Raw genomic sequence first — 144179 nt, 5'->3', positions numbered from 1 at the left:
GAAAAAGCAAATTATGATAAAAGGATGGAAAAACTTAATGAAGTTGAGCAGTCCACAGGATAGTGTTTACCCTATGCTTTATCTACATAAAAGGCAAAGAGCTGTCCTGTCCCCATGCAGGCTGCACATGAGATGTTCTCCCACAGACATCTTGTGGGTAGCAAGGCTGTGTTGGACCTGGACCATGACTACCACACCAGCAGGAGGCCATGTGGGAGTGAACTCCCCTATTGCATCTCCTGTTGGGTTCATGCCTGCCAGTACAGCTACCATTTGTCTTCTTTTTAAGGTAGTGATTTAAATCAGCTCCCAGGTTTTATACTGGCATAATGTTAGGGTGAGAGCACTTAGTAACCAGTGGGGGAAAATACACTGCCACAAAAAATAAATAAAAATGAGGTGTTCTGTTAGAGTATTGGGGCATTTCAAGCCTCGGGGGTTATTCATGTAAATGAATCTTGTGCTTATTCTGTCAGGGAACACAAATCAATAGCACATGAAAAAATAAGAACCAACAGTCTTAAAATCCCAGATGAAAACAAACCACACAAATCAGATCCCATTATAGATTTCAGGACCATTCTCTTGATCTGAGAGAATTTTTCTTCTACAAATAAAGTTGTTAAAGGTGACCCCACGTTAGAGTGAGAGTTTTGAATTTACCTCCCAAAACATCTGAGGTGTTTGAAGCACTGTATTTCTTTTGGATCAAGCCCAGAAAGTCTGAAAATATGGTTTATTTCATGCGAAGGTTTGATTGATCCCAGAGCTCTGTTGGCATAAAGAGTTATTGAAGTGTGCTTTCAGGAAAACATAGTTGACTGTCCAGTGCTATCACCATGAGCACCAGATTCCCCACAAAAACTAACAGCTTAGCTATGACTCTAAATAGCTAGTACAAAATATTAAAAAAAAAATCTATAAAAAGTAATTGCAGAAAGGAGAAATCAGTCTTGATATCAACACCATTGGCAAACCAAATACCTGGTATTTCCCTTCTACCCTGTCATCTGCTCACCAGAGTCACAATGTTGAGGAGTTTTCTGCCTCCTTGTCTCTGAATCCTGAGTTTCTACTAGCTCACATTTTCCAAGTGTTTAGAGGCATATGAAAGCAAGATGTTGAAACAGAGGAAGACTTTTCCTTGGTCACTTGGACCTTGGATTTGGAGACCTAAATTACCTGAAACTAATCTAAATTACCTAACTTGCTTCTAATGAGAATGAGTTACAATTATTAGTTTGAATCAGAATGGCTTTCAGTCTGTGAAAAGCATGCTTTGCATTTCACAGGGTATGTGTAGTTCCATAGCAGAGAAATGCAGATTCAGCCCCTATCTGCACTAGCCATATTAGTACCCAGGTACCTTACCTTGCTTATCTGTGTTTAGAGGTCTTTTTTCAGCAAGAGACCATCACTTTAGTCTTTCCACAGCTTGTTATGTTGTTTACAATCTTACTCAGACTGCTGTTGAAAATGCTTTTTTCGTTTCCCCAGTATGGAGTTACAACATGTTGTTAGTGTTTACAGCAAATAGCCTGGCATGATTGTGCAAGCTGAGGAGGGACACACATGCAGTGGTAGATTTGCTGTAATGCTTTCAGCATACATAAACTTGAATATATACCATTTTTTAACAATTTTGCCATCAAAATAGCTCATTTTGTTAAGGAAAAGAAAAAACCCTCCAAATTATTTGTAGAAAAAGTTATGGAAATAAATAATTTGGAAATGTTACCTGCTGCCAATAATCTCTTAAGAACTGGCCTGATTTTAGTGACCTCTTAGAGGAACATAATACTACTAGTCTGTTTGGAGGTAGTATATACTTTCCAGGAAAAAAAAAAATTTAAAAGCACTAAAAATTAGTGCAAAAAGAAAATATAATTCTGATTAAATTACTTCCAATTTCACTTTTAGCTATAGAATTTGGTCTATCAGATGCTCTGAAAAAGACGTGGTCTAACCTTTAGGGAACAGCCACACTCATGACCCAGAGCAGGAGGCTGCTCTTTGAAGTGAAATTGCTTCTAGGTATTTGAAGCCCATATGGTATTTTTTGTCCTGCCTTTAGTCCTCCAGCATAGTGTGTGTATTCATGTACATGAGCTAAAACATGTTACTCCCTCTTGGCACAAAAAACCTTGTCAACTAATGCATCAAAAGCACTTTTGTGTCTATCATAAAACTATAAAAACGAACTCTGGAGCTAATTTGGTCCAACACCTTGCTCAAAGCATGGGAGATGTCAAAGTTAAGTCAGGTTAACAAGGCTTTGTGAAATCTAGTTCCGAGTGTCTCCAAGGACAGAGATCCTACAACCTCCTTGGGCAACAGAGTGTTTAATTCACAGTGAATGAATTTATTTCCTTCTATCTGATGATAGAAGAAAGTGATGACTCGATGTGGTCCCTCCCAACCTTACCTGTTCTGTGATTCTATCTAACCAGCAACTTGTGTCTATTGCCTCTTGTTCTTTGGCTGTGTAATACTTAACCTGAAGGAAAATTGTACTCTGTTCCATCTAACTCTACAAAGACCTACCCATATTACAAGGCAGGGGGAATGAAGACATTTTCTGGCTATTAGAGCTTCTTTTTGCAGGCTGCCTTAAATTAAATTACACTGTCAATTCTCCATCAACAAAAATAATGGCTGAATTCCATGGTTTTTATTGATGCATCACATTGGTGTTCAGATACAGGATTTCCCATGCCACAAGGCTGCCTTTATAAGGATTAACAAGTCTTCATCTCTGTGGTAGAAACACACTAGATTTTTCACATTTATGAGAAATATGAGGAACCAGTGATACTCACTCTATTTTACTTTTTCCTTAAAACATACGTGGCAAACCTGTAACCACTGAAATAGCTGTTAACTGTTATAAATGCATTTATACTATTACATACAGGTAGAGTGTGTGGACGGGAGATTACTGTACAACCTTAATCTAGACTGGCTTGCTTAACTTTTGTTCAACTGAGTTACAAAGAGAGTCTGAATTATAATATTTTCTTTAAAAATTAACAGTTCCATTAATCATAATTATTTTTTATACCCATAGGAAAATAATAAATTAGATGACTACATTGATAATGCTGGATGATTAGAAAATATGACAAAGGCTGCCACAATTTCTTATCTATTCTGAGGTGCCTGCTTCTACCTAAGAGCAGTGGAAGAGGTTAGGGCAGCCCTCAGACTGTTTGGCTGGATGCTTAAGGGACATATTGGCATCCTGATGATATTTTCTCAGTTTAGCCCTAAGTGACTTGGTCATGGATCTACAGACTTGGGGAAGAGTAGAAAAAGCAATTCAAGTGTTCAGCATCCTGTCCTGAGGCCAAATCGTATGCCTAAGCTGAAAAGCTCCAAGTATCCCTTTCAGCTCCAATGCACTAGAATTACTCATGCACTCTCTGGAGGGACCTAGGTGGTCATAGCAGTGCTAAAGAAGAAAAAAGCTGATTTAAAGTTAGAGACCAGCAGCGTTGCTCCTTTTCCAAGTTGGTTGAAGTCACTAGTAATAGTAGTCCCATTTCTCTTTTCTAGATCTGGAATTTTTATACAACTACAATTGGAGAAGAGAGACTTTCAGAGCACTTGCTTTCAGAGTCTTGCTTTTTGTAATGACAAGACTATATACAAAGTACAACGTTCTCAGCTGAGCTCTCTGGTTCAGACACTGTTGACTGAGGTGAAATAGCACAAATGTAGCAGCTGTCTAGATATTCACTTAAACATCACCCTGACTGGGAGTACACTGCAGTGCTGAGGTGTTCAGACAACCTCCTATACCTTGAGAATGGGAGCCCAAATCCTGTTAATGGAGTGGTGCAATAGGGAGACAATCTTCTCCCCTGGCTCCTGTGCCATGATGGATAGAAGGGAAGAGTTCAGCCCATTGGTGAGGATATGGATCAACCATGCAAAGCAGTTAGGATAGACTTCAACCAGTGGTACCTCTGATTCAGTGAATATTTCAGTGGATTACTCAAGATGTGATGTGGCCTTACTTTTCTTCTCTTTGTTCCATTGAGCACATGTGCTGTAATTTCTTCAGCATCTATGGGAGCAAACCCAGAGCTGCTGCAATGCAGGGAGAGGGGCATGACTTAGGAAACTGTGGAGTGAGGTATCCTGTTAACTAGAAGGAGGGGCAGGGCTTAGGTCATGGACCTTGGCATGGCCATGGACCATGGCAGAGGCAGCTTGAGCATCATGAGGTCCCAGAGGGGAGGGTGTACCCCCTGCTCCATGGGTCATGAAGACCATGACAAATCACCAGTCCCTTGAGGGCTCAGACTTGCCAGCACTGCACAAGCCTACCATTTGTGCCATTAACTCTGAGTGTCACTTATGTGCTAGGGTTCTTTCATGCTTCCCTTTCCTGTTTTCAGAGGCTTGTTTAATTTTGCTAACAACTCTGAATGAAGATAAGGCCCATGTGTGTAATAACAGACTAAAATTAAACTTCAAACAAATTATCTGTTAGGGTTTAGGGAAATCTTATCTGGGGAGGAATTAATCCTTGCAGCTTGTTTTGGGGCTTTAGCAGGCCACCAGGGATTTGAAAGAGAACAATTTTTCAGGCTGGAATATACACAGCAACTGGAACAATGTGCATAATTCCGTGGATATGATAAAAGAGGAAAATCCCAAAAAGGCATATAAACATCTGAAGTTTGCTCCCCAGCCAGCATGAACTGACTGCAAACTAAATGCAGCTGCTGTAGATCATCTACTGTCACTGTCAAAGCCCTGGTCTCTTTGTGACTGATGTCCCTGCTTCCTTTGTCACTGTGTATGAGGACAATTCTGTAAGTCAGCTCTTATGCCCTAGTGCTCTCTGCTGCAGGGTTTGGAAAGCAGCCATTGCACCCTCCAAGTGACATCAGGTTGCTCTGAGAAGATAATGTTGCTCAGTCCAGCATATTAATCAAATCAACACAGAGGGGGCAAGAAGTGCCCATGGGGGTTACTTTGCTGAAAAAAATGTTCATGTGGCTCAGCCTGCTGTTGGCAATGGGATGAGACATTCCCATTCAAATGGGGCTGGCAGAGTCTGGGAAAAGTCAGCCCCATTTGAATGCTGCCACCCCATAAAAGCTTGAGGGAGGTAGTCCCAGGAATGAGTTCAGACTAACACTTTAGTTCTGCTATTGTCTGTCTGACAGACAATAAAGACAAAGACAGAAAGACCTCTCAAAACATCTTCTTACCCTCATACCACAGAGATACCTCAAATTTCTTTTTGCAAGAGGTTCCTGGTATTTCATCTTTTTCCATTCATTTTTTCTTTCTTTCATCTTAGCTGTCCACACCAGTTGTAGGGTGAAAGAGCGGTAGGAAGAGGGAATAAGAGAGAAAAGGAGCTTTAACAGCCAGGAGGAAATAAATGGGTGGTCTTTGGAAGCATAAACTAGACCAATAGTGAGGAAAATCACAGGGGGGGAAAGTCCAATGTTTACTGTTTTTTGGTTTTCTTAAGCATATTTTTCTTGCAGTTCTGGGGGCATATATTATGCAGGGTTCAGAGTGAAAAGCCCTCTCACAACTGCACAGCAGTACTAGAAGAGAAACTGCTGGAAAACATTGTCTTAAATTTTCATTATCCTCAACCACACAATGGGGTAAGATGCAAGTCTTAGGTGGAAATATGCAGTGCCTGAACTCTGCAAAGGTTTTCACATCATATGCTGTGTATTCCACTACTATTTTGGGAATATTTGACTACATTGCCATGCTGTCAGATTGTTATGGTTCGGGGTACTTAGAGCAACCAAAGGAGTAATAGAATGGGCTAAACCTGCATCCTGAAACCCCAGAAGACTGAATGCACCCATTTGTCCAAAACATCTGACTATATTCCCTGAAGCTGTTTACAAAGAGGAATATCTTGCTTGACAGAAGGGAATGCAGTCAGAAGCTCAGAACACAGCAGGGAAGCATGAAAAATAATGAGCAAAACATCCATTCTCCCTCTTTGATCAGTGGTTTAGATTCCTTCCCATCCATGCAGACAATAGCTCTTTGGCCACTTTCCCTTCCCACCCACTCTTCCCTCCTCACACTTTGCAGCAGTAGTCCTTTGGTATTTGCAGGTCTGTTTCTCTCCTGAAGAGCCCCAAGTCACTTCTTGACCTACCATAATTATGCAATTTCTTTGGAAGTTAAACATCTGAGACCTCACTGAAGTCCTGCTCTGCTGTGCTCCCCAGCCAGCACCATCTCAGCATGTCTGCATAATTACTCCACCTTATCTCTAGGCCTGGGATGCATCAAGAGAGGAGCAGAGATGGCTTAGCACAATGTGTAGTCTGCCTGGTCAGAAACCACCTCTGTCTCCAGAACAAGGCTCCCTCTACTTCCTGAGCTTCTTGTCACCCTATCTTGCTTATCATAAATCTCAGGTGCCAACAGAGGAATTGAGGAGTAGGGAAGGAAAGATCTTTGAAATAATATTTTCATTTCAAAGAGTCAGAAAGCAAATAGGAGGACCTCTTCTTTACTTCTGAATTTTCTGCCAAAGACACAAAGAAATTTACAGTCACTGAAGCACAGTGGCAAACCAGCATCAGTGCGCAGTGCAGTGATGCCCAGCCCAAAAAAATCATGTGCAGCGTGGAGACCTGAGAATCTAACAGTCTAGAAGTGCTGTGTTGGTAGAATACTTTGCCTCAGCCATGAACCCCTGTCAAGTGGGCAAATTTCCCTGGTCTCCCTTCCTCTTGGTCCCCAGCAGTGCTGCAATCACATGGATCAAGCATGTTGCTCTTGGTGTTTGTCTCACCTACCTAACCATTGACCTAGAAGAAAACCCACTGCAGTGTGCACCAGTTGAAGTTGTTCTTTCATACTATTTCTTGAGAGATATTTAACAACCTGTTAGTAATCAATACCTACATGGTCTTTCTCAGTAGGCAGTCAAGCAGGATAAGGCAGAAATCCCTAGCAAAATGCAGTCATTTTTCAGTCCAGACTTTAACTGGGCACACTACTGGGCAGACTCTAGTCCATGCAAAAGGAGTATGTAATCTTGGCCACATTTCAAATGTGTGCTGACCTGAAGAGTGAAAGACTAGAGACAAGAGGTTAAGTAGTTTGGTGTGCTGAACTCATGGTATAATAAACCAGCTCTTTTTTACCTTCAATTTCCATCTATAACATGCATATAGGTCTTGACAACAAATGTCGTATGTTTTATTGTGATTGATATTACTTGTAAAAGGCAAATATGTTTACAAATGATTGAATTTGCTGCCATGGGAGACAACGTTAATAATTTGGGGTTAAATACAAAGAGATAAAAGAAAGCTCTCTGTTAGAGTAAATACAATCTCACTGCTTTCCATTCAGTTTTAGAGGGTTCATGAATATCTTTGTTTTCTGTAACCTTGCATGTTATTGAAAAAGACCTTTCATTTGCTTCTACTCTTTGCAATTTCTTCAGATATTCTATTTCCTTGCATCTGCAGAAACTAAGCTGTTTTTTGTGTGTTTGACAAACCATCAACATCTGCATATGAAAGATTTCAGAGAGAGAAGGAACAGTAAAAAACCAGAAGATAGAATCCTTTCCTAATTGTTTTTCCTTTGATTTTCAGACACTTGTGTAATAGGATGTATCCAACGGTGAATTTTTCTGAAAATATATTTAAACTGAGCAAATTCAGATTTGATTTGACACTAGAGAACAAACTTGGTGAAAGAAGTAGTCTGTCTTGCTCAGAAGCTACCTCAGACTGAAGCTGTATTTTGATTTGAGAGCACGAACAAAAATATGGAATTATGCAGGATTGATTCCTGCTGGAGGTCATGCCTGTAAGCGGAGGGTTGCCTGGCATACTGAGGTGGCATATTTCAGAACCTACTCAAGGTCGTGCTACAAAAAGGAGGGAGTGTGGAAAGGCACTGTGATCATCTGGGCATCTGCTTTCCCACACAAAATGGTTTGTAACTGTGCTGTGCCTTGGTTTCTCAGTGACAACAATTGCCAGGTTTTACCATGTGAAGGAAGAGAAGGCCCAAATCCCATTCCTCAGGATTTGCACCAACTGGAACAATCCTCCTCCCAGTTAATCGTGCTGAATGTTCATGTAAATTAGGTGTTTCTGATGGATATTTGCTTTGTACATAATAAGCTAGAGCAGCAGTTGCCACATGCTGGTGCCCTCCCCAGGTGGGAGGAGCTGCTCCCCCAGGAGCTCCCATTCCAATTTTCTGTTGCTTGGAAAAATTTAAATCCACTGCTGATAATATTGTGTCTTTTCCCCAAAGACCTAGGCACCCTCAGATGCTGCCTGTGTCAAATAACCACACATTGCTTCCAAGAATGAAAGGGGGTTGCTTATCTATTCTCATTTCCAAGTATGGGTTCTGGGGAGCACCAGGACTGGGATCCAGACCCTGCCTCTCCTTGGGATTGGGGAGGGTTGAGCTTTACTATCACCCAAGCTGTTACAAATAATAGAGGGCCTGATAGGCATTTTCCTTAGCCCATCCATGGGGATGTCAACAACTGTCAACAACTCATGAGTTACCTAAGATAAAAGGACTTGTGAAAGACCATTCTGTCACAGTTGTTATGACTCTAGATAATTTCTACAGTGTTTACGTCAGTGTTCATGGATAACTACAGATAGTTGGTGTTCTTCAGCTTAAAGGGTAAATCCTGAGCTAGCTGTAAGTGTGGACAAGTGAAGGTGAAGTAGGGTACCCATAGATTAGCCTGAGACGTTTTTAGTGAAGACAAACTTCATGCATTGGGCTGCACTTGGGAGCAGCAGTGACTCACCCTCTTCGCTAAATTATACCACTATGTGGGGCACGCATCAGACTTTAGCAAGCTCCTAGTTATTCCAGAAGTTAGTGTGCTGTGCCAACTCATTACTTCCTAAATAGCTTCAGTGTCAGTGCTGAGTGGTGACTTAACTGACTGCTGACATTCACTAAGGTCACTAAGCTAGGTCTATACTTAGGAACACTTTGGTGCTGCAAATGACATGGAATTGATTTAATCTATACAATGCCTTGTCTCTGATGATCCTTCCAATCACAGGTCTGACCAACATAGACAACAAAGGTAGAAGACAAAATTAATATTCAGCTCACTAGCTAAAACCTGGAGAAGCATCTCAGTAAAGCATACACTAAAGACAGCATCCATAAGGAATTGAATAGCAGCTGAAAATGTGAACATTCTTGCACTTTTTCCTAAGGAATCTAGTGTGCCTCTACTGATGACTGCAGTAAATGTGCAGCATTTCTCACTGCAGAGAGCTCTTCTTGATTAGCACAGCTCTCTCTACAGTTCACATATTGCAAATGGATCCTTCCTTCTCAGTGCTCACTGAACTGGATCTCCCTGAAAAGGCCCAGTGCCTATGGCCAGATGACAAAGAAATATACAGTTCCATTTGGCAGCCTTGAGGTTTCAGCATCTTCATAAACTCCCAAATTCAAAAGGTAATTCTCACCCCCCCACCCCTACAGCTGTTAGCACATCAGCAAGTAACTGGTGCCAAGGCACAAGAAACTCTTTTGTTCTCCTCTGCCCACCACACCAAAGGGTCATGATTGGCTCCAGCTGGCCCTCATTGATAGTCTATCAAAAATATCAAAAGACAAATTATCCTCAGCTGACCTGCAGATGTTGTTACCAGACACTCTACAACAATAAAGATAAATATCTCAGCTGTCATTTAAGGGGAAATGGCATATGGTTCTTCAAGTCTGATGATTCAGACATTATAATCTCCCAGCAATTATGAAGATAGAGGCAAAGAAAGAAAATTGAAAGAAGTTAAACTCTATTACCTTTCATTTTACCCCCAAATCTGTCTTCAGCTGTATCTGAGAAAAGCAAAGGGACCAATCACTGTTTGTTACTAGCAGGGCAGCACGGGATTGGCAAGTGTGCCTGCACATATGTGCATTCTGTTTTAAGCCAAGGGTGGCAGAAAGGTATTAAAGTGTCAGTTTGTTCTGTATTTCACCTTATTCTCTTGGCTTAGGTCAGGTACATCCTTAATGCACATTGAAACAAGCCATGTGAGAGCCATGTGTCTGCTGCGATGCTGGAGTGGGCTGGCTCAGGCACACCAGCTGCCTGCACCTCTGTACCTGCTCTATCATGTGGGGTGGGCCTGGAATTCAGCATGGGTGTGAGCACAGCCTGCTTCACATAGTTGTCAGCCAGGATTTCTTTATCATTTTCCAGCTTAAAAAGCAGTGAATGTTGTTGTTTGTTGGGTTTTTTTTTAATTCTACCTGCACCCATTTTCAGCCAGCAATATGCTCCAAACTCATCCAGTCTGTTTTTGTGACAGAGAAGGGGAGCTGGCCAGGTTTTCACAGTCCCAGCTGTGTGGGGGTTTATAGGACAAGCTCCAAATATTACAAATCATAAAAATTGGGTGGTAGATATTCTTCTAATAGAGGTAGCTGCAGTAACTTTGTGGGGAGTAACTGCAGAACTCTGTAGTTACTCACTTCATTAAGTCTTAATTGTAACGATTGCAAGGTGCAACCCAAGCGCCATAATCAGATCCTGAGGTGACAGAGGCACAGATAATTGTAATAAGCCTTCCTCTGAAATGAAAGGCCTGCAGTTTTCTCCCCAGATGCTAATGGCACAAAGCAGAGTCAGAGAATGCTGTCAGCAGGAACCAGGAGAATATGGGGATCCAAGGAGACCCCTGGGCTTCAAAGTTTGCAAACAAATAGTAGGCAGATGCCATTAACCAGGGTTGCTGATTTAACTTCTGTTTCCTCTGCCTATTTCTAGTTTGCTGTCAGAAGCATCCCAAGTAAACCTACACCATCCTGTCCTCATTGTTTTCCATAAAACTCTGGAAAAACTTTTTTCCATAGTGGCAAGACCAAAAAGAAAGAAACAGAAGAAAGACATTAATCCACATGAAGCTCTCTCTGTCCATGTGCCAGCACAGGCTCCATCCACATTGACCCTGCCAGCTTTGGGTGGTGAGTACTTTCTTGACCCCTTGGCCTTTCATTCATGGGACTAAAATGAAGAATTAACTGTCAGGGCACACCTGCAACTGGAGGATGAGTCAGCCCCAGGGGGCTGCTGAGTCCTAAGAACTGAAACAGCCACTGGAGTTGGAAAATGAGCATTCTTGTACAATCCAGTGCTAATGTCCAAGCAGGAAATAGAAATGAACTTTGGAATAGAAGTCAACAATTACAAATGAATAAAAATGGGAGGAATGCTACCAGAAGCCCTTCATTCTGGTGATGTCATGGTTCCCAAATGCCCTTCAGAAATGCAAATTGCCTACAATGTAATAAAAAGGGCATTTTCTAGAGTGTGCAGAGCTTGCATAGTTTAATTAAGCATAAACTAGGGTGACTCTTGAAAGGAAAATGATTTGGATTGCATTCTCTGAGTGACCTTGGAAAGGCATTTATAACTTTCTCTACATGGCAATTAAGCAAACTCACACTTCATATGCTATCACTCCTATCCTTTCCTTTATTTAGAAAGATATCTTTTATTCTCTCAGATTCCCTGATCTCACATTGATTTATCTCTGTGCTTAGAAAATATGATTTGTTTCCCTCAAGGTAACTAAACATTTGTCTACAGCCTCACCATCTCTAGTTTTCTAATCTCTACTTCAATATTACTTATATTAAACTTCTGGCACCTGCTTTCCTTGCTTTCCACCAAATTCTACCTAGTCTACTTCACTGACATGGCAAAACTGGAATAAGGAGATGCCTATAGAAATTTCTCATCCAATCTTTCCAAGACCAAGCTAGTGGCCTTCTCTGATGGAGTGACTGTGTCAATGGACAAAGGAAGAACTACAGATGCCATCTATCTGGACTTTGGTAAAGACTTTGATATTGTTTTCCACTACATCCTTCTCTCTAAATTGGAGGGAGATGGATTTGATGAGTAGACTGTTTGGTGGATGAGGAATTGGTTGTGTGATCACATTCAGAGGATTGTGGACAATGGGTCAGTGTCTGCATGGAGATCAGTGAAAAGTGGTGTCCCTCAGGAGTCTATATTGGGACAAGTACAGTTTAATATCTTCGTTAAAGACATAGGCAAAGCAATCAAGTGCACCCTCTGCAAATTTACCAATGACACCAAGCTGAGTGGTGCTGTTGACACAACTGAAGGACAGAATGTTATGCAGAGGGACCTGGATGAGCTCAAGATGCAGGCTAAAGAAAATCCCACGAAGTTCAAGACCAAGTGCAATGTGCTGTACCTGGGTCATGGCAACCCCCAGAATCAATACAAGGCTGAGGGATGAAGGGATTGAGACCAGTCCTACAGAGAAGGACTTGGGGTCACTGGAGGTTGGAAAGCTGGACACGAGCCAATAGTGTGTGCTTGAAGCCTAGAAAGCAAACTACATCCTGGGCTGCACCAAAGTAATGTGGCCAGCAGGCTCAGTGAGGTGATTCTCTGCCTCCACTGTGCTCCCGTGAGACCCTACAGCTGTGTGGTTCCCAGCACGGGAAGGACATTGACCTATTGGAGCAAATCCAAAGGAGGGCTACAAAAATGGTCAGAGGACTGGAGCATGTCTCCTATGAAGACAATGAGAGAGTTGGTGTTGCTCAGCCTGGAGAAGAGAAGGCTCTGGGGAACCTCATTGTGTCCTTTCAGTACTTAAAGGAGGCCTATAAGAATGATAGGGAAAGTTTTTGATAGGGCCTGTAGCAACAGGACAAGAGGTAATGGTCTTAAACTAAAAGAGCATAAATTCAGAGTAGATGGAAGGAATTTTTTAAGATAAGGGTGGTGTAACACTGGAACAGGTTGCCCAGAGATGTGATGTGTTGCCACAGGCCCCCAGCCAAGTAATAATTAGTATTGATTCCATGATTGCAGAAGGCTGATCAATTGCTTTATTATATCATCCTATACTATATTATACTATACTTATTAAGCAACTCAGTAAACCTTACAGCCAGTCCAATACAGCTTTGCCCTAACTGGTCAATCAATCCAATTGGACACCACCCAGTGTCCAATTAAGAAATCACCCCTTGGTAAACAAATCTCCAAAACACATTCCATATGTGCACAAGAACCAGTGCAGCAAGTGGAGATAAGAATTATTTCTCATTCTTTTCTCTGATCTTCTCACAGCCTTCCCCAGGAAAATGCCTGGGAAATTCTGTGCCTGCTCTCTGTGGCCAGAGAGCTGCTGCCACAGTGATGGCTGCCCCATCCTTGGAAACATTCAAGATCAGGTTGGACAGGGCTCTGAGCAGTTTGATGTAGTTGAAGATGTCCCTGCTAATGATGGGCATGTTGGAATCCTCATCACACAATTCTGGGGCAAGAATAGCAATGGCTTATGGGGTAATGTACTGTGGGATAGATTAGATTTTTGTGGTTGCTATTTGAACTGCTTTCACAGTATCAGTCTCTTATTTTGTGGGGGATCTAACATTGTGTGTCCAGCTGGTTTTGTCAATTCTGAAGGTGAGTTTTGAAGTCCATTAGATCATCAAGCCTGCAGTTTCTCATAAAGGAGTCTGACTATATGGGGAATGCAAGAGTTGCCAAGTGCCTGGCTTGCTAGGAAGTAAAAAAGGAAACCCAACCAATGTTAACAGCTCAGCTCCATTGCTACTGAGACAGGGAGTGAAAAAGAAATCTCAGTAATTCCTGGCTGTGAGCAGTGTTGCCAAGAGGGAGAAGTGGTAGCAGCTCACCTCTGTGGGCCAAGAGAGAGTGGGACTGAGGGGATGAATGGGACTCTTACAGCTATTTTTGCACATCTCTCTTTAACTTGACCTTTCAAAAACCCCCCGCTCTGTCTTCCTCTAGAAATTTGCAGAGGACTGACCATCCTGCATTGTTCTTTAGGAATGCTTTTCTCTTGGTATCTTGCTATGACCTTCAAGGAGTAATAGATACTTTCCAAGGAAGATTTGACGAATGTGGTAATAAGTGGAAAAGATATGTTCACCTAGCAAGGGCAAAGAAAGCAGGGGAAAGATAGGGAAACAGTGCTGATTTGCAACTGATGTTTGAGCTATGATGGAGTTTCACTGAACCACACCACAAGGGCTGCTGACTCATAAAAAGGTGAAATACCCAAAAGGAAAGCAATGATCCCAGCAATTGCATCCCATTATGGTATGTCAGACATGTCTTTGATTGCACAAGCCTATAATTAGTTACAGAGAGTTGTGCTGTTTCTGAAGAACTAAGAGGAAACAAAATAATTACCTCCTGTATTAGTGACTAGCAAGATCAATGGACAACATTGAAGGATTGCTTTAAATAAAGTGTATTCATGGCTGATAGATTTACCTTTTTTTAAATTCCAGAGTAAATGTCAATGATTCAGTAAAATTTAAAAAAACTTAAGATTTTGTTTTGCCCCATGCACAGATCTGAAAGTTTTGGAAGTAATTTTAGGGCTTGGTTCCTATTTACTCAGCGTGTAAGAAATCCACTTAGATCTCTTAAGTATTTTTTTTTTTTAATTATTTTGAAAATCAAGATCTCTTTACTTTGCGGTAAGAAAGAACAGCTCATGAATGAAACTCGCAGCAATAGCTGCGTTACTTACTTTCTAACACTAGATGGGGTGTAAGGAAAGAGTGAAGGGGAAAATTAGGTAACAGCAAAACCTTGGAAGTCCGAACTATCTCAAGCACAGAAGAAAGATTTAACTAATCTGAGCATGGTTTTGTCCACCTTGTCAAAAGCCAAACCCGATCATAAATAGACAGGGACATGTTTGCCCACCCTGTCCATTTCTCTGACAGGGTGGATCCTCACAATGTGGATATTTTAACATGTGTGACACACCACTATTAGTCACATTAACTACATTTTATTCATATATTGAAAGAGTACATACACATGTCAGTAGCATAGATTGCATCAGCTCCTCTTTACTAAAAAAAGCTCAGTGTATATACAACCTTAAAATTCTCCTGCTGTAGCTAGTGCATATTAAATCAATGCTTATATAAACAAATGATCTTTACATAGATTTATGTATTTTAGAATACATAAAAAATTATCAGTGGCATGTTCTGTTATCCTTTTTCACTGTCCCGATGGTCTAACATTTCAATGAATTATGGATATGCATATTTTATTTACTATTCAAAACAATTTCTATTACAGAATATAGGCAATGAAGACAAACCCGTGGTTGTATTTGGAAAGGCAGAAAGGATTTTCAATGATTAGCAATTTCTGTTTTTATGCCTGCAACCTGCAGCTTTTCCTTGGGAGCAGGAAGAGTAGAGCAAGGCTCTTTTTGAGGTCTTGCCTTTGTTTAATCCTGTGAAAAGTACCATAACATTTTCTTAATTCAACTGGTGCTTTTTGTCCTCCCTCTTAGCTGCTTTGACCTCCTGTGCATGAACTCAGCAGAACAGGCAGGCCAGTGTCTGGCTCCAGGCTCTTCCTGAGGCTGGGAGGGATGCTGAGCTGGGTTTTCTGACCAACCAACACAGCTGCTCAACAGAAGCAGCAGCCTGCCCGCAGAATTAATTTCCCTCACTCTCTTCTTCTGGTCCCATGTGAATGAGCTAGACTCCTGTGGATCACTTTATCCTCTTTATTAAGCCTGTCTCTGCAGATACCATTTTAATTTAATCCAACTTGATAGCCAAGTCTCAAAATCCTCTTGGCTCTTGAAACAGCACAATCTCCTGGTATTCAATACACAAGCCTTTTTCCAGCATCCTCTTGCCTCCCTTCAAGGATCCAATTTCTCTAAACTAGCTTTTCACTCTGACTGATGCTCCTTTCTGAGTGACTAGAACTCACAGTTGAACCCTAAAAGAAAGTGCTGGTGCACTGAGAAATGCCACCCTCATCAGAATATCTAACTCTAGCGAAACTTGCATGCTTGACAGAAAAGCAATACAAAGCAACACAGGCTAAATAAATATTGTTTGCCAGCCATACCCACTTTAAAAAGTAAACTGGTAACACAGTAAGAAGTTGCATTCACTGGCAGACATGAATATTGCTGTTTTGTCAGATTTGTTAGTTTAATCCTAGGAGAGGCATTGCTAAACCCTATTGCAGAGCATTGGTTTGCATCTACTGGTCTAGATTGAACCACTGGGACTGACACCACACTGGGGTTCAGAGGGCAGCACTCAGTATCTCAGAGGGTGGGATGGTCCAGGCTGCCAGTGTAGTTAAAAACAAAACCAGGTTGAACAACTCTGTAGGAAAAAAAAACCCTAACACGTAATTGAAAATCAGAATGAGTTATGTCTCTGACAGACCAGTAATAACTTCATTTCATAGCAGAGAGGCAAAAGTTGGGGAAGCCTGTGACATGCAAGGTCACTGATAGGTTATGACTCCTCATGGGAGTTCTTACACATAATCCTCTTCTGCAGCATACTTCACACCCTGGATATTGGGAAGCCTATGAGAACATCTCTGTTTGTGATCATAGGCCGTGTTTCACATGTCCAGGGTAAAAATGTCAAACTCACTCAGCAGAAGGATGGTGAGATAGGCCTAAGTATGATGGAATAAAGGACAGTTTCCTTTGCTCCTCCTGCTTTATGCAAAACCTCCATATTATCCAAGGTAGCAGTGCAACAGCAAGACATGATAAAATAACCTAGTAGACTAAGTGGTATGGAAACTTAAATATCTTGTGTAAGCGAACAAACAAGAGCTCTGATACACAATTTTGTTGGGTAAGGGGGGCAAAGACCCTTTCCTGGAAAACAGTCCCTTGCTGTTATCTTGAGAGAGGCTCTGTGTGCCAGGATTGCCCTGAGTCATTAGGATGACTGAATGGCTTGGTCTGTAACCACCCAAAATGCCAATGAAGCACAGTCTGTCCACATGCTCCTCTTTAATCTTCAGTGGATTGGCAACCTGGCAACAGCCTGGACTCACCCAGTGAAAATCCTTCTTGGAGGTAGGATTAGCTCTAGTCTGAAACAGCTGCAACAGCTTGGTTTCAGATGGCTTGGTGATACTGAAGTCACAGTTAAGCCAGAAGGAGGATTTCCAAAATACAACTTTGATGTCCCAAACCTGAATTTATTGCTAATGAGCTGTGCTGTGGGGGGAAAAGCTAGATAATAAATCACCTCATTGAATACAGAGGAACTACAACATGGAGTGCATCAATGTTGATATGTGTTTCAGGAAAAGCTTAAGCCCTGCCTCCTGGAATGAGAGTTCACAACAGAATAACATGTTAAACATCCAGAATCTACTGGAAATCATCAGGAAAAGTATGAATTAGGGCAAAATTGAATGTATTTCTGGAATACCTATTAAAATAGAGAGTGGGTGCGACTTGTAGTTGATTTGTTCATGGCATCATGCAGACCTCTGGTATTTTCTGTCTGTAATAACTTGTTAAGATCTCACAGTCCTGAAGAGACACACTCTTCCTAGCTACCCATTTACTGTGGGCTGGGCTACTTGCTATGCACAATTTATTGCTGAAAAAAAGTGAATAATGGTAGAAAAACGGCAATAGGTTTTGACTCTCTCTTCAGTCTGCAGTGAATTATAATGGTGTCTTGGATTTACTGTGAACCAGAAAGAAAGATTTTGAAGAGAGAACTCAGTATATTCTGGAATGTTCCTATTTGCTTTTATAATTCATCAGCAACCATGAAGAACTGGCTCTAATATTAAAACTTACACTACTAAAATGTTACTTTAGGAGTCAAGATCATTTTTATGCTTTGTATGGCTCACTCTTCATTTTCTTTATGAGATGTTCAACTCAAGGGAGTGTTCTGGATTAAATTTAGATCATTCTCTTAGATGCCAACATTAACTCTAATGCACTGCACTCTTCTTTGAATGACTGCAGATTGCCAAGTGTCTTTGAAAAAGGATAAAATGGACATGTCATGCAGTAACCAAGTAAATGCAGTCCCTGATTAATATTCAAGTTTGAAAAGTTCAGAAAATGTCATCATACTCCATAGGTGCACCCTGTTTTTGGAAAGGTCTCTTTTTGTTTTGTTTGTGTATAAATGTCATTCTACACAAATTTCACTCTAGCAGCTTTTCATAAACTCAAGTCAATTATGATATGTTCAAATATTTGAGTGTTTCCTTTAAAACTAGAGGCAAAGAAAAAATCTCTTCGATCTGTTGACACAGCTGTGAAAGACCGTGGTGCTTGCACGTAGATTTCTTTAAATAATCTGAATATCTTCTTTTCACCATCCCACTGGTAAATCTGGGAGAAGGTATAGTCACTTCCCAAGGCTAGGTAATAATTGTTCTTGAAGGAGAAAGGCTGCAGCGTCATGGCTCCTCGGGACGGAAGAGCCTGTATCTCCACAAACTGTTTGCTATTCCATTTCATAACTCTGGAGTCACCAATGAATCTCGTGAGTGTGATGTAAAGGTCATCTTGCATCCTGAAACTCTTCACAGCCAAGACATCTTCCATGTTGGGGATTTCACTGTGTGGGACAAACTTTTTGGAGGCTTTGTTCCACTGGAGTATAATGGGCACCTGGGAGCGGCTAGAGAGGATTAAATGTGATTTCCCGTCTATATCGAGAAACTCAGCATCAGTGTCCCTGAACCACTCGTGAAGAGACTGATACGAATAAAATCCTTTGTTGTTCCACTTATACACTGTTGACAAACCTGCTTTAGAGCTATCTGCTATGACAAAAAACATTTCACTGTCTATCTCAAAAAGTTCTATATCATTTGGCTTGGAAATGCGAGATACTTCAATATCCTGGAATTTGACAAACTTCGTCCAGCTTTCATCAAACTTGTAAATGTGTGAGCCACCAAAGAGCTGTGCCACCACCACAAAGACTTGGTCACCAACAAGAACGGCTTTACATCCCACTATAGACTGACCTATTGCCCAAAGAAAGGAAACAAAACAACACATATATTAGCACAGCACAAACCATGCTTTACACCACAGACATTACTAAATCACTCTCCCCTTTTTTTAAACCTGCACCATCTCATAATTTTGTCTTCTGCTACATGCCATCAGAGCATCTTTTCAAGCTTTTTGCTTCCCAGTAACTGGAGAGATGATTTGTCCCGCCCTGCAATGTGTGCAAGTATGATGCACCATAAAATGCTGATTCCTTTTTATGCAAAATACTTTTTATTTCTCTGTTTGTTCAAACACATGGTGCCTAGTATCCAAAACAATTATATAAGCTAAATTTTATTGTTGAAAAATGACAAGAGTTTTTATCTTGCCATTCAGCAGATATTTGAAATTCTCTTATTCTTTTAATGTCTTTCCATCTTAACTAGAAGAATGAAATATAGTATATTTTTCTTGCTCCAGAAGGGTTAGAGTCAGCTTTTTGCTACTGTACATAGAAATATTGATGTATCTTGTGGATATATCACCTGAAAGCAGGATGAAAAAATAAATCTAACTCTGTAGTTTGTGTTAGGTATTCCTGAGATTTTGTTAAACTAGAAATATTTAGGAATATTGCAGTTGCCAGGTAGATCAGATCAGGTTATGTTCTATCTTGAGAATGTCAAGTTACACTAAACAAGAACCACATCAAAAAAGTAATAGCGAGACTATTACGATAGCTGTTGTTGGAAGCAGAGAGGAATTCACAGAGGAATTCCTCTGTGAAGCACACAGTTTAAGTAGAACTATAGCTGCACAAGTTCCCCAACGCATCCGTGGTCAGTCACTACAGGAGATTTACCCTGGCTCCTCTGCTGGTCCCCTACCTGTGGCTTTCAGAGCTGGCCTGGGATGATCTGCCACCCTCGCAGTGTAGGAGAGCTGGGAGTACCTTCACCTCAAGTACAGCAAGGCATCTGCAGCACAGGCATGAATGCTCGAGCTGATCATCCAGGCTCCTTCTGATCTAACTTAGTCAAAACACAAACTCTAGAAGAGCTGTCACCTGTCTCCTTCTGCAGAGGACAGCAATGCCTTTTTCTTCATGTTCACTGTAAAGGCAACCTTGACAACTAGCTCAGCTCCATAAGCCCATGTTGTAAAAAGAGCTAAATTTAGATATCCAAATGCCAAGCATATGGTAAGTAGTGAAATTCTCTGTGGAGCTGGCTCCAGAGCTCTACAAAACTCTTTTCAGGCTCTGCAGGAGGCTCTTTATGTGCCTGTGTCCCCTGGCAAAAATCTCAGGCTCATGTACATTTCAGAGTCCAGAGCTCAAGCTCAGACCTTCCAGGAGCAAACTCTGGGTGTGGAGCTAGGGCACAAGTCCCTTGCAGAAATGTCTCCCAATCAAATCATTCAGAGGAAGGTGAAATACACCTCGAAGTGTGTATCTAGTGTTTGCTATCTTTGCAAATGAGTCAAACTCTCAGTTTCATTTCCAGGGTTTTTCTAGGGCTCAGCTAGCTCTCTCTGGTCTGTTGACTTCTCAGTTTACATCCCTGGTACATATTTTACCCTAATCTACCAAAACACAATGAAGCCTAAAAAAGCAACATTTTTCATTTCCAAAATTTCCTGACAGAGGGGTAGCTTCTTGTAAGATTTTGTTAGTGACACACACAGATGATCTGAGGAGGTAAGTGCTTGCTGCCTTTGTAGAATTCCACACCAGAGGAGGATGCAGCATACTTTATGTCTCCTAAAATATAAGGTAAAAAATAATCGATCACACACAATAAGGACAGGAGGGAAAGATGCTCCTTTGATAATTTAGCTCCTGAGTATTCAAAACCTCTGGCTTGGAGTATCTGGGAAATCAGGCAGCAGATAACAGCTTTGAAGACCCTGTCTCTGCTGTCATGCTGTGACTGAGCACCACAAGTGTTGGTTAGGGACAGAACGGTTGTTAGGAAATCAGCATTAGAACATCACCTAGCATCCACACAGGTTTTTTGTTTGATCAGTAATCTGGCCAAGATGTTAAATGAGCATAATTGTAAATTGAAAGTAAATGCTGAAGCTTTACAGCACATCTCTGTAGGTAACAATCACAGTTTAAATATTTCTGTCATTTTCAGCTGTCTTCCCAGTCAGTTCACCCTACTTCAGGCCTGTTTGCTCCTACATGCAATAGATTTTTTTTTTTTTTTTTTGCAGGCACTTTGCCAAGATCAAGTGCTCCTTCAACATCTGCTTTAACTTGCTGTGTGACTGAGGCAGTGAATGCTAAGCTGGGCCATGGTGTGACATTCATGGCAAGTGTTTCTGCCTTCAGAAAAATTTACAAGATTGGACAAAAAAAGCCTAGTTTGTGTGCCACAGTAAGATTAAATGTGCATGTATTAACAAGATGCATTACTTCATGGAGTCACTCGTGTCCAAACATCACTCACTTCAATCAGCCAAATTCAACAGAGATTCAGGATAAAACCCAAAAAACTGATCCCATTTACAAATCTTGTCCAGTTCATCAGTGACTGGAATGCCAGTGTTCATATACCTGTGATATTGTCGTAACTTCTGAAATTCATTTCAATGTGATCCCACTCCAGCACCATGCAGTTCTCCATGCTGGGCTGTGCAATAGCTACAAACACATCATTCTTTGAGTTGAACGTATCCACTGAAACAGACTGGTAGGGCAAAATCTGGTGGACAACGAAATCTAGAAACACACATTTATGACAGTTAGGGTGCATCCTTGCTGGAAACACAGAGTAAGTGGTTACTGATTAGAATGATGAACACTGAAAAATGAGTGAAATACTCTGGATTTTGTATAACACTATCATGGAAGTATCAGTACTCATGCTAGGCACGCACCAACAGGGAAAGTGTCTCCTGCTTTAGATATCATGTACTGTCCTCTGAAAATGTAATTGTCAAGGAGATCAAATATGTAAATACTGAAATAATTTAGATTTTTCCAGCCAGGCTGGCTACTATAAGTGAAATAGAGAAGTCTCTTTCCCCACGGCTGGAAGTTGCTTTCCCGTCAAGTGAAATGGCCTTGCTAGAATCACATTCAAGCTGAGAGACAGCAACTATCAGCTGAAGTCCAATAACTTCTTAAGTCATGCAAATTTAATCACCAGCAATTTGTGTTATGCTAAACCAGGCAGAAAGTGAAATGATATCTGAAGTTTGCCTGGGGATAACCCCATTTTGCTTAGACCATAGACAAAATGGTGTAATCAAAAACTCGGTTAACATAATGTTTTATGGGGCATTATAATGTAGTTTAGGCATAAAATACAACCAACCTGAAAATTACTATCCAGTGGAAAACTTATACTAGACAATGAGACTGAGAAATTGGAGCAACCTGTAAAGATTAGGAGTGTAACTCCAGAATTAAAGACTTTTTTGTCTCAAAAATTAAGTGCCTTTGTAGACTTAAATTAAAAATTCACCCTGGGGTACGTCAGCAGTCATCACAGAGCCAGTCTGGGGCAAAGTAAGGAGACTTGGGTCTGAATTTGACATTTGACCAGACAGCTGTGCAAGATCCCTATCATCAAGAAAATAAAAATGGTGTAGCAGAGCTGACAAAGCACTCAGGTCTAAAATGTGGTCGGAGGCTTGCACTGAAGTAAGGTATGGATATAGATACATAGAAAAGGAAAAGCACCTTCCCTGTGATGGCATTTCTGTGCAAAGCCATGCACTGCTCTGTTTTCAGCTCCATTTGCTGCATGCTTTCACCATGCACTCCTGTGCTGGAAGGGCCTGAGCATCCAGGGATTTTGGTGAAATGGTAATTAAGTCCTCACTTGAGTCCCTTATTTTGGTGCATTATGAAATAATTGCTTCTGAATGAAGAACCCTCTGTTTCTGCATGCTTGAAAGCCTTGCCCTTGAGGAGTTACACTTGTGGAGAATAAAGATAGATGACTACCATTAAACAAACAGAGCAGATTCCACAGCTGTGAAAGAAATGACAGTCTTCATTCTTTGAGGGACTATTATAAATAGAGCTTGGGCTTGGTTCATAAATGCTGGTAGGCAAACAAGAAAGTTATCTTCATTCTCACTGGGAAACTAAAAGGGCTGGGGAAAACTGACACTGAAGTATGCAAAAAGTAAAAGTAACTGACCAGTTATAAAAGAATGGAGCAAGAGCAGATACAGTTACACAAAATAAAAAATATTTTTTAAATCTTGAGGAAAAAAAAAAAAAAAAACCCAGAAAATTAATCCTGAAAAGACATCTCTTGAAATCTGAACAGTTGTGAAACACTTTGGGGGAATCTGTGAATTGAAACAAACCAGTCTGTATATGAAAATGGGTAGGGAAATAATTTGAAATCAGTAAAAAGCAATCAATGTTGGTTTTAGCACCAGCTGGAAATACCAGACTGTAATGTAGAAGAAGTTTACACAGTGAAAGTTACTGCCACATCAGGGTTGCAAAAATTTAGGCCTTTGGGGCTTGATTTAGTTCTACATATCTTGCTGTAATGCTGGAAAGGGCTAATACAGTAAATACAGGACTGGGGGAGGAGCCCTTTTCCAATATCTTTCTCTGTTAAGCTGGATCCCTGGATAGGAGAGGGCAGAGGACACAGCCCATGTTTTCCCCCTGTGCTGCTGGCTGTAGGAGCTGTCTTTCTCTCCCTCCCACCCAATACAGAGTTTTGCTCTCCCTGTCTCAAGACACACGGTTTTCATGCTGTTTTCTGCTGGCTGGGAGTAGGGGTGTGCCCCTGTCCTCCAGCCACTTATTCCACCTTTGCTCCCTCTGTGGTTGAACTGGCATCATGGTGTCACGGGTGACACTTTTATTGGATGATTTTCCTTCTGGCAGCCCTTGCTCAGGCTGATCTCAGCACACAGGAACACTGATGTCAGCACAGGAGAGGAGGAGAGTGCAGGGAACATTGGAGAACACTATTGGAGAAAAATGTAAGTGATGGTCTGTTTGGGCAGCTGCTCCAAAACTGCATCCTGTGATTCAATCCCACTCTCCTCACATCCCTTCTTCCCTGCAGTGGATACTTCTGCTCCAGGTGAGGCTATCAAGGACCTGGGTGTGCCAGCAGGGAGTGTTAACCATCCTTTCCCTTCTCCCACCACAGGAGATCTCCAGCACAGGAGCAGGAATGGAGCAGTACCTACTAATATGCAAACTACCTCCCTTCCAGACAGCAGGGAAAGAGAAGACCACCTCCAGAAGACAATCCCAGCTAGGTAAAGAAAGGGGAAAACAAGCTTCCAAAGCTCAGTGAGATGATCCCTGCCTGCAGGTCTGGGCAAAGCATGTCCCAGGCATGCACATGGCTTGCTTCCAGTGGCTGTGGGAGCCCGAGGCCTGTTTTCCAGTCTCCTGAAAGTGAGTTACAAGTTCCCCTGTGGTGCTCACAGCCACAGGACAGGCCCCTCACACACTGTTGAGGAAGAAAGACAAGAAATGAAGTGAAATGATGCAAGCACTGAGAAATGGAAAAGACAGATGCTATCACAAAAAGTTAAAATGCAGGTCACCAATACTGTCAATCACTTTCTCTGTGAAGAAGCAATAGGATCATTTAGTTCTTTGCCTTTTTATTTTAAATTTGGCAGCACCTCTTTCCATGTCTCCTGTTACCATTGTAGCAGTTCAGCTGATGCAATGAGCTGACTGGCCCAACGAGACACACATTTTACCAAGCAAACTGCTTTGTTACAGCATCCTGCATCCAGTCATGCTCGACACAGAGTACTGGAGACCAGAAATGAAGGAAAGTCTGATCCCAGCTGGCAAAGGGGGGAAATACTATACTAAAGACTAACATGAATGAAGGAGGTTTGCAGAGCCCTACCCACCACTGACTGGGAAAGGAGAATACACCTACAGTATGTATTCTAAGCCTGTGACTAAGCAATCCTCAAGGAAGGAATATGGGCATATTTACACTCCCTTTGGATCTGGGGGAGGCAATAGCAGAGAAGGAGAAAACAGCAGTGGCCTGACACCACGGACCACCAAGGTCATACAGAACAGAGTATGACAGCTACATCTTGTGCTGTGGGAGCTTCTCTGAGGGCATTTGAGCAAATATTCAGCTGGGCAGTCCTTGCCCCATGGAACGCCTTCAGTTCCCAAAAACTCTGCAGCACTTGAAATTAGATTTATGCTTGGTGTAATTTCATTTACAGCAGACAAAGGGACAATGTTAAGGGTAAATTTTGCCTGGAGCAACTTTACAGTGTCCAGGTACAAAAAAGCGACAGAGGCCTGGTAGGTCAGGATAGGTTTGAGGACCAGGTAAAGCTTTGTGCACTGTTAGTGCTACACAATTGCTTAAACCAGATTGCAATGAAATAAAGCCTGCTTTTACTTTGCATTGCTGTGTCTCAGTGATTCAGCAGACTTAGGAATGTAACTTCGGTGCTGTTCTAAACTTCATTGCTCTCCTGTGTTTGACATCCTTTTATGCAGCAGGTTATTGCACTTTACCTCTGCTGCTCTTCTGACATAATTTTGAATTCTGAGTTCATTCTCTTTTCCTTCACATATTGCCATCAAAGCACCTTTCATACCTTTTCCTGAAATTTCATTTTACATTACTAGTAATCACCTTTTTTCTTGTCTTTTAATAATAATGACTGACTTGATGACAGATGAGAACTTGCACGCCTTTGATATTACTGTCTAGAAAAAAGGCAGAACGCTGACATCCTATTCAAAAAAGATGAAAAAAACAATACCCACAGCTGATATTTTCAGTTATATGATGTGACTACATTTAAAGATAGGTAACTGCAGCAGTTTGGGCATAAAATATAAGCATAACCACATGCAAATTTCTCTTCACTCCCTTCAGCATGCTTTACATTACCTTAAAAAATAAAAAATCAAGATCATAGGCAAGACAGTAGTCAGAATATTATTGGACTTTTCAACTTAATGGAGTTCCGTGAAGAACTTCTGGCACTATTGCAACCATCTTTGATGCTAATAAATCATGATTTATAAAATAAAGATAACAGCTATAGCCAGAATTTTTAACTTATTTTCATTGCTTCCTGTGAAATGCAGAGATTTTGGGAGGCTCATCTGCCATAACTATATGGCTTTACTCCAGATAATAGAAAGCATTCTGTGATGAAAATTAAGCCACAAATTGAGTCATAATCAAGTCTTTTGGAATATGAATAGGCAGAGCTCTTCTCCCATTATCACTTAATCCAAATAAAAACTCAGCACATACTTTGGCTTCTAAATGTAATGTTTCTCATTTTGCACTTGTTTTAGCACTTGGAAGTGCTTTGTATGTAACCCTTTCCTCCCCCCAGGTCATGCTCATAGAAGTGAAAGGGTATCATCTAAACTTCTGATATTTAACCATTTGTAGTGTTCTTAGAAATATACATTCTTAATACCTGTAGTGGTGCATTCATAATCAAAACTTGTCACATCATTTAACTTCTTATCCTGATATTCTGCTGGACCAATACACAGGACATCAGAAACAGTGGAATTTGTCATCTTTAACCACAAAAACAACCACTTGGCTTTGCAGTCACACTCAAATTTATTTCCCCTTAAATCTCTAAAAAAACACACAGAAATAAACATATTTGAAAAGGTTGATAGCAATATGAGTACTACAGAACTGTCATCACCTTGACATGCTGAATTTCAAAATATCTGAGTATCCTTGAATTGTTCTGAACTGAAAACAGGGAAGTTTCTTAAATTTTATCTGGACTCCTTTATAATGAGCTCTCTTTCACTGAGTTTTTGGAAAACTGTTGCATTCTATGGTCATATGTAATCACAGTAATGGAGCACTGTGATTCATGTATAAAGTTACTTCTTTGGTAAGCTTCAATAGGATGAGGACTGTAATGTAATACATCCTGACATTCAGGTTGTCTGCTGCAGGCCCCCTTTGCACTATTTACCACTGACAGAGATAACTCCCATTCCTTCCCTAAACTATTCCAGTACCACTGGTTGACAGAGCAGCCTTGCAGACGTAAAATACAGATAGTAAGACTTGTATTTTTTGAGTTGCTGCAGAGTCAATTTAACTTCTTCCTGCTAATGTATGTGCAATTTCAGCACTGTACTTGTTCTTTGATTCTTTAGCAATTTCAGTGGCTTACGATTTTACTTTGCTTGTTTGGAAGAGCCAGGCCAAAACTAGGGGAATCCTAGTTACACAGGGAAATAATGACAGAATGTCAGCAATGTGCTACAACTGCACAGAAACAAGGAAAAGAAGCTTTTTTTTTAACTAATCCCTTGTACTAAAATAATCTCAGGGAATATGCAACAATAATAGGGAAACATGTTCAGAGAAACTGTCATTTTAAAATTCATTGTCTCCCTTTCTCTAAACCACAATTTACATGAGACATCAGAAAGAAGTTCAACAACACAAACTACGTACAGCATCACAAGAAGCAACAGTGATTTAAGAAATAGCAGTTGCTTTAGAAGAGTCTATCAAGGAAACAATTACATAATGAAAAACAGCTAGAATAAAAAAATACACTTTTTTATTCTGTGTAGGTACCAGATACAGCACCACACACCCAGAACCTGAAACTGAGAGCAAGAGTGACAGAAGCAGTAGAAAGATTCTCATTACTTACAGTTCAATTAAAGAATCTAAGTCGCTGAAGACATCCCTTGGCAAAGCTTTGAGGTGGTTATTTGCCAACGAACTAGAAAAGAAAGTTAGAGCTTAGTATTATTGCTGTCTCTTACCTTGCAGTTCTTACCAAGTCTGAGCTCACTTACAGGTTGTTAATTATCCGGTACTGCCCAGCCACTGGCACTGTTAGAAGTTACCAGGAACAGGCATTAATTATTCGCATTCAAGAATGGAAATTGCTTGAAGTTCACATAAAAGTAAAATATTTAAAGTTTTTTTTTTTTTTTTCCCAAGTGCAAATGTAACCCACAGAGCAATCACTGAGCACACTGGAAAGAAGCAGGAATGTTAATCATGAGTAGGCAGTGTGGTGGTGGTGGTACCACCAGCGCAGCACTGGGGGTACCAGGGGCATCCCAGACCCAGCTGTGCCTGTGCACAGGCAGCCCAACATGCAGCAGTGCTGCCCAGGCAAGAATTGCTCTAAGGCTGGTTCTTAATTTATGGAAGGCATATTGTTGACAGCAGGAGGAAGCTGACACAGAGGGAAGAGAAGTTTTCTGTGTAGCAGGAAAACCAGTGGTCTCCCAGGAGAGTTTTTTTCAAGTAGAAATTATTCTATCAAGTGTTAAATAACTTACAGGTGAGTCAGGTCACGAAGGCCACGAAATGCATTTCTTGAAATGGTTTCAATTTTGTTTCCTTCAATAAATCTAGGCCAAAAAAGAAAGTATTTTAAAATATTTTAAGTAACATTATTATTAGCATCACCATGCTTTAAGCTATGGTTTCCAGATGCAGCATATTTCTGAGCAGCTCCTTCAGACTGAAAGGTGGGAAGTCTCAGTGGAGCTGAGACTTCATGCTCATGTTCCCTTTTCCCCTTTCCTTTGGGCAGACTGCAAGGAACAATGCAAGTACCTGGCATCACAAGGGATGGCACATGACACAAATGTCCAGCAGAAACGGAACAAAGTGAACAAGGCAAAAAAAATTATTCCTCTCTTGGTAATCCTCTCAGAATGTGTTATGTGAGGCAAGAGACCTGTGTAGGCGAACCTCCTGAGGCAGACTTTAGAAGCTAAAGTCCTACCTTCCCGTCTCTCAAATCAGCAGCATTTTCAAACCAGCAGGCAGCACAGAGGTGCCAGGGTTGCCCAGGCTGCAGGGCTGCCCAGGCTGCAGGCCTGCTCTGATGGGGAGCTCCTGTAGCTGCACACACACAGAGTGCCACCTCCTTGCCCACACAGCTCTGACTTCAACTGCACACGTTTGACATCCGCACAAACGGCAAGACCTCTGCCTTGGTTCAGGTCTGGCTGCCGCAGTTCAGCTCTGTCCAGCTGGGACATCTCCTCTGCAGGGTGCCAGCTGCACACAAGTCACGGCCCCGTGCACTGGGGGAATAATGACAGGCACATATCGATTCCAGCAGCATGCTGCTCCTCCTGACTGCACGTCAGCATTTAAAGAAAGAGCTGATATTTGAGCATCTTGACTCCTGAGCACTTGAGGACACATCCCTAAATATACCATGATCCCTGCAAAGTGATTGCAGCCAGGTGGCCATCAAGATATTGCATGATACAGCTACACCTGGATGCAGACAACTGTATGCTGACTTTATGAAAGGCTCATGAGATGAAAGTGCCTCCCTTATTCCTAGGCAGCTCTGTTTGCCCTCCAGAGAAGTCAGAGGAAAAATGCTATGATATAAGGTCTCTTCTCAAGAAAGTGATAATGTGAATGCAGGAGATGACAAGTGCTCTTGGTTCTGCAGTTTAGGTGTAGGAAATATCCTTCCTGAAGTGACTGGGACCCTGACTGCAAGCAAAAGGTGCAGATGAGGAAGAGTTGTGTCTGCGTGGGAGATGTCAGAGGCAAGTCAGCCCTTTCAGGGCTGTGCGGAGCCACAAATTCAATCCACAAGAGCAGAGAGTCACCCTGCCTCCTGACACCCTCACTGGCTGCTGGCATCCCTGCACAGCACCAGCTCCATGCAAATAAACAAGTCTACACTGCTACAAGCTGGGACTCAGGAATTTGCCAGATTCTTGAATCATCAAGCCTGGCCTCCAAGAGATGCTACTCTGGGAATTCCAGTCTGTTCACCAGCAAAGCTCCCATCTTTATCAGATCTGTCTTACCCAGACTCTGTACAAAGAGTCAGTTTAAGGGTGCATTGAATGCCATTATGAGTGCTGCAAGTGCAGCAGGACACAGCTGGAGATATAGTGTCTGTATAAAGGTATCAGCTGTGGGTGCTCCCCAGCTGCTCTTCAGCCAGAGACTTTGGCTTTGTACACACAGACACTTGTCATTCCTGTTTGTCAGTGAGGTTTCCTTCTTGTCTATGAAGTCTGAACCCTGGTAACTAAGAGACATGAGTTATGGAAGCTCTACTGGTTCTACATGGCCAAAGAAAGAAATCACAGAGAAAGGCCACTCACAGCCAGTTCCCAAAAGGTGGAGAGGTGATTTGCTGGGAAGAGGAAAAGCTCTACGGAATTAGCAGAAAAGGCAACCACAACCATTAACTGAGACCACTTGTTCAGCTGCTAAGAGAATTTGAAACTGTAAGGCTTTACTGGTCTTCATCCTGCTCCCTGGCTTGCAGCTGGTGATCAGGGAGAGAGATTTGCCCTTTGACCAGCTGAGAAGGGCATGGTGTTTCATTCAGACAGGAATCTGGTTTCAGTGACCAGTACAACTACCACGATGTATGCTATGCAGCTGGGACAAGCCCATCAGCACTTGAAAGCAGGCTGCTAATGGTACAACAGAAAATGTTTTTCTTCCTTTTTACAAACTACTGCAAATAACTTTTTCCCTGTAGACACAAGGAAAAGAGAATGCTTAGATAACTTGCTATCTCTGAAAAATCCCGATGTAGCTGAATCATGGATTTTAGCATATACCATTTACCATTAGCTGCAAATTCCATTGTTGGCTACTCCACATGTACCAGACTATTAACCCTGAATATACCCATCATAATATCTATTTGCCTTCAAAATTTTAGCAAGAATCAGTTTTATGAGCACTGGTCTTTCTGTAAAAAGGACAAATGTTTTCACTTCAGCTTGGAAAGGTGGGTGGGTGGAAGGAGGATTTTTTTCAGGTCGTATTCATAGTTTCAAACACATCAGCTCATAAGGGAGGACTGCCTTGTACCAAGGCTAATACTTTTTCTTTTTTTTAAGAAAAAAGGTTGAACTAAAAAAAAAAAAAAAAAAAAAAAAAAAAAAAAAAAAAAAAAAGACCAGAAAAAGAAAGGAATGTAAAAATCAACTAAGTGAATGATATAAACAAAAGGAGAGTTAAATAATTTTAAATAATTACAGTAATTTATATTATATGGAATGTATGTTTATATATTTATGTATTTATAATTAATTAGATAAAGATAAATTCTATGGACATTAAATAGGGTATCAGAAAAAAGATGAAGTAGGAGACAAAAGCTGGGAGAAGAGAAGCAGAATCAGAGTTGTTCAGGGCAGTACACCAATATTCTGCAATTCCTGCTCAGGCTGCCCATAGGTCAGAACAGGCTGCTCCACCTCTTTCCTGAGATTAAAATCCCCTTAACAGGGGTGCCACTGTTCTGGAAAGCCCAGGCAAGCTCCTGCTAAGCAATGCCTTTTTGGTGGGCCGTAATTGCATTGAGATACCTTGTATTCAAGGCATCTTTTAAAAATGCACTATAACATCTGAAAAATGGTCAGCCACCATAAAGAAAATGTGCACAGGAGTGGAACATAAATCCTTCAGCTCCCCTGATCTTGGGAATAACAGTAAAGACCAAGACGCTGCAGCAGGAGTCTTGGCAACTTATCAAAACATCTTTATTTATAAAGGACATAAAATACCAAACTTACAGGTATTCTAGATGGAAGAGACCAGCAAAGGCATCATCTCGTATAACAGTGAAGGAGTTGGAGTTCAGCAAGCTGAAAATGGAGAGCAGGCATTAGGAAAGCACGTTAAAACTTGACACACTGGATTATGCTTGTTGTGTTTATTGCCCATGACCAAACTAATCTTACTGACTTGAGCTCATATCACCCCACCAATGCAGCACACATAAAATACTGTGGAATGGTCTATTGAAAAAAAAAATTAAAGGCATTACATGATGGTAGTTAATGTCCACTACTCCCCAGGAAAAATGTGCCATTGACCTTGGCTAAATGTAACCTGGTCCTCAACTCAATGGTCCACTGAGCAGAACAAGCCATCATTAGATGGCAGGTCTGCTGAGTGTGGCCCCATCCACTCACCACCCCTCCAGCCCCGCTGACAACATTTAAGAGTCCATCTGAGCACCAATCCTAAGCTCCCAAGCACCAGCTCTCATTTATGCAGTCACAGTGGGCCAATGCTCACTCATTGCACACTCCCAGGGGGATGCTCCAAGCCTGACCTGCAGAGGGGGTACAGCTGCAGCGTGGGAGGACAGCAGCCAGTTTGTCTGCTGGAAACACAGACATATCCAAACCACCGAGACAGAGAATCCTGCTGTCTTTATAAAACAAAGCGCTGTGTCCACAGGCGGTGAGGAGGAGCTGCAGTGCTGCCTCCTCCAGGCGCTGCCTTGCCCTACTCCTGTGTGAACTTCAGGGACAAAACATGTCAGAGCTGCACCAGAGAGGCTGTCACCTGAGCCAGCACGAGACAACCAGGGAGAAGGAGGTTATGGAGGCTTTGCCAGCAAACTTCATTCCTTGCTGTATTAAAGCACAGCAGTGGACAATCTCCAAATGTTGATGTTCAAAGGCAGACAGGGCAATCTCCTTTCAAGAAAATAGCAAAATTTCTAATTTGTTCTAAAATATTAACACTACTCAAAAGAAATAATTTTTGGAAATTCTCAGAATTTCCCCTAAAAATGAATATGTCTGCACTAATTTCTTTATTAGAGCAACAGATTAATCTTCCTTTTGCATGGTTTTAGGCATTTTATTAAAATTAATTTAGAAGACTAATGAACATGAAATGCAAACTTTCCCTGTGATCCCTGGATATTATGTTAATACTAGACAAATGCTCCTTAAAAAATCCCAAAGAAATCTGACAAAGATGAAGACCACCATCAAAAATAAATCCTTGCATTACTATTTTACCATGACTACTGCCACAGAAGACATTGTCCTGAGGTGCCCATGTGCTCAATTATGCATGCAGCTCTTTGTTATTTAATCGTTGTTTTTTCTCATGTTTTAAGGAAAAAGTTATAAATTACACTAAACAACAGAATTTGTGAGTGCCCAAGGTGGTGGTGGTGGTGACCCCCTCTTGCTCCCACATCTGACTTACCACATAAAGTGACATGAGCAACTTCTGCCTTCCTCAGCAACCCACCCCTGCACCACCACCCCACACACCCCAACACCTGCAGCTAAAGAAAAGGGACAATCTTTATCTGCTCTTCCTCCCTCTTCCTGGTACCACCACATCCAAACCAAGTCAGATTCCCCCCAGCTCTAATTTTCCACCCACAGCTTCTTACCCATGGATTTCTCCCTTTCCTTCCCAGCTGGCACACGTCACTGTTTGCCACCATTTATTGGTGGGCAAGGTCCTCATGCCCTCTGCTGGGGGCTCGGTGCTGACCCCCAACTCTCACAGAAACTTGGTTTTGGGAACAGTTTCACACTAAAGGAGGTGAAGGCTTCCACCTTGCTTTACCCACTTCCCCCCAGCATTGTGCATGGAGTGCTGCTCCTCCCAGTAGGAAGACAGGCCTTTGAGTCAAAGGAAATGGGGTGCCCAAGGAGAGGAGCCTCACCATCAGCTACCAGACACCTTTAGAGAATACCTCTTGCTAAGACTCGTTTTAACATCCAGTTATGTGGCAAGCACTCAGCCTGGGTTTCTGGCAGGCTTTGGATCTTTTTGCTGAATTGTTCTCTGCAGTGTATCTTTGCCTGGGGGGGTCTGTCAGTCCTTATGGAGTGGAGGTGTGGAGGGCCTGCTTGGTGTCAGGCGTTCTGGACAGGCTTCACTGGGCTAGACAAGATGCAGGCTGCTGCTCAGCCTTGCTGCAGACTGCCAGAAAAGTGAGTATCCAGGCTCCCCAGGGGGTTTGTACCGCAGTCTCTGTGTCTTCCCTGCTGCCTCCCAGGACAGCTAAATTAAGCAAGTTTGCTTAAGCTCCTGGAGCAGGAGGCACACACCTAACTGCAACGTGGGCAGGACCAAGCAGCTTGCCTGGGGTCAGGAAGAAGGGATGGCTGCTAAGTGCTGGGAGCTAGAGCACTGTCTCCTGGGACAGAGGAGCGCTGGGTCAGAAGGTGTCGGAGGGGTCACCCTCCAAGTGGCACGCTGAAGCACGGAGTCGTGCTGCAGACAGCACCAGCACTTCACACACACAGGATTCCCTCTGAAGCGTGTCCTGGCAGCCTCTGCTCACCCCACTGTGCCCACTATGTCACAAAGCCAGTGCAAGACTCCTGGGCACAAAGTGAGGAGGAGTGAGAGCCACCACCACAAAACTCTAGGGGGACAAAACTCAGCCTTAAACTTACTAAAGCTGAAGTTAAGGGAAAAGAAAAAAAAAAAGAAAAAAGGAACTCATAAAACATTTTTCCCTCCTTTAGTAACTAAATACACATTTTATGAAGTGCTTTCTGAGCAGAAAATGCATCCCTGAGCAGAAATGTTATGAAACAGTAGCTACACCGGCAGACTGTGCAAGCTGTCTTCTCCCGTTTTCTCCCTTTCTACAAGAGAAAGGGAACTCTATTTAGGAGAAACTGGGAGGCTTTATGCTTAAAGGCGCTCCATTTAGGAGGAAGGGGTGAAGTGCTACTTGGCCGTGCTCCTTCCCAGTGCCATACTTACAGCAGCTGCAGGGAGGGCAGGTGGGAAAACATCCTGTCCTTGACTTCGGAGAAGGTCCCGTTGACCAGGCTCCTGGAAAAAGAGATGCCACCCATCAGGCGGGACCGCCCCGCATCCCTTCGCCACCCTCCTGCCCGTCCCGGGCCGCGCAGCCCCGCACTCACAGGGAGCCCAGGCCGGCGGGCAGGCTGCGCGGCGCCCCCGCCGCCCCCACGCACAGCGCCGACTCCCGCCAGCAGCTGCAGGGCGGCCCGCAGCGCGGCGGCCTGCGCGGGGCGGCGGGCGACGGCAGCGCCAGCAGGGCGGCGGCGGCGCAGAGAGCGGGCAGGAGCCGCAGCGGGATCGCCATCCCGGCACCGCCGCTGCCCGCCAGCCGCTCCCCGCCGCCTCCCGCGCCCTGACATCAGCGCGGCGCCGCCTCCGCTGCGGCGCCGGGACGCGGAGGGGGGGTCCCGGCGGGCGGGGCGAGGCGAGGCGAGGCGGGGGCACCTCGCCCTCCGCATCCCCGCGGGACAAAAGCCAAAAGCCCCGCGGGAGGCGGAGGGCGCGGGTGGCCCCCGCTGGTAGCTCCAGAGTGATGCTACCCCCAGAAAATCGGGGGGAAGCATTGAGGTGCTGGAGCGTGTCCAGAAAAGGACAACGAAGCTGGTGAAGGGTTTGGAGCACAAGTCCTACGAGGAGGGACCTGGGGGTGTTTAGCCCGGAGAAAAGGAGACTTGGGGGGATTTAGTGCTCTTTACAATTAACATAAAGGAGATTGTAGTGCGATCTCTTCCCCCAGGTAATAAGTGATAGGACAAGAGGAAACCAGAGGAGTTTCAAGTTGCACCAGAGGAGGTTCAGATTGGTATTAGGCAAAGTTTCTTCACTGCAAGGGTTTTCAGGCATTGTAAGAGGCTGTCTGGGGAAGCGGTGGAATCACCATCCCTGGATGTATTCAAAAAAATCACAGAATCATGGAATAGTCTAGGTTGGAAGAGATCTTAAACATCTTCTAGTGCCAAAACCCCTACCATGGACAGCTTTCAATAGCCTAGGCTTCTCAGAGGCCTACCCAACCTGACCTTAGACACTTCCAGAGATGGGGCACCCAGAACTTCTCTGGGCAACCTATTGTGTAAGTGTGTCCTTAAACCATGCTTAAGGACATGGTTTAGTGGTGGACCTGGCAGTACTGGTGATTGGACTTGATGAATTTAGAAGTCTTGTCTAACTATAATGATTCTATAGTTCTAAGACCAACTCAAGGGATGTCTAGATCATGAAAGAAGCAAATAGATGATGACACCACACAATTCCAGTTGCTTTCCAGTAGCATGTGTGTGTTAAGTATGCATTAATTGAATCATGTTGTATCTGAAGGCTGGAAAGGTTTCAAAATTGCATGTAAAACCACATTTGTGGTACCCCGATTTGAGTAAACACGTCATGCACATCAATAAAAGAATTATTCTTGCAACTTTTTGTTACAAGTTACTTGTCTTGCAAGAATTACTTTTTGTAACTCTTGTAACCTTCACTATCCTTTGTGCCCGAGCCTCGCTTCTTGGTTTGCACGGGCCAGTTGCAAAATTCCCGTGCCCATTTCCAGTTGTGCAGCTTGTGCCTGCTGCTGCTCCCCACTGCCCACACAGTCCAGCAGAGCCTCCTGTTGGGTGGCTGGAGACAGCAGTGAGACTCCTCATCTTTGTGCTGAGCACACCCAGGTCTCCATCTCCACCCATACACAATCCCTGCAGCAGGCAAAAATTCAGAAAGTGTGAGCAACACCTGAGCTAGCGGTTAATTAATTTATCATCTGATTAGGCAGAAACAAGAAGAGAAATTGTTTGAGGTCACTGGTAGTCCCAGTTTTCTTTGCCTCGTTAAATCTTTTCAGTGATTTTAATGATTTGTGTAATACATCTCTTTGCAGGAGCTGTTATGCACCACATCTGCATCTCAATTCTACAGCCACAATAATCTAAGGATGTTTATTTCATTGGGAAGCAGACAGAAATTGTTGTGAACCGTTGAAGCTGCTGGATTTCCTGTCATTCTGTTTCAGCTGGGCCACTGCTGCTTTATCCTGATGTCATTGAAAGTGCCAGAAAAAAGAATAATAAAAATTATAAGAATGCTATCAGAAATCAAAAGGTGTTTTACTGTCTCTCACAGTGTCCTTCTGGACAAAATATCCTGCATGCAGCTAGAAAAGTCCATAACAGACTGGGCGAGCAGCTGACTGACAGGTTAGGCTTGAAGTGTTACAGTAAAGAAGTGTTACAGACTGTCAGCCGGTCACCTGTGGGGTTCCATAGGGCTCCATTTTAGGGCCAGAGCTCTGTAAGGTTTTTATAAATTATCTGAACACAGGAAATGAATGCACATTAAGTAAGTTTGATAATGATATTAAACTAGGAGGAGCTGTGGACTCCCTCCAGGGTAAAGAGGCCCTGCAGAGAGATGTGGGTAAGACTAGAGGGCTGGGCACTCACCAAGCAGATCAAATTTGATGAGAGCAAGTGACAGATTCTTTACCTGGGACAGGTGATCCTGTTTACACATACAAATCAGAGGATGAGAGCCTGGAGAACAGCCTGTGGGAACAGATGTGAGATCCAGGTCAGTGAAAAGTTGGATATGAGTCAGCAGTGCCCTGGGAGTCAGGAAGGCCAACCCTGTCCTGGGGTGCATCAGGCACAGCAAGGCCAGCCAGGCAAGGGAGGGGATTGTCCTGCTCTGCTCTGAGCTGGGGTGGCCTCACCTCGAGTGCTGGGGGCAGCTCTGGGCACCACAATGTAAGAAAGGATATAAAGCTATGAGGCTGTGTGCAGAGGAGGGCAACCAGGATGGTGAAAGGTCTTGAGGCCAAGACTTAATGAGGAGTGGCTGTGGTTGCTGGGTTTGTTTGGCTTGCAGAAGAGAAGGCTCAGGGGTGACCTGAGTGGGGCCTACGACGTCCTCCAAGTGTCAGCAAAGGGGCAGATGCTGAACTGTCTCTGGTGATCAGTGACAGAATACAAGGAAATGAAAGCTGCATCAAGGGAAATTCAGGTTAGTCATTAGGAAAAGGTATTAACTGAGAGGCTGGTCAATCACTTCTCCCTGAGGAACTTGTCATGCCTCCAAGCCTGACAGAGCTCAAGGAACATGGATCTGGATGCCACTTAGTTGTATGGTTTTGTTTTAGCTAATCCTATGAGAAACAGGGAGTTGGACATGGTGGTCCTTATTGATTCCTTCCAACTTGAGTTATTCTATGATTCTATGAAAAAGACACAACAATAAATTCCCAAAACAGCAACAAAGTAATGATATTCCCATGAACCAGATAAGACATTTCTCCATGAATGTGGCTGCTGTGACCATCCAGGGATGCCACTTTGGGAAACCTTTGATACATTCACCCTTTCCAAGTGGCATTCAGTTTCTGTCAGGAAACATGGCTTCAGAGTTCAGTATTGCTACAGGATTAAAAATGTCTACAAATGGCATATTGGTAGGTAAAGCACCTTTTCTAAAAGACACGAAGCTAGGACCCCAATTCCACAACTCAGTTCTTCAACTTTCATTCATGCTAAGCTGTTTCCTGCAGACATCTAAAAATCCTAGGACACTTCAAAATAGAAAACTATTTACCTGCTAGCACTGCCCACAATTAATTTTGCAGACAAGGTATCTTCTGATTTAACTGATTTAAATGTAATTTATTTGGTGATCCTCTTTATCTCCCCATGGAAGAGGAAAAAGGGTTTTCTCCTGCTGTCCCCATCTGGGGTGTTCTGTGCAGCCTCATCTGCAGCATTCCTGCTGCCCTCAGTGAGGGGCTGCTAGGCACAGACCACCCTTGCTGGTGCTTTTGAAAGTATCGGGGTGGGGGTTCCTCATGAGTTGGAGGAGGATGAGGTGGAATGAGATGCAGGTGCAGCAGGGCCAGGGTACTGCAAAGAAAGGGCTTTGTCAGAGGCTGAGGAGAGAGCCTGGAGCACCAGCAGGACAGAGCAGATGGTCCTGTCCTGCTGAAATTAAAAATGAGTGATTGTTTTGGAAAACTCACATGACAGAAAATAGGTCTTTGAGGGGGTTAAAACTACAAATATGCATATAGATAAGCAGATATAAATTTCCTTAAAAGAAAATTTATAAATTGCTTGCTTTAATAAGTGATGCTTATTTTGTCCATACAGAAGTATAAAAATGCAGTAGTATAAAAATGAAATCTTCTCTCTTTATTGAGAATAAAATATAAAATTGAATTTCATGTTGAAATAGACCATCAAAGAATGAGAAATAATACTGAAATGTGCATTTTGCTGCTTTCCTTCAAATTCCAGCTCACAGACTCAGGTGATTTTTATGTAGACTTGCAGGAGCATCCATTTAAGTCATGCCACAAAAAAATGCAGTTGGCTGCATGTGAAAGATTGTGCTATTCAATACCCATAGATAAAATGGCATTTCAGATGGGAAAAGAAGAACTCAGCCAGCATGTCAGCAGGCATGATATAAAAAACTGAACAGATAGAAGAGGTGCAAAGGCTGTGCCATGGCTTTAAAAGAGTCACTGTAACCAAGAGTGCAGGGGAACAGTGTGTACCCCAGTGCAGACCTGCACAATGGTGCACGGGATCTTCTAACTGGATGCTAAGTGGAAAATACTCTGATTCCCAGCTGAATGTAACGGAGACATCTCGACACGTTGATGTATGACATTATCACTGTCACTTCTTCTAACACAACAGCTCTTTTTATTTTCCAAAATTTTGGACATTTATCTTCAATTGCAAAGACAAAATAAATCAGAAGACCATTTAGGAGCCCATAAATATTAAAATAAATATCTCGATGTAAAAGTTGTCAGCTTTGTTTCTTCAGAATCAGGAAGTAATTTCTCACATATTCTCATTTTCACTTTTCAATCCCTTTTTCATAAACCCCGACTTTATTGAGTAAGTATTAACACAGAGGCTTTGACTGTATTTTTTTCTGTAACTTGACAGAAGTGGACATTTATAGATAGAAGGCTGATGATCAGGTAACCCCATAGGAAATGAGAGCATGGGAGGGAAAAATATGTCAATATTTTGGCTGAAAAAAAATAATTTCTAGGGTGGTTTGAAAATAAAAACAAGTTTTGTTGGATCACCACACACCACCTCTCCAAAGTAAGAAATTTGAAAAAAAATTGTGGATGAGAGTAAAGTATGTCAGTGGAAGTGTTCCCACTATGAGGACCCTTAATTGCTTGTGACCCTGCTGTGGAGAAGGTATGGAAAAATTAATGCTCTGAGCAATATTCATCTTGCTGATTGTTTTCCTTTCTTTCTTCACTTATGGTTGATGTGACCTTTTTGGACTCCAACTGCTAGAGGAGATGTACTGCAACATGCAGAGCATGTTATTATTACCTTGAATTTTCTCCAGCTCTCAGACCAAATGCTTAGTCTGCTTGGTCAGGATTAAATGTCCTTTGCTCTTGACTTCTGAAGATTTCGGGTCCAGATTGCACACCTGGTATATTACTGCAGTTTTCCTTTAAAGAAGCACAGGAGCAATTTACTTTGTTGAATTTTAGCACTACAGGATAGGCTTTTATGAAAACTATTTTAAAAAATATTCTCAGAAATAAATTAAAAAAAAAAAAAAGAAATACAGGTTTCCAAATTCTACTTTTGGAGAGATAGCATGTTATCTGCACTGACACTGTGCTCCCTAACCCCAGTCTCTTACACCAGTAGCATGCTGCAGGCCCTGTATGGTGAAGGTGGTTATTCACATTACACCAGAAAAAGACTTGCTCACATGTGCTGCCCTTGTGTTCATGTTTTTTAAAAGGTCCCTAAGCTGAGATTCACAGTGGCTCCAAACCCCCGGATCTGGAAAGGAATTGTTGTAGGAAGAGGAACAGGCAGAACAAGTTGGGGTGCCCCAGAGATTTTCACACATAGCCTCACCTACAACCTTAGCCTGCAATGAGAGTTTTTGAGATGAGGTATTAATAATATATAAGCAGCATAGGAATAAAAGGAATAAAAACTTGATAAACATAGCAACCCACACACCTTCCTTTTTCCTTCACTTATGAATCCGATAGACAAAGGGAATCACAAATTGTTTCTTGCAGAGCAAAATTAATGGAGTCTGAACTAAGGCTGTGTACCCACATTTCCATGCACCTTCCCTCCCTACATCCTCATCCACTTGGGATCTGCTCTTCCTCACTATGCCAATTTCAGTGACCTCTTGCAATGGTTGCCCTCCTTCCAACTGTGCCCCATCTCTGTGCCTGAGTGGTGAGCAAGAAATTGGAAGCAGCTCTGGCTGGCACACTACTCTGGGCATGCCAAGCCCAGGTGCTGCCAAGTGCTGGTACTGCAAAGGCTGAGCAGAAGGAGGGGCAGCTGAATGCTCCTTGCCTTCCCCTTAACTCTTCTTCCCACCAGCTCCCTGGATGGGAGCTCAGGATGTCTGTGTCCTCCACCCTTCTCTCCAAACTGGTTTAAACTCAGTGAGTCCAAAGTTGCCAAAGGGTCCTGACAAACAGGCACAAATGCAAAGAGGCAGTAAGAAAAATTTCATTTCTTTAGCACATGAGGGAAAAGAAAAACCCCATAGAAAGGATGACAATTCTATGAGAAAAAGATATTTTGTTATTTGTGGGGTGGCTGCATTTCACTGTTTTGCTATATGAAATTTGACATGAAATTTGACCACTTCCCAGAAAATCAACAAGGGGTTTTAATTTTTCTCTTTCCACTTTAAACTAAATAAGAAAATTTTTTTAATTTACACTTGTAAATGAAAGAAAAATGCATCCTTTATATTTTTAAGGACAGAAAGACTATGGCATTGGCTACAGAAAAAGTGGTCTACTTCTGGGTGAATTATGTCCTTTGAATGAAACAGAATTACTGTATTTTTTTCCATGTTTGGACAAAGCTCAGATAACCTGCAGCCCCTTAAAAACATAGGCACATGAAAATAAATCCTTAGATAGCCCATAATTCCAGATAACCCACAGAGACAGGGAGGCCATGGAAGAAGGAAAGCAGGCTTTGTGGGAATCATGGCAAAGGACTATTAAACAAAGGCTAGATTTTGCCTTGTATATATCTGTTTATGGACAAATTGTTCAGTCAGGTAATAAATTCTATCAATTGCCATTTGATCCACTGCAGTTCCTTGACCATTTCACCCCAATTCCACTTATTGATTTCATGTGCACTGAACTACTTCCAACCTTGCCACTCAAACAGGATTGCTGGGTACAGCACCCTTACAGAATAGACAGTCATTACATTTTGGAAGAGGACAAACCCTCTGCAGTCTCAATTTCCCTGAAAACGACCCCATATTGGCTCCTGCACATTTGAGATGAACCTTAAGATAATGTCCATCAAATTAGAGATAGTGGGGGTTTTAAACACCAGTCAGACTTAATCTGTTACAGCTTTAGTGATGCTAAAAAGTGTTATGATATTTTCTGCATTTCAGGAAAGTCAAATCTCATTTCAGCAAATGAGGACAGGCAGAACACTCTAGGATAACCCAAAGAGATGCAGAACAGCTTGGGTATATTGACAACATAGCATTTGGTGACATCTTTGCTAGATTTTTCTCTTCTTCCTCTTAATTTCTATGTGGTTTCAGTCTGTTGTGCAGCCTGGGCATGCAGAATGCTGCTGGAAGTGTGAAGGGGTAGTGCTAATGAAAGGGCTTGGGAGCTTGGCCAGGCTGTGTTCCTTTATCTTCCATGTCCTACTCGATTTCCACCACAGTATTTATACTCTGAAATACTTGTAGAGATTTGTGCTCCCTTGTCAGCTCTTTCCTTGTAAAGCAACTACCTGAATGTGGGTTGATCCTTGCTGGATGCTCTCCCACTTGTCTTGCCAGCATGGAGAGCGTTGGGATAGAAGGTGGCCCTCTCTCGCTGTTTATACTTACTTCCATGTGAGAGTCCCTCCCTTCATTTTCTCTTATGCCAGTCCCACGAAAATAATGTGTGGTAACCTCTGTGCTACAGGGGGAAGTAGTATTTTCACTAATTATGTTCTGGTTTTAATGATGTTACATTATGTTAGAATAGTTTATATTGACAAAATAAATTTCTATTTTACTACAACATACAACCTAACCCAGTGCCCTGAAAAGCCTATGCCAATGTACCAGAGCAAAGAATGCAGGTTTAAAACCCAGGTATTAAGTAGATCATGTAAAATCATGATATGTAGACCTTTACCTTACAATAATCATAGCATCATTGCCCACCTTGGCAAACTACGTCACTGACTACAGTTTAAGCAAAAATTGCCAAGTGCATCTTTATTATATTTGTCAATCATTTCAACAAGACTCATTTAAATTTCTTTGAGACACTACAAACACTCCTACATAACAAGATCTGGCATATTCATATGTGTATTTAAGCAATTAAAGATGTGGTATGCTCATGGGAAGTGCTGAGGACCTCAGCGCTTACACTGCCATTCATCTCTCAAGGCAACACAAAGTCCTTGCTCAAGCTTGTGAGTGACAAAAATATCAGGCTGACCTGGATGATAACTTCAGGTGTGTAATTCCGAGTGCATTTTTCTAACCCTCCTCTGCCCATGACTGATTACCCAACTTTGGGAAAGCTTCCTCATGTTTCCCAATGTCTTGTGAAAACAGTTCACGTTTTTCACTCAAAATGTTCTTGACAAAATTTTAATCTTTCCTCTTGGTTCTACTAGGAGGTCTCCTCTGCAGCAAAGCAAACTTGTCATCTTGGTTCACCTCACTGCCAAAATGCATCAGAAGTGCAGAGGGTGGGAGGAGGAGGAGACCAGTGGAGGATGAGGACTCAGTCAGGAATCTCAAGAGAACTTGGACCACAGGTGTCCATGGGACTTGGTGGGCTACATCCAAGGTTGCTTATTGCCTGCTGCCAATAGAGGTCACCCTCTGTTACCTTTAAGAGGTCTCAAGGAGGAGAGGTCCCTAAGATCTGGAGGAGAGCAAATTTTGCACCTGTCTTCAGAAAAGACCAAAAGCATAACCTGGGGAATACAAGCCAGTTAGCCTAACTTTGATCACTGACAAAGTCATTGAGTTCTCCAGGAACACTTTCTTCAATGGATGGTATTTACCTGAACACTGTCTTTGACACTGTCTCCTGTGATATTCTTGCATCCAGATGAGTCTGGACAGGTGGGCAACTGGTGTCTGAACGCTGCTTGGATGGTTGGGCTCCAAGAGTAGAGTGAATGAACCATCCTGTACCTGGTGGCCAGTAACAAGCGGAGTGCAGCAGGCATATGTCCTTGGAGCTGTCAGGTTTCACATCCTCATCAATGACACCATGAGTGCATTCTCATCAAGTTTACACCAAATGGCTGCACCATTCAGTAAATGGGATGGCAGGTCTGCCCTCCAGAGGGACCTGAACACACTGAAGGAATTGGCCAGCAGGAATGTCCTGAAATTCAACATGGATGAATGCCACATCCTGCACTTTGGAAAGAGCAATCCCTTGTAGGGACACAACTGGTGCCCAACTGGCTGGGAAGCAGCTCTGCCAAGATGGACCTGGGGATATCAGTGGGTACAAGCTGGGCATGATCTGGCAGTGTGCCCTGGCAGCAAAGGTGGCCAGGTGTTACCAGGGCTGTATTAATGAGAGTGTGGCCAGGAGGTCAAGGGAGTAGCCCCTTTGCTCACCAGTAGTGAGACTATGTCTGCAGTCCTGTGCCCAGTTTTGATCCTTTCAAATAAAAGGAAGAGGATGATGAGCTGGGGTGAGTTTGGCAAGAGACTACAGGCTGGTTGGAGACTGGAGTGCCTCCCTCTGAGGACAGGCTGAGGAAACTTGTCTTGTCCAGCCTGGAGAAAAGATGGCTTTGGAGGCACCTAACAGCAGCCACCCAGCATCTATGGGGAGAACAACATGGAGGCAGGGCCAGGATTTTAACACAAGAGACACATGATAGGAGAATGAGACACAACAGATGATGAAACAAGAGAGGTTCAGATTGAATGTGTGGAGAAAGATTTTCCCCACAAGGACAATCAGACAGTGGTGCAGCTGCCCTGAGAGGCTGTTCAGTCTCCATCCTCAGGGGTTTCAAGAAACAACTGTATCAAGCCTTGAGAAACATGGTCTAACCTCAGAGCTGGCCCTGCTCTGAGCCGAGGTTGGACCAGTGATCTCCTGAGGATTCTTTCAACGTGAATCATCCTGTGATCACAGGAGTCTGTGGTAATGGAGCCTTGTTTATAGACCCCATAAACAAGGATCCTGGTTGTAGGTGGTATCGCTGAGAATAAGAGATGCAGTTTTGAGGTTTTTTGCTTCCCCTGAATTTAAATTGTCATTAAAAATGATGGATTATTTCAGCAGGTTTTTTTGCATCACCCAGATATATTCATGTATATGCACATTCATATATATAGAAACAGAGATCGTCTGTGCATTTTCCTCTGTGTATTTATCCACTAAATGCATGTTTTATAATCCTCAGTGTTTTGCAAGGCTACAGGGTAATCTGCTTCATTCAGTAGTTACTCTTGCTCAGGAAATGCACAACAGCCACAAATGCTCCACAGCTTGGTTGCTGGGTAAACTGTAGCTCATTTGTATTCAGCACACTGTGTAAAAGTGATAAGAAGCCAAATACTCCTAGGAAACAGCACAAATGAAATACAGCACGCAGGAGGCAAAGTATTTATAGAAACAAAATATCAGCATTTTCCACACATTTACACAAAGCAATTTCAGTCTTTTCATAGGAAAAAAAGAACATCTCTGGCACTCATTTACTCATTTCCCTGCAGTCATATATTTTGGCCAAAAAGCACTGACTACATGGAAAACCTTCGGGTCATAGCAAATTAAAGATCAATGACAACCTAAAATAGATGCTGTCATATTTTCACTCCTAACATGTCTTTGCAATAAGAGCATTGTTTTAGCAAGTAAATAACGTGACATTTCTGCTTGAATGGGATTTTAGCATTGTGGCTGAACCCTGTCCGCAGATCCCCAGCCTGTTATGAGAGAAGGAATTATATCTATGTTTAACTCCTTGGGACCTCTGAATTGATTCACTGAAGCCCATTAAGTGCAAGACAGAGGCTGCCCATTGGAAAAGCAGCTGACCACATCTCCCTTTGTGTGCACTTGTCAGCCACAGGCTCTGTTTGGGGTGGGGAAGCCTCGCTGTGTCCAGGTGTGATGCCCACTGCAGCCCTTGAGACAAGGTCCCTGTGCCACACGCTTCAGGTGTGCTCAAGGGAAGCCAGGGAAGGACTCACCCCATTTGTGTCACTGGCAGAGGGAGAAGCAGGTCAGGCCAGGCCCCCATTGTCCCCCAGTGCCTGGTGTTGCAGCACAATCCCCTCAAACCACTGAGCACAACACCTCTGCCACTGCCTCTGGCACCCAGCTGACAGAGTCACTTGTCCTCAAAGAGTGAATAGGTAGGAATAGAGAACAGTTTTTAAAGTGTAATTGATTCTTCGGTCTATCAGTGATGTTTCGAGACTCTGTTATGTGTCATCAGCCCTTCTGTCTCTCATATAGCCTTAGGAGTACCATTAAGCCTATGCAATAGCTCTTATGGACTGGAGCAAAAATACAGTTGTTTAGTAATTCCACAGTAAAGTAAAATAATAGAATAGGTAACATTTTTTGCATTAAGCTTAGAGAATAAACACTGTGCAACTAGTTTCAAGTATTATTTCCATTTGGCTAACATGTGAGTGAAGATTGGGAGACACCACCAGTTGCACTTTCTCCTAAGATCCCTTGGCTTTAATGATTTCCTATTTGTGGATTTTGGGAGTAGGGCTTTGGAAATTCATGGAAAATATATGAAAAAAACCCATCTGAAGTGTAAATTTAGCTTTTACTGATATTTTATTGTTGGAATTTCCATTAAGAACATTGAGAAACAGGAAAAACAAGAGAAAATGCTGAAACTGTCTAGTACAAAGCAAAGAAATAAAACAGTGGAAAAAAGCATCTGAACTTGGAAACAGCAGAAAGACCTAAAAATGTCTTTTTGTTGCCATAGCGTACAACTGAGTAAAAATATTTTGGACAGAAATTGTCTTACTTATTAACAGAAAATACACTAAATTTAATAGTACTAAGTAATCATTTGCACATCTCTATTTTAGCCTCTGTTCTCTTCAATCTTTACCAACATTGAATAAGCAATTAAACACGAAGTGGTCAGTACAGTCCAGTGATTTATAAAGAGAAAAACAAGGCTTGGGCAAGAGCCACAAGGTGCTGTTGTGCTCATAGTTCAACAAAGTATTTTCTTGAATCTATACCTACACTCACAATGTCTGCAGGTAAAACAAAAACATTTACAAAATGTATTCCTACAGTGCAGGAATAGAATGTAGAGAATGCTCTACATCAGCCTGCAAAGCTTCAGATCTGTTCCTACCTGGTAGAGGATGGACAATGTATACCAGTTCTGGATAAGCCTGAGAAATGGAATAAACCGGGGGGGAAAAGGGATGCAGTTACAAAATGTATCAAAAGCTGATCCCGAAGCAGCTGCAAAGCAGCAAATCTAAAACTCTTCCTGGCTAAAAATGTGAAGGCTTTGCAAGTTATTTTGATTAGGAGAAATTGATGCTATGTTGTTTCTAACAAAATTTCTGAGCCCTGTTCCTTTGGGCACTGGAGTGATTAAGAAAACAAAGATAGTTTCTGTGCTTCTAACAAGTTTCTTCCAGGCAGCCTATTTCCAAAACTGCCTTTCTGGTTTTGGGATCATACTTATTTTGAGTAGGTCTGGCTTTTTGCTCAGTTCTGTGTTTTACTCTTCCCTTATACCTATACTCAAGGATCTGAAAAATTTCTCTTCACAGACCATTTGTTTTCTTCAGGGAAGATGTCATACATTGTATCTGGTGCTGATACTAAGTGAAAAATGTTTGCTTCACCAATTTCTGTAAAACAGCTAGGTTTGTATGAAACCTACCACAGACATGGATGAATATTCATGCTCAGGACATTTGTTTCACCCTTCAAGATGCTTACTGATTTACTGACATCTTTAAAATTAATGTGTAGGCTCATTATGTTTTGGATCATGTGGCTAAACGGATCCGGTTTCTCCAGAGCTGTAACAAGGATGTCAATGTTTCTCAGTGTGTACCCAAACAATATCTCTTTTCCTCATATCAGATTTCTATTTCCCATGCTAGAATTCTTTTTATTTTTCAATACTTATAAATCATAGTCATGCAACAAAACAATTCCTTTTATTGTGGAATCTCCTACAGGGTCAGCAAGATCTTATCTAGAGCAATGCACACATGTTAGAAGCTGCAGTTTAGGAGTTGTACTTTTCAGTTAAACTCAAAAAGGCAGGCTGGGAAAGTAAGGTTATACCTGTCTGTACAGGGTGTAGGTGCAGAGCACTGAAACTTCAGTAATGTATCAGATGGACCTTGGAGGGCACAAGACGCTTCCTTCCCACAGGCTGGAGGATGGATCAGTAACAACAACTAACTCAGGGCAGGCTGGAGGGAAAAAAAAGAAATCCTGACTTAGAGATAAGAGAATGATGATAGAGGCATCCCTTCTTGTGCCTTGTCTGAAGACAAACAGGCTGCATAGCTTGGGAATTTGGGCATCATCTACAGAATATGGTGTTCAATAGTGAGATGGCTGCCTGGCAAACGATTCCATTGTTGCCCAGCTCTGGTGGGTCCTAAGGTCAAAAGGTGCCCATGTCCAAAATGGCCCAAAACTAAGGGTTCCAGATCAGGCATGCTTAATTCAAAGGTGATGCAGAAATGGGGTGTTTATTCCTCTGCCCCCATGAAAGCCTTGAGCCACTCTATTTCCTTAAAGGATAACAAGGGATCAAGACCTTCACAAAATGCAGTTCTGGACATTGTTTTTATTCAATGAGGAAATTACAAATCTATTCTCAGTATTGCCCCAAAAGATTCTCTAAGCCTTGGGGAAAGGGTCTTACCCTGAGGCTTAGAGTCTCCTCCTCCCTGGAAGGAGGAGAGATGTACTTCATCCTTCCAAGTGTGACAAACAGGAAAAAATATCCCCTCAACATTCATTAAGCTGAGCAGAAGGAAAAATTATCTTGACAACCTTTGGCATCATAACTCGGGAGGTAAAGAGCAGTGTTCCAAGGATGTTGCTGCTCTCCAAGTGTATGGCACATGCTCTCCAGCTGAAGCCCAGCCAGGGGCCTTCCATGGTTGCCCGCACCTCCAAGTGAAGCACTCCAGCCCTTTGGACATGTCAGAGGGCTCAGAGTATCGATACCTTTAACGTCAGAAGGACTTCTGGCAGCTACCTTATATATACTCTAGGGGCTATGGATGATGCTCAAAATGATCAGAGAGCACAGGATTGCATGAAGGACTTGGGGGTGACAGTTGATGAAAATCTTAACATGAGCCAGCAATCTGCATTTGCAGGCCAGAAATCCAAGAGAATCCTGGGCTGTATCAAAAGGAGAGTGGCAGAAGGTCAAAGGAGGTGATTCTCCCCCTCCATTCTGCCCTTGTGAGACCCCACCTGAAGTACTGTGTACAGTTCTGGTGCTGCCAACATAACAACAACATGGAACTGCTGGAGCAAGTCCAGAGGAGGACCATGGAGTTGGTAAGTGGACTGGAGCACCTCCCCTGTGATGACAGGCTGTGAAGGTTTGGGCTGTTCATCTTGGAGAAGACTGTGTGGAGACCTCATAACAACCTTCCAGTATCTGAATGGACCTTCCAGGGAAGCCAGAGAGAGACTTTTCATCAGGAGCCACAGTGATAGGACAGGGAGTGATGGGTACAAATTGAAAGAGGGAAAATTTAGTTTAGATAATAGGAAGATATTCTTTACTGTTGAGACAGTAATGTCTGTGTGTTCAGACACTGGAACAGGCTGCCAAGGGAGGTTGTGGATGACCCAACCCAGGCTGGCAGAAGTACCCTGATCAGCATTTGCTTAGAGATAAGTCTATTGCTTTTTATAGGCAGCACTGGAAAAAAGGTCTTACCAAAGCTGTTACAAATGCAAACATGTACCCTGAATATCACAGCTATGAGAGGAGGTATGTTGGTCTCCAGTGTGGAGGCTTGGCTCATGTGGTCCCACTGGTCCAGTTGTCACTGGCACTTTCTGGGTCCTGCACAGGGCTCAGGACAACATAAAGTGCAATGCTGACAGCTGGATAGTGATGAGCCTGGCTCTCCCCATCAGTACAAATCTAATGTCATGGCTTCCATCAGGAGAATCATCACTACGATAACTGCGAGCTGGAATCACAGGATATTGCCCTGAACCAGTCACTGAAAGCAGAATACACCTATCAGTTTGAATTTGGAATCAACGAGCAAAAAGAATATCCTTGCTTAAGATAAAAGACTGGTATCACCAGATCTGCTCTACACCATTTGACAGATTTCGCCTTATATTTATACGACCTTTTCCTTTCTTTAAATTTTTGCTTCTGCACTGAAAAGCAGAATTTTATACAAATTCTAGTAAAGATGACTTTGAGTGAAAATGATTCATTTGTTTTGGAGCACCGTTAAGGCCCATTTTCAGAAAGAATGGAAAAATACAGTCATGATAAAAGAACTTTGAATGGAGACAAAGGTAAGCTCTTTGGGAGTGCAGCCAAAGCTCTGGGCGTGGGAATCACGTTCCCAGAAGTTCCTGCTTGACAGCTGGCTGCAAAAGACTGGAGCATGGGGAAAACCCAAAGACTAGTGTGCAAGAGAAACTAAAGGTCAGAGCAGCAAAGAAGGAATATGAAAATATGAAATCATTCTGTTGGGAATTGTGTATTTATCAACGAAAGGTTTTGAGAAAGATCTGTCAGGAGGATGAGCATGCAGGAGAATTTGCTTGAGAGACAAACAGGAAGAATCTTGCATTGACTTCGGAAAGAGTAGCACCACCTATTGGTGACCATTTGGGGTGGCAAAATGCTGGCATACTCCCAATTACACTTATGCTGATAAAGGAGAAAAGCTGCTGCTACTATGACATCTGTTTTTATAATGGCACCTGAAATATTTATAAAGATGGGAATCTTAGTTGCTCTTCTTGTGGCATAGTTGATGTCAATTCTCAATAATGCCCTAAGTACTTGAAAAATACATAGGCTTGAGCTTAACAAGACATGATTTAGCCAGCATTATATCTGACCTAATTTAAATTAAAATAAGAGAAAATCCACAGAAAAAGCTTTCTTCTGTGTCTCACACTTACCAGTATTTAAAAATACAAGCAAAACTCTCCATATGCACTAACAAGCATCGGAGTGGAAAAGACTACAAGACAAATATCTGTAATAAAGAACTTGGTGCCTTCTCTCCAAAGAGTCTAATCAATCAAAATGTATTTTACTCTGCATATTTGCCTATTCTATTTGCTGACTTGTGTGAATAAAGCTTATAAATATTGACAGTCTTGTGCTTTTTGGGAAAGGAGGTTTCAAGTAAGGAGCCATCCATCATAGCATCAGCACTCTTAGGAGCTGTTTAGAAATAAACTAGGACTGCTTGGGTTGTTCTAGGGGCCCTCAGTTATAATTTATCATTGCTGTAGGAATGGCTACTGGATGGTTACCCTCAGTAAAGGGGTTTCTATCCCAGCACGTGTAGCTTGGATATGGTGCAATTAACTTGTCTATTCCCTGTGCCTGTCTTCCTTTATTTGCCTGTTTTGTTTTGTTTTGTTTTTTTTGGTGTTTGAGTTTGTTGTTTTGGTGTTTTTTTTCTTTCATGGCTAGCCTGTTAGAAACCTCCACTCACAGGAAGCAGACTTGTGTGCAGTTCAGACAGGTTAAACATTAGTGGGAAAGGCTTATGTGGGGAGAGTTGAATGAGGTCTGTCCGGAGCTGCAGTTGATGCCCAGGTTGAGGCCAAGTACCAGCAAGAGCCTCAGCTTTCCCTGAAGTTCATTTGCTGTTTGTCAGCAGCTGGTAGGATCAGGCCACATTCCTGCAAGCTCTATCAACATATAATTGGACATGTTCAATGGTGTTCCCAAAGAGCATTGTTTTATCTGCTGCCTTAGTTATCTTTCACTCATTTAACAGCTGGTTAAATGACAGATACAGGCAAGAGGAAGCAATTCTGCCAGGGCCTCCCTGTGCCGGGCCCAGCTGCGTGGCAGCGATCAGCGACCCGCCGGTGCTCCCGCCCTCGCAGCGACACAAGCTGGCCCGAGACACAGAGGCCACAGCCCGCGTCTCTGTCTACTGCATCTGCGTATTACTTTGGAGGAAAAGCAGCTTCATTTCTTTCTGTTTGACATTTCTGAATGCAGTGGTTAATTCTATCAACTATTATATAACTACAGTATGGTTATGTATAAAGTGATAATAGAACTATAATATAAACTAATATAGCTAAATTATCTGGATTTTGGAAAAAACGTGGAAAGGTACTTAGATACTGAAAGTGTTCTTGGAAAATGTGAAATCGCAGAGGAAATTTTGTGTAGTATGGATGAATTGTGGCTTAGATGACCAGGACTTATGGCACCTATATTTTAATGATTCAAACTATTCTCTTAGTAGGATTTTAAAAAAATATATGTCTTAGAAATGACTGGTTTGGATAATGTTTGCCTTTGTTGAGACTTTGCAGTAAAATTGAAAGCAGACCTCAGCAACAACCTAAGTTTGGACAAAAATTATAAACTCTTTGGAAAACAACCCAAATCTCTGCATATAGATGCAGCATATGATGTTTCTTTTCTGCACTCTGTGAGTTAGAAATAAAATATCTATCCTGAGATAGAACCAGAAAGAGAATGAATGTTTCAAACTAACTGATAGCACTGAAATTTTTCCTGACAAAATCTTATTTTAGACACTTTGTTTTCTGGAAAGCTACAAGTAACAGCTTACAAAACAACATTTTATAATGTCAATAATTATTTGCTTAATTTTCAGCAACTTGTATTAAATTTTCCTAAAACCATAGACTTTGAAGGTAGGATTGGTAGCATGCAAGAAGCTAAGTAAATATAATTGCTGATATTCTTTTTAATTATTTGAAGTATCTGTTGATAGTCCTGAAAAATGACATTTTTCTTTCTGGCAGTGCATATTTAATAAACTGAGAGCAGCAGAAATGGCAATGGCTCTCTTCACTGCTCCTCTGTCCCTCTGGTAGGAAACCAGAGATCTTTTCTAAGCTCCTTTCACCTTAGGCCATTTGAAATTATTGAAGGAGCCACCTAGTCAAACCCAGTCGCTTGCAACTTGGATGCTGCTGATTTTATACCTGTATATTGCCATAATGTGGTATGTAGTCTTGTGGATCCTATACCAAACATTATTCAGGCAAAAATGTATTTATCCTTAAGTAGAAAGCAGTTAAAAATGGAAGATTTAAAGCAATCTGCATGTGAAAGAGAGAGAGGCAAGGACAGGGATAGTGTGTCCTGAGGTCCCTGTCCTGTACCTCACGCTTTGACCTGCTGCTTTGGGCTTCTGAGACAGAGCCAAAGTGCGCAACTGGCACAGCCACATGGAAGGCAACTGGCCTTCTGAGGAGATCCCGTTGTCTTCTCCTTGTTACCTATGAATGGGAAAGATAGGTACTCAGCTCCATCTCACAGACTGATGGAAAAATCCATGCTTTCCATTTCAGGCTTTGTAGACCTCAGGCAAAAATAAAAGATACATGCAAGTGTTGTACAACCAAAATGATAAAGAATGAAATGGAATTTTAAAATGAAAACATATATGCGGGGTTTTGTACATGCAAAAGCTTCTCTGAGATTAGCTCTCCCCTTTTTATGCCACTGTGAGTTTCTGTTGGTCTTTTTGGAGGGACTTGACCAAGTCCCTCATGACATATGTATTCTTAGTCTGGACCAGTTACATGATCAGTCTTCTGAGTCATCCCTATGCTTTCATGACACAGTGCTTGCACTGCCATGTCTTACTGAGACTCACACATTCCTAAATACAAATGCCTGTTACTGTAGAGTAAGGCAGAAAAACAGGAGCAATTCCAATCCCTGCACAGCCCTGCCACATAGGACACACCACCAGGATATACTTGAGCATGGGGCCATGTAGCAAGACCCCAAACACAGGATTTCTGCCAACGAAATCTGTTTCTCTTCAGCCAGCACATGGGTAAGGAAGAAAGAAAGGAGCTACAGCACTGCCCTGTACATGAAAATAGTATCAGCTCTGCAGTGTAGGAACAACAAAACTGGGGCAAACAGTGGGGAGGGGAAAGTTGAAAGCATCTTACAATTTAATAAACTCATGCCTGATTAATAAAGGTACAAATGCAAGAACCTTGCAGGCCTGCCTACACCAAGGACTGGGGAAAAGCCTAAAGTAAGGCTAATCCCTTCACACACCCTTACAGTTCTTCTCCTCACTGAGTTTAAGACCCATTTAAACCTTATCCAAACAGTTCCAATCAGCATTTTATGGACATTGGCTGCAGCCATGGCACTGACATCTACGGTCACATTAGCCCTGGAGGCAGCACCACCTGTGTGTCCTCCTCTGACAGACTCCACCTTGATTGAAGGTGGAACACAGCAGAAGGTGGGATGGAGTCGCAGAAATTCAAAGCAGCAGCATGCAGAAAACCAAATTTGTAAGGTAAAAAGCAGAACAACACACAGCCAGTGTAAAAAAAAAAAAAGGCAGGGGGTGACAGCAATCTAGTAAACTGAAAAAAGAGGAGGAATCACAGAATTCCAGAATGGATAAGGTTGGAAAAGATCACAGTGGGTCATTTGGTCCAAAGTCCCTGCTCAAGCAGGGCCATCCTAGAGCACATGGCACAGGATTGTGTCCAGATGGTTCTTGAGTATCTCCATGGAAGGAGTCTCCACAACATATTTGGGCAACCTGTTCCAGCACCTAGTCACTCACACACTCACCTGGTCCCCTCTCTGTCATCTTGTCTTAGGGTTGAACAGCTCCCTCAGCCTTTCCTCGTAATAGAGGTGTTCCTGTCCCTTAATCATCCTCACAGCCTCTGCTGGACCTGCTCCAGGAGCTCCATGTCTCTCTTGTACTGAGGAGCCCAGAACTGGACACAGAACTCCAGATGCCCAGAGAGCCTCACCAGGGCTGAGCAGAGGGGCAGGATCACCTCCCTCAGCCTGCTGTCAATGCTCTCCCTAACGCACCCCAGGGTACCACTGGCCCTCCTGGCCACAAGGGCACTGCTGGCTCATGGACACTTGGTGTGCACCAGGTCCTTCTTTGCAGAGCTGCTTTCCAGCAGTTTGGCCCCAAGCATGTGCTGGTCCCTGGGATTATTGTTCCCCGGGTGCAGGATCCTGCATTTGCCTTCGTTGAATTTCAGATGGTCCCTTCCTGCCCATCTCTCCAACCTGCCCAGGTCCTTCTGAAGGGCTGTACAACACTCAGGGGGATCAATCTAAAGCTTCTACCCACTTTGTATCATCAGTGAACTTCCTGAGGAGGCATCTGGACATTCATCCAAGTCGCTGATGAATAAATGAAACAGTGATGGGCCTAGTATTGAACCTTGGGGGACACCACTTGTGACAGGCCTTCAACTAGAGCCCATGCCACTGATTATGACCCTCTGGGATCTACTGTTCAGCCAGCTCTCAATCCATCAGGAAGGAGGAACTGATAGGAGAGTGAGAAGATTTATCATTAAAAAAACCCCTCTGCTCTTCCCAATGTGTTTATTTTGAGAACACATTCATTGTGCACATGCAGCTTATCTCTATAGCTCAGAGAAGAGAATAGATCAGCTCTCCGCTGCCACCTCGACTGACAGACAGCTGTTGCTGTGGCAGAGTGACAGCTGAAAAGCCATGTGATTGATTCCAACACCGTCTTGCTCGATTGCAGCTAACGAGAGGCTTGTGTTCACTCTCCCTTTATTGAAGTGATTTCTTCTAATTGTCTATTTAACACATTAAAAAATACTGGGAGATACAGGTCAGTGCTCCAGTAAGCTGATGTTCGGGCAATGTTTCCCAGGTACAAATGAAGATTTGCTTATGCTCAACACAAAGGCTGAAGAGAAAAAAATTAATGATCTTATCAGGTAAAGCAGGTGTTGTGGTCACACCACCAAGGTCACTAGCATTAACAAAACACTTTGAAAACAGAGCTGTGGCGTGTTCCCAGCAAGGTGCTGGAGTGTTGTAGAGATAATGTACTCAGCCTCGAGGGGAAAAAATATGATGCGCTAACACTCACTAACAGCTGTTAATGGCAAAGAATTGTGGACAGGAGAAGGATGTTTGACCTACCAGTCCTTTGGAGGAAGATGTAAACAACTGGCTCGATTCCCCACTGCCTTGCCCCTACTATGGCCTTCTATGCTTATGCCAAGTAAATGCAGCATATATGCTAAATGCTCTCACAGCAAAAGAGCTGAGCTTTGCCACCACTTGCATGGATGTAAAAATCTACAAAAACTGCAAGACAGAGGAAAACTAGGGCGTGCAAATGCAGGGAGAGGGGTTTATGCAAGAACAAAGCAAACAGGGAGACTCAGAAATGCAGATATATAGCAACTAAATGGAAGTGGCATCTTTTAACTCTGGTAAGTGGTGCCCCAGGAGTCCTGAGTCACTGCTACTACCTTCCATGACAAAAATACATTGTAACTGCCTCTGCTTTCTGAGCCCGCTGCAGGGCCATCACATCTAGGAGAGGAAACACCATTCCCTTCGCATCAGCAGACTGGACAATCCAAGGCCAGCTGCACACTTCACTTCTGCCTAGCTGACACCAGCAGGAGGTGGCCCTGCCTCACTTGGCAGAGAAATAGCATTTCAGGATGAGGAGCACAAGTTGTACCATCATCTGAGCTCAAACACCCTTGGATCCTGCTCCACCCCACTAGCAAATGCACGCGTGCCTTACAGCCTTGCTTGAGGCAGCAGCAGCGCTTCACTCGCCGTAACTTTAAATACTGATAAGGGTGTAGAAGCAATAAAGAAGCATATCCCATTGCAGTGCAAAAAGAGATAGAAAGCTATTTACTTGTAAATGAGCATATGGATCCAGAAGTCAGTGGGTGAAGCCAGCACAGGACACTCCGAAGAGCCCACAAAGACCTCCATTTTCTCAGTGACACAGCAACACTGAGAAATATCTCCCTTCAAGAGGCTTTGGATTAATGAGGCTGAAATTCCTAAGCATATCTCCAGGGATGGAAAATGAACTCTGTGGGGCCCAAGGAAAACATGCACTGCTAGGTCAACATGAGGTGCATCTTTTCTGAAACTTGAAGTGCTATCCTTTAGCAGATTTAGACACAGATTTAACATTCAGCAGAAATTTTTAGAAACCAAACCAAAGCGAAAACCAGAGCTTGACAGTTTGTGCCATCTGCATGGGATATGAGCATGAGTTTTAATGACACTAGTTAAAACATTATTAAAAAATTATATTCAAATCCATTTACTGATTATAAACCCTCTAACAAAAAAAAAATCTAGTGGCATGTGCACTTGCACCTGCTGCAGTTGTGTCCTCCAGCTGACTTCTCACATAGGAGGTTCTGCATCAGTGGGGATGGCAATTCACTGGTAGGCATTCTTCCTCCCTTCCCATCCTCTTTCTGGTGCATTAATAAAGCAGAGTCTAAAAAAAAAGAACCACACCCAAAATTACTCAGTGGGGTGAGGGCTGAACAGAGTACTGGAAGTGCATAGTATTAGAGAGTAGGCTACCACTGTGATGAAAGCTACATTTTGACAGTATTCTCTGGTGCTTGCACTGTGCAGGAAGTCAAGACTTTACTATGCATACTCTGATCCTCCTGGAGACTTAACACCTCTTCAACTGCACAGCAAGCATTTCAGGCTATTTCTATTTTTATGAACTTTCTAGACACTTTCCTCATCTTCCATTTAAAAGTGTCTTTACTGTATCTCAAGCCTCTCCACCCACTAAGCTATTTGCAATTCCTCTACCACTATTGAAATAGATGCTGTATAGAATCAGAAGCCAGAAGACAATGAGAGTAGTAAGCAGACCTATATTTAATCAAGAGTTTATACAGTATGTTGCAATTTTAAAAAAGGTATTTCTATAGAAAATAACAGACATATTATTTTCCCTCAACAGCAACATTTCTCAATTTGACATACTGTAGACCAAACGAAGCTCTTGTCCCTTCTGCAGTTCCTCAGACTCCAGAAAGTTGCAGGTTTAACTCCTCACCAGTAGCTGTGTCTGCAAACTAGTTCTACTTCACGTGTCCTTGGTAGCCCAATATCAAAGCAAAGCAGGAATGTTTTCCCCTACTGGGCACGGAATTCTCCTGCAGCCAGAGCTCAGGGCTGCACCCGTGACCCATCAGCTGCAGTGCTGCAGCAGTGCGCCCTGCCCCAGTGCCTACAGAGATAGCTCAGAAATAGTTTGGGTAAGGGACAAGAATGGCTGCAAACATTCTTTACATGAGTTTCCATAGCAATATGAGCTTTATATGTCCCAAGAGCCAAACACATGTAACCAATGTAGAAAGCTTCAAAAATGTTGGAGACCTTGCTCCTTTTCCCTGTATTTTGGCCATGTGCTCCTCTGGTACACTTCAGTCATAAGGAATTTGCCTCAAAAAGAATTTTTGGAGAAAACAGATCAGTAGTAATGCTACATGTTCATCTTGAATTCCCAAGTGGTGTGCTCCTGCTTGGGGTGTCTATAAAAAGATCAGTAACACACAGACCTCTGCTGCTGTCATCGTACGTGTACACAAGCAACGCCACCCTCCAAAGAGCAGCCTAATGTTTGCAGCCCTTTGAGAACAAGTAATAGGAAAGGCAGCACCCAGATGAAAGCCCTGTATTCTTTCTATTCACGTTACATTAAAAATCAGTTATAATTCTGCTATAACTGACTCAGTCTGGATTAGAATACAGGATCTAAAGTCAAATTAAATTTCACCATCCACATTAAGAAATCAATTCAGCTTCTGAACTGGATCAGCTTTGAATTTAGTTGAAATGTGGTTTGATGAAAGTCTCCTGTTCAGCAGCAGATATAATTATCATACCCATCTTAATTAGATCATGAACTTGACTTTAGGATCCCCGAAGGAGTATTGAAAGCTTGGTCCAGTTACACTGAACTTGGTCCAGAACACTGAAGCTTATCCATCAAGATAAATATATTACCATTTCTTTGATACAACAGATGCTTGATGAGTAATGGAGCAAATGCCTTTTTAACTATGGTTTTTTAAGAGGATTATTAAACTGCACTCAAGTGTATGCTGTTATCTTCAAGGGGAAAAAAAAGTATAATATCTGAAAAACAATTATTACAGAGCACATGGAACACAATTTTTCAAGCACTAGTTTCAGAATTAAAAACATTTGAACAAAGGTTCTCTGTGGAGTGTCACTTTGTAACCAATTCAAGGCTTTAAATAGCTATTGTTTAAAAAAAATTCAGCTATAAAAATTGTTTTCCCTTCAGATTCCAAATCTTGTCAGACCAGGGTGATTAAAATGTTGCATTAAAAAAAAGGCGGGGGAGAAGGCAATCTAATCTCTCCTTATAAAAGTAAAAGCAGCAACTCAGTTTTTAAGGTATCATGAACAAAAGGCTATAGCCCATCTATCATTCACATATGGATCCATGTAATGATTCTTCAATTAGAATTATTATCTGTACAGCAGCTGAAGACTGAGAACTGCTGATACACTGCAGATGAGAACATTTGCTAGTCTCTGGGCTCCAGCCTTTCTTAAAAAATGATGATCACACAATATAGATTGCTCGGTTTATATGTGTATTAAGCTGCAATGCCAGCATTTACATTTCCAACATTACAATTTTGCTTTCTTAGGCTCAAGAGAATTTGCTGCATCTGGTAGATTTTATTTGCTTTGTATCTTAGGCAATTGTTACGAGCAAAGCACAAATAGGCAATATTATTGCTCCAAGTCCTTTGTTTTGTTGATTATCTCAGATACTAAAAAAAAAAAAAAAAAAAAAAAAAAAAAGTAAAGTAAGACTGGGCCTGGGAGATGGGTCATTCAGTGTCAATTCACTTGCACTCTATTATCCCAGCGCTATTTTTATAAGGCAGAGCCATCTGCTCCCTCATTTCTTCCACCTGTATAGATCCAGATAGTCTAAGATGTAACATCAGAGAGAAAGAAAAGCATCTCACACAACAATCGTGTAAGGGGGGAAAGTCACTTCAGTGATTCAGACTGCAGCAACCTGAGTGAGCCCTGCCTACTCTTGCACCCTAACTACATGCTGTGACCTAGAAGATGACGGAGAGAAGTAGATACATAAATAGTATCTGTGAGACAGCCTTACTAAATGGGCATCTCTTCTTGGTGTTTCTACTAAGGATTTCTGCTCTATGAACCCTGAGTATGTTCTGGAGCCCAGGCAGCCTTCCCAGATGTCTCCCTCATAATGTAAAAGCTGGAGGCAGCAAGGTGGCTATTACAGATTTTTAACCATGTGAAAGCCTTTAGTGATGCATGTATGTAGAGATTAGAAAAAGGGCTGCAACTTAATTAAGAAGCTTTTCAGCTTCACTGTATGATTTTGGAAAGATCTTAATAGAAGGCAAATACTGCTAATGTATTTGTTATTTGTTTTACGCTGCAGTTTGGCCACTGCCATCTTTCACAGTACTCCTTTTAGTGGGCAAGAGCTGCCATTGCCATGAAATCTCCCTGTAACTCTTACACAAAGGAAATTAAACCTCTGCTCATGGGTATATGCTCCAGTGTTATTTCACTACTTTATTATAGACATTACTGAATAGAGAATAAGAAACTTATACCCTTACTTGAAAAATACTTTTTATCCTCTACTGAATCTCCTGTTTCAAATATTCTGTAAAGAACCATTTATTTCATTTACTTGGAAGGATATTGCCATTTGAATTACTTAAAATTTCCTTACATTTATGTGACATTTTAGAATGGTTCTGTCTCTAAAAAATAATATTAATTAAAACTGAAGACATTTATGGGGATAAAGCAAGCAAACATCTGAAAACTGGTACAAAAGCTTATCAAAGCAATATAACATGAATACTTAGTTCAAGAGTTCATACATTGTGGTGGGACACATTTCTCAAAATATTTTAGATTTTCTCACTTCAGGTGGCTTCCTTAAGATCCATGAAGAATTTGAATGACACAAATTACATTTTGTATTTGTTTTTGATTAAAGCCATCACCTTGTTTTTTTAATAAAAAAAGTTTAAGAAGTAAAAACCAAAAATTACTTAAGTCTATGAACTCTTGTTTAGAGCTTTGTTGAATTTTTCAGCTTTGATTGCAAATGGGAAACACTTCAAAGACAGAAAAAAATATTAATCAAGGAAGCAGTTCAATCTGTGTTAGAAGTGACTGAATTACTTTCAGTAGACAATAAATTATGAGACTAAAAAAGGTAGAAATGTCTTCCTCTCAGAGAAGGCAACTGCTGTTTTCTTTATTCAGAATCAGGACACTACTCATCAAAATGCTTATTTTAGCTGCTATCACACATCTCCCTAAACTCTTGTAGTAATAGTGCTAACATTCACATTCTGTGACTGGTCATCTAAATGAGTAATTTATACTCATTTAGGCAATATCAAAAACCAGGAAGAAAGGTATCACTAAGGCCTGGTGGTTTTCACTGGCTGCTCCAATATACAGAATACTGAGGCAGTAAGCTGCAGAGACGTAGGTCCAAAGTTTGTGGAAGTTTTATTGACTGGAAAAACTGAGGTACAGCATGGTCTCATTAAAAAGACAAAAAGGTGGGGGGAGGCAGGGATGAGAAAGAAAGAAGGAGAGAGAGAGAGAAAGAAAAGACAAGCTATTTACATCTCATTACAGCCATAAGTGCTCAGTGGCCAACTTACCTGACGTATCTCCCAGGATGTGTTTGTACAGCAAACAACAATGGTGACTGCAGTCTGGGGAGCTGCACCTGCACAAGCTTTAATCAATCTAACGTGTAAATCCTGCAATAACAATGTGGAAGCAGCAGTTCAACTTAAGCTGAAGATGCAATGGACCTCATTAAGTGAGAGCATCTTCATGATGATTACCACGTTATTAACTCCCACATACTAGCATGACCTCTTGCATTAATTCATTTGAATGTGCTGGACAAACGATTTCTCACAAGCACCACTATTTTGATTAAGTGATTTACAGAGGGTTCTGAAGGATACATGTCTCAGATCCCACCCAACAAAGTAACTAAAACATTTCCTGACACTTAGAACTCATTAATGGTGGTATCCAGAGCAACACTACATTACAGACAGACAAAGAAAATGTCTTCAAACATCAAGCTTAGTTTGAACAGTAAATTACATAGAAGCTATATACAATGTAGTAACCACATTTAAGAAGAACTACACATTTTGCAACCTGCAGCACTGTCACTCCAGTGATATGGAAACTTTATCTGAGGAATAGACTCTGAATCTATTGTTTTCTAAATAAATTCAAATCAGCAACTGCACAGATCCACAGAAGCAACAGTGCCACTGGCAAGAGACACTAAAAAATAGTATTAAAAAAAAAGTATATAAATTTCAACAACAGTGGACTAAAAATGCCAAAATACTCTCAGGTCTCACTGGCTCTTAAAACCGATGCATTAGTCCTACATGGCATTCCTCCTTTCCAGTGAGTTTTTGATCTGATCACCCTATCTAATCAGAAGAATGAAAATAAAAAAAAAACAAAGCCAAAACTCCCCAATGACTGTACCTCTTCACAACCCCTGACGTTCAGTACTAAAGCCTCTTTGGGCTGCTGAACTATGCAAATGTTTTCAAGAGCTGAGTACTGACAGGATATGAGGTACTCTAGGCTCCTCTTTGCCACTGGAGGCTGACTAGTTCTAGGTAATTCATGACAGGTGAGAACACCAGAAAAACATTACTATTCCAACTCTGTCATTTACCCATGCAGTCTGAAAACTGTATTTAGTAAGTGCTATCCCAACATTTGCATAAATCTTCAAAAAGAAATTACAAGTGACACATTCACATTCACAAGTATTTTGAGAGCAGAGAAGTCTGTTGCTTGGATGGTCTATACCTAGGTGCTGGAGTCCAGGACATCCCTCTGGCTGCCCTGGCTGTCTCGAGACCCTGGCAGGGGACTCAGAAACCTTGGCAAGAAGTCAAAAACACTTGTGGCTCGGATTTTAGCCTGTGGGAGAGGTTGCCAACTCTATATGAGGAATTACAAGCCAAAAGGATTTGAGTAGTGTAATAGGTGAACTGACACAGGGTGGAAAAGTAGAATTCTGGGATTTTTAGAATGTGATTCAGGGGTACAAGATGGAGGAATTTGGGCGTGTTGCAGCCGCCTTCTCCTTCTTCTTGTCCTCCATGTCTTGGTGTGATGGTGACACTTTTCTATTGGTTTAAGGTAGAGACACGCCGTCTGACATAGGTGATAGTTATTGGCACATTATTGTAAATACAACACACGTAATTTCTGATACAAAATGTAGATGCCGCCTGGCAGGATGGGCAGACTGCTATGGCTTCTTTACTAGACAGACCTCAGCAGGTCAGAGAAAGAATGTTATAGATAAGGAAAAATAAACAACCTTGAAAACTCGACCTCACGCATTCCAGACTTCTTTGGCTGCACAGGCTAGGAAACAAGGACTTTTACGATATTGGGGTCAGCCCAGCATTGAGACCCCAAGACCTAGGAAGGAATTCAGTCACTGTCACAGACAATATTGTTAAAAAAAACCCATGTGAATAAGCATACTGTGATTTGGTAAACACTGTCCAAATAGCCACACACAGATTGAAAGGCAAACTGTAAGTCTTTGTGAACATAAAGCTTTACTTTGGCATATAATAAGTGCATTTTCATACACTGCAAAAAAACTTGTGTCTGGTCCTTTGTTCTTGAAGAGAGTATCACCTACTTTCTTAAAGCTGATTTCATCCAAATTTTTATTATTGTTTTCAATAACAAGAATATAAAATCAAGAATAAATTTCTGCACAGCAGATGCGTAGTCCTAACCCAATACAAACCTGACATACTTCAGACAAAACCTTATCTTCCTGTGCTACTACATCTGTATCTTCTAGTCTTCAAGTTGTTCTGTGGCTGCATTAGCATCACTTATTTCATTTATACTTTTTTCTTGCTTTGCTTCTTTTCTAAAAGTCTTCAAACACTTGTCAAGTCTTTTTAGGAATACATCTACATCTTGCTTTTTAATTCCAATTGCTGAGGCAGCATTGAGGTAAGCACAAGGATAGTCATTTGCATGTGACATAAAGCCTTTAAAAGTGTAGTTATTCACAGTTTGTACAGACCCACAGGGAACAACCCTGAAACAAACAAACAAAATCACGATTCAGTTAAAGATGCCTTGACGTTTTATGTGGTACCCTAGGTTGAACAAAATTACATAAGTTCCTATTCAAGTAGGGAGTTGCTATTCCTACCACTGATGCACAACACCAGTGTAACTTAAATCTGTTAAAATGTCAGGTCAAACAGTGTATACAAAAGAATTACTTATGTAACAAAAGAGAAAACCTGAAACCTTCACATCAGGGAATGAATTGGAAAGTTTTAACTGAACAATTTCAGCCAAATATGGTTAAAATTACAGGACCAGCCAAGGTTAGGACAGGCAAATTAAAAAGAGCATTTAGCCACAGTACATATAGATTTACTGTCATTCATCTGTGCAGGAAGTGGAATAATCCAAGCTAATGAAGCATACCTTCTGACGTGGAAACATTCAGCTCTGCTACAGAAAAATAACATTATGTCTGTGGCAGAAGTTAGCATGGCAGCAGTAATATTCAGATTAAGGAATGCTGCCAAAACAAATTTTAAATCATTCTCTTCTTCTAAAAGGTTTAAGCCGAAATCATTAAAGACTATTTGGCTTGCATTTCATTGTAATAGTGTCTCTAAGAATAAATTCAGCTCAGACTGGCTCAGGTTATAGATTTTTTAATTTTTAACATTTTTTAACACAATTACTTCCAGAAAGAATTTTTTCCATTTGACAAAAAGCTGGGTAGGATATTAAAAGCTTATTCCCTTGACATAGAGCATAACCATATTTGTGCTGCAATAAACAAAACAAAGATCTTCCATTGTAGCTTACACCTATACTGTAAGATCAGACAACATCTGGAAACTACATGAAATCAAGGGATACTAGGGAATAATGACACTAAATTAAATAGGCATAGATTATCTCTTTAGGATACCAAAGTAGACATAGAAAGCCTCACTGCTAACTCAGGCAGGGAGACATTACTACTCTATAACAGTGATGAGGAAGGGTGATTAGTCTCTAACTCGTTATTGTTAGACTGCCTTCTGTAATCAGGACACAATTGGTATAAAACACTTCAGAGGATTTTGTACAACATATGCTAATACACGCCCCTCCCACTCCCCCAATTTTAAAAATTCATAATATCCTTACCTTGCTCCAGAAACTTGTCTTGTGAAAAGCATAGATCCAAGCTGGGTAACAGCAGCATCACTAGTTTCATCTAGAGTCTTCAGTGACATGGCTAAAGTAACATAAGGTCAGGTTAAAACTGCTACAAAGCTACTTTTTCTCCAAAGAATCACCACAAATGACAAGTTGCTTTCCAACAGCAAGAATCTAGTCATATATTTGTGTTCACATACAAAGAAAAAAAAGAAACACTACATATAATTTTTAATTTTTCCACAAGCTGTCACCGATTACTTCCTTGGTTAGACTGTAGGCAGATTCTGCACAAGTGGGCAATATTACTTTGCTGTTCAGCAGAATTCTTGGTTGAAACAAATACCTTGAGTAGGAATTCCGTAATTTCTTTTACAACACTAAGATGACGAGTAACTATACCCCAATTTATTTTTAAACCTAATTTTTATGAAGTATTACTACATGCTAACATCTTCAGCCTGGCTTGAATTAATTTCTGTCAAATGAATGTGTTGGACAGGAGCAAAATAATGGGTCCAAATTGCTACACTACTTTTATGGTAGATTACCATTTTGGTAACCTTATTGAATTATTATTCAACTGAGTAGAGTGTAGTGATGTTTAATATATAAGAATGGTATGTGGAAGTGCATTATGAATCCACAGTATATTAGATTTTTTTAAAAGTTAAACCACCAACAATTACCTAAGGAAATGGGATTATGTGGTGTATCTAACAGTCTCTCATTGTGGTTATCTGCCAGCTTCTTCAGTTCACTTGAAAGATACGAAAACATCTCCTGAAAAAAGATGCAATATTTTTGTTATTAGCTATTAAACAGAGAAAATAGCACCTATTTCACAAAACTGTTATGTCTCCTTTACATCCTACAGGTGTTCAGCTGATTCTCTTTTCATGTGTACCAAGTAAATGGATCAGACAATTCTCTGAAATAATTCTATAAAGGAACAGCTCCATTTCCTGAGCACTGTTCTTATCTCTCAAGCTGATACAAAAGTCTCTATCTGGTCTAATATATGTGCTTGGGATGGCATTCATTCTCTCTGTAGCCCTGAAACCTAGGGAGGTAGAAAATCTTGGAAGAGATTCCCACTGCACAGCAGGTCTTACCCCAAACTACTTTTCAATAGCCTTCCCATGCCCTAGCCCCCTCACAAGAGTGAACTGTTACCATTACAGATGGCCACGTTTTGGCAAATTGCTCCTTACTTTGTCTTCTCTCCTTTAATACATTCCAGACTAAAAGCAGTATATTTTGTTACCATGTACCACACAATCACATTTCCCCCTAGTGCAGAGATTTCTTTTTCAGTATGAGAATAAAAATCTAGTCTCTTAAAGAGGCTATAAGCACACATTTGACTGTATTTTGTTTCACACAATATACACTCTCCTGAATACTCAGCTCTGTTGAGCAGTCTGTCCTTTCCCTAGGACCTCACTCCTGTTCAAGTTGACTATAAGAATGGAAATATCTGAATTTCTGCTATCACTTAATTGGATTGCACCTTTACCGTGAAAGTGTCATAAGACTGAGATTCATAAATACTTTGGCACAGGTACAAGCCACACTGCATATAAAAGGCTGTTTCTCTTACTTTATCTGTATTTTATATCCTCCCTCATTCCCTGTAGTAAGCTATGATAATTGCTCATGCTCTTCCTCAGTTTAATATATTCCTCTTCAGATATCAGCTCAAAACACTTATGGGCAGAGTGAGAATAAACACCATTCTTATTGTAAGCTTTAGCATTTTTTCCATCCTTTTTAATGCTTTAGTCTCTCATAAAAACTAGCAATACCGTACAGACACTGGGTAGCCTTTTTAAAAGATATTAAACACCAGGCTTCTCCTCTTTCAGGTCATAAAAATTGTCCTGCTTATCTGCTTCAGTGTGACTGCCTGTTTAAGCATCCTCATCAATTTCTGGACCTGACAAGTGATTTTTCATTCTTTAAATAGAATTACCTCTTACGTTTGTAGGCCAGTATCCTGCTTTGACCTATGGACTCTGACAGATATAAATTACAGCTTGTGATCAAAATTATGCTTTTGAACAGAACCTCCCCAAGGTCTTATGAAACCAAATGAGGTTTGTGGTACCTAAGTTAGAAGAATGTTACAGCTGCTTTTCTTGAACCACTGCAGGAAACCTTGCCTCCCTTCATGAGCAACTAAATGAACACAGTTCCCCACCTGTACTTCCTAATACCACAGAACAAATACAGATGGAGAAAGTGCCCTCTTAATGTCTAGATGAATTAGGCCGTTGATACAATTATCCACAGAAACACAAAGCTTCTGTAATACTTGAAAAAAAACCCAGAAATTTGGGAGGTATCTATGTTTAATTATCAGAACTTGAAATCTGTGAAAAACCATTCTTATTTCTTGTAAATCATGTGGTTTTATGGTTTTAGTTCAGTTTATCTACAGTTCACTCACAGAAGCTGAAAAATATCTGTGTTTCAAATGTTCAGACACTACTGCCTTTCCTCTGGTCCCTCACGGTATATAAGCACATTATTAATTTGTTAATTTCCATAATAAACATCACTAATATACTAGCCCTTTTATTAGTATTTATTTTGGAATACAAATCATGAATTAATTTGTGCTTCCTCTGCTGGCCATTTACTTCTAAAACTGAAGCAAAATATTGTAGAAATACACATAAATTGTGCCTACTGTGGAGATATTATTGGTGAAATTAGTACTGAGAAAAAATATACTGGAACAAGACCAATTTCCAAATAATTTTTGTGTGTTGTATCTAGGAAATTCCCTGATACATCTCTTATAATATTACCGAAAGGACTGATGAAAGGAATACTGGAAGTATTACTGAAAATTGCTATAAAAAGTTACCCACTACATAAACATATTAAATTTAATTAAATCTATTCAATGGAATTACGTTACTAGATGAGCCTTTACATATATAGGAATTCATTAAAACAAAGGAGAATGGAAAGATGGCAAAAAAATCCAAGCATGTATCAGTTTGACTGATCAGTTTGACTAAAGCTACATGAACACAAATTCAAAGGTTCCTGTTTTTATGAACAACACTTATTTTGCATCTTTCCATTGGAAACCCTCTAGATATTTTATAGTTTCAGAAGTTTGTTGCAAAATAGATTAACTGCCTTTCCAAAAAAACCAGGATTAAAGCAATATTTTTGTGAGGTCAAATCTATAACCAACCTCCATTATAAAACACTTCTCTTACATGGAAAATTTAGAAGCACCCTAAGCAATTATATATAACTGAGCTCTTACATAATAGATTTTCTGTAGCAGGCACTCAAATTTTCTCCAAAGAAGCCAAATATTATGCTGAAGTTACATGGAACAACTCAAGCACTAAATGTCAGTTAAGTTTCATTATTTAATTCACTCCTTTACCTTAGAAACTTATCACAAAACCTCATTAGGCTAGACAAATGAATTCTAAACTATGTGGAAGTGTCTTTCACTTCTGGTTCTTTGAGCACCTAAGCCAACAAAACACCTTAAAAAACAAAGAACAAGTCAACAACACTGTCTGCATCAAATAGACCAAATAACTCAATTGTTTGCATGAAACAGTCTACTTTCACATACATATACAAATATTTTTTCAAGAAGTGTTGTAGCAATATTAAAAATATTGGAATCATACTATATTTACACTAAAAAACTATTTTTAATAGAACCTCCACTAATATGGGTGACTCTTCATTTGTTGCTCCATTGTGATAGGCGCTGCTCTTGCAAATGAAAATAACAAGAGGGAGACAAGTAAGGAAAAAGCCAGAGAAAAAGAAGATGAAGGTACTGAATAAACCATCAGTCCCATACCAGCTGACAAAGAGGCAACTGATGAAGGCCAAAAAAGTTTTTGTGCAGAGTTGAAACTATCCTAGCTGGCTCTAACCACCCAGCTTGCTTACACTCTGAGTCTGTAACACTCTGCCTTCCTTCCTGTGTCACTCTCATCTGAAAAGACGAGCTGTCCTCAGGGAACAGTCACAGAGCTGTGTATGGTGTGAAGAGGACACTGTGCAGGAGTCATTTTACAGCCTCTTCACCATCCACACAGACTGACAGATCTCCTATGCTTGCCTGAGACAGATCTGCTCCCACCTTACTTTGCAGCAGCAGCTGTTTTATAATGCAGCCATCACAGCCTCTTCTGCTTCGTGCCTCAGGAGGACCAGCTGCTTCTGAGCTGTGATCTGACCAGAGCACTTGGTGCACCATGCCACCCAGCAGAGGAGCTGCAGTGCTGAGCATGGAGACCCGCCAGCAGATGAGAGCCCAGAAGGAGGCTCAGTTTCCTGAAATGCAGCCAAACACATGACAAACTATATGTGCATGTGTGTGACACCTGCATATACTATACACCCTCCTAGGCAGATTCTGTTCCACTGCAAGAATTCTGTTATGGATTTACACTAGAAAGTTTTAAAAACATGAAATTAATTACAGAACCTTGAAATCTTTATATCATCAGTATCTAACAGAAAGTGCCCAGTAAGCCTTGCCAATCTGATTTGGTAACACTAACATTCACATTTTTTTAAAGGTCTTTCTTAACAACAGCAATCAACACATTTTCTCTTCAGCACTTGTGAGACCTTGAGTTCAAGGCTCTGTGACCCACACTTCAACACAGGTTGTAAGTATGGAGGCTTCTCTGAAATTTCCATTCATGCTTGGCACTTGTTTAATTACACACCATTTAAAATAGTTCATTTAAACTAATTTGCCTCCAGCTACTCTAAAGTTTGACTATAGTTACATATACTTCGCATGAGGAAAATCTTCCAATAGTCTCAAATTTGACATGCTACAGTGTAACAAGCTAGGAAAAAAAAAAAAAAAGAGGAGTAACAAACTTCTATCTTCCTTTGCGAATAGCTGATTTTTTAACATTTTTAATATCCCTCATTAAATGGCTTTCCTCTTCTTCCATTGTAAGTAGAGCAGCAATATAAACTCACACTGAACTGTACAAATAATTTATTCCAATCAGGACAACTACATCAATGATAACTCATGAAACATAAGCCCAGTATTATACTGAATTGTAAAACCCAAACAATTTCCTCCCACTCTGTATGATTTAAAATATTTTAGATACATACTCCATAAGGACATAAAAATAACTCCAGTTTTACTCTCAAAGTATGCAGATAGATGAATACCAATATAAAAAGCTCTATCACATCCCACAGTAACACAGAAATGCATTTAAGAAAATGAGAATTATCTTGATTGTTAAGTCTAATGAGGAAATCCATAACTGCTGTAAACAAAACCATCACCTCTTCAATAATACCGGTATCATAATTATTTAAGTGGATTAGAAGGACCATATTGGATAATAGCAGGTATTAAACCTGGCCTGTAGGGTTCTGAATGTAAATACTGAATGCAGGGTTCTTGCTCTCCATGAAATTTGAGATGATAAGGAAGTCTGTTTATGCCATTACACAGTGCAACAACTATATTTACCTCATGTGGCCTGGTTTAGACACACACATACATATAGGAAAATAGCAACTTTTATGACCTAGAAATGTAAAATACAGGCCATAACATAACCTGTACTGAGGCATGAAAAGATGCTATAAAAACACAACCTTTACGTAAAGTTGTTTAAAAGCAAAGATATTAACAAATTTGACTGTGGACCAACTGTTATCTGCAAAAAGGAAAAAAGGACCTGCAAAAGGACCTAGAATTGCCTACTGAGATCAGAAAACCACTGTTACAGCCATCACATAAACCTATAAAAAGGAATTCTGAAAAGCCAGTACTACTTCATTGCACTACATCTAATCTCACACTCCTGGACAATTGCACACTCCACAACTCCCAGCTTGTCAAAAAAATCTCACTCCATGTACATGCTCCTCTCCCTCAGATAATCTCTTCCCTTTCTGAATTAAATAGCTAATCTGTGTAAAAGAAAAACTGGGCAGATTATTTTGTTCCTTGTTTGTGCAAGACTAATCTCTTCTCAGTAATACTCTGGTCTTTCTGGCCTAAGCTCAAATAACCTGAAGTAACACCCATGTGAATGAGGATCAGGTAAAAAGAGAAAGAAAAAAAATATACCTGAAGTTTTTTATAGCCGATTTTTTTTTTTTTTGTGTGAGTAGGTGCAGCTGCACCAATATAGAAAGGAGTACTCAATGTCAAGCTATAAATAGTTCCTGCTGGAAGCTTAATAGCTCTGCCTCTGCTTCCTCAGAGCACAGGCAATAAACTACCACTATTGCACTTCTACAATTCAGGAACAAACAGATTTAAGCAAAAATGTTTCTCTTTCTATAGCAAATCCAATAAAAGAAACATATTTATGCGATATATAAGGTTCTGTTTATAGAATATATTCACATTTGAAATAAAAAGACCTGAAGTTGTAAAAATACAATACTGTATTCACTTTAGAATTCTACTTCCAAGAAAATTAAATGACTCAGCATATACAGCTATTCATTAAGATATTTATGAAAGAATTATTATTTATGACTTGGACAATATTTCTCATGTCCTTTATACACCAGCTACTGGTAGAAATCTAACAACAAAATCAGCTTTGTAGAAAAGAAAACAATACATTCACTTGAGATTCTTCTGGACATAAGAGTAAAGGGGAAAAAATACAACTTGCTTTTAATGAAGACACAAAACAAACTGCAATACATACAACAGTCCAGAATAAAATGTTGCAGTAGAGGCAAAAGGAACTGCTTTCAGTGTTCCACAAGCTGTTTTCACTTTACTTGCACAGATCACTTCTTAGTCATTGTAAGGCCACTAAGTTGGTTTTCTATAGTCTATCTATTCCTATGGGACCTCAGTTCCAGTACAGAGTTTATGGATGCCTCTATAAGCAGCTAGAAATAAGTCACAACATCCAGAACTACTGCTCTGCCACATAATCAGAGACAGCAGTGAACTGGCAGCAGAAAACAATTGGAACATATTTTTCAAATAAAATAATGAAACAGATAATGCACAGCTTAAAAATTATTAATTTAATAGTACTTAATTCACAGCATTTCCTTGTATGAAGCCTCTATAAAAAGAATTTTCTGCATTATTATATAAAGAGGGAAAAATCATATATGTATTAATTCCAGAATTAAGGATAACTCAAGATATACAATTTCCAATGTGACATGCACTGGATTTTTGTACAGTGCAATTATACCCAACTTAAAACCCATAGTCTGTGAAAAGCAGAGAAGAAACTTAGCTGTATGTCTAGATGAATAACTAAAATGACAATATTCTTCTCTTTTTGTGGCAATGCACAGTATTTATAACCCAACCAGAAGCTGTGATACTCCAGAGAATGTGGCACGCAATCATTTAATTAAGCACTATCATAGCACAAAGGCATAATAGGGACAAAAGAGGAAGAGCACAGACCCTGGGTTACTCTGGGTGTCCAATCTCCTGTCCTGGAAGCAGTGTGACCATGACAGAACAGTATAGTATTTCTCCATTTAAGCTTTTGTGGACAAAATTCTACTATATTAGTCACATTTAGGAAGGACAAATATGAATACTGTACAAGACAGTACAGGCCCTCTGTTTAGCCTCCCAGTTTGAACAAACAACAACAACATGGAAATCATGCTTACTAATGAGCACCATTTAGACAAGAAGTAATTCTATCATCCTGAATTCCCAGATTCAGAGCTCTGAGCTCAGAATTAAGTTCAATGGCTTTCCAAACAGAAACTGGATTTACCACACAAAGCAGTTTTGCAACAAGACTTTGTTAACAGCTGACTTCAAGAAAATACTGCTTGCCAAAAAGCTTACCTTTCTCTCTTTCAGTAACTTTTTGTAGCCACTGGTTCCCAGAGACAGAAGTGTAATGAGGACATCTAAAGAAGGAGACGCAGATGCTCTTCCTGAAAAAAAAAAAAAAACAATATACAGATTAAAGTGGCAAAAATAAATTTTATGTGAAAGAAAGCTGATAATCAAGTTTTCTACAGCTATTCTGTATGGCTGAAATCAGCCCATGAACTAGTTACCTGGATACATTTTGCTGATCTCCTGAATGAAGGACTCGTTGAAGCCAGCAATGATAGCACCACCTACTGGCACCATAAAATTTTTGTCCAAGCTCTGAACAAAAGCATCTATTCTGCCAACTCGAGCACCCTTTATCAAAAAGGACAAAAAAATAAAATTCACAGCATAAAATAGAAAAAAAGGGAAATGTGATAGCATCATAATTATATAAAAGTGTAGCTAAAATAAACATAATTCCTGGAACTTTCCGATACTGCATTTGTGATCAAAACATAAAAATCATGGTATTACCTCTTTTAGCACTGCTTACTATTAGTACCATTGTCTGCCTAACATAGTACCTTACAAATTCCCATTTTGCTGTGATTTAAAATATCGATTTTAGTTCCTGCAAGTCTAAGTGTGGCTCCATTTCAGCAACAATCAAAAAGAAACCCCTCAAAATTTAATGGGAATTATACAGTTAAAATTGTTCCATCCTGAACACTTTTTACAACTCTCACAATAAAAGGCTATGAGTTAATGCTTCATTAACAAAGCTTTTTTCAATACATATATAAATTTGCATTAAACAAACTGGCTTATTACAGCACTCCTTCTTCTAAGGCTGCTTTCAAAATCAAGATTCAAGTAATTTCTTATAGTAGATATCCCCCACATCCTTACACCAAAGCACTCATATTTTCCAAGGAAAAAAATGTAGATTCTGCAGTACACCTTCAATTTGAGTGGCATGTATCTGTGAACTGTACAATTAAAAAGTATGCAGCATAAAAGAACCTGAAAAGTAAAACCCCATACATATCAAAGTACATGAAAATACACATATTTTTAAAACTATATACAAAATGTAAGAAGTAGAAACAGAATTAATACCTATGGCAAACAGACGGAAAAAAAGCAGGGCCAACTAAACCTCATTTATTAGTTCTATGTTTTGATAGCTTAATGCACAGGAGACAGGAAGAACACTCCAAGTTTGTCAGCTTTTTGTTGGGAACATGAATGCCAGCAGCTACCATTTGATTTAATTGACAGGAGAATACCAGAGGAAAAGCACAACATTAAATGGTCTCAAAAGGTTTTTCCTGTGGTATTCTTGCAGGTTGTATTCACACTGCGCTCAGCATGTACATATTCCTAAGTATTCATTAATAACTATCTTATAAACAGAAATTTTTCTAGCACAAATAATAAATTTTGTAAAAAAAAGTAAAAAAATTCAGAGCTCAAATGTATACATTTGCATAAGCAGGGAACAAGCAACTTACTGAGTCTAGAAAAACACAGAAACAAACACAGTAAAAATTATATTTGTATTATAGTCTGAAATGTTTATCATTAGAACATTTCATACAGCAAAACCCAGCACTTCCACAGCCTCATTCATGTTCGTTTCTCATTATTGTATTTAACTTGCTCAAGTTGAAACATGTACTAAGTACATTACAAATAAAGCATATACCATTTTCTATTTCATAAGTTCCCTCAGTCTTTCAAGATTTAGAAATGCCAACATGATGTTCTTTCACAATTGTACATTAAGCTGGTCTGTGTCCTGCTAGTAATGTCTCAGCAATCAGAAAAAAAAAAAAAAACAAACCAGCATATTTTACATTACTAATAGTTCAGGATCATCTGGATCCTATTAAAATATAACCCCCTATTCTTTTGAATAGGTAACAGAAAACAGAATATTGAAGATCGATGCACATACAATACAATGAGGAAAAATGCAAGAATTCTGTTTCATGACTGATGTTAGATATCAAGCAATATCCTCTTCAAACTAAACAGCAACAGAAATTAAACTTTTTTGAACATAACATTGAACTTAAACCAGTTTCCTCAGCCATTCTCTGTGCCAACAATATTTTAACAGCAACAACATCTATCAAATGCTTCTGTAGAATTCTGTAGCTTCAATTAAAAATCTGTAACTCATTGTGTTGAAGGCTTAATTTCCATTCAAGTATGATCTATTACTTTTAGTCAACAACTTTAGGAAATATTTTAAGAAAGCTTATTAAGGATATTTTTCCATTATAAAGACATATGAACATACACACAAACTAAATAAATTTAGGGTTACATAGAAAGCACATAATAGAAATAACTATTAAGCTTAAATTCTATTTCTATCTGTTGTGCTTTCCCAGAAAATTGTTCAAATATCAGATATGCATGGGATTACTCTCAAAGCTAAGAAGCATCTGATAAAATTTCCTAGGTTGCCTAGAATCACAAATTTACTTATACTTGCTAAAAAATATTATTGGAAATACACAGCTCCTACCTGCTGGATAAGATGCATACATTTTGAAGACTGAACTCCATATGCATTGTTGACAATATGTGGAATGTCATAATTAGAACAAATTACAGCCAGCTCCTCCAGCCTGTGAGCATAAAATTGAAATTTAGAGAAGCATTGATTACTGTAGCTCATCTTACAAGACAGACCATTAACAGGTCTACAAGGAAGTCAGAATGAGAAAAGTAGCTTTTTTGATTAGTTCCTCAAGGCAGTATTTGTCATCTTAAGCTATAAAGTTAAGATGAAAATTCTATTGGCTTTTACATATATTGCAAATTGTTGATCTAGTCTGACATTTTTCTTGCTTCACTTTCAGTTTTATCTGGACACCAGTTAATATATCCCAAACTATTAAGCTTTAGATACAAGCTTGTTGTTGTTGTTGTTCCTTTACTATTAACTAACATAGCTTTTTATTAATTTAAAAAATTTTCTTTAATATTCAATGTGAAAACAGTCTCAAGTAGTTTCAAGAATGTCTTGGGAATCAAAAGCATCCTATAACAGGAAGTTTTTACAGGTTTCTGTTTATCTCAGAGAATTAGTATTTTCATCCTTTGGCTGGAATCTCACTTGCATGCTTCAGATAAACCGATTAAGAGAAAATAAATTCTTTAAAGGAATGGAGAGCCCTACAATGTCTGAATATGGACATCAACAAAACTAAAATTTGTTCAGCTGTTTAGTCTTCACTTGCTTTTAGAACCCCCTAAAATCACAGTGAGCTCAACCTGGATTGATTAATCAGGCAAATTAAGATTTATCTGACCACACTGATCATTTTAAGTAAGATCCTCTGGCATTTTAAACATACTTATATGCAGTACTCTCTTCTGAAGCACTCCAATCATGCTATATTTTTAAAAAAATTACTCATGATTTTCCCCAAACTTTTGAATCTATTTTAGAAATATAACCTATTTGAAAAAATTAGGCAATATAAAATAATTTAAAATGATGAAAAAGACAACATTATCTTTAAAAAAATCAGTGCCTCCCCTCCTCTTTCCCTCACAAGGAAGTTGTAACTGCAATGAGGCCTCCACTTGGTCTCCTCTTCTCCAGAGTGAACAGACCAAGGGACCTCAGCTGCTCCTCATGTGGCTTCCCCTCATTAATAGAATACTTGAGGAAACATATTATGCAGGGCAAAGTTTTTGCCTTCTGATCTGCTGGCTCTTAATCAGACACATTCCTCACCCTCCAGAGAGACTCAAAGGAACAGAGTTTCCCTCTTACATGCTTCTTGTCAAGTGCAGGCAGAGAATTTCACCCAACTAGAAACACAGAGGGTGTACAGCTATGTATGTTCACCTTTCTCACCTTCTGAAAATTAAAGGAGCAATAACCTATCTTCTACAAGTACTGAAAACAGAAAAGTCTTTTTTCCCTAAAAATATTCTATTGAACAATTAGATCCATTTTGCAATACAGAATGAGAATGTTTGAAGAGAATGTGTTAGTATGCAAGGGAAGCAAATGATGCACAGCACCTGTATGTACCTGCACCTGCTTCCAAGGTCTAGAATGCAGCTTTGAAAGTGCTACTAATCATATCATAAAAATAAAGCATTAATGTAAGTTGGCTACCAAAGTTCTTAATAATCACAAATACAGAAGTATTTCCCAGTTTAAACTTCCTTTCTTTCTCTCCTGTTTGTTAAAGTTCATGAAAAGAAATCTTTGTTCTTTTTTCTACTACTGAAAGTAAAAAGTTACAGAATTCTGCTAAGTACACAGACCAACTGAAAAGGACACTTACTCTTTGGTTCCCTTAAATATAGTAGTTTTACAAAAACCTTACAGCAACAGCAGGTGGAATTCTGAGAAAGAGGGTTTATACACTAGAGAATTACTCCCATAGAGTTAAACAGTACTTCAAAGGAAAGCCATAGGTAAGGCAGCCATAAAACTACTAAAAATTTTAAAACACGACCACCACAACTAAATATAAAGCCTTACAAATGCAGATATTTAAAAACAGACATTTAAAATTGCACCCTCCAGAAATGCTGTCAGGGTTTTCCTTCCCATAGGAAGATGAAGGTTATGGCCTTCAACAGTTGACAGTTTCTTTTAAACAGAAAGTACATTCAAATCTTCCTATATCTGTGGTATATTATAACATAGTGCCACTACCTAATAATTCATCTCTTAGTTGTAGAGGACAAAACAATAGCAGCATGTCAAAAAGAGGAAGCAGATAAGGAGAAGATTCATTTACCCAAGCTATAAAACAACCATTCAGTTTTGATAGCTGTGATTTAAGTTAGCCAATAAATCTGCAAGTCAACTTCAAGCAATGTTCATAGTATTCTGACAGAATTATATGGTTTTAACTCCCATCTTTCCCTCTAGCAACTAGGTTAACCTATGATAAATACCAGGGGTTTTTTTAAGGTAGGAGAGGAGAGTAAAATATATTTTTACTTGCCACATTTTAGAGTCAATAACATTTCTTTCCTATGCTTGTGGAGAAGAGTAGAAAAAGCAACAGTAACATAAAAAAAAATGGCATTAGCTATGGAGCTACATTTCCTGGATTATGTTTCCGCGAGAATCTACTTTTACTTCTTCCATGAAATTTTACAAAAACCACTAGCAAAACAACATGAATTTCACAAGAGCAACATTAACCTCACTTACATAACAGAAAAAAAATCTTCTGTCTAATTCTCTCTTTTTTAATATACTTTTCTGGATGGGGATTAAAGAACCTTTACTAATTGTTGGAAGAAGCAATTTTAGGAAGATGGATGGTCAAAACATGGAGGTGTTGGTTGGGTTGTTGTTGGGAGGTGGGGAGGATATTTATTTGTTTTAACAGTAACAAATAACACACTTCTTACAAAGACTGCTTACCTATCAGGTACCCTTGGAGCAAAGCAAGATGTTGTAGAATGCACACAAAGAATATTTTCAGCACCAAGAGCCTTGATTTTGGCCTCCACTGCTTTGAGGTCTGTCCGTAGCTCATCACCTTCTAATACATTTTCTATCACCACAGGCTCAAAACCTGACCAAAAAAAGCAAGAACTGAATGTAACTCAACAAATCTCTGACTGTGGGGGTTTAGTTCCAGTATACATTTGAAAAACACATCATGCTACTATTGTTTCAACAGATTCTAACAGAAAAGACTGTGCAAACCACACAGATTGTCACCTTCTGATCACAATTCCTAGGACACAAGTTTTTGCATAAATTTGAGAGAGAAATTTGACCCATGAGCTTTGGTTTTCCATAACTCTAAGGACAGCAAATTAGGCATCTTACTCTGAGGGCGAACTGTAACTTCCTTAGTATTGTGTTCTCACTTGACTCCTTTATACACCTCTGTACCACTGTACACACCTGCATTGTGCATTGTGCAAGGCATTAGGAAGACAGCATGCATGTTTTAACTGCATGCTAGAAATCAGGAGTGTACAAATAAAGCAGAACTACCATGCATTAGGCCTTTTTTGTATCTTACTACAAGGATATGAATTGATCAGTCTGATAGATGGAAGTTTCATGTCTGTTGGAAGAACACACACCGTGTCATCAATCAGTTACCTTCTTACCTGCAGTTATCATTGATTTAAAGCAAGATTTCTGGTCTATACGTGGCCAGATAATGTATTTTGCCTTTGGTCTCTTGTGCCTCAATGTTAAAAAACACAGAGTTAGACTCATGCCTGTTGCCATAGGAACAACGAAGCAACTGGTCACTGTCCGGACACCTGCATGTAAAAAGCAAGTCAGAAATTAACATGAGGAATCCATGATGTATCCTCACAAACAAGTGAGATTTTTCAAATTTACACCTACCTGCCAGTTTTATAACATCCAGTACTACTGAATTAGTAAGTTTGTTCAAAAGGCTTGAACCTGCAGCTTTAGGCTGTACTGCAGAAATATCACCTGACCTTCCAATTCCATGGATCAACCTAAACAAAAGAAGTTGAAAACACACATCAAGATTTTCACGTTGCAAAGCGATAAAGCTTGCTGACTGAAGAGAATTTAACTTGATAGACAATTGTTGCAATGGAACATCAATATCTGCCACAATCAATTCCATTTTAACTAACTACACATATTTGTATGAAATTTTGGGGTTTTTTTAAAACAGTAGATTAACAATGTTTCTACATGCAAGTAAAAACTTTGAGAAGATGCACAGCAGCAACACCTTTAGCATCTGGCAGCTTTTCTTTTAAGTGCACCTCAGCACTTCTTGCTGTTTGTCAAAATAGCATTATAAATGCTGACATGTTCAGACACACAACCAAGGAAAACAAAAATGAGCTGTCTATAGCGTAGCATAGGCATAGTGGTATTATAGATACTCCCTCAACAAATGCTTCATCTCCACAAGGCAAGGAAATAATATATACAAAGTGATATACATGGATATACGTATTGCTTTGCCCATCTTGTACATCTTCACTTCATCTATCATTTTGCTATTCAATGTTCTCTATCATGGAATACTATGTCTCTCTGCATTCTGTTTATAAATTATTGTTATAAACTGTGTTTGTAAATATTGAACATTATTTAGTTCAGGAGTGGAGGATCCCGAAGTAATTTGTAAAATACAAGCTCGCAGAACGAATTTACCCATGGCTGAAATGCAGCAGCTGCTCAAGTAAGCTAGTAACAGTATACACATACTTATGGCTTTAATTCCTTTTTTGCACTGGCAACAGAATAAAATGCAGTCCAATGAGTATATGATATTCAGAACTTCTTGGAGCATCGTTTTACAGCTTAAATTTATTTTCCTGTTTCAAGTTCTAAGTTGAAATCAACAAACACTGGATAATTAATTGAAACTTAAATATAATACTCCACCTAAAATATTTTCTTCCCTCATTCCTGCTGTGTTCTTAATAGCTGTCTCATATCAGTACTTTTTATTTTGTGCACTTATGTACTGCTTCCTAAGAAGTAATCCTCCCCCTAAGGAGGGATCCTGCCCCTTTATTAAGCTAAAAGGAAAGACAGTTTGAAAACCATCTCCCACTGCCTCAATCACTCCCAAAGTCACCTGTAAAACTTATTGCAGAACTAAGTGGAGGGGAGAACACCTTGCTATTGTTGGCACTGACAGGAGAAGCGAGTTGCCAGGTGACAGAGCTGAATTGGAACAACAGTAGTGAACACCATTTCAGGCTCCCTCTGGCCAGAAGCCAGGCATGCTTTCTCCAGCACTGTCCAAAAGCAGAACTTCCTCAGATATCTTCCCCTACCATGCATATCCTAGCCTAGAGAGCTGTACACAAAACTAAAAAAACCCAAACTGATGTATCACTGGATTGCTTCATGAATTATCATAGTAGTGTACGGTATATGAAAGACATTAAGCCTAAATAACTCAACCTCCATATGGTAAACCTTACTAAATTTCTGGCCTCTAATATGTTTTTGTGCTTATCTTTCAAGGAGAAACATCCTGGAACTTCTACTTTGTTTCGCTCCTGTTGGATAAAACATCACAGCAAGGTACTCAGCAGAGAACTCAACACACACATACAAAAAAATTCATTATAAGGAAATTAATGCAGAGCCTCTAAAATTATAGAATCCAACATACCCATAAAGTAGGTGTTAGAAGGGCTACAAGCTAATAAAAGCTCTTTTTGTCTTTAGAGATCTTACATCATATGAAATCCATTATAGATGGACTCGGGTTTCATCTGCTTATCAACTAATCACATTATAAAGCTATTAACAGATAGAAAAAATACAAATAGATACTCACTGACAGCATTCAATATCGTGCAACTACAATGTACAGTAGTTTTTAACAATATAGAGATAAAAAGCTGCACCTTGTTATAAAAGGCATGTAATGCATAGATTATTTTAAAACAGTAAGATCTCTGCTTCCCTTGTAGAGGACAACTTCAGCTTCTACAAATTCAGTGTACAGGACATAATCCTGACAAAACATTTTTGCTTCATTCAAGACTTTCTATAGAGTTATTAATGAAAATTTAATATAGAAAGCTGCATCAATTCAATTATCACATTATATTATTTTTCTCAAATGCTATCAAGGTCTTAGATAAACAAAACCACAATAAAAGCCATTGGAAAACATTAATAATAAACCTGAATAATTCAAAATAGTCAATAATTTGTACCTGTAATGCCTTCGGGCAACAAGACCTGAAGCCACTCTTCCTTCCCTCTCACCAACACCACAGTTGCCCAGGAAGTTATTGCTATCCATTATAGCAAGTTCATGAAGAAACAATTCAATGGTGCTTTCATCCCATCCATCTTCAGGACATTTCCCCTTAATAATAATATAAATACAAAATTTGGAAATTAAAAATGAACACAACTATATGCAACTTGTTTGATTATTGTTACCCTTCTTTCTCATGCTAAGCAGCAGTTTGCATTTTCATTATTCTTTTATACTATCTAATGTTATGAAGCTGCATTCAGAGAAAAGTTAAATAATGATTTTTCCATGTGTTAAATACAATCCATTAGCACATCCCGACGTTAAAACAATCAGGATATTTTTTACCTTCAAGTGTTCTCTATGGTACACACAAAACCACTGCAGGGCATACATGTTAATTACTCCCAGAAAGACTACAGATTATTTGATGTGTTCTCTAGACATGATGTATGACTACAAGAACTCAATAGCGAAAACTGCACAAAAGGGAAGATATTCAGATATTAAAGAACCAAAACCACGAGCAGAAGGGAAACACAGTTTTAATGTAATACATCTTCCTATCCACACATTTTCCTTTCCAGTTGTTATCTAAAAGGGAAGGAAACAAAATATGTCAAAACTTGCAACCAGAAACATGCTCTTTCTTGTACTCTTTACTGAATAAACAACTGCACCCATCTTTGCAAATTGCAGACAAGATTCTCCAAGCAGGGACCCATAAAACCACGAAGATTTTTTATAAGTCCAGAGGCTTTTTTACGTGCCCCAGTAACAAAACAGCCAATTCAGTACATCAAATTAGTTTCTGAAGTGTGGTACCAAAGTTAAGTTTGAAACAGTAGATGACATGACTGAGGATGCTCAAGAACTGAAATATTTGCTAATTCATTGACAATGATTTCTATACGCTGAAGACAATGAAATGAATTGTTTTGGCACCTTACAAGTATCGCTTTTTACTTCGTGCAACGATGTGCTAATATCTTACTGTTTTTAAACATTTTTTAACTGTTCGCTGCAAATGCAAACTGTTCTCGGCAAATGCACAACCCAGGGCAGTAATTTTCTCCTCCTCCCAAACGCGGCCTTTGACTCTGGGGCTCCGCCAGGTCCCTGCCGCCACGGCAGCGGCTCTCCCGAGCCACCGGCCGGACGCCGCGGCGGCGCGCTGCCAGAGGGCAGAGTCCGTGAGCCCCGGCCGGCCTGCGCGCTCACGGGGCTGCGCGGGACCGCCGCGGCCCTGCCCGGGCCGGGGGCAGGCTTCTCCGCCCAACCCGGTTGCTCGGAGAGCCGGCGGGCGGCTCGGGGCCGCTCTACCCTCTCGAACCCCGGTGCGTGAAGGGCGGGGGGGGGTGTGGGGTCAGCTCTACCCCAGTAAGGACGGCGGTGCGCAGAGACCGGGCTCCTCGATGCTGCTCGGGGCGGCTGTGCCCCGCTCGGGCCCCGGTGCGCAGGGCGGGGGGCGGCGGCGCCATTACCTGCTCCAGCAGCGCCCGCAGGCGCAGCTCGTGCGCGCGGCGGCCCTGCGCCCCCTGGCGCACATAGGCCGCCGTCACCAGCCGCTCGCTGCAGCCCTGGTTCTCCGCGTTCATGGCCGCGGCGCTCCCGGCGCCGCCGCCGCCGCTCCACCTCCGCGCCGAGCGGGCCTGTGCGAGCCGGGCACTTCCCGCCGGGAAGGGGCGGGCGGGGGCGGTGCGGCGCACGCCGCGCCGTGCAGCTCCGGGGCCCCGCCCCGCCGCCAGATCCGCGCAGCGGGCAGCGCTCCGCGGGGCCGTCCCCGCCCGGCCCTTCCCGGCCGCTGGGCGGAGCTGGGCCGCCCCCGGTGCAGGTGCGGGGCCGCAGGGGACCGGGTCCGAGCTTGGGGTGTGTCACAGGCGGTGTCCCGCTGTGAGAGGCAGCTCGTCAGAGCCCAGACTGCTGGGCTGGCGAGAGCCTGTTCGTGGGCTGGTTTTCCCTGCCCGCAGAGTTTAGCATTAGGCTGTTGGGAGCAGCCGCGTACCTCCCCGCTGCTCCGCCAGGGTGAGGACGTTCTCTTCTCTTCTGGACGTGTCCGGGGGCACAGGTGCCTGTGGGACGATCCTCAGGGACTAGGAGCAGCCTGCTAGGGCTGCAGGCGTAGCCCAAAACTGCATAACACGGACAAAGACATATTACCCAACATGACCTTTTTTTTTTTTTTTTTTTTCACACAACCTGGGGAAAAACAGTTACACCAGCAGGACATCTGGGCCAGGTTTTGCACCTTAGCTAGGAACTGCCAGTAAAGCATCAGCAGGTGGAAGCTTCCCTGGAGCACGGGCAGACGGCCGCCGTCGCTGTCCTTTGCCCCCCGGCGGCCTCGGGGACCGGCAGGTTTCCATTTGCCTTCTTGGAATAACTCGTAGGGAGTATAAAACAATCGAAGAGGCGCGTTAAATACGCGGGGTGTTTGTTCCAATGTTTAATTATTACCAGCCCGTATCTGGTCAACTGAATCTGTTTATGAAATCTTATCCGATTCTTCTGTTTTATAGTTTTAAGCTCAGACGGCTAATTAGCGTGTGACGTGTACGGAGCGACCGTCCCGCTTCTGTAAGTTTAGTTAGCCTGATTAGGCTCTTTTGAGCGTTTTGACAGAGTAATCTTACACACCAGTTTGAATTGTTAGCCCGTACTATAATTAACACAGTTTCTTAGCCCTTTGAGTAGAAGAGAGCTCTACAAGTTAAACTCTCCCGTTGGCGGTGTCCGCAGTCACCTGCGTTGCGGGATGTCGCGGGGCAGCTGCTCCTCCTGGTCTTTATCACAAGAGGGCGCTCACCTAAAGCGATAAGCGCACGATTGTGCCGGTATTCCTCTTTTTTCCTTCTTTTTATCCCGTTCCAGTGTTTCGACATAGTGTTCAAATACATATAAGCAGATGAAAGTTTGCTCTGTTGGTTAGAAGGATAGGGACAAAAGCTTTAGCATGAGGAAAATGACCCAGTTTATTTACGTGAGGTAATTCTTAGGAATTTTAATCCAGGTGGCTAATTGAAAAGTATTAGCTATTTGGAATTAAAATTAATGGTTTGTTAATTACTATGATGGTAGTGTGTATTTTTTTAATTATGAGTTCTCGTGGTGTTTGAACTCTGCACTACTGAAGAGTGAGGCAATATAAAGGCTTTGTGAGATCAAGACCTGTGAGCAAGTTACAGAATTCTTATTGAAGCAGAAGATGAAAACTAAGTTAATTGCATTTAAAAATACAGTAGTATGTGTAAATGAACGCATAAACCAGAAAAAAAGAAGGGTTTTTAAACTTTTTTTTTTTGCTGTGAGGCTGGTGAGACACTGGAACAGAGTGCTCACAGAAGTTGTGAATGCCCCGTCTCTCCAAGGGTATAAGGCCAGGTTCAGTCGGAGTCTGAGCCACTTGGTTTAGTGGAAGGTAGCTTTGTCCATAGTAGGGGAGTTGGAAATATCTTTAAGGAAAATCTTTAAGGTCCCTTCCAACCGAGGCCTTTCTATGAAATAACTAAAGAGTTATTCTCATTTTTTTTTTTCAAAAGCATTAACTCTCAATCTTTTTAGAAGTTAGTAAATTGACTGTACAATGGAACATTATTGAAACAGCCACAACTCACTTGTAGCTAAAGGGAGGTGCAGTATTGCTTTACAGTATGCTGGGAAAAATATCAGACTTCTCCCTTTTTGATTGATCTTTTTGTTTGCTTCACAAAGAAATTAACATCTGTTTAATTTTCTGTACAGAAAATTATATCCAGTTACTGTAACCTTCCTAGATGTGTTTACTAGGCAACAAATGGGTGTTCATCTGGAGTCACAGTTGATTGAGTTCACTTTTAGTAGAAAGGAATAGGAACAGAAATGCAAGTGTGAACAGATTTTATCAAATATTACAGATATTAGTAGTTACATAGGTAAATGACACTCAGTTTAATTCCAAAGTCCACTGGCTGACAGGCAACCCTAAACAAAACAAACATAAGTCCAGTATTTCAGTAAGGTTATATTTTGTCAGTAACAAAGAAAAGTGATTTTTCCCCTGTAATCCAGATTATGCACATGTTAAAGTTCTTATACCGTGCTCTTAACTATGAGACTAATGAATAATAAACATATACAATTAATATTTTTAGCTGAGAACTGACTTGCTCCCAGTATAACGTGTAATCTCAGTTCTGTGCAAGTATTTAATGCATGTATCTTTCTCCCATATTTCACCAAAACTTGAGGAAAACCCTTCTTCAATAAACAGGATTGGGAGAACACATCCAGGCTAAAATCTGACGCAGTATGTTGGGGTTATAGTTGTATCCGCTTTCTTCAGTTAATAACGCATGGATAGTGGGGGAACATGGAAATAATGGCAATGTATTCATACTGTTTTCTCTTATGCTGTTTTTTAGGCTTCGTTTTGGAAGTTACCGTGATGGTATAGAACAATGTTGTGCAAAGTTTGGGGAGGGAGAGCAGCTGGCTACGGCAAGTGGTGGCGAGGAGGCAAGCGTGTTCCAGGTGTAGAACTAAGGCGAGTGTCAGGGATGTTTTTGTTAAACGTCCAGCGCTGAAAGCTGCCGTGCGAGCTCCTGACGCTCGCTGGCGCGGAGAAGCCTCGGGAGCCGCCGCCGGCCGCCCCCGGTCGCGGCGCGCCGGCGCAGCCGCGGCCCCTTTAAGGCAGGTGGCGGGGCGGGCGCGGGGCCGCGCGCACGCGCGGGGCGGCGGAGCCGGAGCGGCGGGAGCGCCCCGAGCCCGCCCGGCCGCGCCGCCGCCGCCTCCTCCCGCCGCGCTCGGCCCCGGTCCGGCCGCCCATGGCGGAGCCGGGCGCGGAGGAGCCCGACGAGCGACTGCTGCTCCTCGTGGAGCCGCCGCCGTCGCCGCCTCAGGCAGAGCTGCCCCGGCGGGGGCCGCAGAGTGCGAGAGCCGCCCCCGGCGGGGCCGTGCGGCAGTGTGGGGAGCCGGGGCTCGAGGAGGTGGAGGACTCGGAGGACTCGGAGGATTCGGGGCCCGAAGGGGATGGAGAGGACGAGCCTCTCCTGCGGGCGTCGGATAGCGGCCGCGGGCGGCGGGCGGGCGCCGCCTGGGACAGGGAGCGCCGCGCCGCCGCAGGTACGGCCCGGGGCCGCCGCGCTCGGCGGGACGCGCGGGGAGCGGCGGCGCGGGTCGGGCCGCGCCGCTGTGCTTGGGGAGCGCGGCCGCGGGTCTAGGGGCACAGGCAGCCCCTGCCTCGTTCTGTCCTTCCAGCGAGGCTACAGAAATACCTGTCGGGACTGAAGTGCGCTCGTTGTGCCGTGTTCGATGGCACAGCATCGGTGAGGGGCAGAGATGTGTTGATCTCTCTAGACGTATGGGCTCGCTGACTGATAGTGAAGGGGAGATGCTGCAAACGGGTAGAAGTTCCACTGCTTTGTCCCTGTGTGCTGGGCTGCACGAACTCCTTTGCATCTTCATGAGTGTCTCCACTGTCACTTCTCCCCGCTCTCTGTCTGCTGCTTTGTTGGGCCTTGCTTTGTTTCTGTCATGTTGTTTGAAACTTGTGGCTTTGCATGTTTTAAAGACTGCTTTGTGGTGGGACCGGCTGCTGCTTCCTAAACACTTGGCGAAGTGTCAAGTTTTCAGTTTGACTTGCATATCCCACTATTTTTTTTGTGACCCTCATCGTTTCATCTTGAAAAACAAGTCAGTTTGTTCTTTGTTTTACTCATATGCTCACTTTGTACCATCACATGTTTTAAGTTTTAGATGTGGGCTCTACTGTCATATTTTTGGCTTTCATGAAAATGTATCTTGTTTTTGTATTTTCAAATCAGTTCTTGAAGAGCAAAATACAATGTGAAAGTCCAGAAATGCAGGAACTTATTAATTTGAAAACAGATGTAAGCGTGCCCATTATCTAATTCTAAATATACTGGCAAAGTGATAAATCACATGATATTTATTGCTTACTTTCTTTTCTTTAGACTTTCAAGCTCTCTGATTTTGTGCAAGTTTCTATAAAAGTATACATCTAGGATGGGTTTCCTGACAGAAATATGTGGAGTTCTGTCACTTCTTTGTTTTTGCTGTTGTAATTATGCTGTAGGATTTCTTGCCAGAGACTGGCAATGCTATTTCTTTTGCAACAATGGAGGACTTGAAAAAAATCGAAACACCCCCCCCCCCACATCAAGTTTAACAAAATAAGTTGTGCTAATAATTCTATTTTAGTAACTACGGAGAACTCTTACTTGTTTGGCTATAAAGACAGAAAAATCTTGTCTTTTAAGCACTCAAGTGTAGTACATACCTGTAATATAAACATGCCATTAAATGTTAGTGTTTTCCTGTCTTTTTCCTACAAGACTTAAGATCTGCTAAAGAGATACTGCTTCTAGCAAAGTATTTCTAGAAACTTTAAAAAGAAGTTGATGCTTCAGAGTGGAGGCTAGAGCCACAGGTCTTGCACCACTGAAGCAATTAGGATGGTGAATGCAGAGTACTACTTGGAAACTGCCCCAAAAGTGTGTAAGAAAATCTCAGAACTGATACTGATTAAAGCATCTCATCCTTTGTTTCCTTGTCCTTACCTTTTATGTGTAACCCGTGAAAATGCAGGATTGTTTCACGTGTCAGGTGGAACCAACATGCACCAGATGTTATTCATGTATGTTACTGCAACACACAGTGTTTCCTTAATGGAGACTGAATAGGAGAAGATGGAATTGGTTAAAGGGACTACCCGTAATCATGTCAATGTTTAAAAAGTATAAATCTAGCTTAGTGCTGAAGGAGTTCATAGGTGTTACTCTTGCAAAGTGTATTAGTTTAGCTTAGCTCATGTCATGCTAACTTGATGGAAGAACAGGTCGAGGTGCATACATGGGTGATAGCATTTCTATCTTCTTTGGCAAGTCTTCATCACTCCAATACAGCGGCTTCACAAACTTGGGCCTTGTCCAAATTAATGTGAAAAAAGTTCTCAAGCTTGGTAGTTTGACTGTGTGCGTGAGCCCTGTCTCCTTAGTGGGAGTTTAATGAGAAGAGTAATTTTCAAGAGTAATTGCAAGAGAAACCTTAATTAGTTATAATTGTAAGTCTAGAGACTGTACTGGGAATAAGTTGTGACATAACATGCTTTCTCAGTGGAAAAGTTGATTAAAATAATTTTTAAAAGAGAAACTAACTTAAAAAACCCCCAAACCCTGCCACATGCAGTGAATACAATCTTCAATTAATATGGCTTATTTTCATATGGAGAGGGTTCATAAACTCCTTAAAACTGCTAGTTTCCTTGTCAGCTAAATGTTTTTGTACAGCCACATCACTGTTGTAACATGCTTCCTAGCAGCACAGTAACAATACTGAACAAATAATGAATTTCAAAAGTTATCTATCTTTTCTTCTTTCAGCATGAAGTGTAATGAGGTTTTTTTTTGGTTTTAATTTATTTTTTATGAAGTTATCTTTTATGTTAGAAAGACATGGTTGAATAATTTCCTCAGACAGTGAGACTACTTAGTGGTTCTAGATTGTAGAATAAATGCACATAAATTAAAAATTGTCCTCTGAGTCTTCCGCACAGTCAACTGCAATCCATGTGATACAAAGTTCATCTGTAGGTTTTCTTCATCTGGAAGATAATTGTGCAGAATGACTTAGCATGGATGTTGCATTTCATTTGGTAACAGTGTAATGCACAAGTCTGATTTTGCTTTCACTGACAAAAATATGTACTGGTTGGAGCTCAGCTGTGAGGTAATGTAGATGTGTAGAGATAGTTGAGGCTTGACTATGAAATAAGAACCACTGATTTAAAATTACTTCTTCCATAAAAATAAGTTTGGTTTATTTCCCTAACTCATTTAAGTACTTTGTGGCAGGAAAACCTTTGAACCTCTTCTCTCCCTCTTGTTGTCCTACTCTAAAGTCTCAAAGTGTAGTTTATCACAGCAGTATTGGCCAAAGAGTTAAAACAGATTCTGATCTAATGGGCTGTGGCTGATGATTCTTTAGAATTATCTGCTATTAGCTTTAAGGTTTCTCTTCCTTGTTGCCAACTTATACTAAGATTTTTCCTATTTTTTAATGCTTTTGACTGTCTTTGTTTGGAGTCATGTTAATAGTTTAAGTGGTACATGCAAGCAAGTGCTAATGTTATAAAAAGCTTCAAAAACTGTCCTGACCTAAAAAAAAAAAAGTGTTTTTTTTTCTTTTTTATTTGACTCTCCAGAAACTATTGAGTATCTTTTTTGAATAGTTTCTGTGTTGGTTGTCATTCCAGAAGGATGTATATTAAATTTCTATAATTGCTGAAATGGGAACAAAGCAACTTTATCTGTAAATTATGAATTTAGAATAATGTACTGTTTGTTAATGCAGAAATGAGCCCTAATGCACAGGCCCATTAGAATGCACTCAGTTAACATGTGAAACAATCCTAGCATTAAAAAAGGTATAATAATCTACAGCATCGAAATTTGTGAAGAAATATTTTAAAAATTGAAAAGTCAGTAGTATTCTGGCACCTTCCTTTCTACTTGTCTTTCTAAATGTTTGCATAGCGTCCTAGAGTTTGCACAAATGCCTGCCCAGACCTGACTTCTGGGCTGTAGGTAAAGAAATGCTACAAGTTGCTTACAGTGTTTTAAGGCTGGAATGGTGGTGGCGTGCAGTAGTCACTGCTGTGTTGGTGCTGCTTGTGAGTGCTACATGTAGCAGATTATTCAGTGGATTAACTTCCTTGCATTTTAGCAGATAATAAACATGTTAGCCAAGTTCCTAAATGAATGCTACAATACTATTCTAATAGTGGGTAATGGGCAGGACACGAAAGTAGTATGTAAAATCTTTCATGCTTTTTTTAACTGTTTTGACTTTGAACTTTTTTTTCCCTCAGATTTGTTTCATAAATAAATATTAAAAAGAGAAATCCTTGAAAATTTTAAACACTTAGCAGTGGCAGTCTCAAATTTGTTTTTGCAGATTTGGCTGATTTACTTGAAACAAAAAGTTGATTAGACATGGATAAATCAGTGGAAAAACTTGCACTGATAAAATGGATGAGATTTTTCAGCCTGCTGTTGGATGGGTTTCAGCAGGGAAGGCTGTTGGCTTATCAGTGTGTTTGCTTATGCTTAATTTGTAGTACAAGTTGCATTTAAGACTGGTTGTTTTCTTGTTTTTCAGGGCATACAGGACATACTGCAGATATGAATATATTTTTAGATGATCCAGAATTTGCAGAAATTATTCTGAGAACAGAACAAGCGATAGAGTGTGGAGTTTTTCCAGAAAGAATCTCTCAAGGATCCAGTGGAAGTTACTTTGCTAAGGATCCAAAAGGGGTGAGCATGTTACTGCAAAGTCAGACACACCATCAGCAGCAAGTTGAAAATGGAAATTCAAAAATTCTATCTAGATGCAAATTAATTTAAATTAGTTATTTAATAAGTTATTGTATGTCAAAAATTATTTTGGCAAAATCAATCCAAGTAATACTTAGCTTATGCAGCAAGACATAATTAGAAATCTAAGGCAAAATAATTATTATTTCTGCTGCAGTTTTATCACATTTTTAATGATCTGCACCAAAGAAAAACTGCAAGAATAAAAGGGCCTCTAACATCTCCAAACAATTCAGGAATTCCCTTCTGCACAATCTTGTTCTCTGTGTGTTTTAACTGATTTTTACCCAACTAAGCTCCTGATTTCAGTGTGGTTTAAATTTCTTTAGCTAAGCTTCCTATATTTTTCTCTCTTTTCTTGTTAGATGGCCCTTTATTTAGGTCATGTCTCCTTTCTTATATATGATTGGTAGATGGGCAAGAAGAGTGATATCATCAAATCTACCTTTTAACTTGTACTTGTCTGCTGAATCTTAGCTGGAAGATTGGGTTTCCCTTCTGCAAGATTTGGTTTTCCCTTCTGTACTTGGTCAATGGTACCTTGAATAGTGATCATTAGTGAGGTGTCCTAAGGTTACTTTGAGACAGAAAAGTAATAATTACCTGAATCTCTCTCTTGAAAAGTAACATGTGGTTAGCATTATTAAGTAAGAGGAAATGATGTCTCAGTCACACTTTCACATTGTTTTCTTTAAATTAGAAATACTTTACTACTGACCTGTCCCACAAAATAAGACCTCCAACTGCTCAACTTCTGTTAATTTGTCACATATGATTTTATTTTAAGCTCAATCAACATCTTTTAGCTCTTAGACAGATGTAGGTGTTCATTAATCCTGAAGATCCCAGTTGTGCTGGAAATGGAAGTGGAACACTTTGAATGCCTAGGTTATCAGGGCATGTTCAAGATTTTTGTCATTCCCGTAACAGTATTTTCCCTTTCATTTAGAAGGTAGTATGGTTTTTGTTTAGTCATATTTAGTCATATTATTGGTCATTAGAAAATATGTTCCTGTTTTGCCAGTTAATTTTCATAGTTGTTTAGTTTGTTTTAATGGCAATTTTCTGGTGATAGTTTTTACACTTTATTGAATAAGTGGTTTTGTTTTTGTTTTTTAATGGAGTTACCTGACATTAATATAAATAAATATGTCAATTTATGGTTTTATTTTTACAGAAAGTGGCAGAACCACCCCTTCAAAATCTTCTGAAAACTGCAGTTCATATGCCTGTGTTCCAGAAATATTTGTTAGTAATGCTCCCCTTCATTCTGGTGGAGAAAATAAAAAGGAGGGTCTCTTACTTTTTGAAACCTGAAGGAAAAAAAAGTCTTCCTGCAATAGCCCATTACATTGTGGGGTTCTTGCTATCACATGCAATGCTGTAAATATAAAAACTTCTTCAGAGTTCCATCTTCAGGTCACTCTCTTTTTTAGTAGCTTAGATCTTTGTAGATTTTTTGATTGTATGCTTATATACACATATTCAAACTTCATGTTCTTTTAAAAGTAGGTTTATATCTTATTTAATATGCAGTAGGAAAAATGTAAGTAGTCGAATACTGGTTTGAAGCAATAGTTTTTCAAAATTTCTGTGCATGATGTATCTAATACAATATTCTAGAATGTTAAGCTAAAAATGCTTTACAACTGATCATGTTAAGTTTTTAATGCTGTGCAATCAAGATTTTTTTATTCTTAGAAAGTTAGAGAAATCACTAGGGAAAATAAATCATACCATATGTGCAAATCTGTTTTGTCTGAAGCTTATCTATATTGATTTTGCTGGTTTTCGGTCACTAGCAAACACCTGAGGTACTCACTGAGCCGTGGCAATGGTGAGAGAGTATTTGTGCATTGTTTTGGTATAAACCATAGTATTTTGGATGGGCCATATTATTCCTTGTTTCTTATGTGGTGATTTTCTTATTGGTTTTACTTTTCTTTTGCCGTGTTGTTTTTGTTCCTAGTTAAGTTTCTAGTAGTGACTTGCCCTCCTCCCTTATGCAGGTCATTGATTTGAATAAAAGTATTTAGGAGAAACAAAGATTGAGAAAAGAAGACTGTTTATTTTATATGGTTCAGAAAAAATTATTGCAAAATATGAAAGTATTTCGGATAATGGGACTGTGAGAATTATGATGCTGAGTGCTTAGCAGACTTTAAATTTTGCTTTTATTTTTTGCTTTTGTTCTAGAGCTTACCTATGTTTACTATCCATATTAAAGGTCTGATGAAACTTCATTTTGTCAATAGTGCAACTTTTATATGTAGAATAGATTTCAGATCCTGTTTGAGTATTGCATCATTCCACTTCAGACTGGTTCTGTATTTGCTTTCTCCTATTCCTCTTGAGTAATCTCCTCTTTCTTATTCTGGGAAGGAGCTCATTAAAGATGTACTAAGCCTTTTTACTGGTCACCTTCTGAAGTGCCCAAAATTAATACCAAATTACAGATCAAATAAGCTGTTTCCATTAGGTCACCTTATGTGCTGATTTGGTCCTATCAGAAAGATAAATTTCAAACTGCATTATTAAAATTAGCTTTTTGCATTTATTGGCAAAAGTTAAATAGTTGCATAGTGAAATGGAGTTCAGTACTTAAGCAGCACTATTACAGAAGGCTTGAATATGTCTGCATTTGTTGTTCATTGTGTAAGCAATAAATAAAAGACATGGTGTCTGTTACAAATTGTTCTGCAATATGTTCCTGACAGTTCAACTAATTGCTCGTGTTAATAAAGTCAGTCTATAAATGCATTTTGACTGGCAAAATTAAGACTGGCCTTGGTAGCTTGTTCTATAGACAAGTTCTACAGAACTTTTTTGTTCTATTCTGGTCCTCAGCAGCAGTGGCTCTGTAAAGTTTAGCAAAATTCTAACTTGAGTAAAACCTTGGAAACCATATCCAGATTTGACTGTAGAGCACAGTACAGTCCAGGCTGGTAACAGAACGAGCTAAGCTCCTTTTTTAAATGGGCACTTACTAGGAAGTATTAGCCAGAGAGTGATTCAGAAGAGATAAAGGTTTGGCTTGTACTTCTAAATACACCACAATGATTCCAAAAAAAGCAAAGCTGCTAGCTTTGTTTTAAGAAGGTAGATACATGTGATTCAGTAGGAAAAAACTAAATAACTTTTTAACAATTCTAAAACTAACATTAGGATTTTGACTAAAGTAGTATTCCAAATGCTGTGATATAAAAATAAAAAAAAATAAATAGTAAAGTATTCAAAAAACATGCTGGCCTCTCACATTGCATAGACTATTTATTGCATTTGTATAGTCTAAGTCGAATTTTGTCAGTGCAAGGTTTTGAATGCAACCTTAGAATCACAGATAACAGCATACCAAACCCAAGGGAATTCTTGTCAATTTTTTGCCTGACTCTGTTGATAGGATGCTGATTTTATAGTATGAATGCAAATAATAGTATTTTATAACTTAGTTTTCCTTGTATTTAATGGGAATTAATCAAAATAGATAGATGAGACATACAATGCTACTAATGCCTGGTGTCTTGTGTATTTGTTCACAAACTGAATGAATTAAGTTTTCTATAGTTACTTAGTCTTGGACAATCTCAGACAAAGCAAGATTGTCTTGTAAAAATTGGTTGAAAAAATCTCTAGGAGCTAAACCAGCTGGTCAGATCCTCTCCCAAATGCAGCTGAATCAGCAGCTACTGAAGAATACTGCTGGTTTCTGACTGCCAGCAAACATGTTCATGACCTGAGTGTGAATCAGCTTTGAGTGTTGGTGCAACAGCAGATAGTGTTTAGCTTATAGAGATACTCACTTTTTTCATAGGGATTGAGTAAAGTACTAATATGTGAAAATGCTTCTTAAAAAGTTGTCCTTAAGTATTTATCAGAAAGAATTTGATTTACTTGTCATTGTCCAGTGAGAGGGGATGAAGATGCAGCATTTGTATAGCATTCCACTTGAGCTACTGAAGAGTCATTATGAGAACTTTATGTACTAGGCCAAAGTTTATCACAGACAATTGAAAGGTTATATATTTTAATGTGGTAATAACCCTGTGGATTGAGGTTAGCAAATACAGAACCCTGTGTAGAAGGCATCTTGAGAAATTGCCAATTTAATGCTTGTGCTGTGGAGCAGCATTGTTTTAACATAACTCTTGAGGAATGTCTAACTAACCTTTTGTTAATTGCACCCTAATTTGGAGACTGCAGAACTTGGCTGTCTGTTCCAGTCTCGAGCTGCACTTAAGTTTCTAAAGGATTTCTTTTTTTGCAGCTTACCTGCTGGGTTTTAACCCTGTCATTTTTCGTCTCTTTAACAGTAAATGTGTTGTTCCTTTTTTTTTTCTATAGCAGCCTATTCCGTAGTTCATTGTGCCTCAGTTTGCTCTTAGCTTAAGCATTCACCATTCCTACTGTCTTTCCTTATTCACATATTTTGTGCTTATTCTCATTTTTTTCAGCTTTCTCCAGTTTATTAACAAATTTCTTGAAGCATAGTGTTCAAAGCTGGACACAGGGCTCTGACAAATTTTAAGATTTACTCAGTGTCTCTAATGTAAATGATGGCTGATGGTAATTTTGATCCAATCAATTTCAGGGTAATAAGAAAAATAGATTTAAAAGAAAATAAATCTGTTGATTTTTTTAGTGTACTATTAAGAACTTAAGGTAAATACGTATATATATTTTAAAATGCAGTCCTTTTGAATTTTGACAAAATGTTTTGAAAAAGTAAATGTTTGTTTGGATTTTCTCTTATGAAGAGTTTATTTTGAATTTACACTAATTCTAAAGAAGCATTTCATGATAAATTTATTTGAAATTCAATTTTGTTAGTTGTATTATTTCACCATCTAAAAAGAACAACTGTAAAACGCACTGGATAGGATTTAACCAATATTTTTAAATAACTAATTTTAATACTCATTTTAATATTTTGCAACTCAAAGTGCTCATATTTTAATTTTATATTATTTACCTCAGAAAATTATTGGAGTGTTCAAACCAAAATCTGAAGAGCCTTATGGACATCTAAATCCAAAGTGGACCAAATATTTTCACAAAGTTTGTTGTCCTTGCTGCTTTGGCAGAGGCTGCCTCGTTCCAAATCAGGGATATCTCTCTGAAGCTGGTGCCTATCTTGTGGATGAGAAGCTGGGGCTTGGAATTGTACCTAAAACTAAGGTAAAAGTTAAACCATGTAAATTACTGAATTAAAAAAAAAAAAAAAAAAGCCAACATATTTGTCAGTCTCTGAAGTGTGGTTGTGTAGATAGCCTTGTATATCATGTGTTATTTATATGTCATTTATAAACTATTGCAAGTACAAAGGCACAGTAGTTCGATGTAGAATAAGTGACTGTGTTTTTTGATTTAATGGATAATTTTGAGATCTGAATTGAATCTTTTCTTTGGAGCCACTTTTTAGCATTTTCTGATACCTTTTGTGCCTCATGTTTTGATGAGATTCAAATTGCAAAAATCCGCATGTAAAATTCCCATTTTTGTTTGGGATATATAAAATAAAGACTATTCACCTTTTTATATAAAATTTATCTATTGAAAATACCTGATGCTTGCTTCTTATTTTTAATTTTTTTTTAATAGCTGAGCATAACATTAACTGTAAATTTACAATTGAAATAATGAAGAATTCTGAGCTGTGTTTAACTTTCATATTTGAAGGTCGTCTGGCTTGTCAGTGAGACGTTTAATTACAGTGCAATAGATCGTGCAAAGTCAAGAGGAAAAAAATATGCTTTAGAGAAAGTGCCAAAAGTTGCTAAAAAATTTAATCGAATTGGACTACCTCCTAAGGTAAGATCAAAAATAAGTAATTTGTGCACTTCCTGATTCTTACATAAAACTTTTTTTTTTAAAAAAAGCGCATTTATAGGTAACTTCAATGGTAGGAGAAAAAAACTTGCTACTGTTGAAAACTGTCTGAAATTTGATACAACTGTTTCCATGCAACATGTATCCACTCTTACATCATTCCTTCTTTTGAACTATATTAATAATCTATTCACTTTTTGTTTCAGTTAACAGTCCAGTTTTCTGCTGCAGTAGTAACATATTAATTGTTGTATATCTCACTTTTGCTCTATTGATTGCTTACTACCTGTCCTTTCAGTGTCATGTTTTGATGTTGTCAGTCTGTTTTTTCCCTGCAGTTTATCTAATTTTTAATTTTTTTTTATGATTTTTTTTGCCTTCTATTGTTTTTATTCTTTTGAGTACCCTGTTGTTGTGTTCTTCCTCCCTCCCTTTTGTCTTATGTGAAGACTACACTAACTAAAAACCTCACATCTTTCTTGCCTAATGAGCCTCATTGTATCCCCAGAATATCATTACAGTGCTCTAATCCTAAGCTTTTAAAACACCGATTACGTAGAGTGTGGGTAATCCACTTGTGGCTGTTCCCAGCAGTTTAGATCCATGTGACATGGGTTGTGCAAGCTTTTATGAGCTTTTATGGTTATTCCACATGCCATGAGTTTACCTATCTGCATTTTATTTCTCAAATATAAGTTCTTGAATTTCAATCTTGAGCATCTTTCATATGTGTATGGAGCCTATGCCAGCTCTCATGTTCTTCATTGGACTCTTTTGGGAAATGTATTTCAGTCATTTTTTGCAAAAAACATCTGTTTTGAAGAAAGTGGTTAATGCTGCTGTTCTTATAGTGAAGTTTTAAGGCTTTTCAGAGAGGAAGATTTTTCTCTTGTAATTTTTAGTCAGTGTTCTCTGATCTATTGAAACAAGTGTTTCCAGTGAAAAAGAGAACAGGTGTTACTTATTTCTCTCTGTTTCATATACTTCTTGCAATACTAACTGTTCATTTGCACTGAGCTGCCTGGCTATATTTTATTCCTGGTAAACTCATTGAGTATTTAAACAAATATTAAAAAAAAAACCACCACCAGAACCCCCAGAAACCCATCCTCACATGATTTGACTCTTACCTTTTTTAAGATTATAGGAATGAAAGACAAATTTATTTATTATTTAATTTAATTTTTTTTGTAGTGTCATACTTCCTGTGCTCTGAACTTTGAAAGTATATAATGAATTTTTCTGTTAATGTTGAGATAACTTATGTGATCTACCCATGTGCATTTTCCAAATGCATTTTCTTAATATTTTAGGTTGGCTCCTTCCAGCTATTTGTTGAAGGATATAAGGAAGCTGACTACTGGCTCAGGAAGTTTGAAGCTGATCCTTTACCTGAGAACACAAGGAAAGAATTTCAGTCGCAGTTTGAAAGACTGATTATCTTGGATTATGTCATCAGAAATACAGGTATTTGTTAGTATCTCTTGGTATTTATCTATTTTTGTGAGGCAGAAAGCAATGCTGCCTGAAAGCTGGAGCTTAAGGCTTTTAGTGCATTTCAGATGCTTTTCTCACATTTGAAGGCCATAAAGATGCAATTTAAATTAAAAAAAAAATTACTTTGGATTAATACATTAAATATTGCAGTACAAAAACAGTCCAAACAACTCTTTGATTGTTGCTCACTATTTTTCAGCAATGTGAGGAGTCAAGAACAAATGCTTTCATTGGCTTTTGATTCTGTGCATAGTCCATTTTCTGTTTCCTCCAATTAGGGTAAAGGATGGTGAGGTTTCAGGACACATAAGAAAAGACATGACTACAATTCCTTTTATTCTAAACTGGAGCTGATAATAGCACAGTTTCACACCAGCTTACAACAGTTCATATTCATTCTGTAGGCACTGAGGCACCACTGCAGTGTGTACATGTCCATTCTCCTGCACTCTTGTTTTTATCAATTACGAGCTGGGATTCTTCTATTACCTACGTAGGTGAATTACTTCTTGAGGAATTCAAAGGCAGTGTTATGTTTATAATATTTACTTTTCTATTTTGGCAGAGGTAGACATCTTTGCTTTTCTTCAGACATACCAGGTCTAACTTATTTTCCTTTTCTCAAATTCTCTTTTTAGGAGCAAACTAGAAGAATTACATAAGAATGTAATACTTGCTAGCTGGTTTTTGACATCCTTAAAGTTGTGAAGCAAATACTCAAAATGCAAAACCTCGTTACATGCATGATTTTACCTTCATCTAATATATCTAATCATAATAGAACATGAAAATATGATGATGATTAAACAGAATTTAATCTACCATTTGTAGGAGAAGGTCCTACAAATCCATGCAGTCATCCTCTGTCTGAAGGACCTTCTCAGAGTGTTTAATCTCACAATTTTGTCTGAACCATGTAGGCATTTTCAGTTTCTTGCCCTTCTGTTCAGTTTTGCCCCTTCTCTGTCTTCAGAGTCGGTTTTCTCCATGTAATCAACGGTCACATTATCTACAATTTTGGAGGCCTTCTCCATTTCCTCATCAGCATTAAAACAAGCTTAAAAATTAAGTCATTTGGGTCTGATAGTGTTTTCCTCAGGAAAAATGCAGACCACAACCAATCTTTCTGCATAAAATGTATGAAGACAGTTTCTGTCAGCCTTTTTGATATTTTGCTGCATATTCAGCCAGCTGAGGAACCTAAAGAAGTAATACATACCCAGGAACACGTGGTAAATTTGGTATTTCCACTGAATTGGTTGCCTGTACGTTTCAGTAAAGCTAAACCACATGTGATGGGAAAAACCTTTTTTGAACAGTTTTGTCTAACTCCATGGGTAAAGTGTCAGTTTACAATATTGTTGTATGTCTCTCTAGATGATGATTTTTTTTAAAAATGACATGTTGTGACATGCATTTTTCTCTTTAAAGACAGAGGTAACGACAACTGGTTGGTCAGGTACGAAAAACAAGATGATGGACTTGATCTGGCAGATAAGGTAAGAGAATTGTACTCTGAAACTTATATTCTTTGAATTGTTTCGTTTTGTAACTTGGTCTTGCTGGAGATTAAGGGCATATCCTTAATCTTGGTGCATGGTCTCAAGAAATATAACTACAAATTATTGTAGGCAAAATGAGTGGAAAAGCTATTTTGATTAAACTAGATAGAACAGTGCTAGAAATTATTTCTATTGTTCTGTATTTTTCTCTACTAGCTTGGGCTATAATAAGAGTAACAATGTCCACTCTTGCTCAGGTACATTTCTTCATCCCTTTGTGCTCTGCTTATCTTGTGTTTGGGGAAGGGCTTCTCTTTAATGGTAGTAGAGTAAGAAATTATGCGTGGTGGAATTTATTTGGATACTGCTTTATATTGTTTTAGTTGAATTCAACCAATGAAGCTACAAAGTATATTACTTAGTGTTTTTAATGTGTTTTGCTCTTTGTGTAAGCATGTGACTATCACTTACTTTTGAATATTCCTTCTGTAGGATATCCAATGGACTATGACTAAAGAATCTATTAAAATTGCTGCAATTGACAACGGTTTAGCATTTCCTTTTAAGCATCCTGATGAGTGGAGGGCATGTAAGTACTGCATTCTTCAATCATTTTCCTCTTGCGAGTGTAACTTCCAAAGAAGTAATTTTTATTTGTGTTGTTGTAGTAAGGAGCTAAGAAATCATCACTAGCTATATATTGAATTTTTAAATAATGTACTCTTCTTCAGAAAGTTAGCAACAAATTCCATTTTTGCAATGGCATATGTGATTTGGTTGTTGTTCATATTTTTTACCTTTAGACAATATTAATACATGGACACTCATAAACATAATACTGTATGTACTGGTGGAATTGGAAAAATTTAGCAGCATGTTTCTCACACAGGTTTTCTTGAAAAACATAGTGGAAAATAACTTGATTGCAAAGATTTGCAAGTTGTCCCTCTGTTGGCCAAATTTCTATTTCAAAATGAAAGGTACTGTTGTAGGTGGACAAGTAGGCAGGTTGTTTTTTCTTGTTTTCAGCTTTAGCTTACTTTGTAGAAGTTAATATTTAGTTAGTCAATTTTCCATCTGCTTGAAAATACTATTACTGTTAAAATAATGTTGGTTATGACCACATCTCTGACTACTTATCATTAGGAGGGAAGAGCCCAACAGGGACTGCAGTGATTTCTGTGTGCTATTATCCAGTCAGGTAATTCTGTCAGTTAAGTTTGGGCTAGTTATGCTGTCAAAAGGCTGGTTAAGTACTCCACCCAGAGCTCCATGCAGTCTCTATCTTGATACTAAATAGATGTTGTCCTATATATCTCTTGGGTACAGTCACTCCTGTAGCTGTTCTAAAGACACAGCAATTGTTGCTTATTTCATACTATCTTTACTTCAGCATCAAAAAGAATTAAGTTGCATGATCCTTTAGAATTCTTTTGCAGATGGACAGGTGTGTGATAGTTTTGTCAATGTAAACTTGTAGCATTATTTTTACAAATTGCAGTCTCTCACCCCCTAGAGCATGGTTTTGATGATTAGAGCTACTGGATCACTGAGGATAACCTTCTCAAACCCAGAGAGAAGCATTTGCAAAAGGCAGGAAGTTAGTCCAGCATAGATGAACAGGGAAATCCTTACTGAATTGGGATGCAAAATTTAAGTACATTTTTTAAAAAAGGGAAGATGTGGAGACGTCCCTGAAAAAATAGAGAATTTTTCCAAAAGTGCAAGAATGGAGTTAGGAATGTTGAAGCTCAGCTGGAGTACAGAGGACATAAAGAGCAACAAGAAAGGGCTGGGTAAATTAGAAGTGAGAGTGGGACTGAAGAAAAGTGCAGCAAAGACATAAAGACATAAGAAAGAAGAGGTTACTCAATGCTGACTTAGCCTCAGTTTTCACTTGTAAGATTTGCTCTCTGTCTCTTGGATCTCAAAGCTCATAAGCAGATCCCCTGGGAATGAATCCCCAAAGCAGAAGAAAGGGAGCACTTAAGGAAGATGGTCATAGGGAAGTTCATAGGAGTAGATGGGATGCAGTGGAAACAGTGGCAGCTGGCTGATGCTGTTTGTAATGCAGTTTCCTCATCACTCTTGAAAGACTCTAGGAAAGTTGCTTCAGTCTCCGTGAAGACTGTGGAATGAATCATCCTGGAAGCTGTGTTCAGGCACATGAAAAACAAGGTGATGATGGGGAAGCCAGCATGGATTTACCAAGGACAAACTGTGCTTGATAACTAGGCAGCTTTTAATGATGACTGCTTCAGTGGCTGAGGGGAGGGCAGTGAATACTGATTTTTTTTTTTTTTTTTCCTTGACTTTGGCAGGGACTTCTACATGCTGTGTCATAGTATTGTAGAGAAACGTGAGATACGAACTAAACAGACTGTGAATGTGAACTATGGGGAAAACTGGCTGGACTGTCAGGCTCAAAGGGCTGTGGGCAATTGTGAGGAAGTTTAGGGGGTGGCCTGCTGCTAGTGACTTTCCTCAGCTCCTGTAATTAATAGTTTGGTGTCTCGTTTAACATCTGGTAACATTAATTGCTTTTGCAATATAATTTGATAAAAGCTGTCTAATAGCAATTACATGAAAAGTTATGAATGCTTTTATTTCAACATGCTTAGAAAAAGGCATTTAAAAGAATTTAAAATATATCAAAAATAGTAACTTTGTTAATTCTGCCATATGAGTCAAATACCTTAAAGATTTCTATTTGATTGCAGCTATTATTGTACTCCAAAGGAAACTGCCTTACTAAACTACGGGGAGACCACGATTGTTGCTTACCATGTTTAATTTATATACCTTTTTTGCTTATTGCTTTAACTAAATATTTATTGCTTAATATATTTCACTGTTTGAAAAAAATGGCTTAGCAGTTGTAAAGCTGCTCTGGTAACTGTAGCCAAAAGGAATGTGTGAGGTAACAATGTTGGGTGTTAAAAAGGGCTGTTACTGAGAACTTGCTGTAGGCAGTAGAGGACTTGACTCAGAATTGAATTTTTGCTTGTTTATCATTAAGTGCACTGTTTTTCTGCATTAGATCCCTTTCACTGGACTTGGCTTCCTCAAGCAAAAGTTCCTTTCTCTCAGGAGACCAGAGACCTAGTTCTTCCTCGCCTTTCTGATATGAACTTTGTACAGGACCTTTGTGAAGACCTTTATGAGCTATTTAAGGTGAATCAAGTGCTTCTTTGAATTGACTATTACTGAAGTAGCTGATACTTGTAATGGGACGCTTACATTCATAAAAGGAACAACCTGTTCTATTATACTGTGCTATTTTACCTTTAACACTGGCATGGTAGAAAGGGTTTATGTTATTATAAGGAAACTGTCACCAATGTGGTTAATTGATAGTAATTAGCTCATCTGAAAACATAAATTAATTATTCTATATCTAAGTTTCACAAAATCAATTAAAGCTAGTTTACTCTTGCATCACAGATCTGTGTAAAAACAGCATTTAACATACCTATGTGGTGTGTATACACTTAAACTGTGGCAGTGAGGAAATCATGTATTTAACATAACTTAAAGTACCTCCATACCTTTCATATTCTTAATTTTATATGCATATATTGTGCTAAGCTGCTGCTGAAATCTTGATCAAACTCACTTTAAAGATACTGAAACTGTCTACAGTACTGACATGTAAAGAGTGCCCTTCTCTAAAACATTTTGTTAACATTTGTGTCAGATGTTCAAGTGAACTAATCCAACTAAGGATTGAAAGAATTGGAAATTTTAAACTTTTAATGCAAATGTAGCTGTAATGTCAAAACTAGATCCTGAAACACATTTTTGCTACATTTGCATCTTCAATTCATTTGTGTTCAAAATGCCTCTGGGTTTGTTAGCTAAGTATTGTTAAATCTGAAGGAGGAAGTATTTTTCTGCTGGAGTTATCATGAGAGAAAGGGCACTGTAACCTGTGATAATATTAAGCCTGGTATAATACCTGTTGGTATTTACCAATGCCCAAAATGGTATCCACTGATGTATTTTATTTTATGAGGTGGAACAGTCTTCATTTTCACATATGTTAACTTGATACAATAAATTGACCTTTTTGTGATTCATACTAGCATTCAATTTGAAGCTTTCAAAAATTATTATCGTGTGGGTAAACATGAATATGCATATTATGATATTGATGAATTTGCATGCTAAATATATAGCTAAAAATAAATGGGTCATTTACTATAAACTGTTTGTTTTCTAAATAAAGACTGACAAAGGATTTGACAAGGCTACTTTTGAAAACCAGATGTCTGTTATGAGGGGGCAGGTAAGACTGCTTTTTTACATTTTTATTTATGTATTTAATTTGTCATCATTCCTCAGCTGCTTTCTTAAGAGCTAGAAAAAATAACTCCTATTACACTGAATGACATTTGAAGGTATTGTCATCTGAGAAGACTAAATTTCTAGAGTTTGTTCTTATTTGTGGATAGATAAAACAGCAGAAAGTGTATGCTGTTTATTTTTTTTATTTTTACAGAAAATGCTTTTATTCTAATTCCCTTTTATTGTTTTTGTGGGGGATGGAGAGGACTTAACTGTAGATCCTTAGCAGGTATTTTAAAAATGAAAAAGAATCATAAGTTTGGATGGAAAATTTGATGTCTATTTCATTATGCTATTAAAATAAATGTGACTTTATTTTAGAGGGTTGACATGATTATTGAAAGCAATATTAGGTAATAAAATTTTTTAATCCTATCAAATGTTGAGACCATACTTCAAAACAGTCCAGCAATTTTCAGGTTAGAGATTTGATCATATTTAAATGCTGGGCTTGTTTTGTTTTGTTTTCTGGGTTTTTTTGTGGTTTTTCTAAACACTAAGAGAGGAGGACATTTCTCTATTTCCTCCTATTTTACAATTTGACTGGTGTGAAATACTAGAGAAAAAGTTTTAGCTAAGAACAAATTTAGCTTATTGTAGGTATAAAATAGTGATATCTGCAAGTGTAAGGCAATTGAACTAGGCAAATTAATAGTCCTATTTGCCCTGAATTTATTGAAACTTAGTGTTCATAAATTCAACATTGATAGTTTTAAGACAATTGCTATAGTGTCTTAATTCCATGTTTTCTCTGTAGAATTTCCTATATCAGGATGTACCTTGCACAAGACTGCAGCTCTGCTTAGTCAAACATAATCCCAGTTAACATCTTTTGTGTGGTAGCTAAAAGACAGTAAACCTTACTTACTACTAAATTGAATTATAGGAGTTGTTTCTGAAATAACTTTTCTGGGAAGTTTGTGTAGTCATTGGAAGGTGGGTTCTTGAAGTACTCATGCATCCTAAACTGTATTAAGTAGCTTTTTTCTGATGAGACAATTGGCTTCAAGGAATCTGTTATTTAACAAAACACTTGAGGAAAAACGTGATTGATATAATTGAGAGTGATATAGCTGAGGTTGTCAAAATTAATTTTCCGCTATAAAGGCTGCATCCAGACCCTTTCTTCACACACTGTCCCTCAGGTGGATTTTAGCAGATATTTGTTTTAGTTTTGGGGTTTTGTTTACTTCTCTCTAGCTATATAAAAGTGTGTTTCACTGTGGGAAATGTCTGGTTTTCAGGCATGGAAGAAATGCAGATAATGAATAATCCTTGGATGCAGTTGGAAATACATTGGCAAACAATGTCTTTTAGCACTGATTTAAAACTTGGTTTTGGTGTAAAACCAAAGTATGTTACAGGACATTATAGAAGACTTGGCTATCTAGATCACATGCTAAGGGATTCATTCAGTTTGGATGAATTTGCAATATATCCAAAACATCTAAATACATCTTTAAAAATTAGAAAATGAAGAATCTAGATAAAGAAACTGTAGGGAAACATATCTTGCATGGAAGAGTCAAGGTCTTTAAATCTAAGATACCAAACATAGTTAGAATCCTATTTCTGTGAGGTGTAGGAAAAATTTTGGGAAGGGTTTCAAACCCAAAATAAACAGTTCTCTCAAGAATGTGGAGTCTAAGCAATGGGTAACACATCTACAAAGGGTTGCCTTAGAACTTTGAGAATGCAAATGTCAAGAGGAGTTGCTGGCAGAACCAAATTGCAGTAAATAATGCAAAAGACTGTGCAGAAGAAGCAGAGGATCAGTCTTACAAGGAAGAAAGGAACATTGTGCATGGGAAAAAAAGCTTGATATTAAGGATAATGCAAATGTATCGCTAGAGCTAAATTGAATACTTGCCTCAGTTTTCAGCAGGATAACACTGAACACTGAGTAAGTTATGAGAGCAGTCTGTGAGCACTGAAGTTTTGGAAGAAAGATAACAGACTCCTGGGAGCTGAGGGCTGAGTTTGGGTCTTAGCACTGGGTTTGGTATGAGCTAATTTTATGACTTCATATCTTCTGATACGAAAATCATTTGTAGCTGAACTGCTGGTACATCCTATGTTAAATCATGTTGATGGCTTTCTTACAGGTATTTTTTTCACTAACGGTGCAATGCTTTCAAGAGATGTGCTAAATTTAAAATGCTCTTAGAATTTTCTGAAAATTTGAAGAGGACTGCATGAAATAGTCAGGAAAAGAATGGAGGGGTAGACAGCAGTAGGATGTATTTATGTTACCAAATAAATAAAATATTCCTACTTTCAATAGATGTATTTTGAAATGAATTTATTCAGCAGTATAGTCCTCTACAGAATTGATTGAAGAGTGGCATCTAAAATGATAAGCCCATTAGCCACAGTTTTATTTGTACACCCTAACCTTACCTGCTTTTATTCTTTTTAGATTCTGAATCTTACGCAGGCATTAAAGGATGAAAAGAGTCCCATTCAGCTTGTTCAGATGCCACGTGTGATTGTAGAGCGAAGTAGCACTGGAAGTCAGGGCCGAATTGTTCATCTGGGTAATGCATTCACACAGACCTTTCATAGCAGGAAGCCTTTCTTTTCCTCCTGGTAGCAACACAAATACATGGGGAAGAGTAAGTTGCTCTTAACTTTAGAAAGCTACTTTTGTGTAAAGGCTCTGCAATAATGTACTTCTGCTGTATACCAAGAGCTCTGACTGCCAACACCTCAGAACTTAAATTCTAAAGACTTAAGAAATGTTTTTTGAATGTAATAAAAGTTTACAATTTTTGTGTCAAAATTGTGAATTCTTATGTCAGGGAATGAAAAGAATTTGTCCATACTGTATTTTTATAGGCTAAATTAATGTATTCTGGATAAGGGAAGACAATTTGCATATGCTGAGAAACTAATTTTGAGTACAATAGGAATTTTTTGTTTAATATAAATGTGAGAATCCATACATTATGAAGTTCTTTTTATATGGCCTTTAAAAAAAAAAAGGTTTAGAATGTTATCTTTGATTGTGAAAATGCTTTTTCTTGGAATTTCTTCTTGGTATTTTAAACTGGTTATAGATTTTTGTAGACTAGTTACTTGAAAAGTCATGCACTTAAAAAGAAAAAAAAAAATCAATCTCTTCTTGAAATACAAGTTGAAGAAAGGGAGCAGGGGGGAAAATGCTCTAAGTAGGCTTTTTTTTGCACACAAGGACCAAAAATAGTTAAATAGTTGAATTACAGCAAAATTCAACCCAAGTAAATACACAGTTTCTATTGTGACAAAATACACTGAGTGTATGTTTCAGAGGTTGAAATTTCACTGTAGTGTCTGGCACTTGTATATTTAAGCACATATATGGAAATCTGTGGTATTTCTTTGGAGATGCATCACAATGAAGGAATTGAATTGCACCATGTTGTTACAGGTTTGTTTTGCCATTCGTGTAAAAATGTGTTCATCTCTTGTCACCGGAGTGGTTCTTCTGCTAATGACAGAGGCACTAATGTGTTCATCATCACAAAGCCAGTCTGCCTTCTAAATTTCTAGCTAAACACAGTTTGTTTGTGTTTTTTTTTTTTTACTGGAATAAAAAAAGAAAAAACCTGGAATACCTACAGTGCAGAGAATTACTTTTGTGCCCTGAATAATGTTGTGCTCACCTGCCAATTTCCATTTGCATTTAAGTTACCTGGTTTAAGACTTGACAGTCATGTTTCTAAGTCTGTGACTTACGTAATGTGGTAAATATTTTTATTTTAATAATTTTCTGGACATTTAAGACTGGGAAGGGGAGAAAGATTGCTGCTTTTATGAAACCTTCAGTATTTCAGACATTGCTGTATTTTGTAATTCTAAGCAATATTGTTGAACTCAGAAATAATAAAATGCTGCTTGTATTTTATGTAATTTTGAGTGGATGTGAATATTGATGTAGTGTGTCAGCAACTTCAACTACCTGAAATGTTTAAGCCTTAAATGTAGAACGCGGTACAGTGCAGTTCGAAAGGGAAATGCCTGTATAACCTCAGTTGTTTCTGTCCCAACAGTTTATTAAAAAATGACGCTGTCCCGCTGCCCCGCGCCCCCGGGCCTGCTCCGGGGCACCGCCGGGGCCGCCGCGCCGCTGGGGGGCGCCGTCCGCCGCGCGGCGCGGTGCCCGTCGGGAAGGAGGCGGTGCCATGGCGGCGGCGGGCCCGGAGCGGCCGGGGCCCGCAGCGCTCGCCCTGCTCGTGCCGGCGCCCGGCGCGCCCAGCTGCCCTCACGGTGAGCCGGGCCCGGGGGTCACCTCCCGAGCGTCCCTGTGCTCGGCTCCCGCTGCGCTCCCGGCGCGGGCTGTTCTGCAGCAGTCCTTGCGAAGGCCGTGTTCTGGAAGCGCGGCTCTTGCAGCGGAGCGGTGAAACAGATCTGCAGGTGTTCCCTCTGTTATCCTATCCTCACGTTTGTCCTTAGGTCCCGCACTTCTGTTTGTGAAGACCAGCCAAGGAAAAGAGGAAGGAAGAAGATTCTATGCTTGTTCGGCTTGTAGGGATAGAAAGGATTGTAACTTTTTTCAGTGGGAAGATGAGAAGGTAAGAGAGCACTGTGAAAGGCTATGCTAAAGACTCAGGGCTGCGAAGATGATCAGAGGTCTGGAGAACATCTGTGAGGAAAGGCTGAGAGAGTTTGGGTTATTCAGCGTGGAGAAGAGACGGCTCCAGGGAGACCTTGTAGCAGCCTCCCAATTCCTGAAGGGGGCCTCCAAGAAATCTGGAGAGGGACTTTTTGCAAAGGCATGTAGTGGAAGGACAAGGGGTGATGGCTTTAAGCACTAAGAGGATAGGTTTAGACGAGCTATTAGGAAGAAATTCTTAACTGTGGGGGTGGCGAGGTACTGGAAGAGTTACCAGGAGAAGCTGTGGATGCCCCATCCCAGGAAGTGTTCAAGGTCAAGCTAGGTGGGGTTCTGAGCAACTTGGTCTAGTGGAAATGCCCCTAGCCATGCCAGGAGGGTTTGAACTAGATGATCTGTAAGGTCCCTCTCAACCCAGATCATTCTATGGTTTTATGAAACATTGGCGATTTTTTTTTCTCTATTTAGCAACTTTTAAAGTATATTTTATTGTGGAAATCTCTGGCAAGTGCTATTTTCTAAACTTTGTGTAATAGTTGATATTTAGCTGAGCACTTATTTCTGTCAGGAGAACGTGTTTCAAATGTAGCTTTCAAGAAAGGCAGTGTAAATTTTGAGCAAACCTGGCATTTGTTATTCTGTTGCCAAAACATATAGGAAATTTGCCAATGCTTTGCAATGTTGAACAGAATTGGGTACTTCTGATCCCAGGATGCCCTTGTTTCCCCTAATTAAGATAATCTATTGGATGCAAACAACAGTGGGACATACAAATTGCTTAGATGGTGGGGCTTAGCATGATGCTCAGTAGTTTCAGAATATCTGCAGCAATTTCTCTTTGTCATTGATTTTGAATATCACTTGTATTATGATGTCTTTTCTTGTATTGAACTTTACTATCTCCTCCTTTAAGCAAAACAGTTCCATAAATTTTGACCAAATGTTTTGAAACTCTATTGTGAAACCATGAGTATGTTTTGTGGGAACAAGGTAGAAGACCCAGAGGAGAGTGTGAGAGACTGAAATGTTAAAGACTCAGGTGCAGACTGTAACAAGGAACTGTCACTCTTTTTAAAATTATTTCACACAGAAGACTTGGGCAACATTTCTACTGTCATTAGTTTTTCAGAATCAGATCATAGTTCTTCAGAGGGGGCACAACTGCTGGCACACATTAATAGAATAGATGGTTCTTTCTGTCTTCCTCATAATCACCTTTTGAGTTTTTCTCTGAGTATTACATGTGATAGGAGAATGAAATGCACAGTTTAAATTCACGAGAGGCTTGTGTTGTTTTGCAGCATGTCCCTGTGCTGCAGACATACTTGTTCTTCTGAAACAACAAATGTGATTATTTTTCCTTGCAAAGTAGCTAAAGCATGAGATCTTTGATGCTTTTTTTCATGTTGAGATTTGATGTACCATACACAGCAGTAGCTGTTAGTTTTGTAACTTTTCATGTATGCAAATTTTACAGGTGTCAGAAACTAGGCTTGCAGCACGTGAAGAATATAACAGAAATCATCAGCCTTTTTTTACACACAGACAGAACGTGGACAGGTATTGTTAATGCATATTTTCTGCAGTGAAGATGTGGTAATACAGGTTTAGGTACTCTGAATGTAGAGATAACATTTCAGGATTCTTTAAAATAGGAAAATTTGAATTTGGGCAAATAAGAATTGTTGTATGGTAATGGAAAGGAAATAGCATGAAACACTGAACTAGAGCATGGTGTTGTCAACCCAGGAACTGGGAGAGGGTTGGGGGTTTTTTTGGGTATGTATAGTCATTCCTATGTCAGTGCTCATAGTGTGCTTGCAAGAGGTCAATAGCAATTTCTGTTAAAACAAATTGATTCCTGACTTTAGCCTACAAAAGTAACAGGTTTCACATTGTGAAAAGAAGCAAAAGTAACATAGTAACAAGTGATGTGTGAATTTCATGTGTAAACATACAGGACTTTGCTGATTGTTGATGGAGTCTTCACTCTGTAATCCAGTTATTTTATGGAGATTCCCAGTCTATTTGGTGACAATATTTTAGGCATTTCAAAGTGTCCTTTGAATATTTTTTATAAGTAATACTTCATTCTTGTGGAGTTTGTGAGAGCAATGTAAACTGCATTATCTGTTTAAATGTCTGAACTCCTAAAATATAAAAAAACCCTCCATAGTTCCCCTTCCTATCTTTGACAGAGACTTTTTTTTCAAACTTTGTTCCCTATTGTCTTTTGTATTTAAAGGTACAAGAATTTTGTTCTGTTGCCATTATCAAAGAGGAGGTTTTGCCAGGAATGCCAGCAATTGCTATTGCCAGCAGAATGGGAAAAACATGCAAATCACCAGTTCCTGTGTGATATCACCACTGCCCAGCTGAAAAGTCCAAGTCAACTTCTATATCCACTGGAGAATAAAAAAACAAATGCACAGTATTTATTTGCAGATAGAAGTTGCCAGTTCCTACTGAATCTCCTTATAGATTTAGGATTCAGACGAGTCCTCTCTGTTGGAACACCCAGGTACACCAATGAGAATTGTTACACTTTCAAATAATATTTCTCTCTCAAAACTCTACAGCTTACTAATGATTATAGTCAATAATTCTCCCATAATAAGAGGTTCACTATGCTTTAATTGGTTGGGATTATCCAAGCATCTAGTGGGGTCTAGGTTTGAACTTATATGATACCAGAGAAGACTGTGGCAACACTGCCAATAACACACATACACACTTCAAACCTCTTTGGTAGTTATGGAAGTGACACTGAGTTTCTTACCTTATGCTTTTTCTGTGTGCGGTGATCCAGTAGGCTCCACTGACCTCTCATCTTTCAAGACGAAACTATTTTTCTAACTTTGAGTACAGGCCAAATGGAATCACCCAAGTTTAGGCTACTCAGTTTTCTCTATCTGTTTGGTTTACATTTAGTAAAGTACCACGCATTCTTGTCTTCCAAGATAATTTCTGAAGCTGGTGATTATGTGTTAAATTTCTTTGTTCCAATTATATTTCAGGCTTCACGAAATGATCCAGTCAAAAGCATCACAAGAAGAAGAATTCAATGTTAGAAGCCTTCTGCTAGATATTGATTTCAGGTAGGTTTTAACAAATGTTTATGTATCTGAAGAACATATACAAAGATGTGTATTCTTACTGCTTTAAGAGATAAATTGGTGGTTGTTTTCCCTTTCTTGTCTCTGCATCTCTGTTCCTGTACGCATACACAAATGACATCCAATTGATGAGAAAAGTAAGTATACTTAATAATTTCTCAGTATTGGTATGTATTGTCAGTAATCAGAACCCAAAGATGAAATTTTTCTTGTGGCCTGTTTTCACTCTAAATACTTCCTAGGATAGACAAAAAGTTATTTATATTTTTCTACTACTATCAAAACCTATTTTACAGGTATTCACAATTTTACACAGAAGATGAATTTTGCCACTACAACATGTTCAATCATCATTTTTTTGGTGGAGAGGTAAGGCCAAGTATTTATTGAGTGCTTTGGTAAAAAAGTGCATGTTGTTGATGCAGAATTTTGTAAGAAACTCATGACTAGTCTAGTAGAAAACATCATGGTAAAACATGAATTATTAAGAACATTTTAATAGAAGCAGCAATTAAGGTATGTAAGCAACATTAGTTAGCATAAATTTAATAGTCAGCCTTTAATTGAATGAAGAGAACTACTGAAAAGGAGGCAGTTTCATTCTTTGATTTTCAGTAATTTTTTTTTTTTATATGTTAGCTGAACAGGGCACTTGTTTTCAGTTCTTAAAATCTAGGTGCATTTTTTGTGGGTTTTTTTTTTTTTTTTTAATGCTGCCCAAGAGAAATTCACCTCCGCAAGAGGGGAGAAAAGCTCTGTCTTCAAAGTTGAAACTTCTACAGTGATCAGTTTATTGCCAGAGACAATATGTTTGCAGTTCTTGAATCATTATTTCTGGAAATTAACCTCTGTTTCTTACAGGCTGCACGTGAAACTTGCAGGAAATTCTTGTATGAAGAGAATGGTGAACGAGTCATTATAGTAACTGATCCCCCATTTGGAGGTTTAGTGGAAGCACTGGCTTCTAGTTTTAAAAAACTGATGGCAATGTGGAGGGAGACAGAAAAAGAAGGTAGGTATTGCAGCCAGATGGGTGGCTTGTGCTGTAACATTACTTTAAGGAAAATACCTGTTTAGAAGTCTGTGATTCTTGTTACTGAGGTGAATGTGTGCACACTCATGTTATAATTGCTAAAGGTGAACTACCATATGTGTAATCTACAACAATTTACTCTCCTGATATTTTTAGTTCAGTAATGCCCAATTCTCAAAGTCTGTCTTAAAAACTCTTCCCATTTTTTTTTAAATTTACTTTGCAATTAAAATGGACTTCAAAGGTAGAGAAAAATAAGCTCTCAAACCAGTACTGTTTCTTAGCAACCTAAGCAGATGTCAAGAGTTTAGTTAAATGGCACTTACATCTCCACATGTACAGTATGCCAAAACTTTCTGACACCTAAGAGAACTAGTTCTTCTGACCAACATGATTACATATCCCTGTTTATGTATTTGGAATGCTCACTGTAAATTTCTCATGCTACATGTGCTATATTTTTCTCCTATGTACACCAAAGTCTTTTCATTACTAGGTCATGACAACAGAGAGTTGCCCATGTTCTGGATATTTCCATACTTCTTTGAGTCTCGCATTCTTGACTTTTTCCCAAGCTTCAGTATGATGGATTACCAGGTATGGCTGAACCCAGTGAATCTGCTAAATACCAGCTGTGAAGAGGATATATGAGTGAAAGCAGATGCAGTGGCAGTGCTTCTCTGTAGCTGGGCCGTGTTCATGTGCAGGCTGGATTCTGTATTTCTATTAGTCGTATCTGAAACTGATCGTGATAACTTGATCATGTTCCTGTTATGTATCTTTAACTCATCTGTCATGTATCCATGAACTTATTTCTTCTGGCAGGCTTTCATATAACAAAAATTGCACTAATTCTGACAGATGCTTGTTGCAGAGGTGAGAGGTAACTTGATGAAGAGTATTTCATTCTTCACAGATGTTAAATGTCAGTGGGTAGTGCCCAGTCCTAGAAGAAGAAATACATATATATTAAAAATTTAAGGTCTTTCATCTCCAAAACTACTGGGATCAGAGTACAATTACAATGATGGAAATGTTTGGAATTACTTAATAAGTGAACTTGTCAGTGATAAAGCAACAATCTGGCATCAGCTTCTTCAATATTGTATCCATTCTGTGCGTAGTTTAGGCATACGTACTTCAGTATGTTTTGAAAGTTCAGTCATGGCTATTCATGATGCTAGAGGTTTATTTTTTCATGTAACAACTCTGCATGAACTTTGACGTTGATGGTCTGAACAATGTATTTGTGTCTTGTAGACTGAAAATTTGTTGAAGAAAATGGAAAACTCATGCTAGGCTAGACTGCATTCCTGCCAGTGTTCAGAGCTGAGAGTTTTTGTGACAAGTCTCTGAAGGTAGTGCTGGAAAAAGCAGGCTAATTGGATTTGCAACTTTGTAATTATTCTGAGATGGGTTAAGATGTCATCTCTTGTACTGACAAACCAAATTGTACAGAACCTTTTTTAATAGCAGGTTCCTCTTGTAATCAACTGCAATGTTATCTTATGTATCCCATGCAAACGAGCAAAAAGGAATAAGTACAATATGATTATTGAAGAGTAGTGAGTCTAGCCTAATACTATGTTTGCACAAATTTACAGGTAAATGAGACAAAAATCTTGATGTAGAATTTGTAATCTGATTTGGGGTTGGAGTCTTGTATACATAATGTATACATACATTTACTTATAAAGGTAATAAATATGTAAATAGCTCTACCTGTGCTTGGTATTCAGTTTAAGAATCTTTTTTATGGTTTTATTTTTCTAGGTAGACTATGATAATCATGCACTGTATAAACATGGCAAGACAGGTCGTAGACAGTCTCCTGTCCGTATTTTCACGAACCTTACCCCAAGTATGATTGTGCTTCCTGAAGAAGAGGGATATAGGTAAGATGTATTAATGCTCAGGTGACTTTTGAAAGAGTGTCTTTGTTCTTAATTAGGGCATAAAGTCTCCAAAGGAATTTGGGATGGTGCTGTTCCATAGTGTCTTGCCTAACTTGGATGTCAGGCTTAAGACTGCATTTTTCTGTCTCATTCTGAAGTTGCATATTATATAAATAATGTGTAGGAGAGCTGAAATATCTGAAAAGACATTTAAATTTTTCAGTGTGGAATTATGAGATTCCTTATTTTCTCTGTAGGAAATACTGTCTACATATACAAGAGAATTTTACAGCTGTGTCTGATAATCAGCTGTTAATACAGTAGTAAAAAATGAACTTGTAGAAGAAGCATCAAGGACAGAGGAATATAGTTTCATTTACTACTAATACTGTTGATAATTTGACCTGAATTTTACTGTGTGAATGTACTGTGTGTAAATGGCCTAAGTGGTCATTTATGCAGCAAAGATAGAATTTTTAATTCAACAAAGTGATTTTGCAGTCCTTATATTAGTTGTTAAGTTTGTATAAAATTAATTGTTTTGTGAGCAAACAGTGGACCAGTACATCTTTTTCCCCAGATTCTGCACTGTATGTCAGCGATATGTTAGTTCTGATAACCAGCACTGTGAGATATGCAATTCATGTACATCAAAAGTAAGTATTTTCACTTCTTTCTGAATGAAGTTTTAGCAGTAGTCAGATAATGACCTCTGTAGTACTTGCTTTGGTAAAAACCTGCTCTGATACTGAGTTCCATGGGAAACCCACAGCAGTTCAGTTTCATAGACTTACTATTACCTTCACAGTACGTCTTCCATAACCCACTGGGAATTAATTTATCTTTCCTTAATTCCTTTGTGTTGCAAAGAGGACAGGACAAGTTTGCTGCTTACCACTTAGACCAGAACTTACCCAGCTGTGGTCTGTTGACACATGTATTTTTGTTTATGCTTTGAAGTTGTAGAACTTGCTAATTTCAAAATTTCATCTGTGGTTTTCACAGATTCTCAGAACTGTTGTTTCTGAGTTACAGTCCTTTCTACAGAGGAGTTGTTCCTGTAAACAGTGGGGACTGTACATGAGTAGTTCTGTTTTAAGGTAGAATCAGTGGAGGGTTCAATGAACATAATAATTTATTTGCCTTTTGTAGGATGGCAGACGATGGAAACATTGTGTTCTTTGCAAAAAATGTGTAAAGCCCTGTAAGTACTGAAAACTATTTTCTAAATAAAAGTGCATTTAGTCCAAAGAAACTGAAATTCCAAACCAGAAGAGAAAATATTCTGTGAAAGAAGTAAAATATAATTCAGAAGACATAGAATAAACAAAAAGTCTCAATTTCACACAAGTTACTATTCTTTAGTTTAGATGTCCTTGCACACTTGTGTGGAGATGTAATAAATTCTTGCCAAGGCACACTAAATCCCATTTATATTTATCATGGCAAAACAGAAATATTTCCATTTGTCATATTAGTGTTTCCTAATTTTGTAAAATTTGAATTTCCTAAACAAGTAGGAAATTACTAAAATGTTTGAGATATCATGATAAAATTATGTTTCATGCCCAAATTTAGTTGTATTTATACCTCTGTATAAATAGCTGAAGCAGTTATCTTTGTTACTGTTACAAAAATCAAAATCTGTAAGTACACTGTAACATCCGCGCTATTTTTCTTTTGAAGATGACACACAGGATAAAAGTTCTAATGGCAAAATAATTCACACTTAATTGCACAGTATGTCTAGTAATGTGATAAGGGACCAGAAAGTGACTACATCTATCTCTGTAAAGCTAATCCAGAATTAAAAACCTGGTATTGTGGCCTTTAAAGCTTAGTTTCACAATGTTCAATTTAAACTTTTCCAAGATCATAAATCATGTTATATATTTTGCAGCTTGGTTTCACTGTAACAATTGCAACTGCTGCACTCTTCAAAAGCACAGCTGTGAGAAGAATGACATTGGCTGTTTCGTTTGTGGCAAGGCAGGTCACAAGCGCAGTGCCTGTCCCAGTCTCTCCCTCACCAGAGCAGCTTGTCAGTAAGTGTCATATTGCATTAATACAGTAAAGTACAGCATTCAGATGAGATGAGATCTTATGTCACGGAATCAATTCAGAAAGAGATGATTTTTTGCTTTAGATGCTAATGTCAGCTTTCCCTATTGCTCACTTGCTGCATTGCTGGCAGTATATGCTGAAGGGAGGGTATGATAAAAGGCAGGTCACTTACTGGGGCTCCCAATTCCCTGTCTGTGGGTTTTCTTTCCAAACTGATTTATATGGATTGCAGACTTGGTGACTGGTGCATGGAACTCTGTCAAGATGACTGAAAATTGCAATAATGGAACACTTTCATCCCCTTTGAATTCCTCATGAAAGGGCAGAAAAAAGAGACACTGTAATAGAGTCACATTGAGTACTTTTATTCTTCTATGATTTTCCTTTTGTTACATACAGAACAACACTGTATACATACCTGTATGTATCAGAGAGCCAAGTAAATGGTGTGTGGTTGTCTTCAGATGAAACTAACTGAAAAGAGGAAAAGGGATTTGCTAAGAGACGATCCAGATGGCTCAGTCTTTCCAGTTCAGGGTAATTGATTGCACTACTATAAATTCCTCTCCAGAGTAATGGGTTTTTCTGTGATTCTGGACTTGAATGGCTGCAGCAGGGGAAGGCAAATTTTCCCTCACAAAAGCTGTACTTACGTTACACAGTGAGATGGATCAGTATCCAGAGACTCATCAGATGCCTGCTGGATGGCCGATGAGTACAGGTGTATTGCTTCATGTCCTACTGATACTAAACCAGATTTTGCTTAGGGAGTACTAGACACAAAAGGTACCAATGTTTCATTTTATATATCTCTCATAAAAATGACATCTCTTAATGTTTCTTTTTCCTTTGCTAAAGAAATTAAAAAGGATGCTAAAAGAATTTCATGAAACCTCACCTGTTATTTCTGTCAAGGAAGATACTGTTCTGTCTGTCAGTTGTGCCAGAATGGTTTTAGTACTTTCAGATCATCAGTTAGTTCTTTTGCTGATTCACTGCAGAAGATAACTTAGATTTTTTTCTAATAAAAATTATGTTTGTTTTGTTATAATTACTCAACGTTTTGCATTATGACATCTTTTGTCAGAGACAGAAAACAATCCACTTGCTAGTTGTATTTAGGTCTTGTACTATTAGCAGGATGCTTCCTAATGGTGTTAAACTTCACATACTTTCTTCTAAGTCTATTATATATTAATGCATTATATATTCAGCATGAAACTGTGTGCTTTTTTTTGTACTCAGTGAGTTTCTTGTTTTCAATATATGTGTAAATTTAAATGCTGAATAAATACCTAAAATGAATGTATAATGGCAATAAAGTGGACAGTTTTATGAAGTTGAAAGACCATAACATTTTGAGATGTAATGTTCCTTGTACTTTTTGTGACAGTGCTTCACATACTGCCACATAATTAATATACTTATTTAGAATACCAGCAAATGTATTTGTACAGAGATATGTGTTCTTCATTTTATTCTAATCTCTGTGTTCCCTTTTTTGCTTTACAGACCTGACAAAAAGAAAGGGCAGAAAACTCGAAAGAGAGTAAAAATGGGGATCTGTAAAAGATTAGCTATGAAATATGCCATATTCTCCAAGAGGAAAGTAAAGAATAAGAAAAAAACGACATGACTTTTCTTGCTGCTACATAGTTGCTAATTTATTTTTTTTATTGTCAGTCTTTTGTTCCATTTTCTAAAAATGTAAGTGCTAACATCCAGAATAAAACCTGATTGAATTAAGTGACAGTTCCTTTATTATACATCACTACTGATACCAAAGAAAAAAAGCAACAAGCAACTAAGTGAACTACCACAACCCTTACCATGTATGTGTATAATGTGATAATGTTGTACTTAGGATTAGCTATTTGTCTAATTTGGTGGGTGTTGGACGTTGAGGGTCTTGCTGTTGAGAGGTGAGGTACTGGCGGATGCTCTGATTTTATGTTGGTGTTAGAGGACGTGGGGCAAGGAAGGAAGTGAGGTGATGGGAAAGCACGAGTTCTAGGAGTTCAGTCTCTGTTAGTTACAGTCGTCTCACAGGATGGCCTGTGATTTTTTAAAAATTTCTTTCCAAATGGAAAAGGGGCTTAAAAAAAAAAAGTATTTAGTACTAAATAGTACTTAGTAAGAGAGCGGAGCGGGAAGGGCCTGACCCGCCTTCCCGCGTCCGCCCTGGCTCGGCGCTGCGGCGGCTCCGCTGCCGAGCCCCGCCCCGCTGCCGGGATCTCCCGTACGGTTCGTAAGGCCCGCCCCGCTGCCGGGATAGCCCGTACGGTTCGTGAGGCCCGCCCCGCTGCCGGGATCTCCCGTACGGTTCGTGAGGCCCGCCCCGCTGCCGGGATAGCCCGTACGGTTCTTGAGGCCCGCCCCGCTGCCGGGATCTCCCGCCAGGCTCCCGAGCCCAACCCCGCTGCCCGAATCTCTCGCACGGCTCCCGAGCCCCGCCCCGCTCCGCCCGCTCCTTGCCGCGGCGGGAAGCGCCGCCCCCGGAAGCGGGAGCTGGGCCCGGCGGGTCTCGGCGGAGCCCCGCAGCCATGCCCGCCTTCAGGCAGGTGGGCGAGAAGCAGCTGCCGCAGGAGGTCGTGTTCATGTCCTGGTCCCCCAAAAGGGACCTCATCGCCCTGGCCAACCGAGCGGGGGAGGTGAGTGCGGGTGCCGGGTGAGGAGCACGGGAGGAACGGCCGCTGCCTCTCCCTGCAGGCCCAGATGCCTTTGCTGTTACTTGGGGCATGTTTCTCGTAAGCCTGGCCAGGCATTTAAGGATAGCAATTTTTTAAATCGAGCGTCTTACTGATCCTTCATTTTTTGCATTCTGATTTCCGAACAAATTCATGTATGATGCGCTCGTTGGTTGTTTGTAGGATTTTAAAGTGCATGGAAGTTCCTGTTTAAATTAAATCTAATTTTAAGTACTTTTTCCCCTGGAACTGCAGTGTGTGATCATGTTAGGAAGACAAGACTTGTGCTTTTGGGCTGTCTGCTAGAGAGGTGATGGGGAGCCCCAATTGGTTAGGAGCTTGTATCCTTATGCAAGGCTCATCTTGTTTCTCTCTACTGCTATAAACTGTGTGCTGCCCACTAAAAGAACATAGGAGTGAATCATCTGCTAGAGGAGCAGGTGGTGTTTAAGACACAGGAGTTAGAAACTGGTGAAAAACTGTGCATCTTGAACTGATTTACAAACTTTATTAATGGGAGAATGTGGTTTAAGTTTGTCTTTAATGCATTTGCTTTGTAGGTTTTACTTCATCGGCTTGCAAACTTTCAACGTGTTTGGAGTTTGCCTCCAAATGAAAATACAGGAAAAGAAGTGACTGCTCTTGCTTGGAGACCAGATGGCAAAAGTAATGTCAAGTATATGAGATGAAATGGTGCAATAAAACCCCATGGGAAATCATGAATGATGATGCCTCTCACCTGTGAAGGAAGTTTTCGAGTAAACTGTGTTTGAAGAAAAGGGTGGCTTAATTTTATGTAGGTTCATTCACAGCAATAGAGAGATTAACACTGTTGAATGCAATTGCAAGGAAGAAGTATAAGCCAGATTTATGTGCCAAATGCTGCTTTTCAGGGTATAGTAAAATTTCAACCTCCTAACTAAGCAGGATATTTTGTCTGAAGTACAGAGTTTATTGGGAGGGAAAGAAGCTGTCTGATCAGGATTGATTGAAGAGCTTAACTTACTTACCATAGGCAAAACTTCATAAGCTAAAATTGCTCTAATTATAAACCAGAGAAAAAAAAATAGCCTTTTCCTTATTAATAGAAATAATGTTGAAATTAGTAGCTTAAGAAACCTATGCCAGAAATCAGTTAATTTTGGTTCACTGGAAGTGGAAGAATGGGAACAATATTCTTCCATGACATATGGATAAAAACTACCTATAATGTTTTATGATGGCATCTGAAAAGTTGAAGAAACTTCTTTTTAAGATGATTACCTGTGATTATAAGGAAGCAAATACAGAAACCTGTGCCTGCTATTTGCTACTATGAATGAAGAAAGTGATACAAAAGTTGCTCAGCAGCTCCTAATTTGTGTTTTTTGTCCACCAAACCTTTCTGGTGGACAATGTTGTACATTATCTTGGACTCAGGTTTGCAAAACTGGAAACCTCTACTTTATCAGAACTATAGTTAGAAGTGTTAGAAGCATGTTCAGTTCTAGGTCAGTGTTAAGATACACATTTTGCACATTGCTATTTATACATTTTACTTGTCTTTCTCTAGTTTTGGCTTTTGGCCTTGCCGATACCAAGAGGATTATTCTGTGTGATGTAGAAAAGCCTGAAAGCTTGCACTCCTTCTCTGTGGAGTTATCTATTACATACATGCATTGGATGGAAGTAACTGAGGAAAGCAGGTGAGTCTGAATAGAATTAAATCATGAGCTATGTAATGCCACCTCACTGATAATTTATACTCTTAATGTTACAAGCAGTATTCCACACCTGTGGGTTTTTTTCACTGCTTGACTAAAATTTTCCTTTTTTTAGAATAGACACTTTTCATATGCTTATTTTGAGTGCTGACACCTTAGACTTGTGGTTCTTTGAGTAGTACATTAAATTTCAGCATGATTTTGTGCTTCTCTTTCTTAAGAGTTGCTTAATCCAGTGTTAGCATGTACAGCCTGTCTTCTGATCCAGTTTGCTTCAATATCAATCAATTTATTTAATTATAGGAATTTTATGTTCATCTATTTTGTTCATCTATTTTGTAAGTCAGAATAAGTATTACATTTAAATCTTTCTTCTGTGTTTTCAAGATCTTTATTTTGGTGTTTATGTCTTTCATGTTTTATCTTTGGTGTTACATCCAATTTCATTGGCAATCCTGTTGAGGAAGTCAGATTATCCCTAGTGACCATGAACTCTGTGTGATTGAACAATTCTCAGCAGCACTTGTGACCTGGAGGACATCCTGGTCCCTATTTCTGTTGTCTTAAGGAAGCCTCTGATATGCACCTTACGGCAGTGCAAGAACACGGTTAAATAAAACATTTATTTAAAGGAGGCAGGTGGTCTAAGCTCCTGACTTGAGGATTTCCCCCCTCACCTCCAGTAAGCATCAGTCTTAAAATAGCAAGAAAATAGCTGTAACTTTAACCACACTGACATTCTTGTTCTGGTGGGGATAGACTTAGCTTTTTATGGGGAATCTCAACCTTCTGACATATCCAAGATGTGATATTAAGTATTGTGCTTTGATCTTCCTCTCACTGCAATGTGTCTTTAGCTGTTTTGAGGTGTGGGTGGGTTGTACTGCAGGTTTGGAGAGAGTTTAAACAGAAAGCCTCTAACAGTAACTACTTTACAGGCAATGAAAGATTTGGTGACAAGCCTTTGAGCCAGCAGATACAAACTTTATTCACTGGAAATAAAAAAAGATTTTCACTTCTGTTATTAATTTGGTCACTTGATAAATTATTAAAGGTCACATAAAGGATTATCCTCTGTAATTTTAATATGCATAATGCATTGAATGTATTCTCTTAACTCTGGAACTGAAAAGAAAGTCTCTTCTCATTTTTGCAGCTTGGGTAGTAAAGACGATATGATGTCTTTTTCAGTGTTCTCACTTCCTTTTACAATGCTGAAGATGAATCAAACCTTCTTTTGCCTAAATTACCAGCACTACCAAAAAAGTAAGTGTTACACTAGTAAGCTTGAGGAAATGCCATTTGTCATTCATTTGTTGTTGTTATTTCAGTTATTCATCTTTAATGCTCTGCAGATGTCTCTGATCATAGTTACTGAAAGTAATTATTTTGTTTTCAGTTACAGTACCACTGCAAAAATTTTCAGGTAAGAAATTGTCATATTATAACTCTATATTTTTTTTGGTTTATGTTGTTTTCTAATACTGGGACAAACTACATAAGCCCTAATCATGTGTTTTGTGTTTTCAGTGAAGAAAAGTCAGATGAGATTATGAAGCTTCTGGGTGATGTCAGGTAAATTCTGGCTGTGGGTTGTTGGTTGAGGTTTTTTGTTTAGTTGCTTTTTTAAAGGTATAAAATAATGGATAATTGAGTTTACTGTTAAGTTATTCATGATTGTTTTTAAAGTCTCAGAGAAATTATATGGAATATCTTTTTTTTAAGTACAAAGATAAAGGTCAAAGACTATATTCAAGTTTCCAGCAGTCACCTTTTTCCCTTAGTTTAGAGGGATTATAAGGCACTTTATCAGTAACTGCTGTTGGGGTTGTATCTTCTTAGCAGACTTCCTGGGGTGCATTTGAAGGCTGATTTCTGTATTACGTAAGCGGGTCTTGGAGACATTTGTGAATATTTGTTCTATACAGAGCATTCCTGGGGGTTTGTATGAGTGTGACAAATCTAAGCTTAAAAGTAGCTCTGAAACTAGCTGTATCAGTGTTACTTTAAAATAAACATCTGTTATTGGGAAACGCATCAAGGGCAGCTGGTGGAAGTGTAATTTAGCAGACTGGGACTGGCTTCGTGCAGTGCCTTGTGCTGCTTTTTTGAGGGAGGCACTTAATGTCTGTGCCTTGTTTTATCCATTTCACTGTTCCTTACAGTCTCACTATGCAGAACTACCCTCCTTATTTCAAATATGCATCTGTAACTGTCTATCACCAGTTACTCCTTTTTAAAACTTGATAGCTCTTCTTACAGTAGGATTTCCTTGCTTGAGAGAGAATGAGCTGTCTGTGGTGTAGGAGCTTTGGGAATTCTCTCTGCTCTCTTCATCCACTCGATTAGTCAAACCAAAAGTTTTTAAGATACTGTTTTCCTAAGTTCTGTGTTGGCTTTAACAGAAATATTCTGCTTAAATGTATATTTATTTAGATATGTAACAGGCAGAAGTTACAGTTAATTTTCTTGTATTTGTAGGCTTTTTCCCAAGCCAGTGTAGCACATTGGTGTTAATAAGTGAGCAAAACATAGACCTGTCCTGTCCCAGGCTGTATTCCTTGCACTGGGTTTCTGTTTCTGATGCATTTCTTACTTCTGTGGCTGTTATTGCTGCTGCAAGCATTTCAAATGTTCGTTGCCTTTGTGATGCTGAGGAGTGCCACTGAGTGAGTGTGCTAAACTCACTCTGCATATAATCAGGGTAATTCAAAGTAGCTTTGTAATAATGCTTTGCAGCCTGCATTGTTAAGGGGAAGGTTGCTAGAAACTTGTTACTTTTAGTGAAAAAGGACTCTGTGACTAAACTGTGCTATTTTTCCCTATTCTCTCAGTTAATGTAGTAATTGATACTCTTAATATAAGTATTAGAGGCAGGTTTTATCAATAAAATCCAAGCTAATTGTTAGTTTGTTTTTAAATTTCTTGACTCATGGAAGGTAACACAATGTTTACTTTTGTGCAGTGATTCTTTGGAGGAACATTATTAAAGGGATGGAATTTAAGTACTAAGAATTATATCTCTGTGTGTTCAAATTTTTTTCAGTATGCTTATCAACACATTCTTCTATTTTTATAGACTTAATGCTCTCGTCCTTGGTGGCAGCTCAGGATTTATTGAGATATATGCTTATGGAATGTTCAAGATTGCTACAGTAAATGGGGTATGTTTGGTTTCTTTCCATATTTTTTCTTCATAATATACCAAACTGCAGCAGAATTGAGTGAAAATATACATATGCTTACACATAAGTAAAACTGGGCTGCTGAATTTAAAGAAACTAATTGATTGGGTTGTTCGTTTTTGATGGAAAGACCTTGTAACTGGGAAATTTAATTATTGTTTCAAAATTCACTGTTAATACATGACTAAAAAAAAAAGCAGGTTTGTTCCTGAGCAGTAGCTGTAAATTACACTTTGTTTTTACGTGCCATTGAACACAGTCATCTTTGTATGTCAGTGTGTTAGAGCAGTAAATATGTCTTAGAGGAAATGAAATGTTTTATTAACTTGTAATCTGGAATCCTTCAGGTGGCAGGTTCTTGTCGTGGACTATGTTTGTCTAGTGATTTGAAATCACTGTCAGTTATTACAGAGATAGAAAGCTCTTCAGACAGCGAAGCAGAGATAATGTATTTTCAGGTAAGTAAACTAATGTAAAATCGTTTTTTAAAAGTAAAACTGCTTTTAAAATTACATTCTGGTAGCTTTATTTTTTTCTCATTATAACAAAAACTACCACTTCCAACCATTCTGAAATTAACCCCTGTTTAGCTTTTGAATTTATGATGTTAACATGCAGTTTCACTGATGAGACTGACAATGGTGATCTGAGCCATTCTTTTATAATACTACTTTTAGAATAATTTGAATTTAGTCAATTACAGTTACAATTATTCAGATTTTCTCCATTCTGCACACAAAGGCATAGCAGCAATGCTTTTGATTATCCTATCTTTCCAGATCAGTCATCCTTAAAATTATTACTGTTAGAGCTCCAAAATGTGGAACCTTATCAGGGGTTTTTATGGATGTATTAAAAATAGTTATTACTTCTTTGAATTAACTCTATTTTCCTTTTAAAATCACCCTTAAGGAGTTAAGAACAAAGAGATTTTCTGTGCATTCTTCCAGTCTGTCTTTTAATTTCTGTAATCTGTATATTGTTAAAAGACAAATCATCTGTTAACTGTTGCTTTTTTTCATTTGTTATAGTTGGACACTAGTTTGTTATCAAGTTACTTACCTGAGGTAACTCGAATGGCCCGGAAGTTTACTCACATTTCAACTCTGTTACAGGTACAGTTGTGTTACACCATTCTTTTAGTCTTGTGGCTCTGTAGGCTTTGACATTCTAATGCAAGTGAAGTAAATGTTTTCTAGTAGGAAGCTTGAGTTGGTTTTAAGTAAATGTAGAGCTCCAACTTGGAATTTGATAATAAATTTTATATAAGATCTACAGCATATCTTCCCTTTATATTGTAACATCCGTTTTTTGAATGTGTTGTTGAAAGGGAGAAAGGAAATAATACTAATACCAGTTTCTGTATTACAGTATATAAAGCTGTCATTGACATGCATGTGTGAAGCATGGGAAGAAATACTGATGCAGATGGACTCACGACTAACAAAGTTTGTACAGGTACTGTAGGATTAACCATCCTTTTGGAAAAACACTTTTTGCAGTAGCTCTGTTGTTCTTGTTAGTCTATTGCATATATTAATGTTTAAGCATGATGCCTCCAGATAAGAGTCTCTAAGTTCAGAGACAGCCTGGAAGCTATTGTGTGTCAAGTGCTCTGATGGTGAAGGTACCTGTGTACAGTCAAGCATAATTGTATTGTGATACTTCTATTTATTCTGAATTTTAAAAAAATCATACCTTTCAGCTTGCCCAGCTGTTGATCAGTTGCTTTCTATTTAAGGCTGTGCTCTTTGTACTCAAGTCATTGATAAACTGATCACTGTAAATGTTCAGTAACAACACTTACAGCCTAGTTCAATAGAGCACATGTAATTATCTATGTTTAAGATGCTATTGGATTTGCTTAAATTTTATGCTCATTGACTGTGGCCAGAAGTTAATGAATCTTGTAATTTGTTTATTTTTAAAAATAGATTCTTGGTGGCAAACGACTTAGAGTTTTTATTGGGTAAGGCAGTTGAAAATAATTTGAAACACTACAGAAATTTCAGTGATTTGAAAATTTTCAGTGATCAGTAGTCTGATTTCAACATTCAAAGATATGGGTGGGTTCTTTGAAATACTTTATATGGAGTGTTTGTGAGATAATTGGTAGCATGGATTTAATCTCTTCACCAATCTATTTCAATCATTTTGACTGGCAGGAAAAGAATACAACCACTTCTGTTCAGGATGAGTTTATGCAGCTGTTGTTATGGGGCAAAGCAAGGTAGTTACTGTTGTTTTATCTGAGTATGCCTTTGCACTTGATGTTGAAACACAAAATGAAATGCCTATTTGGTTCTCTCCCCACCTTCTTCAGTCTGGAACTTCAGGCATTACTAATGAACCAACTGACAGTAAAGGTATGTTAACATTTTTTAAACATACTAAACTAATCTATTTCAATATCTTCTAATCATTTTTATGTTAACAGATTTATTATTATATGATAGTATTTCTTTGTCAACAGGGTTTAAAAAAACTTGGCCAGTCCATAGAGTCTTCTTATTCCAGTATACAAAAGTTGGTTATAAGTCATTTGCAGAGGTAAGTCACAGAATTTCCATTGAATTTTAGATTAAATGGCATATTATATGCTTTGATAAAAGGATATAATATGCCATTTAATCTAGGTAGGTGTGCTGGTATGGAGCCTGTGATCATGGCAAAACATTATTTTACTTTTGCATAGTAGAGAACTAGTGAAGTATTTTGAACAATCTTCATGGAACATCACCTATAAATTGCTGCCTGGTGTGTTTTATATGATCTGTGCAAAATATTCACTAACTTTGTGTCATTGAGACAATATCTGCCTTTCTCTGAATTGATACCTCTTGTTCATGTCAGACCACCTTTATAAAGCTTTGCACTTCGCACATTAAATGAAAAAAATGTAGCATGCAGCAGAACACTGAATTTCCAGAGTGTGAATAAAAAAATTATGCTTCTTTCCTCTGCCTTCCTAGTGGCTCTGAGGCACTTTTATACCACTTGAGTGAATTGAAAGGGATGGCTTTATGGAAACAAAAATATGAGTCTCTGGGATTAGATGCATCTGGAATTGACGGTACAGTAGTGTGTGTGCTGCCTACCTGCTCTGATATCACTTTTGAAAGCTTAATAATAATGGTTAGATTTTTTTTTTTTTTTTTTTTTAAAGAGGCTATTACTGCTGTTGGTTCTTTCATCCTGAAGGCAAATGAGCTGCTTCAGTAAGTATAAAGTCCGGAGAATTTAAAAAACATTTCTATTCAGTCTTGTATTAGAGATTGATGGGCTGGGAACAGAGGAGGTTGGGAGAGCAAGACTCCTCTGTTGGTGCTGAGCTTTCATCTTGTCTCACTGCGTGTCAGACTCATACCACTAGAATAGTCCTACTTGAAATATTGCATTGGGCATTTTGAAAAAAAATTGACAGTGCTTGCAGGCCTTTCTGTGGTAAAGACTTAAGCCTGGAGCAGCTTGTGACAGTCAGATTTTGTAATTTCTTTTCTTGTTTCTTGTTTAGAGTGATCGACAGTAGTATGAAAAACTTCAAGGCATTTTTTCGATGGCTCTATGTTGGTAAGACTGGTCACACAGTAATCATCCAGTATCTGTTTTATATTGTAAGCATTGAAATGCAGGCAAGTAACTAGGCCAACCTGAGTTATAACCATCTATTATTTTTCTATCATAGAAAATTTCTGGACATGTAAAGGGATATAGTTGATGAAGCAAGAGTAATTAGAATATTAAACACAGATAATAAATTCGGTACTTCTCAATTAAATTTAGTATATGTAGAGTGGGTATTGTATATACTCGACCTGTAATACTGCTCCAATCTCTTTTTTGCTTCATGAGCAATTTGCTGGTCTTGATTTGGAGAAAAATTAAGGACTTTTTTTAGTCTACACCAAATTTGAAATACAGCCTAATTTTCTTTTGCTCTGTTACTGCTGTTTTCTCCTGTGAAAGCCTAGTTACTTGTAAGGTTCTGCAGAGATGTAAACAGTCTCTGAATGCCCACTTGCACTTAGTAGCCACCTTCAGTTGAGTCTGGGTAGCTGCAGAGAAAGTGTTAGAAGGAGGTGAAGCCCACTGTATTTTAGCCTGCTTGTTTTTAGAAGTGTTTATGAATAAGTTTATAACTTCTATTTGATCTTTTTAGAACTACTTTACAAAAACTAAGTGGTATTACCAGATACTGTAAAAGCACTAGATATGCAGTATTACTTACTAGCAGGAATGTAATAGTTCTAATTTAAAAATTGCAGAAAGCAGAACTATCAAAAGTTCTCTATCATAATGTTATGTTCAGTGTTTGTTTCATTTCAGACTAAACAGAGAACTTTATCCAAGCCTTGCAGATTTAAAATTAATCCTGTGCAATTGTCTTAAAACACATTTTTCTGAGCATGACAGTTTTCATGTATTTTACATATATCCATTTTAGTACTCTTAGTATGGACATGAACAAATTCTTATGAGCCCTTTCCATTAATAATGTTGATTCAGTCTCATACAGGGTAGAATGCAGTTGGAAAAGATTAAAGATAAAAATTCTTGAAGATTTGTAATGTAAGCTAGTGAGACTAGAGAGACTTTTCAGTCTTGATTTGTAATTCTTCATCTCAGGCTCTTTTGCTTCTAATGAATTAATCTTTTTTAACAGCAGTGTCTTATTACATACATGTGAAAAATTAAGAATATTAGGAAAACAGTATTAATGCAGTGAGAATATTATTTTTCCCTTAGCCATGTTGAGGATGTCAGAAGATCATGTGCTTCCAGAGCTGAACAAGGTAATGTAACATTTTCTGATAAATGGTGATATCCTCTATATTCTGCTCATATTTAAAGCAGATTTAAAGGTTTCTTTTTGTTCCAGAACTTGAAGGGTAGTATCTGTATCATTTTTTTTTGAGAAAGTTGATGCCTGCACATTGACACTAATATGCTGTCATGCATGAATTACCTTTTCTGTTTTCTTTATTAACACTATTGTATTTCGTATGCTGGGTATGCAAGGACTCTGTATAGCAGCTCTTGATGTGCCCTAAATGACCAGAATGAGATTTTAATATCTTTATCAATGCCCCCGTAGAGGAGAGGGAATATATAATAATACAATAATAATACAACAATACCTGCATCGAATTTGCAGCCACCAACACACTGCCCTCACTTGAGGGCAGAGGTGCCTTCCAGAAATAGCTAGGCTGGAGGAATGGACAGGTGGGGACCCCCTGCAGTTCATTAAGGACAAAATGCAAGGTTCTGTTGTGGGGTGGGTTAACCCCCTGTGAGTGCACTGCTGGAGCCCGTGTGGCTGGGAAGATGTCAGCTCTGCCGAGATGATGTGGGACTCACTCGATGCACGCTAGGCATGAGCCAGCAGCGTGCCCTGGCAAAGGTGGGCAGGGATGACCAGGGCTGTAGTAATGAGAGCATGGCCAGGAGCTCAGGGGAAGTAGTTATTGTCCTTATTTAGCACTTGTTGGTTGCATCTCCAGTTTAGGACCATCCTGGAAAAGACAAGAATGGTCTGGGATTAGTTCAGCAGAGCACTTCCAAGCAGGTTGGAGGCTGTCACATTTGCCCTGTGAGCACAGGCTGAGGGAGCTGTGCTTGTACAGCCTGTAGAATGTCTGTTCTGTGCACATTGAAATGTGTTTCTTACCCTTTGCTTTTCTCACATTTTTTTTCCTTTTAGATGACTCAAAAAGATATCACATTTGTTGCCGATTTTCTTACTGAGCACTTCAATGAGGTCAGTGATACTGGTTTTCCAAGTACATTACTTGACTGTATTTTTGTTGACAATAGCTGAGTCTGGAAAATCTTAGAGTAAAATAATTTGATCATCTTTTTGTTCAGTACTTCTCATTATTTCTGTGTTTAAGTAATGGGTTTGTTTGCATTATTTTTTAGGCACCAGAACTTTACAATCGTAAAGGAAAATACTTCAATGTGGAGAGAGTTGGCCAGGTAAAGAACAGAGGAATAAATGCAAAAAGAATAAATGAGAAAATCCTTAGATAGAGAATTTTTAAAGCTAAGGCCCACTTTCCTTGCCTGGCCTTTTTGCTCTGTGTTGTACATACCAGTGATGGTAAAATAGATTAAATTGTTTCCCCTTATTACTAGGAAAATGAGGATTTAAACCCTTGTAGTTTCACTTTACACAGGCTGCATTTTTAGGAAAAGATAAAAATACTTTGCAGCAGTAGTAAAACCATAAAAGCCAGCTTCAGTAAAACTGATGTGTTTGTTAATCTGTATGGCATTAATTGCTGCATTTCAAAACATTTGTGTTCAGACTTGATTTAAAAATCAGTTTCTTAGGGAAATATCACCATGTGATCTTAAACAATAGTTGATTTTTCTTATTGTTTCTAGATGGGGTGGCATATTTAGTTTTAAAACTATGGTGTGTTAATTTAAAAAGAAATGTTTAATATATTCGCTAGAGGCAATAGTGAATGTGAATTCTAATGTTCCCTATTCTTAAATTACAGTCTTAAAAATGTGTTTCTTTTCTAGTACTTGAAAGATGAAGATGATGAACTTGTATCACCACCTAATACAGAGGGAAACCAGTGGTTTAACTTTCTTAAAGATAGTACTCATCTTAAAGGTAATGTGCTTTCATGAAAAAGAAGTGAATGCAAGATATATGCAGAATGTAACCAATGTAGAAGAATTATCTCTTTTCACGCTTATGAGTTACTTCTGTAGTGTTACTCATTGGTCTTCATCTGAGTGGAAAAAAATAAATGGGCCTTGTTATTTTGCACAGGGTTTAGGTAGCTGCTTACCCAGTCAATTACCATTTTCTGGATATTGGGAGTTCCCCATATTTTCTGTACCAGTCTCAGAAGTGTTGGCTTGGAAGGAATCCCAGAAGAGGTCCATTTTAGGATATCTTAATTCCAGTTCAAGAAAGCAATAGTTATGATTAGCTTGTACCTGTGGGAAGTGTCCTAACTTGTTCTCTTTCACTGGAGTCTGAGACTATTTTGTTAATTAGTGGTGAAAAAGAAGTAAGAGATTATAATGATTATAATGACTATAATGTGACAATTATTTTAGTTTAACTTTAGAAACCAAAGACTGTAAAACCTTGACAGCATAAGCTGTGTATAATAGAATTTGCCACAGTTGCCTTTTTCTGCTTATTTAATTCGATAAAAAGGGGGGAAATGGTAGCATTTTTGTTTGGAAAATAGTCTGTAGAAAATCTGGTTTTGGTGATAATAATGGTGTAATATGTTTCTATAGAGATACAAGCATTTTTAAAATTAACTTTGTCTGTTTACAGAAAGCCCACTTCTGTTTCCCTACTATCCTGAGAAATCACTGCATTTTGTCAAAAGGCAAATGGAAGGGGTCATTGATCAGTGTATACAAAAGCCAGCAGTAAGTTCAGTTTTTACAAATTATAACTTTCTTTTAGGGATAGTTGTCAACTGAAGGTAGCAGTCATGCTCAGCAAGGCCTGAAGCTTTAATCTTTGCCTTTGAGTGCCTATAACTTGGGTAGAGTCCAGTTTCACTATTGGGATATCTCAAGCCTTTGGCCAGAGAAAGCACAATGAGAGATTTTTTTGTTTAACATATTCTGTTCACACAATTTTGGGTTATGGTTTTAATTTTAATTTTGTGTGTGTATGTGCTATGTACCAGATAACTGTGTTAGCTGGCAATACATTAGTCTAATATGGAAAAACATGAAACAAATGTATGAAGTGACCATAGTGTTTGCATTAGGGATGTTTATTCCAGGATAAATATTGGTTTTCTTTCAGATGTACTCCGAGGTTGTTGGTAGGTTGGTTGGGTTTTCTTTTTCTTAAAAACATGTATAATTATGAATACCTGCCTGTATTTTATGGCCTATTTTTTTATATTTGTTAGGATGTAATTGGAAAGTCAGTGCATCAAGCAGTCTGCATATCTCTCTACAAAGTTTCTCAAAGGTATTTCTTTAATAAAAGCAGCTAAAGAAATGTGCAACTAAAACTCATGCATGAGTAGCATTTTATAAACTGTTTTGTCTTTCCTTTGCAGTGAAGATTCCACACCTCAGCTATTTAAATTACCATTTCTGTAAGTATGCTGCTATTCCTTGCTCCATGTAGTTTACCAGTTAGGAAAACTTGATCTAAATTTTCATTTCTTCCCCCACATTGCAGGTGGAATGACAAAACATCTAATTTACATTATGTTCTCTTCACCATGTTAGAAAATTCTATTTCTAAAATACACATTTTGAGGAGACATACTGATACTTCCAGGTAAGACAAAAAGAGGGAAGAAGTGGTGTGTGAGATTTGCCAGTTACAATTTAAGTCTTTGCGTTACAATTTAAATCTATTTATAAAAATAAGGAATGAGCACCATGAGTACAATCTCTCTTGACTACTAGAGAAAATGAGGAGTACATTAAGAAGTGCAGCAGGAAACTGCAGCAGAAGTTTGTGTTGTATTAGACTTAGAAAATCTAATCTCAAGATGCAAGATGGTTCTGGGATAAGGAAAAAATGAGACTCCATTAGATTGCAGCTAACAGAATTACTTAATTGTGCAAACTTCTGAAAAATTTCAAATAATCCCACTTCCAGTGTTGCTTTGTCTTACTGTAAATAGTATTCTTTGATTAATGTCTTGCATTCTGTAATTTAATGATGGCTTTCTCTTCTCTACATAAGCCAGATGTAGTTTTCCATTTGACTCCATTAGTCTTGTTTTTCTGAGGAGCAGAAGAATTTAAAAGATTCCCGTCCACCAATCACATAATTTTGGCATGTAGCCATGTATTGTGCTGAGCTTAGATAGGCATTTACACCATCTTGTACCACAGTTGCCATTAGAGATTTTGGATTCTCGGTGAAGAGAAAGGCTTTTGTCACTGAGACAATTAACTCTGTTGTTCTAGGTCTGTCAGTAATGGGATTCTTGCAGTAGAGTTTGGAAACTTCTTGAACAACAGTATAAATGAGAGCTCAGACTCCAGGTCAGTATATTTGATTTTTCTTGCAGATTGCTGAATTAAAAATCATGTTTCCTATTGGTTTTCTTGCATTGCTGCCTTTGAGGTTAACTCACCTGGGTGAATTGGGATGTAAGAAATGGCACAGGTGCATGAAGCTACAGAATAGTGCAAATCTTATTTTGCACGTCATCTCAAGGTCAAGTAGATTTTAGTTTTCAACTTTTTGCAGTTGAAAACTAAAGCTTTAACACACGTGCAAGAAACAAATCTAGCTGGAAACAAGTATTGTTTATCTCTGTGATGTTCTTTAAGATAAGACTTGGTATGCCTGAATGTAGCTATCTCACAAGGCATATGATAAACTAACTTGTCCTTTTCATGTACAAAAGCCAGATATTATTTGCCCTCAGTACCTTCAGCTGTATTTCTAAATTTTCTTTGGTATTTATGTTTACTGTTTCTTATGTTTCATGTGAAATGTGAAGATTGCTAATAAGGTTTTTTTGTGAGTTGCTTTTTTTTCCCCTTCAGAATAATTTTTCCTGTATGATGCAGGGGTCTGCCAGGTTATGGCTATCATTCAGTCATAGCTGCACAGCTGACCTCTTTTTATTTTATTATTATTTACAATTAAGCTCATTGTTAAATACTGAATACTTTTTAACATGAGTGCTGGTCAACTTTAAAATATTTTAGTTCTACATTCTCCTCTGTTACTTGATGCTTTCTAAATTATTTTCCTTTAGATGCTACAGTTGTTTGGATGCTCACTTCTACGATGACGAAACTGTAACTGTAGTTCTGAAAGAGAGTGTGCAACAAGAGGGGAAGGAGAGAGTCTTGGCTCAGCTGCCTTTATCTTCAGTATACACGGATGAGGACCAAGATAGGAAATTCATTTGGGATTCTATGGAAAGGTACTGAAAAACCTTGAGCAAATCTGAAAATGTAGAACTGAAAAGCAAATTAAGTAAATATTATAATTGTGTACACTTACTCATACTTTGCGCGTATATAAATATTTTGAAGACAGAAATTCTTTTTGTGCCAGGAGAGTAGGATGGGGGAGATGGAAGCTTTCTAAATAGTTTGTTTTGTGGTTTTTGGCGGGTTGGTTTTGGATTTTTTGATACTGATACTACTTCCGTACCTGGCTGTCATGAAATGGAAGGATCAGCTGAAGACACCTTGTAGAATCAGAAATCTTCCCTAGAAGGTACTAACTTTGCTCGTCAGAATAATTCAGTTTAGGATGTTTTCAGCATAGTTGCTTATGTACCTCTGCCTTGTAATAAGAATACACAGATATTTCTTGATCTTTCCTTGGTAGCCACCCTTAAAAATATTGTCAGCTTAACCTTAAAGCATCAGAACTGGTACCACTGTCTGCATTGGCATAGGTAGAGGAGAGCATCAGGTGAAAGTGAACACACACACAAAGGCCAATGTAGTTCAATTAGTGAATCCAGTTCTTTAGTTGCTGTGTGTTCCTTGCTTTTACTTTTCTCCCATTCTTCCCTGGTGGTTTGCTTATGATGCATTTTTGTTTCAAAATAAAGAGCCACACTGAACTGTAAATTAACTTTTTATGCCCCAAAGATGTTGTGTATTGAAGAATGAACAGAAAATATTAAGAGCAAGTTCAAACTAATCTTGGCTGCTGTAATAGGTAGGGAATGTCTTCATACAATCCCTGTGAGTGGGGTAGTGATGCATATTTGAAAGGTCATGGAGGCCAAACTTCTGTGTAAGGGGAGGCACTGCATCCAGGACTTTGTTTGAATACTCCTCTGTGCAGAGGAGAGGTTTGAAAAAAGCCACCCACATCCTGCTATAGGTGTTTCTTGTGGGAAGATCAGACTTTACTGGTCTCTTTTCACCTGCTGTAATGTTTTTAACTTGGTTGGAACGTGCTGTGTCTCTACAGTTGGATCTCCTGCTCTAGAGTATCGTAGCGGCATTATGGTGGTTTCATAGGGTTATCTGCTTGTTGCATAGGATGAAATTTAGACATAAGAAACTGGAGGCTTTTTCTTAGAACTGCAGTTGTTTCTTGTGAACCAGCTTTGTGCTTTTTTCCTTACTGTGTGCAGGCTGGATGAGCGAAGCAGTGAGATACCCACACGTACTGTCTTCTTGGAGAGTCAGTGGAGAGTGCTGGAGAACATGAAAGCTCAGTATGTTTCTGTAAATGGCATTAGAAAAGTTTCTTGTGTGGTAAGTGCAGTATCTCTGAAAAAGCCTGTCTGTAAAGGAAGAGTGCTGACTGAAGTGGTAACCTAGAAGTTACCAATTTTTTTTTTGACAAATAGATTATTTTCTCATAATCTTCTATTAGTGTGTCAGGATACAGTCATACCTGTCTAATAGCACAGGATGGAAAAACTTTAACTGAATGTAATAGATCGGCTTGCTTTACTTCTCAGCCTGTAGAGCAATAAAGTTGATAATTCCCTTGAAATCTCCATTTCAAAGATAAAGGTTATTTTCAAAGCTATTGGCTGACAATTAAAATGCTGTTGGTGTTTTTACTTATTTGGTCATTAACAGGAACTTCTTACTGTCTCTATAGCTAAGTTCAAACCTCCGCCACATCAGGGTGTTTGAGATGGATGTAGAGGATGATGGGGAAGTTGAGGAAGAAGAGGAAGAAGAAACAACTCAGATTGCAGCTGGGGAACCTGATGAGCCAAATCAGCCTGCGGATGGCCAGGACAATGTGTGTGATGCATCTGCTGAAGAACTACTTGATGAAACTGAAGAACGCGAGACAAGTCTGGATCCTTGAAATAGGCTTTGGTAATAGTAAAGGGACAGGACCGAACTGTAAATAATGTTTTTAATGGCACAAAGAAATTGTGTACTGAAGAATGAATGAAAATACTAAAAGCAAGTTCAAACTCATCCAGGCTGCTACAGTAAGCAGGGATGTTATCAGTACTGTCCCTGGGACTGGGAGTGATGTGCAGTGATACATTTGAAAGGTCATCTAACTAGTTAGAAAGTAATCTGACTTCAGGCTGCTGAGGTGATGGATCCCATACCTCCTCAAGCAGCTGAATCAAGCTGGAATTCTGTGTTGCTTCTCAGCTAAGATTGTGTTCTAGAGTACCTTTATTGACTCTTTTCTGTCTGGCACACAGTTTGATACCAGCTAAAGCTTTGAAAGCTTTTCTATTTGCCATTTTTAATAGGTGAAGAGAAAAAGAAATACCAGCTGAAGTTTTTGTAGCTAGTCTGTTCAGTCCTGAATACTGTTATAAAGATAAAATAAAGTTGTATATAAAACCAACAAAACTTGGGGCCTAATTCTTTGCTTCTCAGACTTTGTGTTCTAGTAATGGGTATGAAAGTTTCCTGTAGAACCAAAACATAAGATTGCAAATCAGTGTAGGGCTAGTGACACAACAAAATTTAGCAACTGTTAATGAAATGCATAATTTTAAAAGCTCTTTGGATAACATCTGTCCTTGGTAACATAGCATTTCAATCTATGCAGTTCTTTAGTCCTCAGTGCAATGTGTGTGTGCAGTGCATGATTTGTCAAATCCATGTCTCAGCCTGCCTAGTTTCTGTGAATTTATTCCTGGATGCCTGTCTTCTCAGTCTGGAATTTTTTGTAATGAAAAATTTCAACAGTGTATTTTTAAATTCTGATTTAGCATTGGAGGTTGTACATAGTCTTCAGCATAATCATGTTACTTGCAATTTATATATTACTGTAGGCATGATGTAGTGCTAAGCAGTAGAAACTAGAAACAACATTTAGAAATCTAAAATGTTTTCTTCTTCCCTACTAGCTGTCATTCTTAACTGACTTAAAACTCAGCTCTTTGAATAAACAATGCTGCTTAATGCATGATCTTCCTTCAGAGCAGTGAGTGTACCTTGTATTTGTGAAGAGGACCAAGTTTCCATTCAGTGCTTTAAAAAGAAATCCTTTGAAATTGCTATTTGGCATTGCAAAATTCGAATACTAAACTTATGCTCTTATTTTAAAATATACCATTTTTAAGTAACTTTTTTAAAGTGGACTACAGAAGGTTTTGCTCTCTTTGAGGGAGACCCTGCTAAAACAAGCTTTCGGTTTTGAGAGACGAAGTTTTTCCATTTCCTAACAACCTCCTTGAAAGCTGCTTGCTGTTCATCATTCTCATCCAACAGATGGTCATGTTTCAAGGCACAGTGAAGCTGTAGGACAGGAGGGGCAGAAATGCCCATCCAGAAGTGCTGTGATTTTCTGTGTAGAGCAGGTAACTCTTACTAAAAAATTGCTGTTGCAACAGAGCCCACTCAGCTTAAACCTGGCCTTGTGTTGGAGCTAGATGATTCTTAAAGTCCCTTCCAACCCAGATCATTTGATGATTCTATGATTCTGGAAGACTTAAAGTACCAGTCCAAGGTTTAGGGTCATATTGATTTATCTGTGGTCTCTATTAAGGATTTTTATGCTTAATTTAAATTGAGGGATCTGATGGCTTGCTTAGGAGCAAGAGCAAGCCCACTGAGAGTAGGTTTGGCTTGAAATTGCAAACCAGAAAGAAATTGCAGCCAGAAGAGAATGAAGAGACATTCTGTCCCCACTTTCTTGTCTCTCCAGTGCATTTTATCTTTGTAGATTACTGATATTTCCTTGACCTGAACCTTGATTGCTCAGTACTGAATGAAGGAGCAGCCTTATCTGTCGTGGTTGAGTATATTGACATTTGATTGGCACAATCTCAGCTCTAGCCAAAGTCCTGTGCCACCCTGTCCTTAACCCAGCAAAGCCAATCGGGATTAGCCTTTGGTTCTAAAGTCCTGGTTGAAGAACCAGAACCACCCTCAGGAAGGGTGGCTGCTTCCCTCCTTCCCCCTAGCTTAATACTGAGCTACTAATAAAAGCAGCTTGGAAGATGTCAGTAAACATGCTCATCTGATTCATTTCATAGCATTGACAGAAGAAATATGCATGTCTTTACGCTCAAAGAGGAGTGGTAAACAAAATAAGGAAAAATGTTTACAATTTGACTAAATGAAGTGCATCAGCAGAAGTGCCAATTACATACTTTGCAGAACAAATCCAGCAGGAACTCTTAATTACAAAGGCTGTCTCTTAAAGTGAAACTTTGCCAAAATCTCTGTAGCCGTGTTGGAATTGGGTTGCCTCAAAGAGAACCAAGGCAGAGATTCAAAGCAAGTGTATCCCTGCTAATTATAGCTGCAGGGAGGGAAGGGTGTCCCAAAAAAAGTAAGTAAAATTTACACTTTCCATTTTCCCTCAGTGTTTGTTGACTATGTTGTGCTTTTCCTGTGTCGCAAGTAGAGACTTTCAGATTTAAGGTCTTGTAATAGACCCAAACTTTCAGTTTCTCAGCTTGCATTAGCAATTGTGTTACTTTTTTTCCCATAATGTCTCTCAGACATTCTAACATGCATGTACTCATGGCAACAGTACATGTAGCAGAGCTGTTGCTGTGTTGAGTTTGTAGTCTGAGTTGAATTTGACTTCTTAGAGTGGGATTGTCCAATCTTTGGTGAGCCACTTTGAGTAAAACACCAGTGGCACTAATTCAGTCTGTTAGCTGCCTCCCCTTTCTGCTGCACTAAGTATGTACAGGGAGTATTGCAGAGGGGAAGAATGGTGCTGAATGCAAACAGATCTGGCTGGAAGTGGCATTGCTGGCTTGCCAAGTCATATTCGAGTTGGGCAAGGTGAAGTGTGTTTTAATTGAACTGCATCATTCAATGTTTCTCCTGTTCATCTGTTGTTCTGGTTCATGGGTGGGACTTTGCTGTGTCTGGGGGTGAAGAGCTGTGCTCTGCCCTGCAGCTCCAAAGCTGTGCTAGTGACAGGCTGAACTCACAAGGGAGCTCTTATATTCTCAGGCTATTTCTGAGTTCAAGTGAAAAGCTGCAGGTGACTTAGTGAACAAAGTAGCCCACATCCTCACATCTGCAAATGCTTTTAACAGAAACCTGTCTCCAGTGTTTCCAATTATCTCTCAGACTGGGATCCTTCAACAGCATGAGACTGGACTGGACTCTGTGCACACTTTGTGCCTTGGAGAGGTAACCAAAGTTTGTATTAAAGCGACAATATTTTGAAACAAGTTATTGAGTTTACATCAGAAAAACGTTTAAGGTTTTTTTCTTGCTTCCCTTCCAAAGGACTCCAAGGAAAGTATGTAAATGCAGACCAAATCAGACTTTTGCAAAATCAGCACTTGATGAGTGTTCAGCAAGGTCCAAATTTATACCCTGTTTTGAGTATTACCCAGTTAAGACAATATTTTTTTTTACATTTTGATGTCATTTTGTTGTTTTTGAACATATTAGGATGCTTGAAGTACAGAATCACAGACTCATGGAATGGTTGGGTTGGAAGGGACCTCAAAGATCATCTAGTTCCAGCCCCCTGTCATGGGCAAGGACACCTTTCACTAGATCAGAGCAACTTAATTTTATGGAGCTTTTCTGTGAAGGTTGGAAGGGAGAAGGCTGGGAGGGGTATTTTTAGTGTGTAATTTGTTGTTTACTGGTTTAGTTTCTTATTTTAAATCCAAATGACTTTTTATTGGCCATTATAGTTTTATTTGTGATCTAGTTTTATGTATTTATAGCATATGTGTTTTATCAGGTAGTTTTGTGGCTTCATTTTCAAATGTACTGTAAGGGAAGAGATAGCTTTAACAACCCTTAAAACATATTTTAAGGGGGAAATTTTATAGCAAACTGCTGTGATCTCATAAATCAAGTATGACTGGATTGAGGGAGTTGAACAAGAGACTTCTAGGTGCTACACAGAACACCACTGGTGTTTTAAGGGGATAGCATTTTTCCCTGAGTCCTCACTGAAAACTCCTCACTTTGGTTTGGCAACTACATTATTTTTCCAAGCCCTTCATTATTGCTTTTTTTTTTTTTTTTTTTTTTTGTTACCGTCTCTTCTGGAATGAATTTTCTTACTGTTCCTTAGCTGATTTGTTGCAAAGTCAGTATTGATTATTAACACTTTCTATCCAGCATAAGCTGCTCCAGGTATCTTTGCCCACCAAAACCTTTCTGTTGCCTTTTCTCCAAAAGTAATAATAAACAATTGCTTAATTTAGAGTCTCAAGAAGGTGCCAGACTAGGCAGTAAACTAAAGCTTCAGCACAGTATCCTGTCACTAAGATGTCAGCACTGGGAAGCAATGCCTGTTGAGGTGGTTTCCTGAAGCTCTATCTTTAATGAGTGTTTTCTTTTATCAATCTCATTCATCAATCTCTTTGAGTTACTAGCCTTGTGTAGCACTTCAACAGCATTGGAAAATCCCATCACTCTGCAACAGGGTGAAGTCAAAAAAAACAGGGTGATTCTAAGTTTTGCAGGATGAGAAACAACTGGCAGGACGTGGCTCCTGCCACATATTACCCTCCTTGTCTTTTTTTCTTCCAACTGCTGATTTAATGTAGCAGATTTTCTACAGTGGAAGTCTGCTTCTCAAACCAGCCCGTATTATGAGGTGGGAATTGGCTTTCTCTAACATCCTGGGAACTTGTCCATGGGGAAACAGTGGTGGTGGAAATCCTGTACTGGTTTCTGCAATCAAAGTGCTGGATTGCTGTTGTCTATTAAATCTTTGGAGACTGCTTCCACTGTGTAGATCTTATCTTATCTAGTCCTATGTCAAACTTCATAGTCACTTACAGCAGTCATATAATCACAGGATGGTTTAGGTTGGAAGGAACCTTAAAGATCATCTAGTTCTAATCATAAGCAGGGACACCTTCCACTAGACCAGGCTGCTCAGAGCTCCATTCAACCTGGCCTTGAAGTCTGCCAAGGATGGGGCATCCACAGCTTTTCTGGGCAACTTTTAGCAGTGCCTCACAACCTTCACAGTAAAGAACTTAGTCATATTTCCAAGTACCACACATCATGATTGTTAATGTATTACATCACGGACTGTGCTTTTTTTGTTTGTTTTTCATTTAAATTCTCAGACTCCTAAATATTTAAAAGCCCATGGAAAATGTGGGGCTGATGCAAGGTGCTGTAGCTTCATGGTAGCCAGAGGTCTCTTTTGAGATGTGAGGGAATGTATTACTTGTAGGTAGCCAGGCTGTGACTTCAAAAAAATACCCTTGGAGATGGTTTGTAAGCTGCATGGGTAGCTCTCTTCTTTCAACTTTGTTCACTAATTCTTTAGAAAATTGAGAAAATATTAAATGGCAAAAATAACTATACAGTGTTTTTTAAATCTAATAGGGTCCTTAGTTAACTTAAACTTTTGGTTACAGGCAAAACTCAGTTCTGTTTTTTTCTACATACTACATATTCATGTTCTTCAGTTTTAACCCATGTAATAGTAAGGATATGCTTATATAATTGCATCATTGACAAAGCTCTTAATCTGATGTTTAATTTTAAATCCTTGCAGTTCTACAATAGATGATTTTGAAAGAGCTAGTTGTTTATGTGATCAAGACTGCATTTTTATTTTCAAAGAACATCCTATTAGATCAGAATTGTGGCTTACTTTAAGTATAATCATTTGCAGCATCTTGTTTTCTCAGTTTATGGAAGTGTTTTCAATAAAATGGGAAATATTTGATAGTGACAGACTAAGCAGTGGGGGACAAAAAGGCATTTTCATTCTAGTAGGCTTTCCAAATGTTATTTAAAAATATTTATCCAGTGTTCAGAAATTCTCTAAAAAATAGTTTTGTTTTTCTAAAGCAAGAAATAATCTGCAGGCTTTGAGAAGAATAGATAAGTGAGAACATCCCTGAGAAATGAAACTGGGTACAGCCTATCTTCCTACACGTATGTTATCTACATTACAGTAAAAGAGTTTTTGTTCCAAATGTTGCCATCCTCCCAGTGTCTTTCATTTCTCCATGTGATTCCTGATTATGGGATCACTTTTAGACATTTACTGAAGTAAAAATGTAAGGGAGGCACTATTTTTGTTACACATTGCTGGAAGTTGCTTCATTGTTTGGATGGAATTTACCTAAAATTTCTCAGTCGTGTAAACATTTGGACAAATATTTATAGTTTCAAATAACTCAGAATCATTTAGCTAATAGAAGAAGAACTTCTTACCAGAAAAAGTTGATTCTTTCCCAGAAGCTCGCAGCAAGGAATGTTACAGATTCCTGAAACACACATTTGAGTTGCACGATCATCACTTGTGCTGCAGAGGTCTTATGGAGACTGGAATGAGTAAATTAAGTCCTTTTTGTCTGGGTTTCCACACTTTGGATTATAAGTTTTTTTAGTTTCAAGAGGAGTAGTAAATGCACATTCCTCTCATTATGTATCCATGAATTTGAAGTTGTCATTTTTTCATAAAGTATAGACTACAGACCATCAAAAAGATAAATAGAAAAAACCCTGTTTTTCTAATCAAGGAATTTCTGTTTGACTTGGTATTTTGATAGGGAAGGGAAGAAAAAAGAAACATGTGTGTATCAAATATGTACCAAGTTTTCACTTCTGTTGAAAAACAAACCCCAGTTTTTTTACTTGGGGAAAAGAATGTACTGAAATAGTTTTTGCTTTTCCTTTAGCTAACAAAGTATTTATCTGTATTGTCTGTATGTAGCCAAACACATGCCAGACAAAGGATCAGACACAAAGGTACCTATCACTTTCTGTTTTCTACATATTCCCATAATTGTTAACAGTGGAATGTTTCTCAGAACAGAAGTTTTCTGAGTGCCCTCGATGAAAGGGAAATAGTTGGCTAAGAGGTTGTTTCTCTTAGCGTGGGTAGGATGTAAGAAAGTTCACATTTGGAAGTGGATAAAAAAATCCAAAAGGGCCAGTCATCAGTAATTTGGGCAGAGTGTGGAGACTGGGAGGCGAGTGTGAGATGAAATGGGAGAGACAGGTGGAGACAATGTTGGGTTGAAGCTGATGAGATGAGATCTTGTGCCTTGGCAGTGCAAGTCAGTGAAGACTTCTGGAGCAGCCCCAGCTTGAAACATTCAAGAAGACATTTTATGTCAGAGCAATGTGGTTCCAGTATGGAGTGTAGCCAGAGACCTACTTCTGTTTTTTGTTTTTTCCACATTAAAAAATTACAATTAAAAAAAAAAGAAAGAAAAGGAAAAAAAACCTAGTAATTTCCTTTAGCAGACTTCCATCAAGTAGGAGGTCCAAACACTTTGCTGTTCTTATCAATGTTGATACAATTGTGTCAGCAATTTTGCAGGTTTTTTATCTAAAAGAATGTTAGATAAACTTGCTAAGGTGCATCATTTGCTGTACTGGAGCTGTAGGCGCATTAAAGGAGTATAAAGCTGACCTGCATCTAAAAATAGAAGTACCTGGCAGAAAACAAATGGAAATCTGCGTCATACATTTTTATTTGAACAAAACTAACTGTAAATCAGATATGGGCATAAGAAATTATTTGTCTTAAAATTAGCACAGGGTTCCTATTTGAAGGACTGTGTCTGTAAATCATGTCTGGACATAATGAAAGGCTTATTTTCAAACTGTTGTAGGCAAATGCTGGTATTACTAATGCAGCACCAAGTATATAATGCCTTTTTAAAAAAATGTACCTGAAGTTTTTTATCTGTCTGAAAAGCGAATTAAAATAAAGCATGCCTTGTTGGTTACTCCATACCTGCCTAATACTGTTTCTTCATGCTAATAAGGCCATCTGTTCTTAGCATAGCTCAAAAGTTTCATGTAGGCAGATGGAGCTGTGCTTTAAAAGTCCTGTACTGTATCACTTAATTAAAAAAAGAAAATCTAGACAGTCATACTTGTGATATAAGCAGTGACTTGACATAATCTTGCCTTGTGTCAATCCATTAAATGTTTATCAGCTAAACTAGGGGCCTAAGTTCCTTTAAAAGTCTGGATGGATGGATACAGACATGGACCCACAAACAAGATATGGCATAATGGTGTGTTTGGATTTATAAAAATAAGCTGCTGAGTGCCTTCCCACAGGATGTGATGCATCCTCACAACAGATTGGTGAGAGGCTTGATGTTAATGTTTACTGCTTCTGGATAAAAAATTTGCTGGCCCTCAACCTGTTTGCAGTGGCTGTGCACACATTGTAAGGTTGGCC

At 39.3% G+C, this 144179-nt stretch overlaps 5 protein-coding genes across 10 annotated transcripts; 3 read left to right on the top strand and 2 right to left on the bottom strand.

Annotated features, from left to right (window-relative positions):
- Positions 1-14830: 14830 nt before the first annotated feature.
- LGI2 (leucine rich repeat LGI family member 2) lies at positions 14831-34670 on the bottom strand. 2 transcript variants are annotated; one of them, XR_008436917.1, is made up of 9 exons: positions 34486-34670; positions 34322-34393; positions 31357-31428; positions 28117-28188; positions 27474-27545; positions 26253-26422; positions 21388-21552; positions 17281-18853; positions 14831-17173 (listed from the first exon to the last, which is right to left on the bottom strand). XR_008436917.1 is itself a non-coding variant. In XM_053976515.1 (8 exons), exons 1-8 carry the CDS (start codon positions 34668-34670, stop codon positions 18036-18038), a joined length of 1626 nt encoding a protein of 541 aa, XP_053832490.1. In that variant the 3' UTR covers positions 14831-18035. The 2 variants fall into 2 exon arrangements, 1 of the variants encoding a protein (XP_053832490.1); XM_053976515.1 differs by having other exon boundaries at positions 14831-18853.
- Positions 34671-63081: 28411 nt separating this feature from the next.
- On the bottom strand, positions 63082-82969 carry SEPSECS (Sep (O-phosphoserine) tRNA:Sec (selenocysteine) tRNA synthase). 2 transcript variants are annotated; one of them, XM_053976520.1, is made up of 11 exons: positions 82794-82969; positions 81263-81417; positions 78939-79057; positions 78692-78850; positions 77988-78141; positions 75105-75207; positions 72808-72937; positions 72590-72681; positions 65442-65535; positions 64741-64831; positions 63082-63619 (listed from the first exon to the last, which is right to left on the bottom strand). In XM_053976520.1, the coding sequence occupies exons 1-11, from the start codon at positions 82905-82907 to the stop codon at positions 63370-63372; spliced, it is 1461 nt and encodes a 486-aa protein (XP_053832495.1). In that variant the 5' UTR covers positions 82908-82969; the 3' UTR covers positions 63082-63369. The 2 variants fall into 2 exon arrangements, with proteins under 2 accessions (XP_053832495.1, XP_053832496.1); XM_053976521.1 differs by lacking the exon at positions 82794-82969 and adding an exon at positions 82686-82766.
- Positions 82511-107746, top strand: PI4K2B (phosphatidylinositol 4-kinase type 2 beta). Of its 3 annotated transcripts, XM_053976518.1 has the most exons (11): positions 86074-86409; positions 90466-90623; positions 95658-95858; positions 96360-96491; positions 97823-97976; positions 99438-99505; positions 100001-100097; positions 102549-102682; positions 103737-103796; positions 106275-106470; positions 107265-107746. In XM_053976518.1, the coding sequence occupies exons 1-10, from the start codon at positions 86112-86114 to the stop codon at positions 106446-106448; spliced, it is 1476 nt and encodes a 491-aa protein (XP_053832493.1). In that variant the 5' UTR covers positions 86074-86111; the 3' UTR covers positions 106449-106470; positions 107265-107746. The 3 variants fall into 3 exon arrangements, with proteins under 3 accessions (XP_053832494.1, XP_053832493.1, XP_053832492.1); XM_053976519.1 differs by lacking the exon at positions 86074-86409 and adding an exon at positions 82511-82646 and having other exon boundaries at positions 106275-107746; XM_053976517.1 differs by having other exon boundaries at positions 106275-107746.
- A 272-nt stretch (positions 107747-108018) lies between these two features.
- On the top strand, positions 108019-118303 carry ZCCHC4 (zinc finger CCHC-type containing 4). The gene is made up of 13 exons (XM_053976516.1): positions 108019-108103; positions 108290-108408; positions 109927-110009; positions 110695-110970; positions 111467-111547; positions 111862-111934; positions 112427-112577; positions 113095-113195; positions 114372-114493; positions 115074-115149; positions 115646-115697; positions 116394-116538; positions 118070-118303. Exons 1-13 carry the CDS (start codon positions 108019-108021, stop codon positions 118191-118193), a joined length of 1488 nt encoding a protein of 495 aa, XP_053832491.1. The 3' UTR covers positions 118194-118303.
- Positions 118304-119054: 751 nt separating this feature from the next.
- On the top strand, positions 119055-136955 carry ANAPC4 (anaphase promoting complex subunit 4). Of its 2 annotated transcripts, XM_053976513.1 has the most exons (28): positions 119055-119208; positions 119805-119910; positions 120797-120929; positions 122139-122213; positions 122347-122373; positions 122478-122522; positions 124027-124111; positions 124480-124590; positions 125164-125247; positions 125504-125590; positions 126298-126362; positions 126456-126498; positions 126606-126682; positions 127105-127205; positions 127299-127350; positions 127647-127702; positions 128879-128925; positions 129837-129893; positions 130055-130111; positions 130667-130760; positions 131445-131542; positions 132040-132101; positions 132193-132231; positions 132318-132419; positions 133061-133138; positions 133864-134034; positions 135211-135334; positions 135690-136955. In XM_053976513.1, the coding sequence occupies exons 1-28, from the start codon at positions 119101-119103 to the stop codon at positions 135903-135905; spliced, it is 2400 nt and encodes a 799-aa protein (XP_053832488.1). In that variant the 5' UTR covers positions 119055-119100; the 3' UTR covers positions 135906-136955. The 2 variants fall into 2 exon arrangements, with proteins under 2 accessions (XP_053832488.1, XP_053832489.1); XM_053976514.1 differs by lacking the exons at positions 119055-119208; positions 119805-119910 and adding an exon at positions 119987-120040.
- Positions 136956-144179: the final 7224 nt, after the last annotated feature.

The sequence above is a fragment of the Vidua macroura genome, chromosome 4 (genome assembly GCF_024509145.1).
Source record: "Vidua macroura isolate BioBank_ID:100142 chromosome 4, ASM2450914v1, whole genome shotgun sequence".
Taxonomy (NCBI): Eukaryota; Metazoa; Chordata; class Aves; order Passeriformes; family Viduidae; genus Vidua; species Vidua macroura.
Note: the sequence above shows the minus strand (reverse complement) of the source record. Positions and strands in the feature narration are given on the sequence as shown.

Coding starts and splice junctions, on each gene's coding strand:
- LGI2 (XM_053976515.1), bottom strand. CDS start 34,670: ATGGCGATCCCGCTGCGGCTCCTGCCCGCTCTCTGCGCCGCCGCCGCC. Junction 21,553..26,252: donor TTATGAATGCACCACTACAG/GTATTAAGAATG, acceptor GTGTGTTTCTAG/ATTTCGTTGTCCACCAGATT. Junction 18,854..21,387: donor AAGTTACGACAATATCACAG/GTATATGAACAC, acceptor TTTGGGCAATAG/GTCAGTCTATAGTGGGATGT.
- SEPSECS (XM_053976520.1), bottom strand. CDS start 82,907: ATGAACGCGGAGAACCAGGGCTGCAGCGAGCGGCTGGTGACGGCGGCC. Junction 81,418..82,793: donor TGCGGGCGCTGCTGGAGCAG/GTAATGGCGCCG, acceptor ATTATTATTAAG/GGGAAATGTCCTGAAGATGG. Junction 72,682..72,807: donor GATCAGCAAAATGTATCCAG/GTAACTAGTTCA, acceptor TTTTTTTTTCAG/GAAGAGCATCTGCGTCTCCT.
- PI4K2B (XM_053976518.1), top strand. CDS start 86,112: ATGGCGGAGCCGGGCGCGGAGGAGCCCGACGAGCGACTGCTGCTCCTC. Junction 86,410..90,465: donor GGAGCGCCGCGCCGCCGCAG/GTACGGCCCGGG, acceptor CTTGTTTTTCAG/GGCATACAGGACATACTGCA. Junction 103,797..106,274: donor TGTCTGTTATGAGGGGGCAG/GTAAGACTGCTT, acceptor TATTCTTTTTAG/ATTCTGAATCTTACGCAGGC.
- ZCCHC4 (XM_053976516.1), top strand. CDS start 108,019: ATGGCGGCGGCGGGCCCGGAGCGGCCGGGGCCCGCAGCGCTCGCCCTG. Junction 108,104..108,289: donor CGCGCCCAGCTGCCCTCACG/GTGAGCCGGGCC, acceptor GTTTGTCCTTAG/GTCCCGCACTTCTGTTTGTG. Junction 114,494..115,073: donor CCTGAAGAAGAGGGATATAG/GTAAGATGTATT, acceptor CTTTTTCCCCAG/ATTCTGCACTGTATGTCAGC.
- ANAPC4 (XM_053976513.1), top strand. CDS start 119,101: ATGCCCGCCTTCAGGCAGGTGGGCGAGAAGCAGCTGCCGCAGGAGGTC. Junction 125,591..126,297: donor GACTAACAAAGTTTGTACAG/GTACTGTAGGAT, acceptor TTTGACTGGCAG/GAAAAGAATACAACCACTTC. Junction 126,363..126,455: donor TTGTTATGGGGCAAAGCAAG/GTAGTTACTGTT, acceptor CACCTTCTTCAG/TCTGGAACTTCAGGCATTAC.